This window comes from Mixophyes fleayi, chromosome 2 (assembly GCF_038048845.1).
Source record: "Mixophyes fleayi isolate aMixFle1 chromosome 2, aMixFle1.hap1, whole genome shotgun sequence".
Taxonomy (NCBI): Eukaryota; Metazoa; Chordata; class Amphibia; order Anura; family Limnodynastidae; genus Mixophyes; species Mixophyes fleayi.
In genome coordinates this window covers 165,973,421-166,117,599 of record NC_134403.1, presented here as the reverse complement: position 1 = coordinate 166,117,599, position 144,179 = coordinate 165,973,421, and the positions used below count along the sequence as shown (strand labels likewise).

General features: G+C 40.6%; 2 protein-coding genes and 1 long non-coding RNA gene across 7 annotated transcripts; 2 read left to right on the top strand and 1 right to left on the bottom strand.

Annotated features, from left to right (window-relative positions):
* Window positions 1-64,674: 64,674 nt before the first annotated feature.
* On the bottom strand, window positions 64,675-73,882 carry LOC142138329 (small ribosomal subunit protein mS23-like). 2 transcript variants are annotated; one of them, XM_075194926.1, is made up of 6 exons: window positions 73,807-73,882; window positions 73,575-73,712; window positions 72,749-72,925; window positions 71,950-72,024; window positions 69,407-69,530; window positions 64,675-64,874 (listed from the first exon to the last, which is right to left on the bottom strand). In XM_075194926.1, exons 2-6 carry the CDS (start codon window positions 73,616-73,618, stop codon window positions 64,776-64,778), a joined length of 519 nt encoding a protein of 172 aa, XP_075051027.1. In that variant the 5' UTR covers window positions 73,619-73,712; window positions 73,807-73,882; the 3' UTR covers window positions 64,675-64,775. The 2 variants fall into 2 exon arrangements, with proteins under 2 accessions (XP_075051027.1, XP_075051026.1); XM_075194925.1 differs by having other exon boundaries at window positions 73,575-73,873.
* A 107-nt stretch (window positions 73,883-73,989) lies between these two features.
* LOC142138328 (uncharacterized) lies at window positions 73,990-132,842 on the top strand. 4 transcript variants are annotated; one of them, XM_075194923.1, is made up of 11 exons: window positions 73,990-74,083; window positions 83,490-83,591; window positions 84,013-84,079; window positions 85,486-85,514; window positions 93,995-94,028; window positions 102,222-102,283; window positions 120,509-120,584; window positions 121,815-123,289; window positions 129,448-129,502; window positions 131,341-131,419; window positions 132,018-132,842. In XM_075194923.1, the coding sequence occupies exons 2-11, from the start codon at window positions 83,520-83,522 to the stop codon at window positions 132,043-132,045; spliced, it is 1,977 nt and encodes a 658-aa protein (XP_075051024.1). In that variant the 5' UTR covers window positions 73,990-74,083; window positions 83,490-83,519; the 3' UTR covers window positions 132,046-132,842. The 4 variants fall into 4 exon arrangements, with proteins under 4 accessions (XP_075051024.1, XP_075051025.1, XP_075051022.1 ...); XM_075194924.1 differs by lacking the exon at window positions 73,990-74,083 and adding an exon at window positions 74,309-74,444 and having other exon boundaries at window positions 121,887-123,289; XM_075194921.1 differs by lacking the exon at window positions 73,990-74,083 and adding an exon at window positions 74,309-74,444.
* On the top strand, window positions 85,525-93,848 carry LOC142138330 (uncharacterized). The gene is made up of 2 exons (XR_012688008.1): window positions 85,525-85,613; window positions 92,720-93,848. It is a non-coding gene; the product is annotated as an uncharacterized LOC142138330 (long non-coding RNA).
* Window positions 132,843-144,179: the final 11,337 nt, after the last annotated feature.

The following is a 144,179-nucleotide window of genomic DNA, read 5'->3' as shown; positions in this document are numbered from 1 at the left end:
AGCAGGGTCAACGACTGCTAAGGCGCATGGTGCATAAAATTTGCTGACGATCTGCTGATTCCATAGCTGAAGAGTTCCAAACTTCCTCTGGCATTATTGTAAGCACATAAACTATACAGCGGGAGTTTAATGGAATGGGTTTCCATGGCCGAGCAGCTGCATGCAAGCCTCACATCACCAAGACCAATGCCAAGCGTTGGATGGAGTGGTGTAATGCACACTAACATTGCACTGTTTAGCAGTGAAAATGTGTTCTGTGGAGTGATGAATCTCGCTTCTCTGTTTGCCAGTCAGATGGGCGAGTTTGGATTGACAAATGCCGGGAGAATGTTACCTGCCTGACTGCATTATGCCAACTGTGAAAGTTGGTGGAGGAGGGATAATGGTATGAGGCTGTTTTTCAGGCTTTGGGCTTGGCCCCTTATCTTCAGTGAAGGGCCATCTTAATGCTTAATGCTTGACAAAAATGTTTTTTCAATTTAATAACTATTAATACTGTAATCATTGATTAAAAATATATGTAATTTTGTTTACATTAAATACATACATCTGGATGTTCTTAATGTATACTGTACATAAAATAAATTTTTGTAGTCTCTCTTGCCCACGCATGTTCTGGCATGTATATGTGTCACTCATTACTATCAGTTACCCTGTCCTTTAGCTGGTGCAAGTGATACAGATAAAAAAAAACACATACCGAAGAGATGCCCAGAGCTTGAATCAAACAAATGTGCTTGCGCTCAACCTTGGCACGCCTTACTGTACATTGCCTATGTGTGTCCACCCCTTCCCGCCCCCATTCTTCTGCGCATGTGCAAAGCAATTTCATGCAAGATATGGCACACAATAGTGTTGTTTCCTGATATCGGAATGTATAGCAGCCGTGGAGGAGTCATATTGGACATGAGGTCTGTCTTCATTATCTACATTTTATATATATATATCGGAATTAGTGCAATCTGAATTATTTTGTCATTATACCAGTTGTCGGGATTCCAAGCACGGTATAATGACTACCACCACCTCTTACTACTTCTGTTCCTTCAATCCGCTGTCTTTCTTTATTATACCTTACGTCTCCTTTATGCTCTTCTTAATTCCTAATATTGCTTCTTATTCTCTCTTCAGTCCCTGTTTAACTGTTATTTATTACAGTTAAATCCTGATAACTCTTTCCTTACTAATATGAAAATCCACAGTTTGCTACATTAAAGCATCTTTTCTCTTTGTAGCCGAGATAGTAATCCCTTTGGGGTGCAACACAGAGATAGCCCCTGCCAACATTTTGTTTACCTATTTAGAATATGACAGTGCCTCTTAACTTTAACTCATACCTTTTAACTTACGGTTTGGGAGCATGTCTCAGGCTTTCATGATGATCAAGAGATTCAGCTAAATTTCTAATATATCAGGTGGTCTCCAAAACAAAAATAAAGAAACCAGCCTATTAGAGGTTTAGCTGAGTCAAGTCTCCTGTGATGTCATCCTGACCCTACATCGCCCTATAATCCCACACTCTGATTTTAAAAGCAATTTCTCAGCTATCATTCCAGAAGATGCATTTTGGGCGATAAATGAATCAGACCCTTTATGTCTATATGCAAAAACAAAATTCCTTTTGCAATATGAGATAATTAAATAAGAATCAAGTTGCAAAAAGAGCACTTTTAATGTGAATGATCACAGAGCATTTTACTTCCCGCGAAAGGACTTGTTTTTACATGTCTTTGAAGGTGGTGGAAATAAGGCATTGCTTTATGAGGGAAAACACAATTCGATCAATATAATAAAAAATATTTAAACACACAAAAGTGACACTAAAAATAGTCCAATGCCCCCACCCTACTCTCATAATTAATTCACTATTTCCACATTGAACATTTCCATCTGGATCCAACATTAGCAAATTAGGCTCAAGGTGATTTTACTGGAGCAGTTCCAAGCACTGGAAAGTGGACAGCCTTTAAGGCCTCAAAAAGAGATGAGTAAATTATATTACAAATAATTCTGCAAATGATATTATTTGCTTAACTATAATACACAGCTGTTCAAAGTGACATAAATTGTCTCAATACTCCAATGTAGAATTTAAAAAAATATGGCTGTTCATAACATTTTCAGATATATTGCTTTTTCCTTTTTCATATGTGACTCTTTTGTAGCACATTGTTTGAATTGTGTTTGTGGCTCAGAATTAATAAAATGTTAAGGGTAGAAGCTTAGATTCTCTCACTTCTAGGATATGTGACATTACTTTGTGAATAATACCACCTCATGTCCTCAAGACCTAACCAGCATTGATCGATTATAGAAGAGGCAAAAGGGTGACTTGATGTATTAGTATTTCATAAACCTCAGCGCTACTGAAGCAATTACGTAGTACCCAGTAAGTTATAATGTTTCACTGAAGAGCTCAGTGACAGATTGAGAGCTACATGTCATGCTATGAATCATTTGACATACATTGCAGCACAGAAAGAGAAGAGCCCTTTGGTCTAAAGGAAAAGTAAGTAGACTGCATGACGTTATGATTTGCAAATAACTATGCTGACCTAGTATGTCCCTTAGATTGTAAATTGCACACTTTCCTTCTCAATAGACATACAGTCAATCTACTAGGTTGCAACTAAATGAAGTACTTTCTGAGTTGTTACAAATATAAGGTTTGTGATAATAAGCAGCGTTAGTTTTGCATCACACCTCTGATTTAACTCTAGACATGAACACTGGTGTAAGTTGGGTGATGGGACAGAAATTGGACAGAACTCTTGCAGAGTGTGCTCTGCCCAGGAAAAAGCACAGCACAACCACTAGATTGTAAGCTCTTTCTGGAGCTTACAATGTTAAGTTACCTATCCTATGTTTCATGCCTATATTTATTTTGGCTACCTTGTATGTCTCTGTTATTGTATGCTCTACTTTCACAACTGTCCAGCGTTACAGAGCACTGTGGCACCTAACAAATCAAGAACAATAATAGTAATAATAAACTCACAGTAATCTCATGCCTCCACATTTCCATATCAAAAATATCAAAGAAAATCCTGACTGTAGTGCAGGACTAAATGTAGGATTGGACAGTAAGGGCAGTCCACTGGGGCCCCCAGCCAAAAGGGGCCCCAATCAAGAGCATTTTAAAATCCTTAAGCCCATTTTATGCAAGCAGGCAAAATTGGACTACATGTATTATTTATTTATGAAAGTGATCGATTTTCCTAATTTTTAAGAATTTAGCAGCTGCTACCATTTACTGGATTTGGATTTTCCTGGTTTCATGTGTTGGGACACCCTTACTCAATGGATGTGGACATTACCAACTAATTTATTGCTGGGTTTATATTTTAAAAGTATCCAATTTTCGTAACTATGCTGTCTCAACAATTAACTAATATTACAAAAACTACTCACTTTTCCAATTGTCAATATCTGAGCCAAAAATCATGAATGGCTAATATTCTAGCAATTCATGCATAAGGTATATCTTAAGTAGTAGATGCAGTACAGAATATTTTTTGGGGCGGTTAATTAATTTGCATTTATTGCATTTTTAAGGAAAAAGAAAGGAGCAAATTTGCACCTGGACACACCATGTTGCAATGCAAGGGATGCAAAGGAATTTGTTTTGCATGCAGGGAAAATACTGGCTTCTTCTGCATGCAGCACACAAATACTGAACAACTTTATATTTACACCCAGGGCCTGATTAAGGATTCAGGTCACACTAGGCTAATACACTGGAAGTGCCCCCTCACCTTTCAGGCCAGGCTAACTCACGGTATGTGAAAACAAACTCATGCTTTAGTTTAAAATCTGTCTTCCTTCACCCCAGAAAAATAACCACAGTTTCACAGTGAAATTTGGATTAATATAATAGAAATTGTATGTGCTACTTGTGTTTATTGTCAACATTTATTTCCACAAGGAGAAGCAACTTGATCCAAAATACATGTAACTAGAGTGCAGGACTGCAAACATTTTTCATGAAGGATCCCAGTGCGAGTCCAATTCAGCAGGACCACCCTACATTTACGTGCCCAGCACTTCATCAGGGATGGTGTTGTTGCAGGTTTCATAATCTTGTTTCACTGGTTCATATGGACCTGTGACAGCGTTTTATGTGATTATTTTTATTTATTATTGTGTTTTTAACCATTGCAAGAATAAAATCTTTTGGAAACTATTCCACACATGTGAGGAATTTTACTGTTTGTTCCTTGGATTCATATCCTGATGTGGATTACAGATAAACCTTTTGAATTTTATTAATTGTAACCAGTCTATATAAGAACTATACATATTTTATTTGTGTTGAAAAAGGACTGCACTATGAGCTATCTCCAGTTGTATTTGTGTTTGTGTTTGTGTTTGTGTGTGTGTGTGTGTGTGTGTGTGTGTTATTGATGATTAAACACAAAACAGCAAATGTTCTCTTTATATAGAGCCAAAGCCAGTCTCCACCACTGCCATAGATTTGATTAAACACTGCAAATACTGCACCAATCTTAGTGAATGTTTCAACAAGGAGCCTAAATCGGGATAGAATGCTCTGAGGAAACCAATTTGGACTAGATTTGACTAGGCTGATGAAAACAGCCTGTATGAGCATGCCCAGCAAATATATGCCCTGGGCTTGAACAAGAACAGATCTCCCTTCATATCAGCAGGAGAGCTTATAACACAGTGATTATTACATAATATGGTTTAGTATCAGGAAATAGCTGGTCACAGTGAGCAATGAGTTATCTAAAATTGGGTTGTAACCACAATATGCAGTAATCTGTAATTTAACAAGAAACTGTATGTTTCATCACTGAGACATTTTCACAGGACACTCACAGATAGGAGACCCCCTGCTAGGAAACAAATGCTGTCATGATGATACCTTCACCCTGATCCTGGCCCAGATGAAAAGCTAATTTGCATATGATTTTCTGTTTCAGTGTCACAATATGCAAACATGTCTTATTACATGTACAACAATATATACATTAAATACGCTGCAAAGACAGTAGAAATAAATAAATACAATAAGTGTCTTGACATTTTTGTATGAAGGGAAAGTGGGTAGATCCACATGTATGTGTTTACTTGTTTTCGTCTCAGTTTCTCCTTTTGTCTGTTTTACTCCTCTCAGTCTTCTATTGCATTTAACTTTTATTCCTCCCTCCAATGGTGCAAAAATGTACTGGTAGGTTAATTGGTTGGTAACAAAAATGGACCATAGAAAGGGCCTGATTCACCAATAGGCCATAGCATAGAGTGCAGGATTTTGGGGGCGCAGGATTTTGCTACATTTTTTTCTTTTCTTTTTTGAGTCCTGGCGTGGGCTGCCTGGACTCTTCGGGGCCTGCCCTTACCTAAATCGGGCGACCCCGGCAATCACCATTACATGGCAGCCTGACAGCAAAGGCAATTGTTGTTAGCTGACTATAAATGCAAGACATGGTTTCTAATCTGATCTCGCGAGATGCTGCCAGGCTGACTGTCACATAATGGTAAGAAGAAGACTGCTGAGTACAGACTGAGGAATGTGTCAGCCACACAGCAGGAAAGTGACTTAAGTGCAGGCTGCCGGTGGTGACATGAATTGTCTAGCAGGAAAGGTAATGAAATGTCTGGGGATGGGGGTGATGAAGTGTCTGGGGGGTGTGAGAAAATGGCCGTGAGTGTGATTAATTGGTTGGGGGGTTATGTAATGGCTAGTCAGTTCATGAATTGGCTGTGTGGGTGTTGAAATGGCTAGGTGTGATGAAATGGTGGAGAGGCAATGAACTAGTGGAGAGGTGATGGAATGGTGGAGAGGTGATGAAATGGCAAAGGAGCGATGAAATGGTAGGGGAGTGATGAAATGCATGGGGCATGATGAAATGGCTGGGGGATGTTGAAATGTCTAAGGGGTGATAGATTGGCTGGGGGGGTAATAGATTGGCAGGTGGTGATGAACCAGTAAATTTAGAAACATAGTCAAAGAAGTGTTTAATTGTTTAGTTGCTTGGGTGGGTGCTATGGGGGTAGGAATCCTTAGTCAGGCCCTGTTAGAGTGTGTTTGTGTGGAAGAGAATTTAGACTGTAAGCTCAGACAGGGACCAATGGGGATGATGAAATATTATCTGTTTAGTGCTAAGTAATACGCTATATAATTAACTGGTAATGAGCAAATACATTTCTTCCTTTTTCTGTCACTAACTCATCACTGCTGCCTGGTTAGCCCAGATCTTAACTGCTCTCCTTGCAAGCAATTCTCTATATTCTGACTGAGCACAAGCTCTCTTCTCATGGGTCAATGTCTTAAATATTATACATGCAGGCAGTGTATTTCTGTCAGTTGTAGCAGTTCACCACTCTCCCTTCTTTTAAAAAAGCTATAATGTGCTCATGTGTATTCACAATCTTAGCTATAAGGACAATTCCACCAAAAACTGGACATGGGTCATGAAAAAAAAGTTGGGATATTCATAAAATTAATTTCCCAGTGCATCAGTCATAGTCTAGTAGTTTAAAAAATGGGTTGGTAACAGTGTGTCACATGACATTCTTCCATTTTGTCTTATTTCAGTAATGGCTACCAGGCACACAATGATGTACAACAAAGTGTTGAAGCAAATGTCACAGCTAAAAAAGATGACTTTGTTGTAGCAAAGTATGGCAATGATGAATTTTATGGGATTATCACTGATATAAATGAGAATGGAGAGTTCAGTGTGTGGGTGATGCATCCAGCCAGAGGTGGGTGGGTATGGTCAAAACAAGATGATGAGATATGGTACCCATCTGAAAACATTGTTAGAAAGGTAAATGACCCTGTATCAGTTAATGCAAGGGGCCTTTTTCATTTTCTGATTAATGTATTTGATTGTTACATGCGTTACACATACATTCCATTAAATATTGTCAAGGTAATAATAATGACTTTCCTGAAAATTGTACATAAACAATCTGTGTGGTTTATACTTTATTGTAAAAAGCTATGTAATAATCATCTGTTGTAGTTTCAGAGAAATCAGACAGTATTTTATTTCAGAAATGACCATGTCCTATCCCGGTTACATCCGTTACATTTAAACAATGTATTATTATTTACAGCAGAAAACAATGGTGAGGCTTGTTAACACTTCATATTTTTAGTCACCAGTGGTAGATACAATTGTGACAAAATTTGCTTCTTTATGTGCATTTTAAATTTGAAGACATCCAGGGGGTAAATGTATGAAGGTCCGGGTTCTTCAACACCCGCGAGTTCGGCGTCTTCAGCGCTTAAATTTAAAGCGGCGCTGCCTTGTAAAGGGAAACTTCCCTTTACAAGGCAGCGCTTCTCTCCAGTAAAACCATCAGGGACAGACTGATATTCTGCAAAAGGTACAGGGATTGGACTGCTGAGGACTGGGGTAAAGTCATTTTCTCTGATAAATCCCCTTTGAGATTGGTTGGGGCATCTGGAAAAATGCTTGTCTGGAGAAGGAAAGGTGAGCGCTATCATTAGTCCTGTGTCATGCTAACAGTAAAGCATCCTGAGACCATTCATGTGTGGGATTACTTCTCAGCCAAGGGATTGGGCTCAAACACAATTTTGCCTAAGAACACAGCCATGAATAAATAATGGTACCAAAACATCCTCCAAAAGCAACTTCTCACAAACATCCAAGAACAGTTTGGTGATGAACAATGCCTTTTCCAGCATGATGGAGCACCTTGCCATAAGACAAAAGTGATAACTAAGTGGCTCAGGGTTCAAGCATTGACATTTTGGGTCCATGGCCAGGAAACTTCACAGACCTTAATCCCATTGAGGTTTTGTGGTCAGTCCTCAAGAGGAAGATGGACAAACAAAGACCCACAATTTCTGACAAACTTCAAGCATTGATTAGGCAAGAATGGGCGGACATCATTCAGTATGTGGCCCAGATGTTGATTGACAACATGTCAGGGCGAATTGCAGAGGTCTTCAAAATGAAGGGTCAACACTGCAAATATTGACTCTTTGCATAAACTTAAAGCAATTGTCAATAAAAGCTTTTGACACTTGTGAAATGCTGACAAAAAGGTCTAAAAACACTGAAGCAGCAAACATTGTGAAAACCAATACTTGTGTCATTCTCAAAACTTTTGCTACATGGAACAACTTAATTTGCTTATGAAATATTAACATATTATCCTTTACCCTTTATTACATAATACCCATATTACATACATTTTTTGATAGACTATTATCAGGACAGTCATTAACGTTTATTTTACAGGGGATAACAAGGCTGAAATTGCAGTCACACAACAAATCCCATGTAACAAATCGCATGGGTTAGAAAAAATGATTTGATATAAATTTTCTTGCACTGGTAACTAACTGTCAAATACGTTTTGTTAAATTGACTTTAAAGCATTTTTGAAGTAACTTAGCTGTTCTGTGCTATAATTTGCTCCAATGGGCACATGCACTGCGCATTCTCAAATGTGGCCCCTGTTTTTTGAGAGCAGAGCTTGAGGTGTGGGAAGCTAGGGTGACACCATCGACCCCCAATCCAAATTTTGGTATGGAGCCCTGCAATGCACTGTTCCTCCCCTGCTTCCAATCCAATTACTGTGTAAATAACAGCCCAGCATATTGCATTTAGAAGGAACTTAGGATGGAGTCCATTGGAAGTACCCCCATCTGACTGCAAAGTGGGGTTGTACACTATTAGGGTGGGAGGATTCCTGGAGATTTTCATCCCCTTTACATATGGCCTTGGTAAGACTTTCAAGAAACATGAACAAAATGGAGACAACGTGGTTTATATATAGAAATACTCTTGACAGTTAAGAAAGATCTGAAAGATGTTATTAGAGAATTGCGGCATTTGAAAGAGAGAGACTAAAATTTCAATATCAGATATTGTTATAAATTCAATTTAATGTTCTTTTCTAGATGTGGGTGTGCTCAAGTCACAAACATTACACTTTGCAGAATTTAACAGGATCCCTAATCACATTTGTAAGAATTAATTCAAAGTAGAACATTGTTTAATCCGTGCTAGAATAATTTAGATAATAGATGCAGATATTGCACAGCTGCAACTAATTTTCTTTATTTGCCAGTTTTTGTTACCTGACTGAATGCTTAGCTGCATAGTAAAATGTACATTTATTTCTAGTCAGCCACAGCCAATATACTGTTTTTGTATAATGTAATACAAAACATGCCTAACTCAGGGTAAAATATTAGAAAAAAAATCAAAAGGTGAACAAATTAGATAATATCAAAGCAGTTGCTCCAAAACCAATTATATTAAAGGCAAATGTATATGAACAAAAACACAAAATTCTTACTGTTGTTTGCAAATTGAAAAACTCAGATTCATTCCAAATGTAAATTTAATAATTAGACACAATGTAATGATGTAAGTGAAACTCACAATTACGGAAAAAAAAGTATTTTATTTATCAAACATTTTATATAAAATTCATAGCACTAGCCAAACATGACATTAAAAAGCATGTAAAATATATAAAAATAACTGTTGTTCTTTTTCATTTAATTTACATTCAACCACACTACAAGAAGCACATCCACATTCTGATTTTTGAAATTGCCCCCATAAAATTCTTCTGCGCCTACTGATGTGAAATTGAAAGTACAGTGGGAAATATGCATGATGAAAACAAACTAAATGAATAAACAATACAACATATTTGTAGAATATCGTATACACAAACATTTTACTTAACATTTAGATAATTTAATCAAAGTGCAAGCAATATGTATGCAGTTTAATTGTATTTTGTATTTTCAAATTAATATTTGTGTAAAGCTGATGTAAGCTACGATATGAGTGAAAAGCCAGTTAAAAGTTTCAGGCTCTGTTGGATTTTATCTGCTTCAGACCTTCATTTCATGGGTCTGAACTTGATTTAGGCCAAGGGTGCTCTAAAGGAGACATTTTGAGAGTAGGATTAACATCACATCACAGACACACATGCACACACACATATAAAACTATAAAGAGTTATGTTTGTTCTTCAGCAAGACTGTAACTGCATGTTATTTTTATAATATTACACCATAGGAAACTAATCGTGTTTATGTTATGTGCACCACTAACATTACATGCATTATATATACAGTACATACAAGAGTAAAGGTTTAAGCATGTGTTGATAGAAGCTAAGTAGGAGTTTCTCTTTGGAGCCATTTGCCATTTTAGAGCAGACAATTATTGGAAAAGAAATAATAGGTGTTTCAATCAGACCCGTTGCCAGAAGTGTATAAAATCAAGCACCTAGCCTTGCAGTGTCCATTTGCAAACATTTGTGATACAAAATGAGTCATTCTGAAGAGCTCAGTGACTTCAAGTATGGTACTGAGGTAGGATGTCACCTTTGCAATAAGACGGTTCATGAAATTTTATCCCTGCTGGATATTCCACGGTCAACTGTAAGTGATATAATTAGAAAGTGGAAGCGTTTAGGAACAACAGCAACTTAGCCACAAAGCGGAAGACTGCGTAAAATCAGAGAGCAAGGTCAACGACTGCTATGGTGCATTGTGCATAAAAGTTGCCAACGCTCTGCTGATTCCATAACTGAAGAGTTCCGATCTTCTACTGACATTAATGTAAGCACAAAAACTGTGCGGCATGAGCTTAATGAAATGGGTTTCCATGGCCAAACAACTGCATGCAAACTTCACATCACCAAGACCAATGCCAACCGTTGAAAGGAGTGATGTAAAGCACAACGACACTGGACTGTGGAGCAGTGGAAACGTGTTCTGTGGACTGATGAAACACTCTTCTATGTTTGACAGTCAGATGCAATACTCAGATATTAGAATATGCACATATATTACTTTCATTTTGCTTTACTGTAGCATTTATGTATTTTACAGGAAGTTTGTGGTATAGTATAGTCCTTCATGTTTTAGTAGTTCAAAATTACTATATATTTTACGCATAATATACAGGACCAACATTTTAGATGATAGATTGTTTTTCTCAAGTTAACATTTTATTGCACTGTTCAGATTTGTTTTATACAAACTCCACCATGTGTAGCAAACAAACTGATATTTTAATGTACAGTTAAAATATTGGTTATCACTGTCGTTCTTCTTCAAATGCCACATTGGTAGCAAAATAACCAAAAATGTTATATCTTATCACAAATGTACATACACGTATAAGCATAAAAGTGTTTCATATATGTCTCCAAGTATGTATTCATTCTTATTTATAATCTGTGACAGGGAGATGAAGCCACACAGGTATGCCCAGAACCCCCCCTCCTCCCCCTCCAAGTGCTTGTATCGACACCTCCGGTAATCTGAGGTTTTCAAGCAGTCTGGCTTCATGGGGGCCGCCCAAAGGTGGCTTTTTTTATTATTTAAAAAAGTAGGTGGACCGATGAATACCTCCTCTCCTCTTGCTCATACTTGCCAACTTTGGCAAAATTGAATTCCGAGGGAGGTAGACATGTGGGGGCGGGGTTTGGTAAATGACGTCACTTAGCCCCGCCTAAATGGGCATAATTAGTTATGACCTATTATGACAGGAAGCAGGGCCACGGTGATGCGTGAATCGCTTCACTAAGCCCCGCCCTCTCCATTTACCTTTCCTATCTGGCTGGGATTCGGGATGTTGTTCTGCTTTAACCCAGTTTATGGGTGTCCCACTGCACTAAAGAAAAGAGCAAGAAAAAAGTGACAGAAAATTAAGTAGCAAAAGAGACAGAGGAACGGAGAGGGGGATAAATAGAATGAGAGGGGAATAAACTAAACTAGAGGGAGAGGGTAAAGAGAGGCAGATGACTATAAAGGAGAAATTAAAGAAGGAAAGGGATCCCCTTCTTCTATACCATGGTCCATGTGTGCCATTAAACAGAGCAGATGCTATACTCAGCAGAGCAGCTCATTGCCTTCACTTACAATTGTTACCCTGCCCACTCCTGACTCCTGTCTCCCCCCAGGTTTGTGTCTACTATGTGTAGGTAGAATTTAACACACTGTCATAACATTATAATTTGATGAGTAAGTATGCTGCCCTTATGCTCCACGGACGTTTTATGTTCTTCCTGAGCTCACCTTAGGATACCCGAGTTACAAATTTCCATACTGACTCTTTCCATACAGTCCAATTCTAAATTTTCACTTTAACCAATATATACACAAGCCCACTACATGGACAAAGACATCACTTCCATATGTGCTTGTTGAACGTCTCATTCCAAACCCATGGGCATTAATATGGAGTTGGTCGTCCCCTTTGCTGCTATAACAGTCTCTACTTTTCTGGGAAGGCTTTTCACTAGATTTTGGAACATGGCTGTGGGGATTTGCATCAATACGTCATTTATTTATTTACTAATGAAGATGAGGGGAGGAATAGTCCCAGCTGTTTGTGGACAATTCAAGGTCAAACCTCTAGTTCATGAGTGCAGCTATAAGAACATAAAAACACAATCTGGCGTACACACAAAAAAACACACTGACAATGATCTTAATATTATGTACATAAACTGCTGCTCCTAGGGTATAATCTGGATCGCTAAAATAGAAAACACTATGAAACAAAGTAAAAGGAGAGCTGATTGTGTGTACATCATAAAAATATTATGACTAGCATCTTAAATGATCGCCCTAACCAATTCCTTTCTAGATGGTATTCTTAGCAAGATCACTTTGCCTCATCATAACACATTTCTTAATGTATTACACCACTTGAAAATTTAAAGAACATATTTTTGGTATCAAGTCTTTCTTCACTTTCCTCACTTACTACTCATCCCTTTACCCTGTCCCAGATCTGGTAGAATTGCCCAAAAATTAACCTTTTCTGGGGAGAAGTAGCTGATCTTATCCATAAAATAACCACTCTAAAGTTTCCGTTTCATCTCTCTTACTTTCTTCTTCCTCGCCTTCCCCCTGACACTCATAAACTTGTTTGGAAACTCCCGGGCCACATTCCCACCGCAGCTAGATGTTTGATAGCTAGAAAATGGAAACGATCCGAGTGCCCCACAATCCCAGAGCTTATTCAAAATGTTTGGCAAATATATAATTTAGAACATATGACTAACATCTTAAATGATCGCCCTAACCAAGTCCTTTCTACATGTCATTCTTGGCAAGATCACTTTGCCTCATCATAACACATTTCTTAATGTATTACACCACTTGAAAATTTAAAGAACATACTTTTGGTATCGAGTTTTTTGTACTAATTGTTCTACTTCCTACCTGAACACCGTATTCTTTCTTAGATATCTTACTCTATTCTATATTCTTTCTTACACAGACAAAGTAAATGGATCATGCTAGTTTGTGCTCCAGTTCGTATTATACGCTGTAATTTATGGAAGTTTACGTGTGTGTTACAAAATATACTATAGATGAACCTGCTCAACAGCAATGCGTCCTTGGACATTAATTAGAATGCTGGAAATTATGCTATAAGCTGTTAAAGCATATATATCTTAAAATACAAAGTAAATACAATGATCAATTTAATGAACCTATTTTTCCGAGAAAGCCTGGTCAGGGACTGACAGGATGTTGTAATGCAATTGATACACTGTTTTATTTCACAATGACCCATTTGTAATGTCACAAATCCACTTTGCATCTATAGCATCTTGTTGTACTTCTTCTTTCATGGGCCTATTTCAGAAGGAGGCCTGGAGCTGCAGTTTCATCAGCCCCATACTAATCTGGTCCTTGGCAAGTGGTATAAGCATGGGCATGGGACTGTAACTGGTAAAACAAGCAGAGGGAGTAGCATCAGGTGGGGGTAGGATAGACTCTAGGGAAGAGGTGGGCTTTGAGGGAGCACTTGAAGGATTGAAGGTTTTGGGAGAGTTTGGTCAGGTGGGTATGGTGTTCCATGAGTGGGGAACAGCATAGAATAAATCTTGGAAGAGGAAATGAGAGGTGGTTACCAGAGAAGAGGAGAGGCTTTGGTCAGAGGCAGACCACACATGGTGCGAGGGAGTGTATCTATTGATGAGATCATAGAAGTATGAAGGTGAGGACTTTGATGGTGAGCATGAGAAGCTTTAATTGAATTCTTGAGGGAATAGGGAGTCTGTGCAGGGATTTGCAGAGTGGTGCAGTGAATGTGGAGCGATGAGAAAGGAAGATCAGGCGTTTGCTGCTTACATTGCCTATTATGTGAAGGTAAATCCAGAATATAAGTGCTGTGTCCCCAGCACTAAAACACACTGGTGCTCAAAGCACTGGGTGTCACTAGCCTACAGGTCACATGCATAGTTCCATATATGATGGCTGCAAATTCATTGATGTTGCACCTTTTTCTTTTGTTACAATCTTATTGAAGGAAACAATAGGAATCATACAGTAGGTCTGTAACTGCTCATTGCAGCTTTATTTATGCCCTATTTAAGTCATGAGATCATGGGTCCTATAGGTCTGTCTTTATTTTTATGCCATCACTGTACATTTTAGTGGCTTGTGTGCACCATATAAATTGCACCTAGATAGAGCAAAACACCTCCTACTGATAGTAATGACTGATGCCAGATTACTGCCCCCTCACTAGATGTGTAAAAGTGTCTTAATGGGCACTGTATATACTTGCTAGAATGGGAATTCCTCTTGACGTGCAGTTTCGATCCTTTGAAGGTCACTTCAAAGTCTCATCTAGCAAAACCAAATCTAATTTATTTACTTGAGTACAGAATCAGATAAATTACTGTGGTTAGCCTGTAAACAACATGAAAATACCTCTGTTCACCTGGGTACTGCCAGCTCCTACCATCAGAAAGAATAAAATGCTTGCCCATTATAGAGACCATTTTGAAAAAGCAACATGAAAATTAGGGATGTGCACCGGCGACTTTTGAGGTCTCGTGTTTTGTGTTTTGGATCCGGATTTTCGTTATTTTTGGGGTTCGGATTTGTCTCGCAAAACACTTGACGAAAGGTCTCGGTTCGGATTTAAGGTTTTGGATTCGGATTTTTTTTGAAAAAAACATAAAAAGTTTAAAAATCAAGTTTTTGGGCTTATTTTCACTCCTAGGCTATTATTAACCTCAATAACATTCAATAACAAGCATTTCCACTAATTTACAGTGTATTCTGAACACCTCACAATATAGTTATTAGTCCAAAACGTTGCAACAAGGTATCTTTCTGGACTGCGTAGAGGAGTGGGTCACCACAATATATATAATAAGAAAACCATCAACTTGTTTGATTCGCACCAATAAATGTACCTGGACTGCGTAGAGGAGTGGGTCACCACAATATATTAAAAACCCTGAACTTTTATGAATCGCACCAATAAATGTACCTGGACTGCGGAGAGGAGTGGGTCACCACAAAATATATTAAAAACCCTGAACTTTTATGAATCGCACCAATAAATGTACCTGGACTGCGTAGAGGAGTGGGTCACCACAATATATTAAAAACCCTGAACTTTTATGAATCGCACCAATAAATGTACCTGGACTGCGTAGAGGAGTGGGTCACCACAATATATATTAAAAACCCTGAACTTTTATGATTCGCACCAATAAATGTACCTGGACTGCGTAGAGGAGTGGGTCACCACAATATATATTAAAAACCCTGAACTTTTATGAATCGCACCAATAAATGTACCTGGACTGCGTAGAGGAGTGGGTCACCACAATATATTAAAAACCCTGAACTTTTATGAATCGCACCAATAAATGTACCTGGACTGCGTAGAGGAGTGGGTCACCACAATATATATAATAAGAAAACCATCAACTTGTTTGATTCGCACCAATAAATGTACCTGGACTGCGTAGAGGAGTGGGTCACCACAATATATTAAAAACCCTGAACTTTTATGAATCGCACCAATAAATGTACCTGGACTGCCTAGAGGAGTGGGTCACCACAATATATATAATAAGAAAACCATCAACTTGTTTGATTCGCACCAATAAATGTACCTGGACTGCGTAGAGGAGTGGGTCACCACAATATATTAAAAACCCTGAACTTTTATGAATCGCACCAATAAATGTACCTGGACTGCCTAGAGGAGTGGGCACTGGGCACCACAATAAAATATATAAAAAACCTTCAACAGGTCTGCATTACACTACGCATACGGCTGCTCCTCCATCCTCTCCATCATATACATGTTGGAGTTTTAGCGTGTGACAACCTCTTGTTTTTGATAATGTCAGTGCATTTTGAATATTTTTCAATTTGCCCCACACCACTGAATGTACTTTATCTATGATACGCATCTATCTATCTTGACTGCGTAGTGTGGTGGCCCCGGTACACAATTTGGTACCGAGGCCACAATATAATTAAAAAACCCTCCACGTGTCAGAATTCCACCAAACAAGTATCTGGACTGCGTAGTGGGGTGGCCCCGGTACCCAATTTGATACCGGGGCCACAATAAAATAAATACACCCTCCACGTGTCAGAATTCCACCAAACAAGTATCTGGACTGCGTAGTGGGGTGGCCCCGGTACCCAATTTGATACCGGGGCCACAACAAAATAAATACACCCTCCACGTGTCAGAATTCCACCAAACAAGTATCTGGACTGCGTAGTGTGGTGGCCCCGGTACACAATTTGGTACCGAGGCCACAATATAATTAAAAAATTGGGCATCAACTGTCACCGTTGTTTAATATCTGATACACCTAAATATGGACTGCACAGTGGAGTGGCCCCGGTAGTAAATTTGGTGCCGGGGCCACAATACCTCCATCAACCCTCTAAATCCCACTCCACTGATGGCGGACACCGGGCGCACGTCTAACACCAACATTGCAGTTACAGCCGCAGTTATACGCTTTGCAATAGGGTGACTACTATCGTATTTTGTGGTCATGGTAAACGACTGTTGGACGGTCAATTGTTTTGTGAAAGACTTAGCGGTCTTACGACTTCCCCTCTGGGAAGATGACCGACTAACAACAGCAACAGCAGCAGTGGCAGTAGTAGGCGTACCGCTGCAGGATTCCTCGGATGAATCCCGTATTGAGGAGGACTCAGTCTGGCTGCTGACTTGGGCTGCAGGACTGAATCTGATGGAGATTGTGGAGGAAGTTGACGAGGAGGGTGTTGCTGGTGTGTATCCAACTGGACCACGGGATTTAGGTGTCCCTGTACCGATGAGGGTCCTAGCCCCAGTTCCTGAACTAACCACTGAACTATGAAGGTTATTCAGGTGACGTATAAGGGAGGATGTTCCTAGGTGGGCAAGATCCTTACCCCTGCTTATTTGAGCTTTACATAAGCTACATATGGCCATACATTGGTTGTCTGGATTTGGATAAAAATAACTCCAGACCGAAGAGGTGCATTTTTTGGTCTTCTGACCAGGCATGACGATGGGCTTTTTCATCCCATGGACATCAGCTGTTTCCCCCCCCTGGTGCCTCATTTACAATAACCACATCACCATCCTCATCATCAAGTTCCTCCACAGCGCCAGCTACATCATCAATAGCCTCCTCCCGAGCCACCTCTTCCCGTACAGTGATGGGAAGGTCAGGCTTGACAACCACCAACATCCTTGGACTCGCCTTGTGGATTTGTGATAATTTCTCTTTAGAAGGCAGAGTTGTTTGCTGTTTTGTTGCTGACAGCATAACTCTCTTCAATTTTTTGTAGGGGGGGGGAGGAGGAGGAGGGCTAAGATCCGTGGGTGAAGCTGAACCACTAGTCATGAACACGGGCCAGGGCCTAAGCCGTTCCTTGCCACTCCGTGTCGTAAATGGCATATTGGCAACTTTACGTTTCTCCTCAGATGATTTAAAGTTTCTCTTTTTGCTACTTTTTCTTAACTTGGGCTTTTTGGATTTTACATGCCCGGTACTACGAGATTGGGCATCGGGCTTGGAAGACGACGTTGATGGCATTTCATCGTCTATGTCATGACTAGTGGCAGCAGCTTCAGCATTAGGAGGAAGTGGGTCTTGATCTTTCCCTACTTTATCCTCCAAATTTTTGGTCTCCATTATATGTAGCACAAGATACTGCAGAATGTGTGAACTTGGTAATATTGCAGTACCAATGGACTTATACTGCTGGATTGGTTTTGCAAATTTGGTTATAATTATTATATATTTTTTTTTTTTTACTTTTTTATTTTTTTTTACTTTTTTTTATTTTTTAAAAACTTGGGAATAATGGGGAAATAACTATGCCCTTAGAAGCACAGAGCACAGGACACAGCACCACTGGACTGAACAGGACAGAGCACAGGACACAGCACCACTGGACTGATACTGCAGAATGTGTGAACTTTGTAATATTGCAGTACCAATGGACTTATACTGCTGGATTGGTTTTCCAAATTTGGTTATAATTATTATATTTATTTATTTTTTTTTTACTTTTTTATTTTTTTTTACTTTTTTTTATTTTTTAAAAACTTGGGAATAATGGGGAAATAACTATGCCCTTAGAAGCACAGAGCACAGGACACAGCACCACTGGACTGAAAAGGACACGGCACAGGACCCAGCAGCACTACGGACCTCAGCAGGACAGAGCACAGGACACAGCACCACTGGACTGATACTGCAGAATGTGTGAACTTTGTAATATTGCAGTACCAATGGACTTATACTGCTGGATTGGTTTTGCAAATTTGGTTATAATTATTATATATTTTTTTTTTTTTTTAAATTTTTTATTTTTTTTTACTTTTTTTTTATTTTTTAAAAACTTGGGAATAATGGGGAAATAACTATGCCCTTAGAAGCACAGAGCACAGGACACAGCACCACTGGACTGAACAGGACACGGCACAGGACCCAGCAGCACTACGGAACTCAGCAGGACAGAGCACAGGACACAGCACCACTGGACTGATACTGCAGAATGTGTAAACTTTGTAATATTGCAGTACCACTGGACTTTTACTGCTGAATGTGTGAACTTGGTAATATTGCAGTACCAATGGGCTTATACTGCAGGATTGGTTGTGCAAATTTTGTGGTAATTAAAAAAAATTAAAGTAGTTTTTGGTATTTTTTTAAAAAAAACTTTTTTTTATTTTTTTAAACACAGGGGAATATTGGGGAAATAACTATGCCCTTAGAAGCACAGAGCACAGGACACAGCACCACTGGACTGAACAGGACACAGCACAGGACCCAGCAGCACCACTGACCTCAGAAGGACAGAGCACAGCACACAGCACCACTGGACTGATACTGCAGAACACAGCACAGCACAGCACAGCACAGCACAGCACAGCACAGCACAGCACTAAACAGCACTAAACAGCACAGAACTAAACAGCACAGAGGACCACCTAACACACCCTCCCTCTACCCTGATCAATGCCCGAGTGAAGATGGCGGCGACTAGCGGGGAATTTATAGGATCCGAGTATCGCGAGATCCGACAACGGGATTATGAGTCAGAGCCTCAGTTTCACATTTGAATTTGGCGCCAATACCCGGATCTGTCTCGGATCCGACTCGGATCCGCAACGTTCGGGTGGGCTCGGATTTCATAAATCCGAGTGCGCTCATCCCTAATGAAAATAGGTGCACATCAGCAAAAAAAATAGGAGCATGACATTGCAAAAGAAGAAATAATTTGTGGGCTGCTCTTTTGGAATTTTCTACATTTGCAATGAATAAAGGGAAGAGTACATAGTGTATTAAAAGCAATTACAACCATACACCATATCTATATATCTATGTTCAACAGCAATATAAGTAATACATTAAGTATTCTCTAACACATGTTCTCTGAGAAGGATAAACTGAAAGGATGCAGCACACTTCATCTTTAAATGTATTAGAGATTATAGCAACAGAGGTAGAGTCTCTTATGTGATTGCAGTGGACTTAATAGCTTGGCACCCAGCTCCTCAGAAGGATGTAAAAGGACTACTAGTTCTAAAAAATGGCCACCCACTATATAACAGAGCTGCTAATAACATATATATATATATATATATATATATATATATATATATATATATGTGTGTGTGTGTGTGTGTGTGTGTGTGTGTGTGTGTGTGTGTGTGTGTATATGTATATGTAAAACCCCAGCTATATATAAAACAAATATAACAATGGCGCTGGGTGAGTAATGACCATCCAAATAAAATGCGACTGGAGCGAAGAGATCCAAATATAAAATTTAATATACCAGATAAAACATATATATATAAAAGAAAAAACACAAACAAATGCAGTAAACAATAATCCCCACTGAGTATAGTTTATCATGAATACCTAATATTCTATATATATATATATATATATATATATATATATATATATATATATATATTGTAACAAAAGGAGGCATTTAGCTGGCAATATGCAGATAAAGCAGGGAAGTAGAGTAAAACATTGGCACAGTTATGTACCTAGGTGGAGATTAAACCAGGTAAAAACATATGTGTAGTTTAAAATTGGTTTACTTACATGATTTAAAAGCTGCTTCCTCTCAGCAAACAGACAGGGTGGGTCTGATAGTCTAAACAGAGCTAGGGATGGGCGTTTCCTTTTAAAGAGAAGGTGGGTGTGTCACCTGTCCATCAAGCTAGGCCTGTGGGAGGAGTGTTAGTTATAAAACTCTCATTGTTCAGGGAGATCAATGCTGGGCTAGCTGGCTGATCTGGACAGAGAGCTGGACTATGTATAGTAAGCGTTGAGGGTCTCCATAATTGCTGTGCAAGTATACGGTGTCAAAACATTATTACCATCCTGACAATAAAGAACCATAAAAAGGAAGAAGTTGTACGCGTGTGCTTCTGCAGTAGCGGGCTCTTGCCACAAGTGGTGTCAGGAGTGGGATGCTCCGGGAAGCAAGTTTCGGCTACCCAACCCGCGCAGACGTCAACATGGAAGAAGTACTGAGAACCCTCGTGAATGTGGCCGCTACGCAGCAACAGCAGCAAGCTCAGATGCTACAAGTCGCCGAGGCACAGGTGGAAAACACAAGGCTTTTAAGAGAAGAGTTAAGCCAGGTGAGGTATGACAGAAATGAACCACCTGGTCCTGTTCTCCAGAAAATGTCACCAGCTGATGACGTAGAAGCATATCTGGTGTTTTTCGAGAGACTTGCAAAAAGGGCAAAATGGCCTCCTAAAGATTGGGCTGAGAGACTGGCGCCATATCTGACTGGTGAAGCTCAGCGAGCTTATATGGATCTAGATGAGGAACGGGCCTCTGATCATCTGTGTCTAAAGTCTGAGATATTGGCTCGCATTGGAGTTTCCGGGCCAGGCAGAGCCCAGCGCTATCACCAATGGCGCTATGATAAAGAAAAACCGGTCAGAGCGCAAGTGGCTGAGCTTTCTAAAATTTTAAAGAAGTGGCTGCAGCCTGAGGAGAATTCGCCTTCTCGGATTATTGAAGTTCTGGCGATAGATCACTGCATCCGGGGGCTGAACCGCGATTTGCAAAGGTGGGTTCTGCAATCAGACCCACAAACTTATGAAGAGCTTGCCACAGTGGTAGAAAGGTTTTGTGCGCTACAGCAAATGACTAAAGAACCTGCATTTGTGCCAAAGCCGCTGCCACGCCAAAAGCCAGGTTTGACAATCCTTGCCACAGGGCCCAATGGCAAAACTGCTACGGACAGAGGGCCAGGTGCAAAGCTGTCTAATCTGAAGTGTTTTGAATGTGGTGAGCCAGGCCACTTTAAGGCAGAGTGTCCTAAACTACAGGAACCCATGGACTGTTCTGTAGCACATATTGGACCTGCATTTCCAAGCTGTTTTACCATGAGTCCCACATCAGGAAGTCCTTGTTTGTTCCGGGTGACTGTGCTAATCAACCAAAACCTTGTTCTGGCCTTGGTTGACTCGGGGAGTGAACTCTCATTGGTTTCCAGCTCTGCTTTACCCGAAACCATAACTTCTCGGTTGCCCAAAGTGAAAGTTCTTTGCGTACATGGCACAACAGAGGAGTATGAAAGAACAATACTACCAGTCACACTCAAAGACAAAACTGTTATGGTGGTAGCTGCCATAGCACCTAAACTCCCATATCCACTCATTTTGGGGCGAGACTTCGCACTGTTTAATGATGTCCTCGGTGAGCGGATCCGGCCGGACATGCCGGCAACTGATGCAACGGTCGGAAGCCCGGTCTTAAAGGAACCGCCTAACAATCCACAACATCTGGACATCGATCTTTGGGAAACGCCAAACCGGAATGCCATCCTGGGAGTCACAGCAGGAGTTCCACAAAAGCATCCAACTGTGGGGAAACATGGACAGTCCAAACTAGCATTGGTCGGTGATGTTGCAGATGAGCCCACCCCGCTTGTCAGTGAGGATACGGACTGGTCCGCAATACCAATTTTGTTTCCTTTGCAGAACTTTGCTCGAGACCAACTTAATGATGCCACTTTGGAACATGCCTTTAAAAGTGTGACTGAGGTAAATGGGGTAGCGAAAGCCACCCAGCCTGCAGAAGGTATACCATATTTTATCGTTAAAAATAATTTACTGTATGGAGTTGCTAATGTACAGGGGGAAAAAGTAGAACAATTAATGGTTCCTCAGGTCCATGTAACCCTAGTGTTAAAAGCAGCACATACACATGTCTGTGGGGGACACCTAGGGGAGGATAAAACATGGGAACGAGTTCTGCTTAGGTTTTACTGGCCCGGTGTATACATGGCAGTGAAAAAGTATTGCCAGTCCTGTCCCATTTATCAGAGAAACTGTCCCAAACCCATGTACAGGGCATCTCTCATTCCAATACCAATAGTACAAGTTCCCTTTGAACGGATAGCTATGGACCTTGAGGGGCCCCTGGAAAAATCCGCACGTGGGCACCAATATATACTAGTGGTGCTTGACTATGCAACCAGGTATCCAGAGGCAATTCCCCTACGAAACATAAAGTCCAACACCATAGCTAAAGAACTTGTATTGATGTTTACACGCTTGGGAATACCCAAAGAAATCCTCACAGACCAGGGTACTCCATTCATGTCTAAACTGATGAAGGACATGTGCCAGTTGCTAGGGGTTATGGCGCTTCACGCCTCTGTATACCATCCACAAACAGATGGCTTGGTGGAACGCTTTAACCGCACATTAAAGCACATGCTCAGGAAAGCAGTGGCTCAAGAGAAAAAAGATTGGGACACTCTTATTCCCTATTTGATGTTTGCCATCCGTGAGGTACCTCAAGCTTCAACAGGGTTTAGTCCCTTTGAGTTATTATTTGGGAGACAGCCCAGGGGTATCTTGGATATGTTAAAAGAAGGGTGGGAGCAGCAAGGTCCCAGGGAGCCAAATCTGGAACAATTTGTGTCCCAAATGTATGAGAGGCAAGGAAAGATAGGGCTCATTGTGCAGCAACATGTAAAAGAGGCTCAGGAACGACAGAAGAAAAGTTATGACAAAAGTGCTGTGGTTCGATCTTTCAAGCCTGTGGACAAGGTCCTAGTCCTGGTTCCTACCCAGGAAAGCAAACTTTTCGCCCATTGGCAGGGTCCATATGAAGTTCTAGAAGCTGTCGGTCCTGTCACTTACAGAGTCCACCAGTTAGGTAGGAGAAGGGAGGAGCAAATAAATCATGTGAACCTCCTTAAACCCCGGCATGATGAGGAAACCTCTCCTCAGGTAGTGAGTACTGCCATTGAAAAGTCTGAAGTGCCCATAGAGCCAGCCTTGTCCATTCAGCAGAGACAACAGACTGAAGAAATGATTCGCTGGAACAGGGATGTCTTCTCTTCCATTCCTGGGCGCACTACCTTAATCGAACACGACATTGTCACTGCGCCAGGAGTCATTGTCAAGCAGAAGCCATATCGTATTCCAGAAGCCAGATGGGTGAACGTGAGAAAGGAGGTCGAGAAGATGCTCCAGTTAGATGTAATCGAAGAGTCCACTAGTGAATGGAATAGTCCCATTGTGCTTGTCCCAAAACCCAATGGGACAATTAGGTTCTGCAATGACTTTAGGCGCCTAAACAGTATGTCACAGTTTGATGCCTATCCGATGCCACGTGTGGATGAACTAGTGGAAAATCTTGCTGGTAGAAATTATTTAACAACCCTTGATCTAACAAAGGGTTATTGGCAAGTTCCCATGACTTCCACGGCCAAGCCAAAGACTGCCTTTTCCACCCCTGATGGTCTCTATCAATATAAAGTCCTACCCTTTGGGTTGCATGGGGCACCTGCCACCTTCCAAAGAGCTATGAATAAATTGCTACGACCTCACACAGCTTATGCAGCTGCTTACTTGGACGATATAGTGATTTATACCCCAGACTGGGGATCACATTTAGCCAAAGTTGAGGCGGTCTTAGCTTCATTACGGTCCGCAGGGTTAACAGCTAACCCAGAGAAATGTGCCATAGCCATGAGAGAAGCCAAATATTTGGGGTACATTGTTGGTCGGGGGCATGTAAAACCCCAGCTAGACAAAGTGGAGGCAGTCAAAAATTGGACAAGACCAGAGAAAAAGTCACAGTTAAGAACCTTTTTAGGCTTAGTAGGTTACTACAGGCGGTTTGTAAGCCACTTCGCCACTAGAGCTGCTCCACTTAAGGACATGTTAAAAAAAAGTTGTCCAGATAGATTAACCTGGTCTGACTCTGCAGAAACCGCCTGGTCTGATCTTCGGTTAGCTCTTTGTTCCTCTCCAGTTCTACAAGCACCAGATTTTACCCGGAGGTTCTTCCTCCAAACTGATGCTTCTGGTGTTGGCTTAGGTGCAGTCTTGACACAGGAGAAGAATGGAGTAGAAAATCCTGTCCTGTACCTAAGTCGTAAGTTGCTTCCAAGGAAACAAAAATATGCCACTGTGGAGAAAGAATGTCTCGCCATAAAATGGGCTACAGTAGCTCTGCGCTATTATCTCCTAGGCAGAGAGTTCATCCTAATAACAGACCATGCACCATTAAGATGGATGCAGAACAACCGGGAGGTAAATGCCAAGGTAACCCGCTGGTTCTTGGCACTACAACCTTTCAAGTTCTCAGTAGAACATAGGCCTGGGATTCTACACAAAAATGCAGATGCGTTGTCACGAAAATATGCGCTCCTCGCGAAGTCCACGTCCCCCTACTTGGAGACGCTAGGGGGAGGGATATGTAACAAAAGGAGGCATTTACCTGGCAATATGCAGAGAAAGCAGGGAAGTAGAGTAAAACATTGGCACAGTTATGTACCTAGGTGGAGATTAAACCAGGTAAAAACATATGTGTAGTTTAAAATTAATTTACTTACATGATTTAAAAGCTGCTTCCTCTCAGCAAACAGACAGGGTGGGTCTGATAGTCTAAACAGAGCCAGGGATGGGCGTTTCCTTTTAAAGAGAAGGTGGGTGTGTCACCTGTCCATCAAGCTAGGCCTGTGGGAGGAGTGTCAGGTATAAAACCCTGCTTGTTTCATTGTTCAGGGAGATCAACGCTGGGCTAGCTGGCTGATCTGGACAGAGAGCTGGACTATGTATAGTAAGCGTTGAGGGTCTCCATAATTGCTGTGCAAGTATACGGTGTCAAAACATTATTACCATCCTGACAATAAAGAACCATAAAAAGGAAGAAGTTGTACGCGTGTGCTTCTGCAGTAGCGGGCTCTTGCCACAATATATATATATTATATATATATATATATATATATATATATATATATACCCTACTCTTTGAATATCTATATCTACATCTCTCTCTCTCTCTCTCTCTCTCTCTCTCTCTCTCTCTCTATATATATATATATATATATATATATATATATCCCTGGGATCCTCTTTCAGCACATACATACACAGGTGTTCCACATGGTTGTATTTAGTTCGTTGTTTGCTGTGATTTGTTTTTAGTGCTATGGTGGTGGAAAATGACACTGTTGGTATTCGTGGGGGCGGGACCACCGATGCCGGGTAGTGGCCGGCTAGTAGTGAGGGAACTACCGTGTGTCACGGTTCCACAGGAAGAGTCAAGCTGAAGAAGCAAATCCTAGGGTTCGTATAGTTTGGCACTACTTCTGGCAGGGCGCGGAGTCTAACGAGGAGACGGTGTTCATCAGGAACCGCCGCAAAGCAGTATGGTCTTAGCTGCGTCTGCCTCGCAGGTCGCGGCCCCCACCAGGAGTACTGAACGGAAGCCCTTGGGAAGGCTTAGAGCAACTGTAGAGGGTCAGCTCTTCAGACAACGGAGGAGTAGTAGAAGCTGCAGGTAGAGCGACAGCTCTGCAGGTACCGGAGAAATAGATGCAGTGGATGGAGCGTCAGCTCTTTAGGCAATGGATAACACGGATGAAGCGTCAGCTCTTGAGACAATAGATACCACGGATGAAGCGTCAGCTCTTGAGACAGTAGATACCACGGATGAAGCGTTAGCTCTTCAGACAATAGATAACACGGATGAAGCGTCAGCTCTTTAGGCAATAGATACCACGGATAAAGCGTCAGCTCTTGAGACAATAGATAACATGGATGAAGCGTCAGCTCTTTAGGCAATAGATACCACGGATGAAGCATCAGCTCTTCAGACAATAGATAACACGGATGAAGCATCAGCTCTTTAGGCAATAGATACCACGGATGAAGCGTCAGCTCTTGAGACAATAGATAACACGGATGAAGCCTCAGCTCTTTAGGCAATAGATACCACGGATGAAGCGTCAGCTCTTCAGACAATAGATAACACGGGACACACAGGGAAGCCACTTCTAATCAGGGAATGACTCAAAGAACAGACACCTTAGGTAAGTAGGAAATGCCTTTTAAACTGAGCGCCATTAGGATCCACCAATGAGAGAAGAGGAAGGGTTTTAAAGTAGCCGGCGGGTCTGCGCATACCCGATTTCAAGATGGCGGCGCCCAGGACGGAGCGGAGCGCCGGGGACAGGTAAGTCTGCCGGGTGTCGGGTGCGCTGCCCGATCACCCGGCGTGTGACACCGTGTAGCCAGACGTAGGGTTGTGGGAGTAATGGGATGATTTACTGGATGTGTCTGCTGTATCCAATGCTGAAACTGTTTAAGCCACCCTGACAACTGCTAATAAACAGTGAAATGGTTCAGCCAAGCCGTGTGAGGGTCCACTGAATGCCTTGCTTTATCACAAATTATATATATACACATATATATATATATATATACAAGTTAACCCATGCATGATGCTAATGCATTTTAGTCAAATCAAGCTACTTAAGGTGTTAAAAAGGTTCTTGTCATGCATTTGGGCTAGGGGAAAAGCGTTCCTTCCCGACGCAAGCGCCCTTTTTTAACGTAGTTTTGTTCACATGTCACCACCTCATCATACACATATATATATATACACATATATATACACATATATATATATATATATATATATATATATATATATATATATATAGTAGAGAGGGCTTTATCTTTACATTGTAGTCAACATTTCGGTCTCACATCCATACTTTTTTTTCAAGACAGATTTACATAGAACTGCAGACAAGATAAACAAGACAACATTATAATTGCCTGACTATATATAGTGGTAAACGATTGTCCTTTGTAGTTCATCTCAGAAAATTGTCAGTTCCAGTGCATGTATCCATCTCCAACAATGTTACAAACAATATGTCTTCCACCCTGGAATGTATATGAAGGTCACTACTAAGTACTAAATTCTACCACTACATAGAAAATATCTTCTCCCATTGCTCCACCGTTGAACATATCACCTTCTCCAGTCTCCATTTCTGCCAGCATAACCATTTAGCTATAAGTTATTTACATCGTAACTCATGTATTCCACTGTGGGACACTTAGCAGGAAGTCTATTAAGGCATTTCCGGTTCGGAGTCTCAATATATAGATTTCGTTAGTGAGATCAACAGATGATGTATCATCTTCATCCAACAATAAGATGTATCTGCTTGGAGATATCACTTTCATGTGTGTGTGTGTAAAAGTTACTATGCCTTGAGAGAAATTGAGATATATGTATCCTATGACTCAGAGAATGTCTGCCATGTGGAAAAGAAATTATTCTCTTTATCACAAACTTATCTCAAATATAAAGTTGCTACCACTGTGATCCATACATTTATGCCACTGACAGAGTTAACTAAGGTTGAGATATGTAGCCATAAGGAAAAGAACTGGCCTTTTTTTTTTTTTGCTGGTGCTGGGAACAAGTCTGTGTTTGAAATAGGATTTCTGCCCTCCTCAATGATTCAACAATTGCATGGCCTAACATTTAGTGACATCTCTGTAAGTCACTCTGATTGGTTATTCCAGTTTATCCAATCACATGAGCTAGGGTGATGCCAGTTGTGTTGCCTGTGAGAAGCAATCTTTTTTCTTCATTGGAAGTTGTGCTTTTTAACTTTCGTTGATTAATGTAATAATTTAGTGGGTATTTTGACAGACAATAAGGTGCCCAGCAAAGAGTTTAGCACCATATAGCAAAATCTTCATAAACAGACATCCATAAGTGTACATTTCTCCTTTTTTTACAATTTAGTTTAGACTAATAACAACTGTTCTTTTTAACATTTTAACATTTTATACAGAAAAGTTTTCAAAAGGAAGAATTCATGATAAAACAGAAAGTTACAAAATATATATTTGATGGAGTACTAAGAAAATCAGTGCATAACCTTTATTGAGATACAGTGTGTGGTTAGAATGAAAGACAGAAACATGTACATTGAATAACTTTCATAAAATCTAATGAAAAGTAAATCTTTGGTTCTCTGATCTGAGGATGAGTCAGATATAGACAGAATAAGGCTCGGAGAATATCTACAGGAAGCCATTCGATCAGAAGCAAGTGTACAGCTGAACATTGCGGGTTTAACTGTCTGGCAGCAACATTAAAGGCTGGTGTTAATTTTAACCTAAGTCCAACTTAATTAAAAGTCTTTAAAGAGGCTTTGAAACCTGGAACCTTAGGAATTGACCTTGGACTTTGAGAGTAACATATGTGCTTTAAAAACATTTGCATCTTTTTATATTGTACACTTGCTGCAATGATGATGCCATGGCTCCAAGCAAATTAAGGATAGCTCTATTTTATCTATGAGCCAAAATCGTATTTTCTCATCTCTGGCAGAGACTGTAACATACACATGCACATAGCAATAGGGGTTATAATACATCCATTAAAATGACAAATAAATCTTGTCAGCATATTATTCTGCATGCTTTGCTATGCTGTGTACTCTGCTGGGGTCAATCTAAAAAATACAGCTCTTATATTTCCTCAGCGTCTTACTCGCCTACGAATGTTCCTTTGAGAAAGCTTTGTTGAAATATTAGGTTTGAAGATAACAACAAATTATTGAGTGCTGTGCGACTTTTGTTTATTCAGTCTTGTCTAAAACTTTCAAATATGTTGAGAGCAGGGATAGTCAATCCAAGGTTACCTATTTAATGGTGAACTATAACTCTCAGCATGCTATTGTGTTTTGATGCTATGCACGTATAGTAGTCTACATTTTTCTTTAGTGGCTGGTACTTGCCTTCCTGAATCTTTTCTTTTAAAACATTTCTTCATTAAAATATGAAGAAAATATGTGGCGGACAACAGCTGGACAGTCAGCTAGAAGAGCACTACCAATAAAGGTGGAAAGGTCAGACCATAATACCACCAATCCAAGGATAAACCTTACATATTGGCTGGTGCTACAATCTGTCCAAGCAGATTGACTACACCCCCTCAGAACTAGCTATTGGATTAAGCATAACATCCGGGCCAAGGTGTCCTCCTCACAGGTGGACCAACAATCTGATGACATCGAGGGGTGGGTAGTGACCAATGACTAGATGAAACCAGCACCATATGCTAACCACTGACTGCCAAGCTCTCCTACCCTAGTAACCAGGACTGCAATACCAGCAGAGATCCATACACACTCCAAACTGCCGCTACCATGTCGAGAGGGCAGGAGGAAACTTGCTGCAACAAGCAGGCATAGCTTGTCACGTCAGGGAGTTATAAAAGTTCTACAAGGACACTCCCCAGACTTCTTATTGGTCGATATAAACCTACAGCACAAAATGAATGTCCAACCTCTGTTGCCCATCACGCTTTTATCATAGTTCTGGCTAAATGCCTCACTTTCCATAAGTCGCCAAGGTAATTTTTGTTTAATTCCTTTTATTCATTTAAACTACATAGAAGAGCTATGGTTTGAATATAGTTTTTCATTATGCACAGAGCATTCCCTGTCATATTCGGTGGCAATGAAAATAAACAACTCTGCATGGCTGATATAAAGGCCTTAGTGGAAACACAGAAAGAAGCCACAAAGATAATACTATGTATTTACTTGAAGCGCTAGATGGCTCTGTGTAGGTGACAGGTACATTTTTAAGTTTTTGTGATTTAAACTTTAAAGTGTACCTACTCCCAATCACGGTGGAGGCAGCCATTTTGTAGAAGGCATTAATACATAATTAGGCTATTTGTTGATAGCTTGAATATTGTTTCAATCACACAAAATTACTTGAATTTAAAATAAATAGATTTTTAATATATGAGAGAGTTTGGGGAACAGGCAAAAGATATATATATGGCTACTTGGGTGATTTTAATTTTGGGAGTTCTCTCCCCTATTCTGGTTAAGGCTGTGTACCCACTACAGAATTTTTCGACCAATGTATTATCTATAACGATTTTACGAACAACTGAAAAATGAAAAAAAATCAGCATGCAGATTCATGTGTACATACTATACGCGTTTTAAAAGATTTACCCTCAGATCTGTGCTCTCCAACTGTCATAAACGTTGGCTGAAAAGATCATGACTCTGTAAACTCTATGGAGATCCTGATCATGAGTGCATACACACTGCAGAATTGGAAGGATGTCGTTCCATAGCTGAACGAGATTTATAGTTCAGCTGAACAATCAAAGCAAACGATGGTTGGTGATTTGGAATGACTATCGTTCATTGTTTAAGTGTACATACTAATGTGATATCAGGCTGAACGGTTGTTTACCATGTGATTGGCCCGATAGTTGGCTGAAAACACTGTAGTGTGTTCCCAGCTTAAATTGTGAGATTTTCCTTGGAGAGGACATGAACAGTTTAACAATATTAGTCAAAGAGGATCCAGCAAGATATCCTGGGAGATGTGGGGGACACAATGGTTTACAATGATGTTGGCTACAATGCCCATAATCAATCTCTGCCCCTTATATTGCAAAGAATCCTTATTCCAGTTGAGAAAATAAAGTGCTATACAATTTGGGATAGGTGTGAATATCAATTAAACAAAATTTAGAGCAGAACTGTGAAGAAATGATTGTGTGAAATATCAGATAGCAGGTGACATGATGCTGGGCTCATTGCATGAAAAATAAATGCAGATGTAAGAGACTCTTAACGAGTGAAAATAAGTGGGTGAGAGGAAGTGACCATAATAAATGCCATATAAGACACTCATAAGTAGTGAAAGTAAGTTCTAGTAAAAAAAATTGTAGTGATAAGAGAACAGACCAAGAAGTGCCAATTATGATGGCGAAAATAAATAAATAAATTAATTCATTATACAATGAATCTTAGTACCATGTTGAGGAACTTATTAGATGTTCATTATATCATCCTCTTAAAGATTTATTTTTAAATTATCAATAGATGGTAATTATAATAGCATCATATATCTGGTTAGATATACATTATATTATTTAAATGGTATTTCATATCTAAATCATCTAGAAATAGGGTTACCTAATCTGTGGATATCTTGGTATATGCTATATGTTTAAGATATTGCTGGACATATGTTAAGATACACGTATATTTGTTATGGTTTAGCCTAATCTATGTGCATCTTGGTGTACATTATATCATCCAGATGTTAACAGCCATCTTCTCCAAATAACTTGTACATAAATTAGATCACCTATACAGGAGAAGTTAAAAAGAGGCAAAAGAGCAATAGTATAGGTTGATGACTTGAGATATCTTTTGCAAACTGAAATCAATCCAATGACTTCTTAATAGAGTTATTGGAATTTATTCTCAAGAAAAATGTCTTTGTCTTTGCAGATAAATTTTATCGCAAATTCAGGGCACAGCAATGGGAGCTGCTTGTGCCCCGATGTTTGCAAACGTGTATTAAGGACAATAGGAAAGAGGAAACAGTATTTTGTGAAGATCTACAGATATATACTGACCAGATAATCACCTGGGTCAGATATATCGACAATATTTTAATCTTTTGGAGAGGAAATGAGAATACATTTAAATATTTCATTCATATCCTCAATAACAACAACAATGATCTGAGGCTAATATACACGATAAGTCAAACACAACAAAGATTGATTTTACCATCAAGAAAGGATTAAATGGCAAATTAGTCATGGATCGTTATCGGAAGAGTACTGTCACCAATAGTATCTTACACAGACAAAGTTCTCACTTCCCACCAGTCTTTAAGAACATCCCTAAGGAAGAGTTCAATTGACTTAGTTGTAATTGCTCAAACCCTCTAGATTTCAAGACCAAGGCAGAAGAGCAAAGCAGAAGACTCACTTAACGAGGTTACAGCCATAGATCAATCAAAAAAGCTCTCAGAGGAGTATATTAAACTGATCGCAATAGCCTAATTTTCTCTGCCAAGAAATAAGAAAATACCTATACAATAAGATTTGTTGGTGACTTCTGTAATGAATGGAAAGAAATTCAATCTATAGTTCAAAAAAAATTGGTCCATTCTAATGTCCGATCAAGGTCTAAGGAAAATCTTAGCCGATGAAGCTCACTTCAGTTGGAAACGAATTACTAATTTGAGAATGTAGGACCTGATTCACTAAGGATCTTAACTTGAGAAACTTCTTATTTCAGTCTCCTGGACAAAACCATGTTACAATGCAAGGGGTGCAAATTAGTATTCTGTTTTGCACATAAATTAAATACTGACTGTTTTTTCATGTAGCACACAAATACTTGATAGCTTATTTGTACACTGAAATTTAAAGTAGATATTTGTGTGCTACATGAATAAACAGTCAGTATTTAACTTATGTGCAAAACAGAATACTAATTTTCACCCCTTGCATTAAAACATGGTTTTGTCCAGGAGACTTAAATAAGAAGTTTCTCAACTTAAGATCCTTAATGAATCAGGCCTGTAGTGAAAAGCACAGAGTCTTTCAAATGTGGCTGTTGTAAAGCCTGTAATCTGAATTCAATCGGAGACAACTTATGTCAAGCAAACTGGAGTCGTCTATGATTGGTGCAATGGAGTATAAGAAGAATCCATGGTCTCCAATCGGGCTCGCTCTTGAGAAAGCTCACTGCAAAGGGTCATGGCGTCAGTACGGACATCTCGGATCTGGAAATAGAAGCCACTGGCAGCTGCTCGGCCGTGTTCATCAGCACAGTTTGTTCCTATTTTTTTTTAACAGAATTATTTTTATTGGGGTATTTAATTGGTAAGGGAAAGGGATACAAAAAAAAAAGAAAGGGAATGGGGGGGGTACATAGAGAGTGAGAGAGCCATATATTATGTAGGCGGGACGGGGTTAGGTAGGTCCTATATAAAAGCTTCATAAACATTTCTAGGCAATTAGTGCATTTAGACATTTTAGATAAATTATTATAAATATAATCCCATTGAGTTGGAGAAAGAGATATTTCCAGATCGGATTCCCACATTGTTTGACAGATAAGTTTAGTCATAACAGGGAGAGTGATGAGGTAGGTATACCAGAATGTAATGCCTCCTTTATTGTTGCCAGTCAGTTTAGAATAGAGGAGGAGCGGAGGAAGGTTCAACGGGCAGGTCCGACAGAGACGGTCAGTGATCCAATGTCGCAGCCGCAGGTACTTGTAGAAGTCTTTAAAGGGAAGGCCAAAGCTATCCTGCAGCTGCGCAAAGGAGCACAGACCCTCAGTGTCAAATAAAGTTCAGATTTTTAATCTACCATCACAATCAAAACTCTATAATAGATAGATATACGTTGCATCTATTACTATCGGATTCAACTACATTCCATCCGAGTGGTTTATATGCTGCCATACTTAGTATTAGTTTACCTTAGAAGGATAGTCAGTTCTGACGATCAATATATCCAAAGTGGCACATAGATGTTACATTGAAATACTAATTGCGGATATACTAAGATTACTTTCATACAGTCAAACATATAATTGAGTGGGGTTGTGCTAGCATAAAATATGATTAGATACATGCAGAACCTCCAGTGTCATATTTTACGAAAGTAATCCATTAAAACTTTCCTGGAGAGCTGATATATTAATTCAGTTTTATATAATACTATCAGTTCTACATGATATAAAATATGTATGTAATTATGGAATAAGATAATTATACTCTTCAAGTTACTTAATACCAACAACATGATTAATTGACAGATTTATAGAGCTGTTTGCATCATAATAACAATTATTCATACAATAATATGATACCAATCAACCACACAATATTTTGATCTATACTATACTATATATTGACTATATCTAACAACATATGGCAAGTTAATAAATTTTATCTACCGTCTCTGAATGTATGATGTTGTATAACAGAACCATGTGGTGGGGAGTTATAGTAAATTAGAGGAATATTGATTACACAACTTCTATGAATGGTATCCACACATGGTTACTCTATATGAATAATAGCAGATAAATGTTGATATTGTTGCTTGGCAATTGACATCATGCAACGTACAGATGATTTTAAACAGTGATTATCTGTTTTCTTTTCAATTATTAATAAAATACAGGACTGCAAATGATAAATACATTTTTTGTTTTAAAAATGATGTAAAGTGTGATGGGCCACACTTTACCAAATTCTTTTGAAGGAGTTGATTACAAATTAACAGACATACTCAGGTCTTGGTCATGAAAACACCTACAACATTGGTAACATTATTTAGGCTTCTATCATCATCATCATTTATTTATTTATTTATTTATATAGCACCACTGATTCCGCAGCGCTGTACAGAGAACTCACTGACATCAGCCCCTGCCTCATTGAAGCTTACAGTCTAAATTCCCTAACATACACACAGACAGAGACTATAGTCATGGCCAAAAGTTTTGAGAATGACACAAATATTATTTTTCACAAAGTCTGCTGCCTCGGTTTTTATGATGACAATTTGCATACACTCCAGAATGTCATGAAGAGTGATCAGGTGAATTGCAACTAATTTCAAAGTCCCTCTTTGCCATGACAATGAACTTTATCCCAAAAACAACATTTCCACTGCATTTCAGCCCTGCCACAAAATGACCAGCTGACATCAGGTCAGTGATTCTCTCGTTAAAACAGGTGAGAGTGTTGACGAGGACAAGGCTGGAGATCACTCTGTCATGTTGATTGAGTTAGAATAACAGACTGGAAGCTTTAAAAGGAGGGTGGTGCTTGAAATCATTGTTCTTCCTCTGCTAACCATGGTTACCTGCAAGGAAACACATGAATTTCATCATTGCTTAGATGCAAAAAGGGCTTCACAGGCACACGTTTATCTTACATATGTCCAACAATATCTTAAACATATAACATATACATATACATATATATATAAAAAAAAAAAAAAATCTTTAAAAGGATGGTATCATGAATATCTAATAATTTCATATTGAACTGCTGAGGACTGGGGTAAAGTATTTTTCTCTGATGAATCCCCTTTTGGGGCATCTGGATAAACGCTTGTCCGGAGAAGGAAAGGGGAACGCTACCATCAGTCCTGTGTCATGCCAACAGTAAAGCATCCTTAGACCATTCATGTGTGGGGTTGCTTCTCAGCCAAGGGAGTGGGCTCACTCACAATTTTGCATAAGAACACAGCCATTAATAAACAATGGTACCAAAACATCCTCCAAGAGCAACTTCTCCCAAACATCCAAGAACAGTTTGGTGACGAACAATGCCTTTTCCAGCATGATGGAGCACCTTGCCATAAGGCAAAAGTGATAACTAATTGGCTCGGGGATCAAAACATCGAAATTTTGGGTCCATGGGCAGGAAACTCCCCAGACTTTAATCCCATTGAGAACTTGTGGTCAATCCTCAAGAGGCGGATGAACAAACAAAAACCCACATATTCTGACAAACTCCAAGCATTGATTAGGCAAGAATGGGCGGCCATCAGTCAGTATGTGGCCCAGAATTTGATTGACAGCATGCCAGGGAAAGTTAAAGAGCACTTTGAAAAGAAGGGTCAACACTGCAAATATTGACTCTTTGCATAAACTTAATGTAATTGTCAATAAAAGCCTTTGACACTTATGAAAATGCTTGTAATTTTACTTCAGCATACACATCTACCGTAAGGAGCAGATTAAATTTGTTTTTGTTTTATTTTGATTATTATTATCCTTGCATGTTATAAAACCAAAATACAGTACTTTAAAAAAAATATACATTGACCATTGCAAAAAATAAAAGACATGGCTTGCTGCAACCCAGCTGAACTGTACTGACAATAAAAATAAGTAGGTTTTTTGTTGTTGAGCTTCAGAACAAAGATGCTGTAAACATTACTGACAGCTAATAGCCAAGAATGTAAATTGTTTTGGACAATTGCGTGACATTTAATTTAATATTTGGTCAGATTAAAAATAAAATGTTAATCAGTAGCAATCATGACAGATCAATAATTTAACCTTCTTTTACTTTGCATAAGCCAAATACTGCACTCTGTGATTCTGGGTGATATGATCTGAAATGTGAAAATTAATTTTAGTGACTTCAGATGAAGTACTGATAAAGTGGAAGAGATCATAGTTATGAATCTCAATTAAGTTAGGGAAGAACTGTTAGTATTGGTCCAGTGACTACATCAGTCATTTGTTAAATTTAATCCATATATTGTCTTTAATTTCATTGCAAACATTGCAACGAAAATCTTGCAGCACCATCTTGTGGCAGAATGATATATAGTCTGCGAATGCTAAAAGTGATACACAAGTGACCATTGTGGTAAGTTACAGTAACCAACACAGGATTATTGTGATAGTAACAGCTATGTCAAAGTGTCATCTGTCTATGATGTGTAATGTAATCTCAGTAAGAAGAATGGTATGAAATTTTATGAAAAACTGCAAAACAAATCACATAGAGTGACAACAGCCTACTTTGGATTATGCATTTGTGAAGTTTAATCTAATAAAAAATAATAATGATACTGTTAGAAATATAGTGTTCCTCCTAATCTAAAACAAAAAAATGACCAATACACAGGTCTCACAAGGTTTTATCTGTATAGGTAATATTATTTCTTATGAATCCTTGAATATTTCACTATACCTGTTTAAATTCTGTTACCTTACCATACAGTATTGTCAACAATTAGATAGATAGATAGATAGATAGATAGATAGATAGATAGATAGATAGATAGATAGATAGCACGAGGCATATAGCACCCTCCCAATCAAACCGATTTAGGTTTTGAGGGTTTTAGGATTTGAGGGCTCTGTCACACCATCCTGATCGGGTGAACTTTGTTTTGCAAGTGGGAAATTCGGGAGGCATATTTCATTCACTGCTTCTTTGTATGGCAAAGCAGCGATGAACTGATGCTGTGCGCACTGGTGCATACCCTAATGAAGGTGTATGGAGAGGAGGAGAGTATGGGGCAACCGAGCACTTCAAAAGAGCTAGGCACGTTCCTGGCATGTGGCCATGCCCCCCCTCCCCCTTTAAGACATGGCCGCAGCTTCCTGTCCCGATGCTGGCTACCCAAATGTTGAGAGTTATGAGATAGTCACGCAGTTTATTCTGCTAGATCCCACGCAGAGTAAAATGACAATTGTTTCACAACCATAGTGAACAAATACATCAGACTGACTGGAGTTACAAACATGGTTACAGGCTTCATGAATGAATCCAAGTATGGAAAAGTAATAATTCCACATTGCTTACAGAGAATAAGTGCAGATTTGACAGTGATTATCAAATTTTTTTTACTGTTTCATGAAGCTAGATAGAAACTATTGCTTTATCTGAGCCAATCCTTACTATACTCCATACATCTATCACTACTGCCTGTCCCTCTTCCCATACCCACATCATTACCCTCAACAGTAATTACACACCAATCATCTGCATTTCTCCGCTCAGGAATATAATTTATCTACTGTATATCATTTACCGTAGCAATTTTCCTAAATATAAAACCATTTCCTTGTATCTATCAGCATTCATACACACCTTCATTATTTTATTTCTATTATACTTTGAGCTCTACCAATAGTAGTCTGCACTGTCCTATATATGTCATTTACTATGTTGTATTACTACCCTTTATAAAGTGTCAACCTATTTCACATTGCGGTATAGGATAGAAAAGGCACATATACACAGAAATCAATGTAGGGATTTACATTGGAAACATAAGGTAAGAGGCTTCTACCCACTAGTTTAAGCATGTATTGATACCAATAATATATTTTTGATTTCAATAAATTACATATTCACTGTAATCTTCAATCTGTAATGTTAATGCTTAATAATATGCGTATTAGCTGCCAAGTACAAATATACAAATAAAATATGAAGTCTGGCTTCTTTTATCTTTATTTTAAACTTTATTAATCAAAAGTGCTATCTCATTGAATTCACCAAGTAGAAGGTCTCTGCCCAGGTCCTGAGCCTCACAGCTGGAGTCTGCTTCACTGGATGAGCAGTTTTAGATTAGAAATAATTTTTTCTATAATGAGCACAACAAATTGATTTCTCCTCTTGCCCCCTATAGTGTATGCATCCTGTCTCATCAGCAGCGTGCCCTGTCCCCTGCCAGCTCATTTAGCACTCACTGATGTGCCTGCTATATCACTTAATTATGGTATAGTTATTTTTAGATGATGAATAAATGAGTGGAATTGAGTATTTAAAAAGTTCTCTGCGCACCCCAGAATACAAAGAAAAGAAAGTGTATTTCTAAAAATTGGATGGAAAAGCCAACTCATTGCCCCCATTTGTTATCCATTGCAGACACTGCATATAGTAACGTAACAACTAACACCAGTGACACACCATAGTGTAACACATAATAATCTGTGTGCCTTGGTACAGGACTGTCATACTGTGCATCACTTTGTCAGACAATTAGGTCTGCATACTGATTTACCCAGCCTGCTGTTCTCAGATTTTTAAGGTCTGCCAAATCTTGCGTACCACTTGATCCAAAACAATTACATTCACAAATATACACTTAGAAGCTCAGAACTTGGGATGTTTTATATTGTACTTGCATTTGCTGTGTTGCTGAGTGCACATTTCAAGATCAGACGGGCTACCTGCAGAGTCCTTCTAGCAACTAAACCTAATGTAACACCCCATTCTCCTCATTCCAGGAGGGGTGTTATGAGATGATTATGCTGGTGTCTGCATTTCTCACTCACTGTTCTATAATAGCGATGCCTCCACTCAAGTCTTACTTGCTAGTTCTATGGGGATATGGAGGATGATCACCAGGGCGACTTGGAAGACCCCTGTATCTGCACAGACCGTTACATAGAATGCTACACACAAATATGCTGCAAAAACTGCCATTGACTTTTTATTATTTGTCAGAAGAATCTGATCAAACGCGGTAGCAGCAATTTATAGTTGAAAAAACATAAACCATTATTTAACATTAAATGCAATGGACTATAAAATATATGAATTCATATATATTGGCAATACAATAAAGGATAGATAAAATGTACTGGGTGACATAGTAATATACATCAATATGCAAATATAACAATATTGTTATAAGGCCTTGTTGGCATAACCCAGGTTCCTTAAACAAATTGTGGTGTTGATACTCTATAAGTAGAGTCTCAGAAGATATGGGTTAAAAGGTTATAGTCTATGGTACAATGCCTCCTATGGTCCTCTATCACTTTGCGACTGCTTACTAGATTACATAGTTAGTCGTATATATGTATACAGTTCTTAATTTGTACATTATTATTATTATTATTACTAATATTTACACACCACAAAATTCTCTAGCGTTAGCTAGTGGGGAAATAGAGCATAGTACATAAAAAGTCCAACAAACAGAATACAGAAAATAAAAAAATATAAAAATAGAAGTGGAACTCCTATGTATACTACACCAGGACAAATAGTGAGAACCAGAATAGGACAGTGACATCAAGACCTAGGGGACGTGGCATTTGTATGATAACCGAGTAGTCAAATGCAACAGACTTTAGATTAAGCAGTGATCAAATCATTGATCGTCTTAGTCAGTTGCAGGCCCCATGAAGTGTTGGGAACAAACTCTGAATGAAGATGATATGTGAAGATGTGCCCCGCAGCGCCCACGAAGAGGGCGAAGATGGATCCCGCTGTGGTGCCCATTAAGAGGGCGAATATATACACCATTGCCGTGCCCATGAAGAGGGTGAAGATGGAAGAAATGAAAATCAACTTACCGTTCCTGTGATCCAGCACTGGTGAGTATTTCTCTTTTTCCGCAGGTCCCGGCAGCAGTGGGCAGGTGAGCCAATAAGGGCTCGCCTCCCCCTGCTGGCTGGAAGAGTGAGCCAATCCTGGCTCACCTCCGGCCGTTTAAATTATTGGTGCCACGGCGAGCCAATCAGCGCTTGCGGTGGCGCCGATTGATGACATTGCGCTGGCGGTTATTTAAGCCGCCGGGCGGCACCATCTTGCCAGAAGTTTGCCGGTGGAGAATGGAGAGGACGTCGTGGGATGTCCGGAGTGAAGAAGACAGAAAACGCCCGCGGAAGTCGCAGAGTGCCCTTGTCAGGGCAAGGAGCTACCCTGCCACTGAAGAACATGCCGAAGACGTCGGCGGGGAGCCCTTGTAAGGGCTGAGAGCGCCCCCGCCCAGAGAGCCGCCGGAAGCCCCGCGCCAAATGGGAGAGGAGGCGCGGCGGGCTGGAGGGTCTGGAGGACCCGGAGAAGACGTCGGGAACAAGCAGAGTATCCTGCGCGGAGCAGGTAAGTATACTCCGCTGTTAGGTCGGGCACTAGGCCCATGGCATAGATAGTGGGCACAAGGCCCTGGTGCAGATAGGCTGAGGTAGCGACATATTAAGGGCACAAGGCCCTAGTTAGTTGGGCTCAGAACACATAGTCAGGTAGGGCACAAGGCCCTAGTTAGTGGGGCTTAAAGCTCATCATTAGAGAGGCACAAGGCCCTAGTTAGCTGGGCTCAGAGCCCAAGGCACAGGGGGCATGAGGGCCCATAGTCAGTGCACAAGGCCATGTAGTTAGCCGGGCATAGAGCCCATAGTTAGAAGGCACCAGGCCCTGGAAGTAGAATGGGCATGAGAGCCCATAATTATAAAGGGTGCAGTCCCAGTGTTGTGTGAGTAAACTAGGTGATAGTCCTAGGCAACATTAGAGCAGAAGGCTCCTGTTAGTGCTATACTTAACCGTCTTATTCCACCTGTGTGGTGAATACTGTATTTTGCATTGTATTAAGTTGTGCTGTGTGTGTTTATTTACAGGTGCAAGATGTCAGGCCCACATTAAAGGTAGGCTCTTGTTTCCTTACTGTTTTATTGTTATAATCTGTGTCTGTGGGGATAAGGGGTAGTTAGGAGCACACACACAGTTAGGGAAGGACACACAGTAGTCTTCCCGTCCCGTAGGTCCCTGAGGTTACGCTGGTTTCCTGAGGCAGTGATTGGGGATCTCACTGGCAGTGCGGCACAGCCCTTTTGAATTCCAGCACTCAGTCCCGTGGTTCCAATTGGGTGTCTGTCTGAGTTCCGGCAGGGTCCCTGGCGGATCCAGGTTGGGTGTTCCACTTGGGTAAAGGAGACCGTTTTGAGTTTCGGTATTGTCCGATGGCGATTCCGTGCAGAAGGTGCCACTCTGGTGGCGCGCTGCTCCAGTGAGCCTCAGTCGTGCAGGTGGCAACTGGTCCTTGGGATTCCTTAAGTGACCTCATAGTGAGAAGATAGTCTTCTCGGTATGACCTGGGTGAGGGTTTTAGGATCAGCCCTCCGGAGTAGAACAAAAACACCGGCTGGTGTTCCCCGTAGGTAGAGGGAGGAGGCTTAGGGAGTACACTACACCCAGTTTATAGCCAAGTTGCGTTTCTAACCATTAGTTAGTTGTAGGGTTGGGCTGCCTGTTGTTAGCTAGTGCCAGTTGTGTGGGTTGCACATAATAGCCTCACTTGTAGAGTAGAGGGAGGCTGTGTTGTTTTCTGTCTGTCACAGGTGACGGAGAGAAGTAGGAGAGCAGGGACCGGAAGTTGGAGTGCTCGGGTGAGTATAACGCTCTATTCCTTCTTCTGGTTAGGCCCTCACCGAGAGGTGAGTGGAGTATTTAGGGCGGGACTGTTCCTGGTCCCAAGTACTCATAGTCCCCTGCCCTTGGCAAGAGTAAATCGAGGTGGCGACAAGCGAGATTGACTGGAGTATCTCTGCTCATTGCCGTGGTCTCGGACATTCCTTTCCTGGTAGGCAAGGCCTTAACTTCTGTTTCTTCCTTAGAGGGAAGTGGAGTCAGGTGGCAGAGGTACGGCCGCTGGTCTGCTGGGATAGGAGAGTGGCTGGGGTGACTCGGAAGCGGACAGGAGGTGGCCATCATTTGTAAGGTAAGATATTTGTTTGCGTCTGTCCTGTTCCCCGCAGGCGTTACATTTACAATAGGTTGTATGAGGAATGACAGTGTGTAAGGTGAGTCTCTCAAAAAGCTTCTAAGGGGCATGGGAGTTGAGTACGGTAATCTGAGAAAGCATTTGTGCACAATTTATTTTATTTTTTCAGAATAGGAATAATTATTTCTTGATTAAATTATGATGAAAGGATACCAAAGATGAGGGAGAGATAACATATATTAATTAAATAAGGCTGGGATGAGTATTATAATAATAATAATAATAATAATAATAATAATCATTTTGATAACACTCTACTGGACATTACAGGAATTATTTAACTAATATTTAAGGACTGAGGAAATGCACTCCCTCATAGTAGTCATTGTAATATAACAAAAGCAATAAAAAAACATAAATGTGTTTCAACACTGTACAAATTTACTTTCTTATATCACTATATTGCAAATTTAAAAAGCTTAAATTGCATGCTTTCACGGAATAGGAAAAAGTGCTGACTTGTAAGTTACAAATAGAAAATTGAGACAAAATTACAGCTGTCAACACTAGAAGCTACAGGGCACCAACATAGGTCAATTTGTAAGCAAAAACAAAATGTACTGTACATTTTACCACTTGGATTTCCACTGTGCTGTAATAGGTTTTCAGTGTGCATTAAAAAGACAAAGCCAAGTTCTAAAACCAGATTTTAGCATATAAAAGAGAACAACAGCAAACACGTTTTAAATCAGTTTCTTAAGTCTCACATACACCGTGTGGCCATAATTCTTTATTCATGATATGTTGAAGTAAAATAAAAAACACAATTACATTTGTATTATATCTTGGTTGTAATCTTCCTTTCCTATATGTTACAAATGTTTTTTAGTTTAAAACAAATTCAAATATAGTACTGTAACGAAAGCGGGGAATGACAGGCGCACACAGACATCCTACCTTGTCCACAATTGATCCACCTTCCGGGTGCACGGACTCCTCGACATAGTTTCCCCTGCTTCAGTCTAGGAAGGAACCACAAAAAATTACTGAAGGGCAGAGAGTGAAAGGATGGGGTGTACGAGGTGACTGCCAGGAGCAGAGACACTGCACTCTATTCTGATGGTCGACACCTCAATTTGATCTGAGCCTAAATATCTTACTCACCGATGTACTGGTGAGGGCCTCTACCAAGAGAAAGAGATGAAACTGAAAGATGCTACTCAACAGGTAATCACCGCCTCCACTTGATGGTGCCTAGAAAGAGGGGCGACACAAGACAGCCCACCAACAATTCTGTCTACCAGGCTACATGTACTTCCCACAGTAATGGTAACTTCAATAACACAAAACAGTGCTCTGATCCTAAAAAACAAACTTTGTGATAGGATGCCGCCCAACTATAAACTCCTAGCAACAGCAATCAACATCACAGTTCACAGACACAAATCCCAAAATGCAGACGGGGAATACGGATATTCCACTGCATATGTATAAACCGGCTATTGTATAGCCCCTCAGACTGGCCCACTATAAGGCAGTAAGTTACACCTTACCACTTTAGGCCAGTACTGCAGTGCCATGGCAAGATCTAAATCATGGTTGTCCAGCATGCCTCTAAATGTGGCCCAGAAGGAGTTTTGGTTGTGGCAAGGGGGCAGCACTGTTAATGGAAAAAAAAAATCCTGCAAAAAAAAGAAAAGAAAATACTTACCTTGCAATCACACTGTCACGTCAGCTGGTACTCCGGCTCCCTCCCTTGTCTCCTCCTCCGTGCGGTGCTCACAGTGAATGTCGGGCGTGATGTCATCACGCCCAACATCCATTGCAGAGCGCATCACAGAGGAGTCACCCGCGCGAGAAGAACAATCAGCAGCACAGAATTGGAGAAAAGAAGAGAAGAGGACAGGAGAACAAGCCGATTAAAAGGTAAAAAAAAGGGAGGATTTTTTTTATTATTTCAAGGGACGCTGACCAGTGAATAAAAGTCACCTGGTCCTGGAGCATCATGGACCTTATCTTCCTGCTACATACTTCTACTTGTAATACTAATAGGGCATTATATATTATTCTCTTTGGCCCATTATAAGTTGTTATCCCTTAACTAACATAGTGGTGTAATTAGCAAAACAGGTCACAATTTGGGGTCACAGTGATGTATATGTCAGGTACCGCAGGCCTGGTCAGGGCACCCTGATATACAATGCCTGGCTTAAATGCACTTTATTGATATTGCATCGAAACAATACAAAAAGTGATTATAGTATAATAACTAGAGAGGATTTTTTGAACAGGGCGATTGAAAGGTAAGTATAGTGGGATTTGAAAAAAAAAGTGATTATATATATATATATATATATATATATATATATATATATAACTTTTTTTCTCATATATATATATATATATATATATATATATATATATATGTTAACTATGTTTTCTATGGTTTTTTGGATGATCAGCTATCGTTATTGTTAGTGTATCTTATGTGCGGCCCAAACCACCTCGTCGTCTGCCAATGTGGCCCAGGGAAGCTAAAAGGTTGGACACCCCTGATCTAAATAGTACATTGGGGCAATATGTGATTTTATATAGCCACAATCACTTCATTTTAATACAGAAGATCCCATAGAGTCATTTATACAGCAGTTCTACAGTTCTGTGCATATACAATATATGAGTATAGTCATGGTTCATCTAGGCATCGTATGTATGCGATCATTGGTGTGGAAGGAAGAATTCCACAGAGCACAACTGCAAAAATGTCACCAATAAGAACACCCTAAATAACATTTAATAATAATTTTACCTAATAAACCATTTGTTTTAAATTAATTAATGCTTTATTTAACATAATACAAATTTGAATAGTATGTGTACCAAAAAGATGCATCGTCAATCCCCTAAAAATGCCCTTGTATTGCTGCAAGTACACATCCCAACAGTCCTGCAGTACTGCCTAAGGGGAGAGTTGGGAGGTAATGATCTGAAAGGAAACCCTGGCAATCACAAGACTGGGATTTCCACATGGACATGAGCTGCAAATACACAGTGTTCTATGCAAACTCTAAGGGGTATACTTACTAAACTGCGGGTTTGAAAAAGTGGAGATGTTGCCTATAGCAACCAATCAGATTCTAGCTGTCATTCTGTAGAAAGCAATAGATAAATTATAACTAGAATCTGATTGGTTGCTATAGGCAACACCTCCACTTTTTCAAACCCACAGTTTAGTAAATCTAGTCCTAAGGGTAAGATCCAATTCAGCACGATGAGCCGTTGGACATCATTGCGAGGTCCAGCTGTGCACATTGCCGACAGTTATGGTAGGGATTTCCGCTCATTTTTCAGCACAGTTAATTATTTTATAATTAACGTATAATAATGCCAATCTTTCTGGGAAAAATTTTGCTGCACAGTACAGTAGGAAGAGGCACATAGCTCATAAACAGAATTTTGCAACATCACAACAGCATTTACTAGATATTATGTTGTTCTGTAGTAGGAGCATATAAAAAGCAACCAAATGTAATATGTCCTTGAAAATAAAAGTCATTGAATGAAATCTCTCTTATCTGAAAAAGAGGTACATACACTAGAAAATCCAAAGACTATTTACAGTTGTGGCAATAACAGGCTAGGTAGCCGCCTGTTCAGGCTTTGGAAGATAGGATCCCCCTAAAAAGGATGAAAAGTGGTGTGACCAAACCTAAGTGTTGTCACACACCAGACTCTCAGGTTTTGTCACTTACCTCTTCGCTGCCTATCCAAATTGTCCTTGCGGTTCTCAGGCTCTGCTGGTTTCAGACCTCTCTGCAAGATGCTATCTAGTCTGTCTCCACTCCAGAGATCCCTCCAGAATCAGAGTATGGGTGTGGCCATCTTGGATTTCGGCGACATGATTCCTCTCAGCCAAACAGGTGATAACTAGGGATGTGCACCGGCGACTTTTGAGGTCTCGTGTTTTGTGTTTTGGATCCGGATTTTCATTATTTTTGGGGTTCGGATTTGTCTCGCAAAACACTTGACGAAAGGTCTCGGTTCGGATTTAAGGTTTTGGATTCGGATTTTTTTTGAAAAAAACATAAAAAGTTTAAAAATCAAGTTTTTGGGCTTATTTTCACTCCTACGCTATTATTAACCTCAATAACATTCAATAACAAGCATTTCCACTAATTTACAGTGTATTCTGAACACCTCAAAATATAGTTATTAGTCCAAAACGTTGCAATGAGGTATCTTTCTGGACTGCGTAGAAGAGTGGGTCACCACAATATATATAACAAGAAAACCATCAACTTGTATGATTCGCACCAATAAATGTACCTGGACTGCGTAGAGGAGTGGGTCACCACAATATATATTAAAAACCCTGAACTTGTATGATTCGCACCAATAAATGTACCTGGACTGCGTAGAGGAGTGGGTCACCACAATATATTATAAAAACCCTGAACTTGTATGATTCGCACCAATAAATGTACCTGGACTGCGTAGAGGAGTGGGTCACCACAATATATATTAAAAACCCTGAACTTGTATGATTCGCACCAATAAATGTACCTGGACTGCGTAGAGGAGTGGGTCACCACAATATATGTTAAAAACCCTGAACTTGTATGATTCGCACCAATAAATGTACCTGGACTGCGTAGAGGAGTGGGTCACCACAATATATATTAAAAACCCTGAACTTGTATGATTCGCACCAATAAATGTACCTGGACTGCGTAGAGGAGTGGGTCACCACAATATATATTAAAAACCCTGAACTTGTATGATTCGCACCAATAAATGTACCTGGACTGCGTAGAGGAGTGGGTCACCACAATATATATAACAAGAAAACCATCAACTTGTATGATTCGCACCAATAAATGTACCTGGACTGCGTAGAGGAGTGGGTCACCACAATATTATTAAAAAACCCTACATAGGTCTGAATTCCACCCAAAAAGTTTATGGACTGCGTAGTGTAGTGTTCCCCACAATATTATTGCAACAGTCAACGTTGTTTAATATCTGATACACCTCTATCTGGACTGCATAGTGGAGTGGCCCCGGTACCCAATTTGGTACCGGGGCCACAATACCTCCTCCAAACATGGTACAGACCATTCGTCATTGAGATCCCATCAAGTATGTTAAAGACAGACAGGGTCGAAGTGTTATTGGTTGACTTTGTAAACCAAAAAACTGTCCCTGTTGCACATAGTCGTGCAATGAAGACTGACTTTTTCATTTACAGGCACCATCTTTCAAGTGTAGTGTTTGTAAGTCTAAGTCATATTATACTTTTGGTAAAATTGGTTTATTTTGTTCCTCTTTATGGTAACTACTAATAGAATTAAAGTATTAAATAGAAGCGGCAGTTCCTCTTTATGGGAATTAGTAATAGAATTAAAGTATTAAATAGAATTAAAGTATTAAATAGAGTGGTATAGAGTTGTAGTGTGGTATAGATAGAGTGGTCCCCACAATATAATAATAAAACCCTCAACTGGTCTGAATTCCACCAAACAAGTATATGGACTGCGTAGTGGGGTGGCCCCGGTACCCAATTTGATACCGGGGCCACAATACCTCCTCCAATTTCCAAGTGTAGTGTTTATAACATCTTAACACTACACTAATTCTAGCACGTCAAAACCTCTTGTTTTAAATAATGACAGGGCATTTAACTTTTGATTTAATTTATTGAATTTGTTGGCATTTTCTTTTACTTTTTGAACATGGCAAACGACTGTTGAATGGTCACATAATGCCAAAAAAAAAGTTGCAAGATGGAATTGTCCTTGGGCCCTCTCACCCACCCTTATGTTGTTGAAATAGGACATGCACACTTTAACAAACCAATCATTTCAGCGACAGGGCCTACCAAACAACTGTGGCTGAAATTATTGGTTTGTTTGGGCCCCCACACCAATAAAACAATTCATCTCTCCCTGTACAAACTAAACAGGCTCTACTGAGGAAAGATGTCGTCCTCATCCTCAACCTCTGATTCCTCTCTCCCTACAGTGTGTACTTCCTCCTCCTCACACATTATCAATTCGTCCCCGCTGGACTCCACAACCACAGTCCCTCTGTACTGTCTGGAGGGCAGTGCTGTACTTCATTGAGGAATTGATTATTCATTTTTATAAACATCATTTTTTCTACGTTGTGAGGAAGCAACCTCCTTCGACGCTCACTGACCAGGTTCCCCGCTGCACTAAAAACTCTTTCCGAGTACACACTGGAGGGGGGACAACTCAGTTAAAAAATAGAGCCAGTTTGTACAGGGGCTTCCAAACTGCCTTTTGGAGTTCTACCACATCACTACCTCTAGTTAATTTAGATTGCAAGGCTTGTAAATATAAATACTTTGAAGATAAAAAAAGCAGGCTGCACAGACTGTTGAGCTAGAAAGTGAAATTAAATGGACCACGTTACTTTGGTGGCTATCTATGCCCCCCCCCCACACACTTGTAGTTGAATATAAATAAAGCAGCCTGCATAGACTGTAGAACTAGAAATTCAAATATACAAAGAAATGGACAAAGGCAGTTTGGTATCTGTCTGCATCAGATCCCCTCTCCACTAGGAGTAAAACAGGAAACTTTTCAGCCGTTATATAATCTAGAATATAAATAGAAATTGAGAAAGGCAATTTGGTATCTGTCTGCATCATAATCATCAACATCCTCCTCCCAGTGTACAACATTCACACCTTCATTAGCCAAATCTGTAACTGGACTGTGGGTGATCCTTCCAGCATATGCAGAGGGCGTGCTGCAAATGCTGGATGGAGTCACCTCTTCCCGTACAGTGATGGGAAGGTCAGGGTTCACAACCAACAACACCCTTTGACTCGCCTTGGGGATTTGTGATGTCATCTGTTTAGAAGGCAGAGTTCTTTGCTGTTTTGTTGTTGTTGCTGACAGCATAACTCTCTTAAATTTTTTGTAGGGGGGGGGAGGTGGGCTTAGATCCTTGGGTGAAGCTGGACCACTAGTCATGAACACGGGCCAGGGCTTAAGCCGTTCCTTGCCACTACGTGTCGTAAATGGCATATTGCCAACTTTACGTTTCTCCTCAGATGATTTTAAGTTTCTCTTTTTGCTATTTTTTGAGAACTTGGGCTTTTTGGATTTTACATGCCCTGTACTAGGAGATTGGGCATCGGGCTTGCCAGACGACGTTGATGGCATTTCATCGTCTATGTCATGACTAGTGGCAGCAGCTTCAGCATTAGGAGGAAGTGGGTCTTGATCTTTCCCTACTTTATCCTCCAAATTTTGGTTTTCCATTATATGTAGCACAAGAGAGCGTACCCCTAAGCCACACACACTCGGCAAAGTCTTCAAAAATTATATGCGGCACAGGAGAGTAGCATTGGACTTATACTGCTGAATCAGTGAACTTTGTAATAGCAGTACCACTGGACTTTTACTGCTGAATGTGTGAACTTGGTAATATTGCAGTACCAATGGGCTTATATACTGCTGGATTGGCTTTGCAAATTTGGTTATAATTATTTTTTTTTTTAATTTTTTATTTTTATTTTTTTTATAACTTTTTTTTTATTTTTTAAAAACTTGGGAATAATGGGGAAATAACTATGCCCTTAGAAGCACAGAGCACAGGACACAGCACCACTGGACTGAACAGGTGTCACGGGCACTAGGAGTCTTTACCCAGGGATCACCAGGTGGTAGGCTTACCAGAGCAATGTAGATGGTAATAGGGTACTCTGGTAGCTGGGTGATCACGGACCAGGAAGCAGCAGATGATGAGATGCTCAGGAAAGTCTATGACTAGCAGCACTGGTAATATGGAGGTAATAGTACACGAGGAACTGTAGGACAAGGACACGTGAAGGTAGTCAGTGGTCTGCGGTAGCAAGTTGTACCACTGCTATAGTGAGGAGGAATGTCCAACAGAAGCGAGGAGGTGATGAGAGTCAGCGGTCTGCGGATAGCAAGTGGTACCGCTGTCTGAGTGAAGGAGTGGAATCCAAGTGGAGGTATCCGGGGAGTCAGTGGTCTGCGATAGCAAGTTGTACCACTGCTATGTGAGAGGATACTGGAACAGGTGATACTGGAAACAGGGATCAGTGGTCTGCTACCAGCAAGTTGTACCACTGAATATATATGTGAGGAGGTGCACGGGGAGAGACTGCAACACAGGATATACACAGGCACCTTATATACGATCCACAGTAACATGCACAATATATATAAATGACTGAACAGGTCTGCAAATATAGAAAGTCTCTTGAAGTAGTCCAGCACAAGTTAACACAGTCAATGATGGCAATAGACTCAGCGGATAGCAGACTCCAGAGGAGAACCAACACAGTCCAGCAAGATATGCAATACACCAGCACAGTCAATGAGAAGTATGCATACCGTGGTTCAGAAGCAGGCAGTCAGATAGGAGTGCAGGGATACCTGAGCGGCAGGAGGCCGGCTGGATGAGAAGTCCCAGGATAGCTGAGGCAGCGGTCAGTAGGTGCAGCGCACAGATAAGTAGACCAACAGGGACACGAATCCACAGGAATCAGTAACACGTGGAACTGGACTCAAGGAGGACCCAGGAGAGTGGAGATGATCCAGCAGAGGGGTAGTTGATGAGATATAACTCCAATGCTGACAGGAGGGTAGACCTGCGGGACACGTGAAGGCGTGGAGAGCCGATCAGCAGTAGATGGGTGATAGCGCGGTCAGCAGCAGCAGGGCTCTGCGGTACACGGAGGTAACCAGTAGCAACCAATAGTTGTCAGTAACGATGGAACACGGGAGAGCAGAGTAGACCAGGAGCTGTTGATCACGGAGAGTAGCAAATGGCAATGAGAGCAGCAGTCTCGAGGAAACACAGGAGAGCTGAGAAGAGACTGCAGTGCACAGGGCAGCGGATAGGAATCAGCTAACTTGTCACGATGATGAACACAGGCGAGTTGTAGGCTGGAGGCTGTAGTGCACGGAAGCAGCGGATAGACATCAGCTAACAGTCACGATGATGAACACAGGCGAGTTGCAGGCTGGAGGCTGTAGTGCACGGAAGCAGCGGATAGACAACAGCTAACAGTCACGATAATGAACACAGGCGAGTTGTAGGCTGGAGGCTGTAGTGCACGGAGGCAGCGGATAGGAATCAGCTCACGGACTTGATGAGGAACAGGTGAGTGGATGTAAAGTAACGGTTGGAGTGCACAGAGGCAGCGGGTAGGAACCAGCAACCAGTCACAGTGAAATATAATAGCGAGATGTGGATTAGAGGACTGTAGTGCACGGAGGCAGCGGATAGGAATCAGCAAACAGTCACAATGATAAGTAATAGCGTTGAAGTGGTTTGGAAGACTGTAGTGCACGGAGGCAGCGGATAGGAATCAGCTAACAGTCACGATGATATAGATGATGGTAGAAGTGGTATGGGAACCACAGTAGTAGAAGTGGTTTGGAAACCACAGGAATCAGCAGCGCTGAAAACACGAGGAATACAGGAACACCTTCAGAGACTCATAGGAAATGAGACTCCAAGATCAGGCCACGTGGTGTTGACCACAGGTGCTTAATATAGGGAGTGTTGCCTGATCTGCCAATTGAGTTAAAGGGACATACACTGAAGTATAGGAAAGGGCTGCGCATGCGCAGACCCTCAGGATGGAGGACGGCCACGGTTCCTAAATGTCCGAGAAGAGGCACTCACGGTCCGGTGAGTGACAGTACCCCCCCTTTTAAAGGTGGGCACAGAACGCCTGGAACCGGGCTTGTCCGGATTTTTGGAGTAGAACTTCTTCAAAAGGGCAGGAGCATTAAGATCTTCAGCTTTGATCCAAGAGCGCTCCTCAGGACCAAAGCCCTTCCAATGAACGAGGAAACGGAGGACTCCTCGCGAAATTTTTGCGTCTAGTACCTCAGTAATCTCAAAATCCTCCTCCTGATGAACTTGAACTGGCTGCGGAGCTGAGGGAGGATTTGAGAAACGGTTGATAATAAGAGGTTTGAGTAAGGACACATGGAAGGCATTAGAAATCCGAAGATTCTTAGGAAGAAGAAGTTTCACACATACTGGATTGATTACTTGAATGATCCTATATGGACCAATAAAACGAGGGGCGAATTTCATAGATGGAACCTTCAAACGAATGTTTTTAGTAGATAACCAGACACGATCTCCAATTTTTAGTGGTGGAATAGCCCGCCTCTTCTTATCTGCGAAAGATTTATATTTGATAGATGTCTTCTTTAAACAGGTTTTGACCTGAGACCAGATATTTTTAAAGGTCTGACAAGCAATCTCCACCGCAGGAACTTGGGTGGGCGGGAGGGCAGGAAATTCCGGAAAAGACGGATGGTGACCGTAGACCACAAAAAATGGAGTTTTGGATGATGACTCATGGTACATGTTGTTATGGGCGAATTCAGCCCAAGGAAGCAACTCTACCCAGTTGTCTTGATTGGCTGAAGAGAACATCCTTATAAAAGTCTCAAGATCTTGATTGACACGTTCAGTTTGTCCGTTAGATTGCGGATGGTAAGAAGATGAGAGTGCTAATCGTATGCCCAAGGTTTTACAAAGGGCTCGCCAGAATCTGGAAACGAATTGTACTCCTCTATCCGACACAATCTCAGAAGGACATCCATGGATACGGAAGATCTCTTTAATGAAATGTTCAGCCAGAGTAGACGAGGAAGGCAAACCAGATAGAGGAATGAAATGAGCCATCTTCGAAAATCTGTCCACCACCACCCAAATAGTGTTATGATTCTTACTAGGTGGTAAGTCAGTAACGAAATCCATACTAATATGGGTCCACGGTTTGGACGGAATGGGTAGTGGTCGCAGCAACCCTGCTGGAGTTCTGCGGGAGGATTTGAACTGGGAACATAGCTCACAGGAAGCAATGAACTCTTTGACGTCTCTCCTCATTGAGGGCCACCAGTAACTTCGAGAGAGAATCTCAAAGGTCTTGTGTTCACCGGCGTGTCCAGAAAAACGAGAGGCATGGAACCACGAAAGGATTTTCCTCCTTAGAGTAGGAGGCACGAGGGTCTTCCCAAATGGTAGCGTTTTGGTGGATGAAGCAGCCAGTGAGATACATTTGGGGTCTAGAATGGTATGGTTGGAAACCTCTTCTATATCAGAGGACGTCACAAAGGCTCTAGATAAAGCGTCAGCTTTTTTGTTCTTGGCAGCTGGTTTGAAGGTTATTATTAATTCAAAACGGGAAAAGAAAAGAGACCATCTTGCTTGACGAGGGTTCAAGCATTGGGCAGACTGGAGATATGACAAGTTCTTATGATCCGTGAAGATCGTCACCGGATGGCGAGCTCCCTCCAATAAGTATCTCCATTCCTCTAATGCAGCTTTGATAGCTAGTAACTCCTTGTCCCCGATAGTATAATTCTTCTCTGCGGGCAGGAGGCCCCGAGAATAGAAGGCACAAGGATGGAATTTTTGCTGTTCCGAGCGTTGAGAGAGAATAGCTCCTAAGCCCACATTAGAGGCATCTACTTCCAGGAAGAAGGGGAGTGTCACATCAGGCTGTCGAAGGATTGGAGCCGAAGAGAAGGACTCTTTTAGTGTCTGAAAGGCTTGAAGAGCCTCAGGTGACCATTGCTTAGGATTAGCCCCCTTCCTAGTCAGGGCCAAATTAGGAGATGCAATGGAAGAAAAGTCTTGAATAAAGCGTCTATAGTAATTGGCAAAACCTAAAAAACGCTGGATAGCACGAAGAGTAGTTGGCTGGGGCCAATGTAGTACAGCATTCACCTTGTCTGGATCCATCTTCAGGCCAACTCCGGAAACTATATACCCCAAGAATGGAATCTGGGGTAATTCGAATGAACATTTTTCTAATTTACAAAACAATGAATTTTTCCGTAGCCTGGAAAGGACTTCTGCCACATGTTGGTGGTGAGAAGGCAGGTCCTGTGAAAAGATCAATATGTCGTCCAGATAGACGACGACACATACATATAATAAGTCCCGGAAAATCTCATTGATGAAACCTTGAAAAACAGCGGGGGCATTACACAGCCCGAAAGGCATTACCAGATATTCGTAATGCCCATCTCTGGTGTTAAACGCTGTCTTCCATTCGTCACCGGAACGGATTCTGATTAAATTGTAGGCACCACGAAGATCCAATTTAGTAAAGATACGGGCTCCCTTGATGCGATCGAATAGCTCAGTGATCAGCGGAATGGGATACCGATTCTTAATAGTAATGGCATTGAGTCCACGAAAATCTATGCAAGGGCGTAAGGATCCATCCTTCTTTTTAACGAAGAAGAACCCAGCTCCAGCGGGAGAGGTGGAAGGTCGAATAAACCCACGCTGGAGGTTCTCCTGTATATACTCAGATGTAGCTTGAGTTTCAGGTAACGAGAGTGGATAGACCCGGCCCCTGGGGGGAGTCTTGCCAGGTAGAAGATCGATCGGACAATCCCAAGAACGATGAGGAGGAAGACGTTCAGACTGAGCTTTATCAAAAACATCAGTAAATGAAGCATATTGAGGAGGGAGTCCCGGTGAGGTAGATGAGATGGAAGATTGCTGTACTTTGAGAGGAATGACTTGGGAAAGGCAACGATGGTGACATTCAGACCCCCAAGACGTGACTTGAAGGGTGCGCCAGTCAATCTGGGGAGAGTGACACTGAAGCCATGGAAGGCCTAAGACAATTGGACTAGTCGTAACAGGGAGGATTAAAAACGATATTTCTTCATGATGCAGAGCACCAATCAGAAGGGTTACTGGAGACGTACTCTGGGTGATGAGACCGTTGATGAGACGTGATCCATCTATAGCCGTCACAGTAATGGGTGTTTTTAAGGTAATCACTGGTAGGGACCATTGATTTACTAATGATTTGGAAATAAAATTTCCTGCTGCTCCGGAATCAATCAATGCCTGTGACTCAAAGGTTTTGGTAGCACAGGAAATTGTAACATCAAAGGCGCAGACTTTAGATTTCATGGAAGATGGAGAGGACTCCAGGGACCCTAACTTCACCTCTCCAGAACTAGTTAGGGCCTGGCATTTCCCGATCTCTTAGGGCAAGAGCTGAGCATATGAGTGGAATCAGCACAATAGATACAGAGTCTATTCTTTACTCTTCGTTTCCTCTCCTCTGAAGATAATTTGGAACGTCCTATCTCCATGGGAATCACAGAGGGTGAAACTGGACGAAATTGAGGGTTAGAACGAAGAGGTGCTTTAGCAGAAGTTGTTTTCTCAGCCTCTCTTTCACGAAATCTCATATCAACACGATGGCAAAGAGAGATCAGATCCTCAAGTGACGAAGGAAGCTCCTGGGTAGTCAGTGCATCTTTAATTTTATCGGAGAGCCCCTGCCAGAAGGCGGCAACTAGGGCTTCAGTGTTCCACTGAAGTTCAGAGGCTAAGATCCTAAATTGAATGACGTACTGTCCTACTGTATGAGATCCTTGTCGCAGACGGAGGATGCTGGAAGCAGCGGAGGTCACACGACCTGGTTCATCGAACAGACTTCGGAATGTAGCAATGAATTTGGCACTATCTTGCAATATTGGGTCGTTTCTTTCCCACAGAGGGGAGGCCCAAGCCAGGGCTTGTCCAGAAAACAAAGAGATAAGATAGGCCACTCTGGAACGATGGGTAGAAAAATTTTGAGGTTGGAGCTCAAAATGGACTGAACATTGGTTAAGGAAACCCCTACAAGTTTTGGGGTCCCCATCGTACTTTGACGGAGTAGGCAGGTGAAGCGTAGAAGCTGTAGACACCTGGGATGGCACTGGGGAAACGGAGGAAAGCACAGGAGCCTCAGTAGTAGCTGTCACTGTCTGTCCAGATGTTCCTTGGGAGGTTAACGATTGATAACACTGAAGTAACAGCTGTTGGCGGGCATCCTGTTGCTCCACACGGCTGACCAGATGCTGCAGCATCTCTTTGGCTGTAGGTTCCGTATCTGGGTCTGTCATGGCCTGATCTTACTGTCACGGGCACTAGGAGTCTTTACCCAGGGATCACCAGGTGGTAGGCTTACCAGAGCAATGTAGATGGTAATAGGGTACTCTGGTAGCTGGGTGATCACGGACCAGGAAGCAGCAGATGATGAGATGCTCAGGAAAGTCTATGACTAGCAGCACTGGTAATATGGAGGTAATAGTACACGAGGAACTGTAGGACAAGGACACGTGAAGGTAGTCAGTGGTCTGCGGTAGCAAGTTGTACCACTGCTATAGTGAGGAGGAATGTCCAACAGAAGCGAGGAGGTGATGAGAGTCAGCGGTCTGCGGATAGCAAGTGGTACCGCTGTCTGAGTGAAGGAGTGGAATCCAAGTGGAGGTATCCGGGGAGTCAGTGGTCTGCGATAGCAAGTTGTACCACTGCTATGTGAGAGGATACTGGAACAGGTGATACTGGAAACAGGGATCAGTGGTCTGCTACCAGCAAGTTGTACCACTGAATATATATGTGAGGAGGTGCACGGGGAGAGACTGCAACACAGGATATACACAGGCACCTTATATACGATCCACAGTAACATGCACAATATATATAAATGACTGAACAGGTCTGCAAATATAGAAAGTCTCTTGAAGTAGTCCAGCACAAGTTAACACAGTCAATGATGGCAATAGACTCAGCGGATAGCAGACTCCAGAGGAGAACCAACACAGTCCAGCAAGATATGCAATACACCAGCACAGTCAATGAGAAGTATGCATACCGTGGTTCAGAAGCAGGCAGTCAGATAGGAGTGCAGGGATACCTGAGCGGCAGGAGGCCGGCTGGATGAGAAGTCCCAGGATAGCTGAGGCAGCGGTCAGTAGGTGCAGCGCACAGATAAGTAGACCAACAGGGACACGAATCCACAGGAATCAGTAACACGTGGAACTGGACTCAAGGAGGACCCAGGAGAGTGGAGATGATCCAGCAGAGGGGTAGTTGATGAGATATAACTCCAATGCTGACAGGAGGGTAGACCTGCGGGACACGTGAAGGCGTGGAGAGCCGATCAGCAGGAGATGGGTGATAGCGCGGTCAGCAGCAGCAGGGCTCTGCGGTACACGGAGGTAACCAGTAGCAACCAATAGTTGTCAGTAACGATGGAACACGGGAGAGCAGAGTAGACCAGGAGCTGTTGATCACGGAGAGTAGCAAATGGCAATGAGAGCAGCAGTCTCGAGGAAACACAGGAGAGCTGAGAAGAGACTGCAGTGCACAGGGCAGCGGATAGGAATCAGCTAACTTGTCACGATGATGAACACAGGCGAGTTGTAGGCTGGAGGCTGTAGTGCACGGAAGCAGCGGATAGACATCAGCTAACAGTCACGATGATGAACACAGGCGAGTTGCAGGCTGGAGGCTGTAGTGCACAGAAGCAGCGGATAGACAACAGCTAACAGTCACGATAATGAACACAGGCGAGTTGTAGGCTGGAGGCTGTAGTGCACGGAGGCAGCGGATAGGAATCAGCTCACGGACTTGATGAGGAACAGGTGAGTGGATGTAAAGTAACGGTTGGAGTGCACAGAGGCAGCGGGTAGGAACCAGCAACCAGTCACAGTGAAATATAATAGCGAGATGTGGATTAGAGGACTGTAGTGCACGGAGGCAGCGGATAGGAATCAGCAAACAGTCACAATGATAAGTAATAGCGTTGAAGTGGTTTGGAAGACTGTAGTGCACGGAGGCAGCGGATAGGAATCAGCTAACAGTCACGATGATATAGATGATGGTAGAAGTGGTATGGGAACCACAGTAGTAGAAGTGGTTTGGAAACCACAGGAATCAGCAGCGCTGAAAACACGAGGAATACAGGAACACCTTCAGAGACTCATAGGAAATGAGACTCCAAGATCAGGCCACGTGGTGTTGACCACAGGTGCTTAATATAGGGAGTGTTGCCTGATCTGCCAATTGAGTTAAAGGGACATACACTGAAGTATAGGAAAGGGCTGCGCATGCGCAGACCCTCAGGATGGAGGACGGCCACGGTTCCTAAATGTCCGAGAAGAGGCACTCACGGTCCGGTGAGTGACAACAGGATCCAGCAGCACTACTGAACTCAACAGGACAGAGCACAGGACACAGCACCACTGGACTGATACTGCAGAATGTGTGAACTTTGTAATATTGCAGAACCACTGGACTTTTACTGCTGAATGTGTGAACTTTGTAATATTGCAGTACCAATGGACTTATACTGCTGGATTGGTTTTGCAAATTTGGTTATAATTATATATTTATTTATTTTTTTTTAATTTTTAATTTTTTTTTACTTTTTTTTTATTTTTTAAAAACTTGGGAATAATGGGGAAATAACTATGCCCTTAGAAGCACAGAGCACAGAACACAGCACCACTGGACTGAACAGGACACGGCACAGGACCCAGCAGCACTACGGAACTCAGCAGGACAGAGCACAGGACACAGCACCACTGGACTGATACTGCAGAATGTGTGAACTTTGTAATATTGCAGTACCACTGGACTTTTACTGCTGAATGTGTGAACTTGGTAATATTGCAGTACCAATGGGCTTATACTGCAGGATTGGTTGTGCAAATTTTGTGGTAATTAAAAAAAATTAAATTAGTTTTTGGTATTTTTTTAAATAACTTTTTTTTATTTTTTTAAACACAGGGGAATATTGGGGAAATAACTATGCCCTTAGAAGCACAGAACACAGGACACAGCACCACTGGACTGAACAGGACACAGCACAGGACCCAGCAGCACCACTGACCTCAGAAGGACAGAGCACAGCACACAGCACCACTGGACTGATACTGCAGAACACAGCACAGCACAGCACAGCACAGAACTAAACAACACAGCACAGAACTAAACAGCACAGCACGAGATCTACCAGGACAGAGGACCACCTAACACACCCTCCCTCTACCCTGATCAATGCCCGAGTGAAGATGGCGGCGACTAGCGGGGAATTTATAGGATCCGAGTATCGCGAGATCCGACAACGGGATTATGAGTCAGAGCCTCAGTTTCAGATTTGAATTTGGCGCCAATACCCGGATCTGTCTCGGATCCGACTCGGATCGGCAACGTTCGGGTGGGCTCGGATTTCAGAAATCCGAGTGCGCTCATCTCTAGTGATAACAGCCTCTATATCAGATTCCCTCCAAAACCAGTTAATGAGAGCTGCCATCGTGGATATAGTCACCTGAATCAATTTCAGCAACTCAGTTGTTAGGAACTCCCAAGTCAGTACAGTGAAACTCGGGAACTACTCAGAAGGCCAGTTGTTTGCTGGAGCCCCTAGTGGTGGGGACAGACTGGGCTGCGGGCCGACCGAGGGTCGAGTAGCGTATACTGACTTAAAGGAGTTTCCCAGAAGTGGAGTGATTGGTGGACTGTAGTATAAGAGAAATCCAAGGTCAAAAGGTCACAGGCACAGATGCAATATCCAAGGGCAAGCGAAGGGTCAAACTCACAGGCAGAGAAGCAAAATCCGAATTCCAGCAAAAGGTCAAGGTCAGAAGAGAAGGGTCACAGGTCCAATAACAAGCAGGGGTCAAACACGGGTAGTCAAATCTAAGGTAGCAGGAACCTAAACGGATAGTACAAGCAGGCAGCAGGACTGAGGACAGAATGCTATAACCGGCAGTAAGGCTGCAGACCTCACTGCCTTAAATGTACAGATGAGCCAATCAGAGTCTAGCTCTGAAAATACTTTCAGGAGCTGATTAATGAATAAATCACAGTCTAATAGCCAGCAGGCTATTAGATCTTCCTGCGCACGTGCCCAGCTGTCCCCTATTGCCGGGACGCGGCTCTACAGTGCTGGGCGTCCGGCCGTTGCCTCAACAACGGTCGGGAGTTAGGAGGAAGTGACGTCCTGGTAGTCATGGTGACGGCTGGGGCAGGCAGGAAGCGAGCCGCGGCGGCTGTGAGTACCGCCGTGGCTCGTGACATCAGTGTGCTGTTTCTGCCCAGCTGATTGCAGTCTACAATCGGCAATCAACAAAAACTATAAAAGTGGACCCAGAGAAGAGGCTTCCTGGAGCCCTTACATGTTGCCAGTGCAGCATTGTATTTCAGACGCCAACCTGGTTCCCAGCAGCTTGCAGTCTCACTATCTTGCTACAGTCTTGATACTAACCCAGCTCTGACAGTACAGTCTGAATTCTGGCTCCAGACCATTCCAGCACTCTGGTTCCATCCACTCTGGTTCCTTACAGCATTCTGTTTCCATTACGGTTACAGCAATCCTCTTCCAGCATTCCGGTTACAGCATTCTGGTCACAGCATTCCAGTTCCATTCCGGTTACAGAAATCCTCTTCCAGCATTCCGGTTGCAGCATTCCGGTCTAGCATTCTGGTTACAGTCCGGTCCAGCAATTCAGTTTCTGTTTGCTCCGCCCTGCTAATGTAACCACCATCTGCACCAGTCCATTCACTATATGCAGAGGAACATTATCAGGCCACCCAGCTTTGTCCACGTAGTCACCAGTCCAGCTCCAGAGACACAAATCAGTCTGGGTACAGACAGATCCTCAGATGTGACAAGTAGAAACCTGTAAAGAGTGGGCAAGCAGACCCAGAATAGAGCCTGGGTGAGACTTAGGAAACTGAGTTAGCACAAGATTAAGGGGGGGGGGCACTGGAGGGATCTGCCCCAGGCCCCCCTTACAAAGGGCCCCCAGGACTGGCACAAGGGGTGCCAGTGGGGCACCACCTGGTGGTTGGACCCTCCTTTGCCACTTTTCTTCATGAGGCTACAGATCCATTTTTCCTTCCCTTCCTTCCCCTATGTGTGGCTGCCTCCTATCTCCATCACATCACATGACAGGCGCCGTCTCATGTGTGCATGCTGCAAGAACGAGAGGCAGACTCTTCTGTCTGTCTACCAGAGCGCGCCTGCGTTTATGGGACCTTTAATTTATGGCTGGGTGGTTATGGGGCTATTAATTGAATGTTGGACTGAGTTTGGGGAGAATGAGGGCTATTTATAGAATATAAATATGAATTATTTAATGTTGGGGATGGTTATGAGAAATAGGTATAGTTTATAAATGTAAATGCTATAAATGTACTGTTGGGGTGGTGGGAGGTGGACTATTAATTTAATGGTGCATCGGGGGTGGTAGCTAATTATTATTATTATTATTTGTGGAATGATTGTTGGGTTCTTTAACATCGACCTACTAGTTTTAGGTGAGATGATTAAATATATTTCTTAAATGTGAATGCTATTAATTTAATGTTGTGGCTGGTTGGGGAAATAGTTATAGTATTGAATGTGAATACTATGAATTCAATGTCAGGGCTGGTTGGAGGAAACTAGATCTATTTATCAAATGTGAATATTTTTAATTTAATGTTGGGGCTGGTTGTAGGGAGGGAGGCCTGCTTATTAAATGGTAGGACTTTCTAATTTTGATGTAATTGTCTTTTTTTCCAAATAGGACCCCTAACATTCCAGGGTACAGACAAGCAGCAACCGAGCTAAAGATGCCAGGAAGTGAAAGCTGCAAAAACAGGTAGGAAAGTACAAACCTGAGGGTTGTTTGGAAAGCTCATGAGAGGGCCAAGTGAAGCCTATACATGTCTGTTTGATTTTCTCAATAACATTTCATAAAGGATTCTCTGATTAGTACTGCTCTGGAAGCAGCAGTTTTTACAGCATTACTTCATAACATAATTTTGTTAAATGCATTATTCTTTGGATTCATATTAGCGTATATTTGGTAAAGGAAGTAATTTCCAAGAGTTTGATGTACAGTAGTCACATTTGGATGAAAGCCTGGTATTAATTTCCATTATAAGTAAGTTATTCCCTATAATGCCAGAAAGCTGTGACAAGCATTCATACATTACATTGTGCACAGTTGCATACTGTAGAAAAAAAGAGGTAGACACCTAAGCAAGGATATGTTTAGTAGCATTGAAAATACAGAAACAAGTTCTGGCTTGAAAAACCCTTCTTCTAAGTGATAAGTTGTGTTTATGATGTACTCAGGAATAGCCAGGGGCTGGCTGTGCTGGGGGACATACGCGCCCAGGCCGGTCCCATAGTGACTACCTTAGGCAGGGTCATCAGCCACCTGAAGCTTCTTTTCTTTTAAAATCGCTGCTCAGTCAAGTCTTGCCCCCTGGGCTAAAATTTGCCAGTCCTCCCCTGCACTAGATTTGTCTGACGGATTGTGGTATATATAGTTTGCCAATATCCAGGGACGTCACAGTAGTAGGAATTGTAGGGGTTTCTACTGTGATTGTGCTGTCTGTAATTTGTACCAAGGCCATTATTGGTAGTCACCTAGGACTACCACTATGCAGAGTGTGTGGAATATAAATTTATTCCCAGTGATGGTTTATCTGTGTTCCGGTTTCCTCCCACACGCCAAAAACATACTAGTAGGCTAATTGGCTGCTATCTAAATTGACGTGTGTGTGTGTCTATATTAGGGAATTTAGACTGTAAGCCCCAATGGGGCAGGGACTGATGTGAATGAGTTCTCTGTACAGCACTGCGGAATTAGTGGCGCTATATAAATAAATGATGATGAGGTTTGGTCTGTATATAGTTATCAGTTTTGTCAGCCTTGTGATATCGGGGTAGATCTATGCATAGCAATAACTGTCTATCAGCTATCTGATATCAGTGTAGACATGGGCAATATATGTCAGTTTTATGTGTTTTCTACCAATATATTCTGGTACTTTTTGTACTCATTTGTTATCTAGACATACAAATGCCTTATTTGCTCTAATTGCTGCAATGTACATAACTTAGGCTTTTATGCTTATTGTACTCATTATGAAGCTTCCTAAAGTACAGTTGCTATGCAATTATGTTTCTACTATTGTGCATTAGCATTAGCAACCCTGGCACTAGTACAGTATAACCACATAGGACATTGTGACTCAAACCTTGTCATAATTATGCTCTGATCCTTTGTTACAATAGAAATAGAGTGTAAAATTAGAGGTACCATGCAATTTGATTTTCACAAGTGTGCCTAGATTTCTGTCAAAGTGTATAGGTTTATGGAGCAAGATTGCAGTATGCTGAGTTTTGCAGAGCAGTGCAAAACTGAGATATCATCCTGTGGAGCAAAATGATTAAATTTAGAAAAAAGGTGGAAAGAGCGCACAGCAATTTACACTATGCAAAAAGAATTGTTACACTATTGTTGGGTTGGCTGAGATAAGGCGGTAAATGTATCAATCTGCGGGTTTAAAAATGTGGGATGTTGCCTTTAGCAACCACTCAGATTTTAGCTGTCATTGTGTAAAATGTACTAAATAAAATGTTAACTAGAATCTGATTAGTTGCTATAGGCAGGCAACATCTTCACTTTTTCAAACCTGCAGCTTGATAAAGTTTACCCCCATATCTCATACTCTAAATTTAATGAGACATATCTGTTCCCTTTCCAGTTCCCTTCGGTGGAGAAGCACATTTTTAGGTGCCCTTTGTATGCATGAGAATTTGTTACTTTAATTGGGCAAAGGGGCCACATGTACTAGACAGTTCTGGTAATGTCAGAGCACAAACCAAGCGAGTAATGTTTTAGGAGAATAGAAAAGGGGTGGTTTTAGAGGTCAGAAGTTGGACCTTGACGTCACGTTTACACTTTTGCGCAATGCATATCTGCAGAATTTGCTACCCCCTGCACTCTTCTAGTTTGCAGGGCATCTCCTGACAGCAGAGTGTAGGTAAACCACCTATGAGCAAATCCCAGGTATTATGATAATCTTTAATTGAAATAGCTATTATTACCAATGTAACAGTGCCACCTTGTGGAAAATTTCAGAATGCTTACGCCACTCGAAAATGCTCTGACAAATGTATACCTCAGACAAGTACCCTTGCTATACTCAACAAACAGAAGCTGAATAAACATTTCTTGAATAATTTAAGTTATTCTGCCAATATGTTATGCAGATTAGAATATTGACATTACTGGAGGGTTTTAGAAGTACACGTCTGCCCAGAAGGCAAATGGTGGAAAAGGTATTATGTAGCATGTATGTATGTATGTATGTATGTATGTATGTATGTATGTATGTATGACAGTTGAGCTGAGAAGAAAGCTAAAAAGACATGATAGCTGCTGTGAGGCACTGGCTTGCTTCTGCTTTCATAAATACTGGAAGAAGCCACACTTATCAATGTCAAACACAAAACCAAACCAAATCATTTTGCAGACGTTGGTGAAATTATTTTTTTATATATAAAATATGCACAGTTGTTTATTGCCAGGTAAATTTAGAAATGTAAATGAGCCAGTAAACAGTCACAGAGGCATTTTATTTTCCAATGTTTATCAGCACATTAAAGCAATGCCCTTAGGCTCTGCAGTGGTCGTAATCAAAACATCCATGTTGTACTGCTACAAGGTGGTAGGTTGCCCATCAGAAGGTTTAGTTTCTTCAATCGTAGATTTCACTTTTGACTCAGACTGACTTTCTGACATCTGCCAATTTTGTACCTTGAATAGAAAAAGAGCAGTTTTTTTACAATTGTATTACAATTCTGTTTGCTGATAAGAAAGACACGACTTAAAAGGGTTGCCCACCCAGAGCTTATAATGATCCATGTAGTACATGGGGGAAGGGGGGGGGGGGGGGGAGAATACACAGTATAATGAAAGGACTTCTCTGCTGCTCACCACTTTGTTCAAACTATGGTGCCTCTGTGGACTAGAAATGCCTGTGTTCTACACATTGCATTGTGATGTGCAGAAACTAGACTGAACTACAGGTAGTCATCCTTACACATGATACAAGGCTCGGTGTGACAAAAGCTGGTTTGTGATTCACAATGTCTACGCATAAAGCTTATCTCTCTTTTTATATACGTACCTATAACATTTTTAACTTATAGGTGCAGGCAATAATATAACATTGTATGTTTGAATGTTCCAAATAAAAGTTTACAAAAACAATATGTTAAGACCTCACATTCCAAGGCAGGACACAATAACACTTGGGGCTAGATTTACTAAGCTGCGGGTTTGAAAAAGTGGGGATGTTGCCTATAGCAACCAATCAGATGCTAGCTGTCATTTTGTAGAAGGTTCTAAATAAATGAAAGCTATAATCTGATTGGTTGCTATAGCCAACATCCCCACTTTTTCAAACCCGCAGCTTAGTAAATCTAGCCCCTAGTATTTGATTGAGGAATTCATATTTGGCGATGCATTGTGTTATTTGGGATGCAAACTTTTAGTATTTGGGGATCTGTGAATCTGTTTTTAGAACTTCTACTATATAAGATTACTGCCATATCTATCATTATGTGAAATGATCACATCTTGCATGCTTAAAGAGTTTCATACTGCCATCTATAGTCTTCTCTTATGGGTATAAAAGACCGGTCAAAACAGAATGTATTTGAAATCTTTCCAGTGGACTGGATACAAGTGCCCTGGTACCCTTCAAATATTGTGACATGTCTTCAATATTTGGTGTGCATTGCTGTGATATTGGTTTTTATCTGGGATTTTCAGCACTGGTTTTAGACACTTGTATCTGCTTGATAACTCTAATTACAGGTTAAGCAAACAAACTGTCTCTTATTGCTTATTAAACTTCTGTGTCTTTTGATATTTCATCCGTTGCCCATTGTAACAAGAAGCCCATATTCCACTAGTCAGCCATGCAAGTACCACAGTCAGCAGCCCCGAATGGCTCAATGGGGAGTACCATAATGCTGTTAAAGATTTTTGTGATAAAGTCCTACAGCATTATAATAACAGCCACATGACATGCTTTACAAAAATAAGTATTACTACAGTGTTTACTGCTCCTTTAACCAAATGTGTTTTCACTTGTGACATCTATACCACTTTACTGAAAGAGTTTTTGGACAAAAATTTTAAGAACAAAAACGAAAAGAAAAGAACAATTTACCAAAATTCGGTAAAGGCACAAGCAGCAGATGGCATCTGTGCTGGCACATTTACTAACTGCAGAATATGTGGATGACCGTACATACAGTGTATCCAGAAAGTATTCACAGCGCTTCACTTTTTTCACATTTTGTCATGTTACAGCCTTATTCCAAAATGGAATAAATTCTTTTTTTTCCCTTAAAATTCTACACACAATACCCTATAATGACAATGTGAAAAACGTTTTTTTTTTTTTAGGAGATTTTTGCCAATTTACTAAAAATAAAAAAAATAAAAATTTTTTTACATGTACATAAGTATTCACAGCCTTTGCTAAATATTTTGTTGATGCACCTTTGGCAGCAATTACAGCCTCAACTTTTTTTGAATATGATGCCATAAGCTTGGCACACCCATCTTTGGGCAGTTTCGCCCATCCCTCTTTGCAGCATCTATCAAGCTCCATCAAGTTGGACAGGAAGCGTCGGTGCACAGCCATTTTCAGGTCAAGAGCGCTCTGGAGCAGGTTTTCATCCAGGATGTCTCTGTACATTGCTGCATTCATCTTTCCCTCTATCCTGACTAATCTCCCAGTTCCTGCCGCTGAAAAACATCCCCACAGCATGATGCTGCCACCACCATGCTTCACTGTAGGGATGGTATTGGCCTGGTGACGAGCGGTGCCTGGTTTCCAGGTTTGCCTGGAATTTACCACAGTTGGACTCCAATTAATCTGTAGGAACATCTCAAGGATGATCAGTGGAAACAGGATGCACCTGAGCTCAATTTTGAGCTTCAAGGCAAAGGCTGTGAATACTTATGTACATCTGGTTTCTTAGTTTTTTATTTTTAATAAATTTGCAAAAATCTCAAAAAAAAACCACAACTTTTTTCACCTTGTCATTATGGGGTATTGTGTGTAGAATTTTGAGGGAAAAAATGAATTTATCCCATTTTGGAATAAGGCTGTAACATAACAAAATGTGGAAAAAGTGAAGTGCTGTGAATACTTTCCGGATGCACTGTACATAGGGCTCACAGGTAAACTGCTATTTCTATCCAATATTAAGAATAATTTGCCATAGCTCAGGCATTAGGTGGAGAAGTCTTGTCAGACTAGGGTGTCTAGGAGGCCGCAAAGGAAATTATGTGGGTCAACTTCATAGTCACTAATACCCCATTCATACTGCACCAAAAACCCGGGTTTTTGCAGAGGCACGCTGAAAAACCCGGGTCTTGGTGCAGTATGAATAGTCCAACCACAAAATCCCGGGACTTAGACCCGGGATTTTGCGAGGGGTAATTCCCGGGTTGGACCCCGCTAGCCTGCAGTATGAATGGTGCAACCCGTGTAATTCCCGGGTCTCACCATTCATACTGTAAAAAAAAAAAAATGGGGAAGTAAAAAAAAAAAAGATTTGAATTAATAAAAAATACATAACAAATGTTTACTTAAGTTATTTTCACCCAGCGGTGTCTCCGGTGCGTTGCCGGTTCTCAGGGGGACCTCTGGGTACTAAAATTACGTAATTTCTAATGGACTAGAAATTACGTAATTTTAATACCCAGAGGTCCCCCTGACAGCCGGCAACACACCGGAGACACCGCTGGCTGAAAATAACTTAAGTAAACATTTGTTATGTATTTTTTTATTAATTACAACATATTTTTACACTTTTTTTTTTCTAAAACCCGGGTCGGGCAGGTGCAGTATGAACCCGCCCGACCTGGGAATCTTCTTATCTATACTGCCCTGTGCCCCGGGTTAACAACCCGGGATATTGCCGGAGCGGCAGTATGAAAGTGGTATTACTTTCAAGCCAAATGACTCTCACAGGTCCCCTATATCATTACACAAAATTACAATGAGCCTTACCTAGAGTTTGTTTGGGCTCGTATCTCAATATATAAAACAATAAATACAAAATGTAAAAAAGCAAGACTAAACACAGCTCTTTTTCACAACACACTGGAACGACTGAGCAAAATTGACAAGGTCGAAGTTTTTTTAAGTGAAGAATTTTTGTAAATGCTATTCACAATCCCACAAATCCAAAAGTCACATTTACTAGATAAAATATAATACAAACACAAATACAAAATATAAATACAAATTCAATTTCTTTGTTTTTCCCCTAAAAATGAAATGGGAATCTTCCTTTCTGCTAAAGTACAAATGGAAATATGAATGAAGTAATGCGAATAGACGGCCATAACTTAATGTATATAGTATAGCAGTCACAATAATGCCTTAAATACTATCAGCTAGAGCAGTGATAGGTACCTGGTATACTTCAGGGGCCGCATGCGGTGTCCCTCTACGTTAAAAAGGGACGTGTGTTACCCTTAATCTCAGTTATAAGTAAAAACAATACATTTAATCAAATAAAGAGACACCTATTTGTTTTAACATGTCAGTAGATATTTTAAATAAGTCTTACAAGCTATAACTAACAAATCTGACAATAAAGCAGAAAGAAGATGGGCCCGCAAAAGAAGGCTCAGGGGGCCGCAAGTGAAGGCTCAGAGAGCCACATGCGGCCTCGGGGCCGCCTGTTGCTCATCACTGTGTTAGAGCGTCAATCCACAACATAATCAATCAGAAGTGGCTAGCTAGTGCTGCCAACCGTCATCATGCAAGAACTACGCCTCCTGACCGGTGCAACTGTGTCTCAGTCTACCTAGGTTGCAATGACATGAACATACCCTTACTGTACTCACCGTACGGAGTAATAAGATAAACTTATTTTGTGGAATTGTGTCTTTTGCGCCAAAAAAAAAAAGACCTACATCTACCTCTGCATGAGCCCCCTTATGTGTAAGAATGATGCCCAAATCAGGTATATCAAAATCTTTAAAACAAGTGCTGCTAATGACGAAAATATTACAAACCTCTTGCACTGAAATGGTTAACATGTTGGGAAACAGCAATGCCGACCACTGTGCCAACCATGCTGCTGGGGCCTATGGTTTCAACTTGGTATGTTGGCAGTGAAGCCAAGACTGCCTATTTAAGTGCTCGAATTGCAGACCTGATGGTATAAGATATGTGTAGCTGAGCTATAAAGACATTACAGACCTGGTGTTCATCATAGGTGTTCTCGATATATAAAAAAGCCCCCACTTACCTGCATGGTTGCTGATCTCTTTAAACTGATGCCTTTCGCAAGTAAAGCTTTTGAAGTCTCTTCAAATAACTTATCTTCGCTTATGTCTCCTGCTTTTTTAAGTTCAATAAATGTATCCACAAAGCTGAAATGAACAAAGGGACATATTAAAATATGGTAACTGCAGATTATGTATCACCTGCACAAAAATGTGTATTTGTTTACAGGGTTAAAGTTACAGTTGGTAATAGTCATATGCAGGAAACATAAAACCGTATACTTGGGATGAACACGGTGTACATAGGGCAGTGGTTCATAAAACTTTTTATCTCTACTGACTGGTTGAGACTTTATATAGCAGACAATTATTGTCAGTAAATAAAGTGGAATACGTAACTAAATAATTATTATTATGGCTAGATGATTTGACAACTAAAAATAAAATTTATGTTTACTGTCCCAACTGTAAGGAATATCTCAATAGCTCCTACAGTCCCCGAGAGATTGGACTGGGACAAGGATGATAAGGTGAAAAATATGGAAAGGAAGCACAAAACAACTTCCCCAAGTATGTATCTCTGTGTCCAGAATTTTTGGGCCCTGTGGACAGCCGTTGCTAACTTGGTGTACACTGCACACTTCAAAAAGGCTAGAAAGACATCCGCACAAGCTGAATACCCATATTATTTTTTTTGAGTCATTAAATAATATTTTTTACCCTAGGTTTTATTTATTTTTTCTTATACCTTACATTTATTTACTTTATTATATTTAAAATATTATGCGCTCTGGGGTTTAGCATAAGGAAAACCTATTAGAATATATTTACAGGCTAATTGTATAATGAACAATTGGGAATTTTTGATGAAATATTTCTGGTCTTATTTGTGTGCACACACACACACATATATCATAGGCCTCTAAGAATGGTATTAGTTACAGCAGTGAGCCCAATTCAAAGATACACATATGGAGGACACATGTGTGACAATATAAAAGTATAGAGCGATTTAAGTTACATATTTTGAAGTGGTTTAGAAGCAAGCTGACAGGGTGTGTCTGCGATGAAAGTAATCGAGCAGAACACCTGCAGGTGGAAGTGTCACTTGTCCATCAAGCTAGGGCTGTCTTTTTTCATTGTTCAGTGTGTCCTATGCCGAATAAATTTGCTGGTGTCTAGGGAACCGGTCTCTGTTAATTTAGCATATGTGTGTAACTTTATTTTATGAGCAAAGTACAAAGTAAGAAGTTGTTCATGTGGGCATCTACAGAAGGGTGTCTGTGCCACAAATGATATTTAGATATATATTAATCATAGATACACATACAGTATATAAAGTATATTTCTGGGTTAATTTGAAACCGTGCATTCAATTTGAATATACAAATTCAGAAATGCATCTAGACTGTAAGGTCTCACGAGCAGGGTCCTCTCTACCCTATTCTTCATGTCTGTTCCTCCTTTGTCTACCTCAAATGTACTTGTTATGTTTATCTATTTAAGTGATATGTTTCTGTTTTTATGTTTACATTTGTACCTATGGATTTTGTACCTGATTCAAACTTGTAATTTATACTATCATTTGTTATTAGGTTTAATTTGTATTTGTGTGATTTGTACACTGCAGAATTTATGGCGCCTTTCAAACAAAGTGATATTTGTTTACCTCTTTATTGCAGTATTTTATTGAAGGTATTGAAAATTACACTATTATTATTTCCCTTTATTTATATAGTACCATCATATTATGCACACTCACTAGAAATTACAGTCCAAGATCTCTACCACACAAACTAGGGTCCATTTTGTCAGAGTCCAATTAACCTGTGGGACGAAACTGGATCAACCGAAAGACAGAGAAATAGAGGAAGCGACCTTAGAAACTGTGCTGCACGCACTCTACAACTCCCTACAGATTGTTCATTTGCTCGGCATTATGGAGGAACAATAGGAATCCCATAGTTGTCAGCTTCCCACCCCATGACAATACATAGGTAGACTGGCAAAAAGCATTTCAGGAACTACTGCCAAGCCACAAGTTGCAGGCTGAGAATTACTTCAATGGAACGGCATATTATAATCAGTGATATTGCAAGAATTAGCTTTCTCAGATATATATTATATATATATCCACACACACACACACACACACACACACACACAAAAGCACAAACAAATAACTGAAAATTCTGACCTTGTAATACACTTTGACTGTCACTTTTTGATGATAAGCTTTTTTTTACCTTTGTTAATTTTTATTGAGTGACAGAGTAGTGTGGGTATAAAAATTAAGCATAAACTGTTTAATTGACAGCAGAAACTTTGCATAGCGCGTCTGTATAACTTTCTTCTCTAACAGCTTGGTATAATAACCTTTTACTGTTTCGGAGATACCATGTAGACAAGAAGGCTTGGCATGGAGGTGATTCTCCTTCAATGGTGAAATTGTTTTCATCAGTCTCATTTATATTAGATAACAAAACTTCAACACACTAAATTTTGTATTATTATTTCGAAACGGCTAATATTTAATTTTTTTTGCTTTGAAAAAAATGGTTCTTACCTTTGGCAAACAGATCTGTAATTTTTTCGGTACAAATGAAATATTCCTGCACTACCGTAAGTTTCATAAAATTTACTGAGAAAAAAAAAAAAGAAAAACAGAAAGCATCAAAACAAATGCAACATCATAAATAATGCACACAAAAATCTACAAGAAAATATTGCAATCATCCCAAAGTTGTGTTTAAATATCCTCTTAGGTGAAGATTTTGTGCACCTTTCATACCAAGTATTGTTCTTTATTTTCTTTTATACTGAGAATACAGCCTTAATTCAATGTTATAAAATTGTCTGTCTTTCAATTTCTTAGATAAGACATAAATAGATTTATTATATGTCAGTGTCTCCCAAACACAGTCCTCAGGCCCCTCTAACAGTGCAGGTTTTCCACATCTCCTTGTTGGAGCACAGGTGTATTCATTATTGACTGATATATTATAACAGATCCACAGGTGGTACTAAGTACATCAAGTGAGACCTGGAAAACCTGCATTGTTAGGGGGGTCCGAGGACTGGATTCTGGAAACACTGGTATATATTAATTTAAGCAAGTTAAGTTTTAGAAAGAGCAGCAAGATATGACAAACATCAAAACTAGATGGCACTAATGCAGGAGTGGCACGAAGTCATAGTTTTTGCTGCCCGTCCAAGGCCCAGAAAAACAAAAGAAAACAAATTCAAGACTTTTTTTTTTCTGGCAGCCCACGCAAGACTTTGATTATTTGGCTCAATTGGGGTTTTGAGTTTGACATGGCTGCACTAATGTAAGCACGAACAAAGCAAAAAGCTAATAAACTCACGCTCGGATGATATCCTCACTGTACAAAATTGCAGGCACATTGTCAGGAAGCTTCTTCTGACGTCTTACGGGCTTTTCAATGGCTGGCTCTCTTTTTGGAGGAAAGGCAGCGTACACATCATACCAGACAGGCTTCTCTTTTTGGCTTATTACCCCTGCGCGCATCAGATCTCGAGTTCTGTTAAAGGAAATGCATAACTTAGCAGAATGACCAGCATTTACAAATATTAAAATAGGCAAGTGATGTCAGAGATAAAAGCAGGTACATATGAGCACATATAGGTATGTCACAATGTTTAAGTTAATTAATCACAAGTCCATTTTATTTCTCTGCATATTAACTATTTATTTTTCTTAATACAGACAAAAGACACTACATCTACCCAATATGGCATGCACCCTGTACTTGATCATACTATAATATTTTATTACACTTTATACAGACACAGGACCATACACCCACAGCACCTAACCAGTGCACATGATCAAAACAAAAATCTATTACTTTTTATACCAGTGTTTCCCAGATCCAGGGACCCCTAAAAGTACATGTTTAAAACATCTCCCTGCCGAGGACAGGTGTATTCATTACTGACTGACACATTGCAACAGATCCACAGGGGGTATAATTATTTCACTTGTGACTACACCTACCTAATAAGATATGCCCAGTACATCAATACTGATCTATTCATCAACACTGTTATGTTGCACAGAGTATTCCAATTTACAGAGAACTGCTTAGAGCAGATACAAGACAGTTCTGGTTATTTAGCAACTAATGACTGTCATATCACTCCAGCAACAGATTGTTTACAAGTATGTACCTGGTAAACACGGTACCCAGCTTCTCCAGCCTGCTACCAGCCATGCTGCTGCTAGGAATTATCCTGGTCTGTCAAATACATAAATCGGTGATCGATGACCAGCACTAGAAATACAACTGACGGCAGCCATCCTTAATCCTGTAAAGAACATGACAATAAAGCCAGAACCAACGTATATACCCAAATATAGTGTAATTTAAACAATAGTAATTCTATGTTTAGAGACGTTTACATCGTATGCAATATTATTTTTAAATAAATGAGACACTGGCATTGCATTTTGGAATAGGGCACTTGTTATACAGCGCAACTTCCAGACACCAAGATGGACGAACTGTTCCAGTGAAGGTAGATTAAACAATCACCGAGTAACTGGATCAAGGAGAATAGGGATGTTTGCGACGCCCTTCAACGACGCGTCATGTGAATTAGTGGGCCAGGAATTGAGCGATGATCTTACATTACCGCTTGAAGTAGTTCCATTGCACAGTATTACAATTTAACGCGTGGTGATTATGTTTGAAACATTTTTCTTTATATGAAGTTTTATTTTACGTTTATGACACCACATAGCTTGTCGAATAAAGTAAGACATCCCGGTAGATAAATATTTAGAAAGTGTATTTAGTTTCTCTTCAATGCCATCAAATCTTTCTGATGATTTGATCTCCGGGAATATGGCCGCAACTGAGGACAACAATTAGTTGGGGATTAGATTCCGTTTGGTGACAGCATCATCGAGCTTTAGTTCTAGCCAATAGCAGAAGGAGAGGCAGGAAGTGCCCTGTTTGAATCGTGGTTTAGTCGCAAGATTGATACCGTGGACAAGGGTGCAAAATGAGCAAGACAAAAAGCAGTCCTAGGCGCCAGGTAAAGCGGGGCCGTGTTCCACGTGAATACTTAAGCATTTGGTGGTCTACTGCTGTTTATTAGGCTATCAAGTCTCATTCAGACACGTTTACTCCGCAAGCCGGTAAAAAAAAAATGTTCAAATAGTATTAACTGTTTATTGTAGAAACTAGTCCGTTCTAAACTCTTAACGCCACAGTTAAAACTTTAGAACACGGCAAAATTTATCAACGAATGCCGTAAATGGATACGATAGACTGTATTGATAAAAGTTCAAAGGCAAAAACGTCTGAAAAGTTTTTATAAAATGCACATCGAAAACGCACACTAATTGTGTGGTTTACCCATTTTCCCAGCACATACATATGAACAAGCCTTTAAATGTTTTCTAACCGTAGATGTGTATGGGAGGGATGTACCAAACGGATGATGACAGAAAATGATGATAGGGATGATTGCCTGCAGTATATTATTCGGCCATTAGAAAACATTAATGCCATCTTTCACCCAATACTTTCAACAGACAAAAGCAACTCGCACATTACAGTAGCTGTACTTAAAATGAAGTAGTGTATAATGTCTAGTTTCATTTTTTTTGTTTTTAAAATGCACAATTAGTAACTTACATTTTAACATATATGGGGGGTATTCAATTGTGACCGACATCGGTGAAATACTCGTGCTTGAAAAATATTACCGTTAATACGGTAATTACTCGCTGGATTTCAGCTTGCAGCTCAGGGAGCTGCAAGCTGAAATCCAGCGAGTAAATTACTGTATTAACGGTATTTATGCGCAATATTTTTCGAGCGCTATTTCTCCGATCTCGCTCACAATTGAATATGCTCCATAGGGAAAACACTCCCAGGTGTACGTATCTATGTTTAAAATGTAAATATTTTTTTTTTAGCTATTTTCCCACAGGAAATGAACAGAAAACAGTCCCAGATGTACATATCTATGCTTAAAATGCAATCATACCATGTAAATTAAAAAGATATAGCTTAACATATATGGGGGGTATTCAATTGTGACCTACATCGGTGAAATACTCGTGCTCGAAAAATATTCCCGTGCAGCCCCCCTTCACTGGAATGACCTCCCTCGCTCCATCCGCCTCTCTCCCACTCTGTGCGCCTTCAAACGTGCACTCAAAACTCACCTCTTTCTCAAAGCCTACCACCCATCCACTTAACCCCTATTTCCTCCGCTCATTCTCCCCTCTCTCCCATTGCCTCAACCGGCTCCTCTTGTGCCTGGTCTGTCAACCCTCCCCTAGGATGTAAGCTCGAATGAGCAGGGCCCTCTTCCCTCCTGTCTCCTCACCTGTTCTTCTGCTCCATGCTTATTGCAGCAGCCTGCCTGGAGTTTCTGAAGTATTGGTATTTTTGTTTATTGTTCTGTACTGTTTCACCCTGTATAGTCTACTGTTTGTACTGTGTACGGCGCTGCGGAAATCTTGTGGCGCCTAACAAATAAATGATAATAATAACTTCCCATAGGAAACGCATAGAAAACAGTCCCAGGTGTAAATATCTATGCTTAAAACGCCATCATCCCACGAACATAAAACTTTATATATATATATATATATATATATATACAATAAATATCTCACTACAGTGAAATATTACACCCTAAGGAATGTTTTATTTACAGGTTAAATACCTTGCTTTATTATAATATGCTTGGTCCAGATATAACATGCTCATCACCTATATAGCAAAATATATGGGATATATAGGTCGTTGGTCGTGTTATTCGGGAGAATAATGCAGCCTGCATGCTATTAGCGTAAGCACAGTAATTTTTCCATTGATTTTTGCTTGCAGCCCTGTGAATTGCAAGCAAAAAGCCATGTTTAAATTACTGTAGTAACGGTAATACTATGTGGGCTGTGTTAATCCTAGAACAAGGTGGCCCAATTGAATCCTGCCCCCCTATAAGTCGCTTAGGAGATTTTAGTTTATTGTTATCATACTTAAAAGATTTATGTTGTTTTAGTTTGTAAAATCCGAAATGATGATAAACCGATACTGCCATCAAGTGTTATGAAAGTGAACTGCAAGCAATCATCCATTTCTTTAATAATTCTTGTAGTACATCCCCATGTCTGCTTTGTTTCTTGTCAGAATTGTCAGATAACGTAGTCCAAGCTATTAGGGTATAATTGTTCTCGAGCTAAACTACAAGTATATATTGAGCAGCTACTTGTCTAAGTGTGTGTACTATCCTAACAGAATGACTCTTGTCATTTTGTCACTCAGCCCTTTGACCATTAGATGTATATTGTGGACTCCTGTTTAAAGTTTTAAATTATCCAAACACCACTGATAACACAAACCCGCCTGCCAGACAGTTGGTATCATTTATTACTCTAAACTACTCGATTGCCAAATAAAGACTGTCAGCATGTAAGGTTTCACTATTTAACAGGTTTGTTTTTTATCACGATTGTGGATTAACATGAAGATCAAGTGATTTTTTTTCTGAAAAACAGAACAATTAGTTTTTGATTTTTTTTTGTCTTTTAAGCTTTCTATCTGTAAAAGTTTTTTTTAAAGGAATATATATATATATATATATATATATATATATATATATATATATATATATATATATATATATATATATATATATATATATATATTATGGCTCCTCTTGTGCCTGGTCTGTTTAACCCTCCCTTAGGATGTAAGCTCGCTTGAGCAGGGCCCTCTTCCCTCCTGTCTCCTTACCCGTTCTTCTGCTCCGTGTCTATTGCATCTCCCTGCCTGGTGTTTCTGAAGTATTGGTACTTTTGTTTATTGTTCTGTACTGTTATACCCTGTATAGTCTACTGTTTGTACTATGTGCGGCGCTGCGGAAACCTTGTGGCGCCTAACAAATAAATGATAAAATATATATATATATATATATATATATATATATATATATATTGAAGCAAGCAAACAGGTAGGGTGTATATAACACAAGTAACATGGACAGTGTAATGGATTACAACAGGAAGAAGCATACCAAACTGGCCCATTGACCTGGTGTGGAGAAGAGGCAGGGGAGGGCTCGCAGCCAGTACCCATATCAAGATGCTGTTACCATGGTGCAAATATATAGAGGGGGTGTAGGGAACATTCCAGTGGGGGGGGGGGGGGGGGTGGGAGAGTGACTGTGGTAGGGGAAGGAGTGGCATTTCAGTACGCCAGGCAGGAGTGATGAATAGTGCGAGTACCAAGTGTCCCAAAAATCTTGTGAAAGGAGGCCACCTTGTTGTTCTGGAGACTGGTAATATATTCCACCTGGGATACAAACCATAAACTGTTATTAAACTCCTGGTGTGAGGGGAGGGGCTGTTTTTTTTTGGTTTTTTTTTTTTACAGTAACTGGCTATTTTAAACTTTGCTGCACATGAAATTAGAAGAATCAATTTGTCTGTGGCTTTGTGAAGGCAAGGCATGGAGGCACATAAGAGGGGGTGAGCAAGGAGTCAAGTTTAGAGTGAGCCTGGTGACTGCCTCAATGAGAGCTCTAACCGCGGCCCAAAAGGAGGACAGCTTAGGCCATGCCCAGCATATGTGCATGAAGTCACCTCAGTGTCCACAATCCACATTGCCTCCAGCATGCATCCGAGGTGGTGGGAAACATAGTTTGTAGGCATGTAGGGACCAGCTACCACCGTGTGTGGACCTTGTAAGAAGTTTCTTTAATTGCCACGTAATAGAACACTTGGAAACTCGAGTGTGGATTGTGTCCCACTGTTTCCTGCTTATGGGATCGCCAATGTCAGCTTCCCCAGCCTGACTGGGAAGCTGATATAGGTGAATCCATTAGCAATTATAAAGGGGCTATCTCCCTCTTATACCACTCTGTCCTAGTCCTGCAAATCCCCCAGTCAGTAAAGGGCTGGCTGGGGGTTTTGCAGGACTAGGACAGAGTGGTATAGGAGGGAGATAGCCCCTTTATAATTAGCGTTGTAGCTGCAATTGCATCTACGATGTGAGGCTTTTTTAAATTAAATTTTTAAGGCTTTTGTGTCTTTTTATTTACATTTTCCTCCTTAAGTACTCCCAGTAATGACCGTTAGAAAAATGAAAATGAATCCAAAAAACTACATTTACCCCACACTTTTAATTGTATGAGAGATTCGATCCAAGACATGTAAAAGGTTTATTTGCACAGATTCAGCGGAAAACTTAATGTAAATTATTTTAATTTACGCTGAATCCTCTTCTAATCACTTAAAAATTAGAACTGATGGTGCATTATGCTCAGCTCGCTGTGGAGTCAACATGACAGGGCAAGTGCAATGATAGTGCAAATGTTTTGTCATAATGATGATCAGTTGTAACATAGTAACATAGTTGATGAGGTTGAAAAAAGACACCAGTTCATCAAGTTCAACTTATTTTGGATCTCCTGCGATCCTGCACTTATATTTGAAATTAATCCGGAGTAGGCAACCGCCCATCTGTTTCAATTTTGAAAATCCCCCCAGACTCAATATTGCAATCCAATTTTTACCCTATATCCACTACTATCCTTTATTTTAAATTAACGGTCGTATCCCTGGATACACCTTTCCGCTAAAAATTTGTCTAACCCTTTCTTAAACATATCTATTGAATCTGCCATCACAACCTTCCCTGGCAATGAATTCCATATCTTGACTGCCCTTACTGTAAAGAACCCCTTCCTTTGCTGGTTGTGAAATTTCCTCTCCTCTAACCTTAGGGGATGACCACGTGTCCTGTGTATGGTCCTTGGGGTAAAAAGTTCCCATGAAAGCTCTCTGTATTGACCCCTAATGTATTTGTACATAGTAATCATATCTCCCCTTAGACGCCTCTTTTCTAAAGTAAACATTCCTAAACTGGCTAACCTTTCCTCATAACTTAATGACTCCATACCCTTTATCAATTTTGTCGCCCTTCTCTGAACCCTTTCTAGTTCCAAATTATCTTTTTTATAGAGTGGTGCCCAGAACTGTACTGCATATTCAAGATGAGGTCTTACCAATGATTTATACAGTGGCAAAATTACACTATCTTTCCTTGCATCTATGCCCCTTTTTATGCATGTCAATACTTTGTTTGCCCTTGCAGCTGCTGCTTGACATTGAGCACTATTGCTAAGTCTACTGTCTACGAGCACTCCCAAATGCTTTTCCATTATAGATTCTCCCAAATTAATTCCATTTAATTTATAGATTGCGTTCTTGTTTTTGATCCCTGAATGCATAACCTTAAATTTATCTGTGTTAAACCTCATATTCCATTTAGCTGCCCAATCCTCCAGTTTATTTAAGTCCCTCTGTAGAGAAGCTACATCTTGCTCTGATTTTATTACCTTACAGAGTTTAGTGTCATCTGCAAAAATAGAAACTTTACTCTCTAAACCATCACCAAGGTCATTAATAAATATATTAAAAAGGAGTGGTCCCAGCACGGAACCTTGAGGAACTCCACTTAAGACCTTTGACCAATTAGAAAATGTTCCATTTATCACAACTCTCTGTTCCCTATTCTCTAACCAGTTTTCGATCCAAGTACAAATTTTGATTTCTAGACCCAGTTCCCTTATTTTGTAAACCAACCTCTTGTGTGGCACTGTATCAAAGGCCTTTGCAAAATCTAAGTAGACCACATCTACTGTCCTGCCCTGGTCTAAGTTCCCACTAACTTCCTCGTAGAAACTAATTAGATTAGTTTGACATGACCTATCCCTCACAAATCCATGTTGATTCCCACTAATAATTTTATTGCGTACCAAGTAATCCTGAATACTGTCCCTTAAAATACCTTCCAGTAGTTTCCCCACTATTGATGTCAGGCTTACAGGTCTATAATTCTCTGGTTGTGATCTCGTCCCCTTTTTAAACAACGGCACCACATCTGCTATTCGCCAATCCCTTGGTACTGAGCCTGATGAGATTGAATCTCTGAAAATTAAGAATAGCGGTCTAGCTATTTCCGAGTTTAATTCCATAAGGACCCTTGGGTGTATGCCATCTGGACCTGGAGCTTTATTTATCTTAATATTCTTCAGTCGCCTTTGGACTTCTTCCTCTGACAACCAAGTATTAATTAATGGCATGATTTCATTTCCATTTTTATGTATTACTCCTGCCATTTGTTCCTCTCTGGTAAATACTGAAGAAAAGAACGTGTTTAATATCTCTGCTTTTTCCTTAGTATCATTTATCAATTCACCCATCTCACTTCTTAGTGGTCCTATATTATCTTTTTTAATCCTTTTGCCATTTATATACTTAAAAAACTTTTTGGGGTTTGTCTTACTTTCTTTTGCAACGTGCCTTTCATTTTCTAATTTAGCCAATCTAATTTCCTTTTTGCATGTTTTATTACATTCCTTGTACCTATGGAAGGACTCCTCTGACCCTTCAGACTTAAACAATTTAAATGCATGCTTCTTCCTTTGCATTTCTTCTCTTACCTTTTTATTTAGCCACATTGGTTTAGACTTAATTCTTTTACATTTATTTCCCATAGGAATGAACTTATACGTGTATGTTTCCAACAACATTTTAAAGACAGCCCACATTTCTTCCGTATTTTTTCCTTCAAAGGCTTTGTCCCAGTCTATGCTCTTTATAGACTCCTTTAGCATATTAAAATTTGCCTGTTTAAAGTCCTAGTTGATCCCTTATACTGTTGTTTCTGGAAACTAATTTCAAATGAGACCATATTATGATCACTGTTTCCCAAGTGCTCCTTTACTTGAATATTTGATATTACGTCTACATTGTTTGTTATTACTAGGTCCAGTATAGTCCGGTTCCTAGTTGGTTCCTCAACTAACTGGGACATGTAATGGTCTTTTAGCGTGCTCAGAAACCTATTTCCCCTAGCTGTACCGCAGGTCTCAGTACTACAATCAATGTCTGGATAATTAAAATCCCCCATAATTAAAATTTGACCTAGTTGTGTAGCCTTTTCAATTTGCTGTAGAAGTTGGGCTTCCTCAATCGTACTAATATCTGGCGGTTTATAGCATATCCCTATCAGAAACTTCTCTGAACTTTTTCCTCCGCTGGATATTTCCACCCACAATGCCTCTATATTATCACCAATATTCTCATATATAACTTCCTGAATACTTGGTTTTAATTCTGGCTTAATATAAAGACATACTCCTCCTCCCCTTTTATTTACCCTATCCCTCCTGAAGAGAGAATAGCCTTCCAAGTTGACTGCCCAGTCATGTGTATCATCCCACCAGGTCTCAGTAATACCTATAATATCATACTGCTCATTCATTGCTACTAGTTCTAACTCCCCCATTTTACCTGTCAGGCTTCTTGCATTTGCAAGCATACACTTAAGTCTATTGGCTCCCTTAGGTATTTCTTTTTGCTTTAAAAAGGGCCGCTCCTTATCGGCTATGCTTCCCTTTCCCCCCTCTCCACCCCCTTTACTCTTGTTAAATTCCTCCTTACTACTCTCAATGTCTATCCCATAAATACTTGCTTGCCCCTCCCCCCCGGAGCCTAGTTTAAAATCTCCTCCAACCTTCTAACCATCCTCTCCCCTAGCACTGCAGCCCCCTCCTCATTCAGGTGCAATCCATCACGACAATAAAGATGGCAACTGACCGAGAAATCAGCCCAGTGCTCTAAGAATCCAAAACCCTCCTTCCTACACCAATCTTTTAGCCACGCATTAACCTCCCTAATCTCCCGCTGCCTCCCTGGACTAGCGCGTGGCACAGGTAGTATTTCCGAAAATACTATCTTGGATGTCCTTGCCTTAAGTTTGCGACCTATGTCCCTGAAATCATTCTTTAGGACACCCCTTCTTCCTCTAACTCGGTCATTGGTGCCAACATGCACCAAAACCGCTGGGTCATTCCCAGCCCCTCCCAACAATCTGTCCACCCGATCCGCAATATGCCGAGCCCGAGCACCCGGGAGACAACACACTGTTCGCCATGCACGGTCCCGGTAACAGATTGCCCTATCTACCTTCCTAATAATTGAATCCCCTACCACCACAATCTGCCTGGGTCCCTGAGTAACTTTGGTCCCCTCTGTGCTGGAGAGACCATTCCCCTGGTTGCTAGAGGAAGCAGTGTCATCCAACTCTACCAATTCTGAACTGCCTTCCACAGTATCTTCATCCAATCTGGCAAATCTGCTGGGATTGCCTAGCTCAGAACTGGCCTGCCTCTTCCTCCCTCTGCTACCCCTAGTAACTGTTACCCAGCTGCCTACCTGTGCATCCTCCTCTGTCTCTGCTCCACCCTGCTCAGCTAACGCATCAACGGTGAGCTGTAAACTCTGCTCCAGGTTGGCAATGTCTCTCAATGTTGCAATGGTCTGCTTTAGATCAGTTACCTGGGCTTCCAAAGAGACCAATTGCTCACATTTCTCACAGAGGTATAAACCTTGGAACACTTGCTCCAAGTGTGCATACATATGACAAGATATGCATTGAGTGAGATCATCAAGCCTGCTACTACTCATCCTATTATGGCTAACCTAACTTCTTATAGCCTACAGTGAACTTTAGTACTAGCCTTTCCTAGCCACTTACCAGTTTAAACCCCATCCTGGATTCAACTCCTTAATGGAACCAACTCCACACTTTAAACAAAAACAGCACTTGAAATCAAAAAAGCAGTGAAATCACAAGCTCAATGAAATCGCTTGCTACCTCCTGTTAAATAGAGCTTGCACTAACCAGCTGTATCAACTATGCAATTAAACCACACCCACTAGCTCTAACAGAGAGAAGGAAAAAAAAAAACCACTTAATAAACACACAGAAAAACGAATCCCGTTCAATAAACACACAGAATAATTCCCCAAACTATATCACTCTCTCAGCACAGCACAGCAATCCTTAATGGAACCAACTCCACACTTTAAACAAAAACAGCACTTGAAATCAAAAAAGTAGTGAAATCACAAGCTCGACAAGTTGTAAAGTAGATCTTTCTGAAGAATGATCCATGCTTCTTTACTAATTGGTGACTTTAAACCACGTTGCACTAAATTCCTTTAAATGATTCTTTTAATGAATGCTGTTTTGTTTTTATTTTTTGCATTAGACTTCTTCAAATGTTAAATTCAGTCTAAGCATGGATTTAGCAGCAGGTTTGGACAGAAGTGAGAAGATCTTTCAGTTAAGAATGATAGAAATCTATAAAAAGGTAGGCACGCACCACGCTTATTTTGCTATATGTTACATGACTAATATAGCGCACATCCGCACTGTCACAGGTAAAATTAAACTGTTCATAGAAGCATTTGTGGCATAAAATATAAACACATTTTGGTTAAGAATAACCCTAAATCATTTAACAGTTGACCACCTCTGATGGCTGTCAAACAGTATTAAAATTCCCTAGCTTTAGGTCATGACTCTTTTGCTTGTTCATTCTAAAGGGGAGATGTAGACATCTCACATGTAAGAAGCATGACTCGAGCAAGTTATTAAACCAACTGTTAATTTATTTTTACTGGTATAATTTTAAGTACAGGCCTTTGCTTATAGTAAATATTACCTCAGAACAATGACTTAAAAAAAAGTGTTACTAATATTTTAATGTAAGCCCATTTCTTTAAACGCAGTATGATCATCCCTTTGAGGATGATATAATCGTGAACATTGAAGATCTGACGTTCAAAACGTCTAATGGTAAGAGAATTTCAATTCAGTTCAGAACATGAAACAAAATCTAAGGGATATGTAGTTGGCTGGCAGTGAGATTTTATTATTGTGGCATATATGGTATAATATGTCCCCTACTGAAAATGATAGCATATTAGAAGTTACAGATGTGGTCCAGAAGTACACTATATGGACAAAAGTATTTGGCCACACCTGTTAATTATTGAATTGAGGTGTTTCAGACCCATTGCCGGAGGTGTATAAAATCAAGCATCTAGCCATGCAGTCTCCATTTGCTCTTCAGTGGCTTGGAGCGGGGTCAATGACTGCTAAGGGACATGTGGCATAAAAGTTGCCAACACACTGCTGATTCAATAGCTGAAGTGTTCCAAACAACATCCACTGGCATTAATGTAAGCACAAAAATTGTGCGGCGGGAGCTTAATGGAATGTGTTTCCATGGCTGAGCAGCTACATACAAGCCTCACATCACCAAGACCAATGCCAAGTGTCGGCACACCGACACTGGACTGTGTGAGCAGTGGAAACATGTTCTGTGGAGTGATGAATCAGGCTTCTCTGTTTGGCAGTCAGATGGGCGAGTGTGGATTTGCAGATGCCAGGAGAACGTTACTTGCCTGACTGCATTATGCCAACTGTGAAGTTTGTTGGAGGAGGGATAATGGTATGGGGCTGTTTTTCAGGCTTTGGTCTAGGCCCCTTATCTCCATTGAAGGGCCATCTTAATGTTTTAGCATACCAAGTCATTTTGGACAATGCTATGCTTCCAACTTTGTGGCAGCTGCTTGGGGAAGGCCCTTTTCTTTTCCATTATGACTGTGTCCCAGTACACAAAGCAAGGACTACAAAGATATGGTTTGAGTTTTCGGTGTGGAAGAACTTGACTGGCCCGCACAGAGCTGTGATCAACATCGAACACCGTTGGGATGAACTGGAACGGAGATTGTGAGACAGGCCTTTTCGTCCAACATCAGTGCCTAACCTCATAAATGTTTACAGAATAAATGGGCACAAATCCCACAGAAACACTCCAACATCTTGTGGAAAGCCTTCCAAGAAGAGTGGAAGCTGTTATCGCTGCAAAAGGGGGGGGACCAACTCCACATTAAAGTATATGTATTTGAATACAGTGTCATTATAATCCCTGTTGGTGTAATGGTCAAGTGTCCGAATACTTTTGTCCATATAGTGTATATAAAAATCACAAGGCAGCAGGCTGAGTCCTTTTATTCAGGTCAAAGAACTCTGAGGGTTTAACACAACTATCACAGCAAAAATGTAATAATTGGGTAGAGGCAGATGTGTTGAATATGTATCACAAAACGGTGAGAAAGGATGCATTAGTTCTCTAAGGAAATATAAGTGATGAACTGAATATATGTCATGTTTAATTTTTGTTTTTCTTTTTGTAGGCCCACGTCCATGGAATTTTGAAACAAAGGTATCTCAGTCATTTTTATTGTTGTTTTCACTTTTAAAAGAGTACAACTACAATAATTTTCCCCACTTATGATGGGAAGTAACAAAACTCAAATTTAAGGTTAGAAAAATAAAATTTTACCTGGGTATACAATAGGTGAAACGTAAACGATGTTGTAAGGAATATTGGGTGTTAAAGTTGCGTTCGAACTGGTCCAGCAAGTTCAATTATAGAATGGGTATAAATCAGTAGATTATAGTAATGAGGCTGAAAATTTCCCTCAAATCTATCAGTATTTGTTAGTTTTGCAAATACTATGTTATATCTACCCTAGCCACAAAAGACTGGTGAGTGTATCTATTTAGAGACATTTGGTGTTCTCTGCTGTGTCTGTTTCTGACAGATAAATTCAGTGTTTATATTTCAGAAATATGCAGCTTCCCAGGATCACAGATTAAATCAGCATGTCTAGATAAGGTTTTATGGTACAGCAAATACTAAGACGTCTTAACCTATGTTTCATATAGGAAATGTATACATCAGAGCTTAAGCCTTATATTTAACAGTGGGATTAGGCCATGACCTATTTCAATCCTAAATGCTAGCCCCTAGGCAAGCTATAGTATTCAGGAATCGTCTTGTCTATAAAGTGACACAAAGGGTCTGCATTGTACAGAGAGCACAGAGTAAAACAGTACATTACATGCCATAACAGTCATATTATACAGAGCAAAGCAGAGCCTGTGCTCGGGGGAATGAGTGCAACAAACAGGAACTGAGCCACTGATTGTGGAAATTAGAGAAGACACACAATGCTTTTTTTATGTACAGGGTGCTGGGGCCATAGGTAATCAAACGAGGGAAGAGGGCCCGGCTTGTGAGAGTTTACATTCTAGATGGGAGGGGCAGACAAATGAGGTGACACAAAGGGGATAAGTAAATCTTGAGCCTAATACTGTCCTCTTTCTTGTGAGTATTTGTGACCTGCTGATTAATTGTAAAATTATGTTTCTTTGATGTATAAAAAAAAAAAAGGTAACCGCACCAGGTTATTTAAATAGTTTTAACAATGGGAGACATTCCCTTATTTGGTAATCCAGATATGTTTAGAAAATCTTTATAGATCTTTATCTGAATGGTGCACCTGAATACTTAATTGTATACACGAGAGGAAAGGAAGTATGTATTGATATCAAGGCACTCCGGGATGTTTGTCAACATTTAAAATCATAGATTTCTCTTTCATCCTATCTGGGGGACATTACTACCATGGGTTGTGAGAGGGGAGTGTAGTTTGTCACTTAACTAGTTAAATTGTTAATGCATCATGCTGACTAACCCCTCCCCTCTGCAACCCCCCTGTAGCCGCTTCAGTTTTAGTTGAGTGTCCAAGAGAATTGGGGTTATTTATGCTAGGAAGATTTATTTCCCTTATTTAAGAGTTTTTATTTAACTTATTTTTCCTTTTATTTTTTTCTTTTACAGAAGTGTGTTCTGTTGTACTATCACAGAGCACACTCGTTCAGCCAAATGGGCAGCTGTCAGACAGTGAGAGCCGGAAGAGATTCTGGCGGTTGCTGCGGTACTTCCTTCAACCTCAGGAACAATAGACCCCCTAATAACAGGCGGGACCACAGAGTCCGTTGTCTTAGGACAGGCGGGGGATCCATCCGTACTCTCCTCTCAAGCCCCTACTACAGGAGAACCAGCTTCGTCTGCATCCTTGGTCAGAGGCCTAGATCGGTTAAACTGTTTCTTGGATTCCAAGATTCCGACAGGTAATTAGGGCTTCTAGACCTAGAAGAGACTAGAACTACAGATCAAAGTCTCTTTAAAAAGGTCAGGAGACAGGCGGTCCGCTTTCTTCCATCAGTGGAGCTGAAAGAAATCGCAGAAGCATCCTGGAAACAACCTGATAGCTGGTTCGTTATTCCACGAAGGTACCTTGCTCTATATCCCTTACAAGAAGAAGACCTAATCCGTTGGGAACAGGTCCAAAGGGTTGATACGCCAGTGGCGCGCTTAGCTCGTCACACCACACCCCCTGTTCCAAGAACATCCACCCTGCAAGATTCCACTGACCGTAAGATAGAGGCATTTATAAAGTCCATCCACATTGCAGCAGGCATGTCATTTAGACCCATGTTTTCATCAGCATGGGTTGCCAGGGCTATTGAAACATGAGCTGACCAGTTGGCAACAAATCTGCAAGATTCAGACTTGCTTCCCCCTGCCCTACACCTCAAGGAGGCTTCAGGATATTTATATGAGGCTGCTCAAAGCGCAGCCTTCATCTCCTCGGCTTCTGCAATGGCAGTCGCGGCCAGGATGGACCCTATGGCTGAGGTCCTTGGATACAGACACCAAATCAAGGAAATCTCTGGAATCTCTTCCTTACTCAGGTGGAGTGTTGTTCGGGCCTGAATTGGACAGCATAATTTGCCAGGCCACAGGAGGCAAAAGTACCTTCCTCCCAGTTAATGTCCCAAAGCATAGGGTACGGTGGGGCTCAGCTGGTCAGGTCCAGACCATCTGGCACCAGAGGACACTCACTGAGGTAGGTCGTCCTCGAATCGTCCTTCTACTAAACTCTCGGATAAGCCGGCAGATTGACGGTCCCCCTCCTGCTTGCGGGAGTGGGGGGGGACATCTGCTTCTGTTCAAAGATCAGTGGGCAGAGTCCTCAGAGGACCGTTGGATTTGCGGGCTAATGACGAGAGGATACATAATAGACCTGCCATGTCATCCGCAAAGTCCCGGAACACCATAAAAAGACAAGGTTTCTACTCCAGCCTCTCTTTGGTCCAAAAGCCAGATGGCTCTTTCCACCCTATTCTGAACATAAAACAGTTGAACCTACAACTGCAGATGGACAGATTTCGAATGGAATCCCTCAGGTCAGTTATCAATGGACTGGAAGAAAACCAGTTCATGGCATTAATAGACATCTCCACGTATCTATCTGGAAGGCACATCAGGCCCTTCTCAGATGCATAGTGGGACCTTCTCACTACCAATTCAGAGCTCTCCTATTCGCCCTCTCAACAGCACCAAGGGTGTTTACAAAAATGGCAGCTTGTCCTCATTCCAGAGGAGTTCAAGTAGTGCCCTACCTGGACAATCTACTAATCAAGGCTGTCACTGCTCACCTGCTAGACCAGCACCTGCAACTCACCATCAGGATCCTGGAGAGGCACAGGTGGCCCGGTCCAAATCCCAGTTAACTCCATGCCAGAGAATGACCAATAATGGATACCAACAAACAAAATGTATTCCTTTCAGAAGACAAATATCGATCCTTGCAGGACACTACGATATGAGTTCTGACCTGCCACAGACCGTCGGTCCTCTTATGCATGCGCCTACTAGGAAAGATGGTGTCGACCTACGAGACTCTTCCCTATGGTCGACTTCACTCTCGCTGCTTGCAATGGGACTTCTTAAAGAAGTGGTCAGGATCCCATAAGAAATTAGAACGCCAACTGATACTCTTGTCACCAGAGGCAAAACAATCCCTCAGATGGTGAATGGTTCAGGACAATTTGGTAGCAGGCAGGTTCTTTGCATCATGTTCTGGATTTTGGTATCCACAGATGCCAGACTACAGGGATGGGGGGGGCTGTGGTCCTTCATTTGCGACCTCAGGGAATCTCCACTCTGGAGACCTCTCCATCAACCTACTGGAACTGATAGCCATGCTAATGGCCTTACAGGGCACCCAGAACATCCTTCATGTGCACCCGGTCCGCCTGCAGTCTGACAATGTCATGGCAGTGTTTTATGTTAACAGACTGGGGTGCCAGGAGTGCTGGAACAATGGAGGTGGCAGCTCAGATCTTGACCTGAGTCGAAAACCACCTTCCCTCAATCTCCGCAGTCTTTATTCCAGGCATCCAGAACTGGGAAGTAGACTATCTAAGCCAGCATGCGATTCTGCCAGTGGAATGGTCTCTCCATCCAGGAGGTCTTTGGTTTTACAATGGGGGACCCCGGACCAGGACCTAATGGTATCTCGTCACAACAGAAAGGTCCCATACTTTTGCTCAAGAGCAAGGGATCCCTTGGCGGTGGCCATGAATGTAATGATAATGCCCTGGGATTTCAGGTTAGGGTAACCTAGGTGAGTCAAGCAGGACAGACTCCCAGTCATACTGTTTGCTACAGCTTGGCCACGGCGATTCTGGTATGCAGAAATTCTGTTGATGGCGGTAGGTCCAGGTCTTTGGTTACCTGTTCGAGAAGACCTTCTACAAGGACCATTCCGACATCGTCTTACGTCGGCTGAATTTAACGGCATGGCTGTTAAAGCCAACCTATGGAGGTCTAGAAGGTTCTCTCCAGAAGTAGTGAACACTTTCCTTCGTGCTAGAAAACCAGTCTCGCATTTCCCACCGCATCTGGCGTAGTTACATTAGATGGTGTGAGAGCCGACCCTGCCACACGGCTTCCGTTCACCTCTCAAGGGTTCTTGCTTTGCTCCATGATATCCTGGATGGGGCCCTTCGGCCTGGGTTCCTTAAAAGTTCTCGGCCATAGCTGTGTTTTTTCACCTTCGGCTGGCAGACATACCGGACGTCAGGATATGCAAGAGGTCCTGCATATCCAACCTCCATATGTTTTGCCCACGTCACCCTGACATCTCAACCTGGTCCTTAATATGTTTTAAGGGCCTCCTTTTGAACCGTTACATACTGTGGAATTACGGTTCTTAACATGGAAGGTTGCATTTCTAATAGCTATTGCATCGGTTCTTGGAGTTTCCGAGTTGGGTGCGCTCTCATGTCGCGAACCATATCTTGTATTTCACGATGATAGGGCGGTTCTCAGAACAGTTCCTACTTTCCTGCCTAAAGTGGTTTCCAGAGAAGCCACAATCTTCAGGAACATGCTGTATGGAGTTTCTGGATGTAGTCAGAGCTCTCCGAATCTATGTCGATAGGACATCAAAGATTCGCCGCACGGATTCCTTATTTATTTTATTTTGATTTCTCAAGATGAGAATGGCCAGCCTCCAAGCAATCGATTGCAAGGTGGCTTACGTCGACTATAAAGCAGGCTTATATCAAGGATAACTGACCTGTGCCAGATCGTATTGTTGCCCATTCTACCCGTTTGGTGGGGGCGTCCTGGGCTGCACGAAATGGGGCCTCGGCGGACTAGTTACGCAGAGCAGCTACTTGGTCCTTACAAAATTGTATCAATTCAATGTGTTTGTGTCTGCAGATGCCAGTTTTGGCCATAGTGCTATACGTGCCAGGCTGTCAGAGCGGTTCCTCCCTTAAGGGGGCTGCTTTAGTACGTCCCTGTGGTAGAAGTGTCCCTCAGATAGGATGAAAAAGAAAAGAGGATTTTTATACTCCACAATAAATCTGTTTCTCTGATTCCATCTGGGCGACACTGCCTTTTCTCCCTTCTGCTGTTTGGTCTCTGGTTGGTTGACTCCCCTTCCTTGGGGCTTTAACTGAAGAGGCTACAGGGGCGTTGCAGAGGAGAGGGGTTTGTTGGCATGATGCATTAACTAGATAAGTGCCAAACTCCACTTAATTACAGCTTGGTACTCAGCATTCAAAATTGATGTCATTCAGCCTGTAAGCTGTAATAATATTAGTTTGCATATAGCTAGCTGCTCATTTCTAATATATAGATTATTTATGGATGATATAGTCAAATATATGGCTGAAAAATTATTATAGCCTTCCAATAGAGATTATGAAATATATCACCCAATTAGAGCCACACAACTCTTTTTCAAAAACTCCTTTGTCACAAGGGCAACATATATTAAAAGGCTGATGTTTTGCAACTTGCTATATTATTTGTATATAGAGCAATAGACTAGTGTGTTACTCAGAAAAATATGTCAGCTGTTTTGTAGTTGTTACATACACCCATAGTTGCTGAATCCTAATTAAATACAACGGTGATGAAGATTATAATAGCATGCAGCAATAAACAGTTTATTGCTTACTGCCTGTTGAAAGCTGGGTAATGGCCGTGAATAGCTGTGTTAGGAAGATCAAGTGAACTGTTAGCTGCCTGCTGAATCTAACTAATGTCCTTGGGATTAGTAGCAGAGAGGGAGAGTGATGCAAAGCAACATCAATGCGCGTTTCGCTTTGTGTGCTTTTTATTACTGCACATTAGTTCACCACTTCACTGTCACTTTTGGTTTTATATTTTGCTTTCTTTTATGAAATCAGTAATACATGTTAAGGTATACCAATAAAATCTATGATTTTAAATGTTGATAAACATCCCGGAGTGCCTTAATATATAGAGTAGTACATTTGAATATTTGTTACTGAAATGCTGTGCTGCACATAAGGCCAGATCAACTATAAGTGGGAAAGCGAGTTTTCACTGAAGGTAAACCCAGAGTGGGAAAAAAAACCTGTGTAATAAACCAATGTCAAATGAGCTATCCGTATCACTTTGTAATACTTAATAAAACTTGACACAGAGTGTTCCCTACTGTCATATGTATGAACAGGATTTGTTAGGATACTTGTGATTTGTTATTAAATACAATATTTTAAAATTATATCAAAGCTTTTCTTTGCATCTTATAAGTACTAGGTGGGACCTGAAAATATACCTTCACCTTGGCAGGTTAACCATTTTCACCATGTTAAGCATGCACACTGGAGCTACGTGGGAATTCTAAATCCCTAAAAGTTTGCTTGAGTAAATCCTGATGGTGTATTTCTATAATGAGTTCTGGAAATTAGTTAATTAATCTACAGATAAGGAAGGTAATTGTCCCTATGAAGGAAGCAAAGTTTAATCTGATACTTTTCCACAAACTAGATGGAGTATTGCAATATCAAATTTCAGATTTGACATTCCGACAGGACTTGCGTAAGATTTGTCAGAGTTGTTAATGGGCTAGTAAGTGTAAGAAGGAGGTGATTAGCAAATAAAAATAAATTTCTATTCTCTCCCGCCTTTCTGAAGCACTTTTACATTGGGGTTTGCCTGTAACACTAACGCAAGCAGCCCTAAGGCCAGAGCAAACAGCACTTTGTGGATACCTGGCACCCCTGCCTTGTTCCTTGACTTTATATAGGATTTAGCTTGGAGTTTTGAGGAAGGCAAAGACAAAAGTCTTTAGTTTTGTGTTCAAAAATATTGCCACTTTGCAGTTTTTTTTCTAATAATGCACCATTTCTTCCAGAAAATAAAAAATATTTTGGTATTAACATATTTGGTATTTCTTTGGTTTACAGGGGCATAAAACACAAAGAACAGAAAAAAATTGTAGCTTATTACACCCAGATATCCCTAAATGGGCCAAACAAAAGTATTGGCACCTTTTGGAAATGGTAAAAAATAATTCGATTTTAAGCAGGCGATTCTCCTCCACTATGGAACTGAACTCGCCTTTGGTTGCAGTATAAAAATTGCTCATGAAATGAGTTTCAATAGAGGGAAACATCTCCTTCTCCTCTTTTGTGTCAGTATGTCTACTGCAATATGCACAGAGAAAGGAAAGAAAGGCAGATACTTGTTTGAGGAGGTCAGGCAGACGATTGGTACTTTAGCCAACCTCCATGGAAAGAGAGAACTTGGGTAGCGTTTGATTCAAGCTGACCTTCAGGCAAAAGTACGACAGTCTCAACTCGCACCATCCTTCGTCAACTTAAAGAAGGTTATATGGTAGGATTGCCAGCTGCTGAGATAGAGACATAAGAAGGCCCGAATGAAGTTTGCCAAAATACACCTGAACAAGCCAAATTCCTTCTGTGAGAATGTCCTATGGACAGAGGAGACTAAATTAGAGCTTTTTTGGTAAAGCACATGACCCTATGATCCCCAGAAAGCAAGACAAAAAGAAAGTCTTCCCTATAGTCAAACACGGAGTAGGTTCCGTGATGTTTTGGGTTACTGTGCAGCTAATATTTTAGACAACTGTGTGTAAAAATAAATATATATATATATATATATATATATGAGAGAGAGAGAGGTTGTGCATTACTAAGGTGAATACTGTACATTAAATTAATGAATGCTCACACTTTCCCTCTTGTGCAAGCAAAATTAGATATACATTGGGACGAGAGAAACCGAACCAATAAGAGAGACAACACAAAGACAATAATGATAGGGGGATTTCTGTGGAGTATTTAAAACCAAAGCACATTGAAGAAGCGTGTAAAATTCTGCAGTTAAATGCGAAATTGCATGAATATTCAGTGAAAACTTTGCTTATCTCTTGGCATTTAATTGTTGGCAAGTGAGCAAGTTATTAAGCTCAACAGATACAGAGCTCTGTCCAAGTAGGCACCGCACATGCACTGTCATTATTGCTTTTTTTTATTTTTATTCTTGTAGAAAAGCATAACCACATATATAAATGTAGTTGATTTATTAAGTGTGTTTCATTAGTTTATTGGACACTGTATCCCTATACTAAACACTACATTGAGAGAGCAAGACATCCCCATACATAAATTGTTTTCATCTTAAAGTTTCTTACACTTTTTATTTTTACTTATATTAAGGATTCTTCTGCCATCCTGGATGCAACTTTTATTGGTAAGGTTTTGTGCCTTGTTATTATGTAATAAATACATTTTTATAGGCCATTTATGTGTGAATCGATTGAAGGTTTTATTGTTTTTTTTTTTTTGTTTTTCTTGACATCTGTAATACCTCGTTCACACTGCCTAAAAGACCTGGGTTTTTACCGGAGCCAGCCCCGATGACCCGGGTTGAAGCTCTGTGTATATTGGTCCAGGGGCATCTAGAATGACTTGGGTATTTTGCAGGGTTATTCCCGGGTAGCCGCTAGTGTGAATGGTAAGACCCGGGTTTTTTTCAACCCGGGTCTCGCCAAACGCCATTGGAGAAAAAAAATCCTCATCACAAGAGGAGCCACTTAGAGCTCCTCTTGTGATGTCAGGGAAACCTGGCAGACCCATATTTAGTGTGAACATGGTCTACCCGGGAGGCTCTGTACCACCCAGCAATATTGCGGGTTCATATGCATGGGATATTGCTGGGGTGGCAATCTGAAAGTGGTTTTATTGTTAATTGATTTGCCCTATAAATGGCCTGTGGTGGAATTGTTAATGTATATGCAAACCACTTTTTGTCAAGCAGAAAGATTCTGAGCACAGTGAAAATGGTGGTAGATGTCTTACTTTACTATTTAAGTCCAAATTTGTGGAGAGGCCGCATAGACTCTAGTCTAGGCGGAAGACTTGCATGGAGGGCAGTCTTGCTGATCTTTTACTTGTTTGTATCTGTACTTCTGTTGGGTGTGTAGAAGCATTCAATTATATAATGATGATTTCTTTTAGACTGATGTTATTTGCAGTGTTGGGTCCAGCCCAGCAGAATGTAAAAAACGTAATTCGATTAAAAAGTTTATTATTGGTAGGAACGATCAGACTGAATCTGTTGGAGCAGTGGTTCCCAAACTTTTGCAGTTCGCGGCACCCTTAGAATCTCCTTAATTTTTTCAAGGCACCCCTCCAAAATAATTACTGAGCAGTCCTGTTTTTGAAGTAGTTGGGTCAAAAAAATGTAATAATTATTTAAGTCAGGACAGAAATACTTATTTAGTTGTATGCAAATATGCCCCCTCTGCGTCCAGACACGCTGCCCCCTCTGCGTCCAGGCACTCTGCCCCCTCTGCGTCCAGGCACGCTGCCCCCTCTGCGTCCAGGCACGCTGCCCCCTCTGCGTCCAGGCACGCTGCCCCCTCTGCGTCCAGACACGCTGCCCCCTCTGCGTCCAGACACGCTGCCCCCTCTGCGTCCAGACACGCTGCCCCCTCTGCGTCCAGACACGCTGCCCCCTCTGCGTCCAGACACGCTGCCCCCTCTGCGTCCAGACACGCTGCCCCCTCTGCGTCCAGACACGCTGCCGCCCTGTTCCCCTCCTCTAGCCTGCCGCCCTGTTCCCCTCCTCTAGCCTGCCGCCCTGTTCCCCTCCTCTAGCCCGCCACCTGCCAGCCATAAAAAATAGAAACAAAAAAAAAACTTACCAATCCGCGCGGCGTCGGGACCCTGCATCCTCTTCTCTCACGCAGCTTGTCACTGAATGTCGAGCTGCGTGAGAGAGGAGGATGCTCACGGCACCCCTGGGAGCTGCGGCGCACACTTTGGGAACCGCCGTGTTGGAGTACTCATCCCATGCGTCCCACAAAGTATAGTATAGTTTCTTCTCATATTTGCTTTAATATTCCTTTCATTATCTGTAAGCATGTAACTCCATAGACGCTATAGAGGCAATTTTGGTGTGTGTTTTAAGCTGGCAGCATAAACGGGTATCAGTCTATATCTTTTGTAATGACACCTGGGTTTTATACCCAGGCTGAATGTTCAACAGCTCCGAATATATTTGAGGACTCTAAATTTTTTCCTGCAACTCATTGCATACCACTGTTTTCTTGAAGAGAATCTGTTTTTATGTTTAAAAGCAATTCCAAGGCCATGGAAATGTTGGTTTGAAAATCCCCTCTGATCAGATAGTAGCATTTCCAATACACTAATATCTGAGTTATAGCAGTAGATTTAACTTTCCACTGGTAGTATATCCCAACCCTTTATTATATTGAGGTGCTGCCCTAGAACGAATTATAACACATCAAAAAGACATTATTTTAAACTGGTCGTTCTAAGACACCATATTACTTTTCAAAGTAAATAAATTTGAAGTTATTAAAATTTAAATTTACTTCTCAAATTGTTAAAATGGGAATCCAATATACTGTATATAGTGTCCTGTGATCTCCAGCGAAATATTAGAATAGAATTGTGATATATAGAAACTGTTTGAGTGCAATACATTAAAATCAAAGAGGACAAGAGTCCTCTTAGAGATATCTGACATGCTCTTTGTAATTTTTCTTGTAAGGGTATTGTATAACTGATTGCGAATCACTCCTATAATATTTCATAGTTGGAACTTGTTAATATTTCTATCAGTGAACAGGATGCAGAAAATGTGTCGCAGCAACATTTAAAGCATTTGTGAAAATCTTTTTCAGACTTGTAGAATCTGTGTATGTGATCAGCTGTGTGCAATAAGCTAATAGACAGACTGTGTGTGATCTGGGATTAACTCAATAGGTTACAATACTATATGTGAATGGGAGACCTCCAAGTTGTTACAAGTACAGTAACAATAACCTGGAGCCACATAAATATTGTGATAGAATGATTTATGATGGGAATATAAAGACGAGTACTATAGCCTGAGTACTACAGCCTGGACTGATATATTCATATCTATTGATTGATAAAATTATATTGTACATGGAGAATTGAGACATTAAAATAAATAAACTTTGATCTGAAAGACATATAGGAAAATAATTCCATGAGCTCCAACTCCATGTCTTATTGTTAATACTGGTCATTGAGGTTAACATTTCAATATATATATATATATATATATATATATATATATATATATTAATATATTATACACACACACAAGTTAACCCGTGCATGATACTCATGCTTTCTAGTCAAATCAAGCTACTTAAGTTGTTCAAAAGGTTCTTGTCATGCATTTGGGCCTAGCCCAGGCCTCCTTGGGAAGAGCGTTACTTCCCGACGCAAGCGCCCTTTTTAACGTGGTTTTGTCCACATGTCACCACCTCATCATTTTTCTCCATCACCTCATCCTTCATCTTCATCGCGACATCCATCATCAAGCTACTTAAGGTGTTAAAAACTCCCCACTGTCACCCCACGGCAACCACCAACCACTCCCAACTGTCACTTCTCCTTCAAGAAATATATAGGTCAGTGTATAACTCTGCCCAGCAGGTGGTGCTGCAGCTTGGTGGTTTTTTTTTACCACACACGCCACTAGGCATTTATATAGTGTGTGTGTATATATATATATATATATATATATATATATATATATTATTCTAGGGATTTCCAATCGGGTATATAATGCCCTTTAAAGAAAATCTACAAAGAAAGTGGCTATATACTGTATATTGGATTCAGATTTTAACAATTTGAGAAATAAAATTAATATTCAATAACTCATTTATTTTGAAGTAATTTGTAGTCTTAGAATTGGCAGTTTAAAATAATGTGCCTTCCACACTAGAACCCTTTTTGCTTGTTTTATTGATGAATTTAAAATATATAAGGATTTTATTACCAAGAAATCAGGTTATCAACAGGGCCAAACATATTTTCGCTTTACTTCCCAATAATACACACTTTCTCTGGTGTGATGTCTCCATGAAAAAACAGTTCTACAAAAATAACCCAAATATTGCAACTTGCAGCTTTCTGGATCTTTTTGTGTAACTGACATCATCATCATCATCATCATCAACATTTATTTAGCGCCAGCAAATTCCGTAGCGCTTTACAATTGGGAACAAACATTAATAAGACAATACTTGGTAATACATACAGACAGAGAGGTAAGAGAACCCTGCTCGAAAGCTTACAATCTATAGGACAATGGGAGTTTGAAACACAAGGGCATGTGCTACGTCATATTGCACAATGGACCAGCCAGACTGCAACGGTAAAAATACTGAGTGGGCTGTGTGTGTTGCAATGTTGGTCAGAAGGTTGTTGTCTTGCGTTAGCAGTGTAGAGGATGGTATTAAGGTAATGTAGGGAAATTAAGATGATGGTTGAGGAATATCATAACCTTGTATGAAGAGGTGGGTTTTCAGTTAACGCTTAAAGGTTTGAAGACTAGAGGAAAGTCTTACTGTGCGTGGGAGGGAATTCCACAAAGTAGGTGCAGCCCGGAAAAAATCCTGTAACCGAGAATGGGAGGATGTGATGAGAGTGGAGGAGAGACATAGATCTTGTGCAGAACGGAGGTGTCGAGTAGGGAGATATTTCGAGACAAGTGAGGAAATGTATGTCGGTGCAATTTTGTTGATGGCCTTGTATGTTAGTAGAAGAATTTTATATTGGATTTGTTGAAATACAGGCAACCAATGTAGAGACTGACAGAGTGGCTCAGCAGAGGAATGATGGTTTGTAAGGAAAATAAGTCTAGCCGCTGCGTGCAAAATAGATTGTAGGGGTTCAAGTATGACTTTGGGAAGACCAGTAAGTAGGGAATTGCAATAGTCGATGCGGGAGATGATGAGTGCATGAATTAATGTTTTTGTGGTGTCTTGTCAGATATGTGCGTATTCTGGAAATGTTCTTTAGGTGTATGTAACATGATTTAGATATAGAGTTGATGTGGGGAATAAACGACAGTTGTGAATCAAGGATTACACCTAGGCAACGAGCTTTCAGGGTGGGATTTATTGTCATGTTATCGACAGAAATAGAAATGTCAGGCAGGAAGCTTCTGTTTTTGGGTGGGAATATTATTAATTCAGTTTTTGAAAGATTGAGTTTGAGTTGGCGTGAAGACATCCAAGATGAAATGGCAGAAAGACAGTCAGTAACGCGAGACAACACAGATGGTGAAAGATCAGGAGAGGATAGATAAATTTGTGTATCATCTGCATAGAGCTGATACTGAAATCCAAAGGAGCTTATTAGTTTTCCAAGAGAAGTGGTGTAGATAGAGAATAGCAGAGGACCTAGGACTGAGCCTTGTGGAACTCCAACTGATAAAGGAAGTGGAGCAGAGGTGGATCCAGAGAAATTAACAGTGAAAGAGCGATTAGGTAGGATAGATAGGTAGGATGAGAACCAGGATAGGACAGTGCCTTCAAGACCTAGGGATTGTAGCGTTTGTATGAGGAGAGAGTGGTCAACAGTGTCAAATGCAGCAGAGAGATCCAGGAGAATTAGAAGAGAGTATTGGTTATTATTTTTTGCTATGATCAAATCATTGACAACTTTGGTCAGCGCAGTCTCTGTGGAGTGTTGAGAGCGAAAGCCTGACTGAATAGGATCCAATAGGTTGTTTGCTGTAAGAAAGTGTGTGAGGCGGGTGTAGGCAATTCTCTTGAGAAGCTTGGAGGGGCATGGGAGCTGGGGCGGTAATTTATGAGAGAGTTAGGGTCAGAATTCTGTTTTTTTAAAATGGGAGTAATCACTGCATGCTTGAATATAGATGGAAAAATACCAGTAGAAAGAGATAGATTACAGATTTTAGTTAGAGGGGGAATGAGCACAGGAGACAGGGACATACCCATTTGTGAGGGAATGGGATCAAGAGGACAGGAGGTAGAGTAGGAAGATGAGAAGAGAGTAGAAACTTCCTCACCATTTGTGGGATCAAATGAAGAGAGAGTGTCAGAGGGGTGCTACAAAGGAATTGAGCAGATTGCTTGTCAAGGGAGATACCATTTCAAGCCTGATCTTTTCAATTTTGTCCTTGAAATAGGAAGCAAGATCCTGTGCACTGATGTTAGTTGGAGGATTTGGGGCAGGAGGATTCAGAAGAGAGTTAAATGTGTTAAAGAGGCGTTTGGGGTTAGAAGCCTGAGCATAGATAAGAGATCGGTAGTATGCTTGTTTAGCAGTGTACAGAGCATTTCTGTAGGAGTGGTAAATATCAGTATATGTGATGAAATCATTAGAGGCACAAGATTTACGCCAGTGACGTTCTGCTTTACGAGAAAGTTTTTGTAGAGTTCGTGTTACTGTAGTGTGCCACGGTTGGCAACGAATTCTATGCGAAGTATGTAGTGTCGCTGGAGCCACTTGATCCAGGGCAGTTGCTAGGCTTTGATGAAGATGGGGTACTGCCCGATCAGGGGAGGAGAATGTAGAAATTGGGGAGAGAAGGTGTTGGAGAGAGGTGGAAAACTGTTGAAAATCAATAGCGTTGATATTCCTGCGGGTACGAGGAGGTTTGGAAGAGTTTGACACTAGGGACGGTAAAGAACTGGGGGTGATCGAGTAGCTAATAAGGTGATGATCCGAGAGGGGGAAAGGAGTGTTAAGGAAATTAGAAACTGAGCATAGTCTAGAGAAAACAAGATCAAGACAGTGGCCATCCTGATGAGTAGCAGATTCAATCCACTGGGAGAGGTCAAGTGAGGAGGTTAGAGAGAGTAGTTTGGAAGCAGCATTGGAACGTGGATTAGAAATAGGGATGTTGAAATCACCCATGATGATGGTGGGGATATCAGTAGATAAGAAGTGAGGGAGCCATGCAGAGAAGTGTTCAAGAAATTGTTGGTGTGGACCAGGGGGGCGATAGGATTTTTAACCCATTCTCTATGTGTGTTGCTGTCATCTAACAGCATGTACTTCAAAAGATGTGAATGTGAGTGATGGGACACTTGGTAGAACTGTGAATGTGCACTGAGGGGAAAGAAGTAGTCCAACCCCCCCTCCTTGTCTGCCTCTTGGTCTGGGGGTGTGGGTGAAATGGAGACCACCATGTGAAAGGGCTGCAGGTGAGGCAGTGTCTGAATGCGTGAGCCATGTTTCTGTTATTGCTAGAAGTTTGAGGTTGTATGAGAGGAAGAGATCATGAATGGAGGTAAGTTTGTTACAAACAGAGCCTGCATTCCAAAGGGCACATTTAAAGGACTTTGGAAGAGAGGGGAGACAGGTTATGTGTTTGAGGTTTGCCAGATTTCTGTAGTGTTTAGATATGTGTGTGGGAGAAGTGAGGGGGACCTGGATTAGGTGATATATCACCAGCTAATAGAAGCAGGGAGGAAGAAAGGTAGGAAAGATGATTGTAAGATGTGTGTCCTTTTAGTTTCTGGTGGCAGGGTGAGGCTGTTAAAGTTATTGAATTTAAATAGCAAAAGAGTTCATGATTGTTCATTAGAGGTGAATGAAGTAATGAAGGGGCAATGTGGACAGAGGTGTGTGTTGCAGGATGGGTGAGGGATGATATAGTCCTAAAGATAATGCCATGAAAAGAGATAAAGAAAAATATTTTGGCAAGCATTGGGACTATGAGTCAAATAGCAAAAATGAGGAATTAAAGGAATTGCCTAATTGCAATGTCCAGTGTAATCAGATAAGTAGTGCAGAGTTAGGCTGCAGCAAATGTAGTGTATTCCTGGATGTCTGGATAGTATAAAGTAATGATGTGGGGGAGTGGGTGGAAGTGTTGAATGGAGAGTAATAAAGAGCAGGTAATTGAGTAGCTGAGATTTTGCAGACTCATGAGAGAGGAGATTGGTTGAAAGACAGTATAGTTTCTTCCTACTTGTAGAGGGAGACAAAGCTTAAATAGAATTGAAGTACAGTGCTGAGAAAGGGGACTGAAATAACTGTAGCATGGGTAGGGAGTGGTTGAGCAAGTAGTACAGCAGGCAGATTAAACAGAGTGGATTTTGCATTGAAAACAAACTGATAAATAAAACAAACTTTCATGAGATGAGAGGAAAATGAGATCAGAGTCCAAAACAGTCCTCATGTTGCATGTAGCTTGTAGCCAGGGTGAGTTGAAAACATCAGAGGTAGAATATGGAGTTTCAGGTGAATACTGACAGTTGTCCTTGTGAAGCTGTGTTAATAGGCAAAATGTTCTTCTCCTGTTTCCTCAAGTGTAACTCCGGTATAACTCCGAATTATGCTGTTTACATTTTTGTTTCACACTTGTATCTATACACACTTAGAGCTATACACACTAACTAAGCAGCCATCACTGGCTTTGCAGCCATTCAACTATGAATATATCTGCTTGACAGCAGCGGACTTTGCTTATTGGTCCATGAGAAACCAGACAACAGCTTTCAGAAACTCCATCAAGAGGATTTAATCTATTTACTTTAAAAACATGTGTTAGTATTGACTTAGGTAAAACATACCTACATAGTTGTTTAGTGTTTCTGTTCTTTTATATAAACAGGAGAAACATCTTATAACTGCCTTACTGAAAACCATGGCACTATGCGGTTGTTGAAGAACAAGGTAAATATATATTTCATTGGACAATATTTTATTTTAAACATGTAAGTATTCTTTTGATATGCTCCAGAAAAAAAGCTTACTTTAAATCTAAATCATGAAGACACTATATTAAAGGAGTGTAACATGTAACATACAACTTGATCCAGTATGAAAGAGAATCTTATGGCATGGGAACTTCTATTCTACATACATTTAAATGCAACAAGATGATTCTGAGAACTGAACGAAAAAGTTTCCATTTAGTCATATATTCTACACAGTGGTATAATGCAGCCAACCATATTAAGTCAAAACCCTTTTTTATTGGGGTGGGGGGCAGTGTTCTTGGCCATACAAATTGTGTCCATGCACAGTTCAGTGAGAATTAATCTTGGTTCACCCCTATACAATTATCATGCAGATCACACGATAATTCCTCTAACAGTAGCATAGGCAGAGATCTGTAGTGTATACAGAGTCACAATTTTTTCCAGCAGATGGTTATGAGAGATGAGATTTACAGATCTGAAGGTAAATTGTGTACAGACATGGCCAAAAGAATGATGCAAGTATTGGTTTTCACAAAGTTTGCTGCTTCAGTGTTTTTAGACCTTTTTGTGAGATGTTACTATGGTATACTGAAGTAAAATTACAAGCGTTTCATAAGTGTCAAAGGCTTTTATTACCATTACATTAAGTTTATGCAAAGAGTCAATATTTGGAGACCTCTGCAATTCGCCCCGGCATGCTGTCACTCAACTTTTGGGCCACATGCTGACTGATGGCCGCCCATTCTTGCCTAATCAGTGCTTGGAGTTTGTCAGAATTTGTGGGTTTTTGTTTGTCCACCTGCCTCTTGAGGATTGACCACAAGTTCTCAATGGGATTAAGGTCTATGAAGTTTCCTGGCCATGGACCCAAAATTTCGATGTTTTGATCACCGAGCCACTTAATTATCACTTTTGCCTTATGGCAAGGTGCTCTATCATGCTGGAAAAGGCATTGTTCGTCACCAAACTGTTCTTGGATGGTTGGGAGAAGTTGCTCTTGGAGGATGTTTTGGTACCATTCTTTATTCATGGCTGTGTTCTTAGGCAAAATTGTGAGTGAGCCCACTCCTTTGGCTAATAAGCAACCCCACACGAATGGTCTCAAGATGCTTTACTGTTGGCATCACACAGGACTGATGGTAGCGCTCTCCTTTCCTTCTCCAGACAAGCGTTTTTCCAGATGCCCCAAATAATCTGAAAGGGGATTCATCAGAGAAAATGACTTTACCTCAGTCCTCAGCAGTCCAATCCCTGTACCTTTTGCAGAATATCAGTCTGTCCCTGATGTTTTTCCTGGAGAGAAGTGGCTTCTTTGCTGGCCTTCTTGACACCAGGCCATCCTCCAAAAGTCTTCACCTCACTGTGCGTGCAGATGCACTCATACCTGCCTGTTGCCATTCCTGAGCCAGCTCTCCACTGGTGGTTTCCCGATCCCGCAGCTGAATCAACTTTAGGAGACGGTCCTGGCACTTGCTGGACATTCTTTTTAGGAGAAAAAAATGAAAATTCTCATAAAATTCAGTTGGCGTTACATAAGGTGACCATAAATATATTTATACCAACTAACAAGCTGTTCCATATTGGAAGTTTAAATAACATTTCATTATCTTCTACACATTATCTTCTACACTTTTATGACATACTGTTTTTTATTTTTTTTTAAAAGGAGTGTTTATTTTCAATTTACTTGCACAAAATGACACAGTAACCATGTAGAGCACACATAAAATTAGAGTTCTTTTGTTGCCACCAAAGTTTTTATAGATTTAAGTTCCTGTGTCAAAGATTGCCTAGCTGACATACTACTTGTGCTATATTCATGTCTATCTTGAGATCCATTGCACCTTTGCTTCCTAAATGGAGTCCTCAAGGGTGAATGTAATAATATTGTCAGTGTTAAGGCAGCATGGTCTGAGATGCTTCTCAACACATACTTTATTTCCGTTATTATCAGTAAAACACCAGATGAAACAAAGCAATAACCAAAGCTAGGTAGGGACCTGTGTGGCAGAGAAACTAGAAAATGCTTTTGGAATGAAGCCTTTCGATCTTCAAGCCTCTGCTATTTAAAACAAGTCTGTCCTGAAATCTGTGCTGCTGTGAAAAATCCAATAATGTGAATGGCTACAATTCTGTTCCTGCCGATTTCAAAACTGTAGATATCCGCACAACCGGGGCATGAATATTGAACACAAAATGATGTTCTGGCCCTTGTCAAATAAAGCTATATATATATATATATATATATATATATATATATATATATATATATATATATATATATATATATATATATATATATATATATATATATATATATATTGTGTGTATGTGTATGTATATACACACACACTGTATCCGCTAAGTATTCACAGTGCTTCACTTTTTCCACGTTTTGTAATGTTACAGCCTTATTCCAAAATGGAATAAATTCAAAATTGAGCTCAGGTTCATCCTGTGTGCACTGATCATCCTCGAGATGTTCCTTAATTGGAGTCCACCTGTGGTAAATTCAGTTGATTGGACATAATTTGCCAAGGCACACACCTGTCTATATAAGGTCCCACACTTGACAGTGCATATCAAAGCACAAACCATGCATGAAGTCAAAGGGATTGTCTGTAGATCTCCGAGATAGGATTGTCTCGAGGCACAAATCTGGGGTAGGGTACAGAAAAATATCTGCTTTTTTTGAATGTCCCAATGAGCACAGTGGCCTCCATCATCCATAAATGGAAGAAGTTCAGAACCACCAGGACTCTTCCTAGAGCTGGCTGGCCGTCTAAACTGAGCGTTCGGGGGAGAAGAGCCCTAGTCAGGGAGGTGGCCAAGAATCCAATGCTCTGTCAGAGCTACAGCATTCCTTTGTTGAGAGAGGAGAACCTTCAAGAAGGACAACCATCTCTGCAGCAATCCACCAATCAGGCCTGTATGTTAGAGTGGCCAGACGGAAGCCACTCCTTAGTAAAAAGCACATGGCAGGCCGCCTGAAGTTTGCCAAAATGCACCTGAAGGACTCTCAGACCATGAGAAACAAAATTCTCTGGTCTGATGAGACAAAGATTGAACTCTTTGTCGTGAATTCCAGGCGTCATGTTTGGAGGAAACCAGGCAAAGCTCATCACCAGGCCAATACCATCCCTACAGTGAAGCATGATGATGGCAGCATCATGCTGTGGGGATGTGTTTCAGCGTCAGGAACTGGGAGACTAGTCAGGATAGAGGGAAAGATAAATGCAGCAATGTACAGAGACATCCTGAATGAAAACCTACTTCAGAGCGCTCTTGACCTCAGACTGGGGCGACGGTTCATCTTTCAGCAGGACACCGACCCTAAGCACACAGCCAAGATATCAATGGAGTGGCTTCAGGACAACTCTGTGAATGTACTTGAGTTGTCATTAAGGGGTTATTGTGTGTAGAATGTTGATGGGGAAAAAAGGCATTTATTTCGTTTTGGAATAAGACTGCTGTAACATAACAAAATGTTTAAAAAGTGAAGCGCTGTGAATACTTTCTGGATGCACTGTATATATTACTTTCTTCATAATAACTGTAACATAGGGTAAAATACACACTATGGACTTGAGTCATTAAGGAAAGTAAGGCAAGGAAAGTAGTAAATAAATGTTCTCTGGGACAAACCATGTTACAATGCAAGGGGCACAAATTAGTTAGTACTATTTTGCATATAAGGTAAATACTGTCTGTTTTTTCATGTAGCACACAAATACTTCATAACTTTTTATTTTTACACTGAAATTTAAAGTTGATCTAAGACATGCACTACCCCAACTATAAATCTGTCCCCACATTTTAAACTTACCTTCCCCTCCAATGCAACATGGTTTTGCCCATGTGCAAAGTTACTCCTCTTTTATATTTTGCTCTCCTTAATGACTCAGGCCTATATGACCACTGGGGAGGTCTGTATGTTGAAGCAGGGAGGGAGAGTTAAGGTGTCAGTATTTTAGAGCAAGATGAGGGAAATTGTGTGCCTGTGTGATGGAGCAGGGTGGGAAGCTCCATGTCCCACTCCCCTAGTTCCTAGTAATTAATGTGCATTACAATATTTTTCACCACCCCAGAACCTCCTTTAACCTCACACAGACTGAAACTTGTCGGTGCCCTAGGCAAAGCTTCAGCCTACTGCTCCGACTCTCCCAATACCCACTTCAGAGCCCATCACATGCTTGACTTTTGTAAAATTAAGATAACGCTTCTCTTGGATGGCTGTCCTGCTTTCTCCTACCTGTTCTTCCAGCTTTTACTACCTGTGGCTGCTGGTGTCTTAAGCTTTTGTTGATCCTGGAATGTTGGTGCGCTGTTTGGAAAAAGACAGGTACATAAAATTTAAAAGCACCAAACAGCCCTGGCATTCAATCAATAGCACCCACGTTTAATTATTAGGCCTTCCTCCCTGCAAATAGATCAATGCACTACCCAGAATAAACAGATCTTCAGCGTGCTGCTTGGGGCCCAGAGCAACCCCCTCTCTCTGGAACATCAATAGTCTGAACAACTAATCCTCAGCGCACCGCTGTACAATCCAGTGATGGTGGTGGACTAGTGATGTACTCAAATAGTCTGATGTCCACAACCGTATAGCCTATATAATATTATTTTTATTAAATTAGTAAAGCATTGCCATATACCGGCGCTAGTGCACTGATGATATTGTGTTTAAATACTTGCTGGTTAATTGGCAGCTATTTAATTTAGTGACATATATATAGCCCCTGTATGTATAACGACTCCACCCACATTTGCATATAGAGTATGGCTTTGATATGTTATCTATAAAGATCATGATTGTACAAATAATCTGTGCTGGTAACTAACATATGTGCCCACCACACAATGGATGTAAATCTCTAAAGATTGTATCATATATAACACACGATTAACCAACCTATCGTGAAAACCAGAGTTAATTATTACCTATTATACTACAAATCTCCCTATGTAGTGCTAGAGTAGTTATTCTAAAATTGCATAAAATATGTAGTACCAAGATCCAAAATTGATATAAAAAAATAAATTCATTAAATTAAATAAAAACATAAAATGTTATATTAAGCCTATGCATAAATCAGACTCCCAGACATCAAAAGGCTTACAATGGAAAAAGGGAAATAATCAATTGATAGCCTGTTTAATATCAAACTCAATGTTTAAGCCTTTTGGATGTAGTGAACTCATTATAAGTATCCAACCCAATTCTAAAGATTTTGAGATTCGGGCGAATGAATTAACACAGACTGGTAAAAAGAGGGTATAGCAAAAGATCTGTTTAAAAAAAGCCCCCAATGATGTATGAGGGAAGGACTGGGTGGTTTAATCTATTCTTCCAAAGCTCCAAATGACCAAAATCCTATCAGATTTATAGGAGATTTTTGTGAAGAATGAAGGGAAATCCAGCCTATAATCCAAAGAAATTGGCCGATTCTGCTATTGGACGACGGACTGAAGAGCACCCTAGGAGATTGGTTGCACGTCTCCAACTAAATTGCACTCTATCTCAAAGATAGTTGGTTAGAAGTCATTACATTGATAAGAAGTCGGAAGATAAAATCAAAGGATCATACCGTTGTGGTTGCTGTAAAGCTTGTGACCGTTTGGAAAAGATGTTAGAAATTGTGAATAGATATGGACCAAAGCATCGTATCAATGGATATATAAATTACAATACCAGTGGGGTCATATATATTCTGCAATAAAGTTTATGTAGGTAAGACTAAGAAAATTGAAACTAAGAATTCTCGAACACGTTGGATCAATTAGGAATGCCCAACGTGATAGAGCAATGTCTGAAACAATTGATACCAATAGCCAAACATTTCTTTTTAAAACACGATAGAAACTCAAAAGGTTTGAGATGTTTTGGGATTGTGAGAGTAAAGTAGAGGAGGGGATATTGACAAACATCTCTCACAGCGTGAAAGTAGATGGATTTTCCTATTGCATTCCCTCGCCCCTCAAGGACTCAAAGAGAATAACAGTTATGCTAGCTTCCTGAAGTAAGGAGCATAAAGAGATATTCATTTGTGTGCCGGCTGTTCTATGAAACACTCAAACAATGTATTTTAATATACAGTGGATGTTCAAATGTTTTTTACAGCATGACAAATGCTGAAAACAGATTACACCTTGATACTTATAGTATCGAAATGAATGCATGCATGTATTTATATTTTTAATATATTTTGGTGTACTGTATTCTAAATAAATAAACAAATAATATATAATAGAAAGATAAAAAGACGAATGAAAAATAAAAAACATATGATAACACATTCGAGAATATTAGACCATGAATAGTGAGCAACAAAGGATAATTGACGTTGCTGTATTCCCTCATAACTCTTTCATATCCCAAATTTAATATATGGGCGGTTATGTAATGTATTCTTTTCCATCCAACTATTACTTACCTGAGTATTTCTTTCTCTTTTTATTATACTTTGTATATTTTATTGCATTAAAGACCTCTATTAGATATGTTCACTATTAATGTGGGGTAAATATCGGATGTACATGTTTTTGAATTTGTTGTAGTATCTATGGAACTCGATACATAGAAATGTTCTCAGCTCTTTCCTTTATTGCTATTTGCCAATTGAAATGTCAATCAAACCAGCAGTAACGGGATTGGGCATTTCACATATATAAACTCCTAAGGACCCGTGTTCGGGTTACTCTCTTGATAAAGCGATATGTGAAACGTACGTACGTTGCGGGTAGAAACGTCAAGGAACCTGGCAGTGGCATTTGGCATCGGCATTGAATGCAGTGAAAACAAGTCCTAGGTTATGTCTATTGTGCCTAGCGCAATACACACAGAAACCACAAACTGATTGATGTATTCCCATAATTTGAATATAGTGTGTATGACTGTGGGACCAGGAGTGTGTCGATATAACGGACATGTTTACAGGCCGTGCCAATAAATTTATGAGACACGCTCTGCATACTAGAACGTTTTGACTTGTGCTTATGAGGAATTAAAGTACATTTGGATGTTTGCAGTTAATAAGAGTGCAGCGATATAGGTGTTAAACACCAGCAAGTAATAAACTTATTGTTCAGCACCAAATATTTGTATACAGGCATATTATTTGTATGCAGAGACTAACACCCATGTACACAAACTGTCTCCCCCTGGCGTCCCGGCCGTCACCTTGACGACCGGGACGTCCTCTCCGCTTCCGGCAACGGTCGGACGCTTCTTCTGTAGCGCTGCGTCCCGACTACTGGAAGCTGGGCGCATGCGCGCAATAAGCAGCCTGTGGGCTGATTGATGAAGGGGGCTTGGCCCAGTGATTACTACCCCCTGTGGGCCTTTACAGATCTGAGCTTTGATTGGTGGCCACCAGTATTTAGGGCAGTGAGGTCTGCAGCCTCACTGCCGGTTATAGCTTCCTGTGCCAGTTTGCTGACCTGCTGTGTTCACAGTTTTGTCCTGTGGATATTGAGATCGGATTGCCTGTGTATGACCCCTTGCCTGGATTTGGACCTTGCCTGTGTTTCCTGTGACCCCGACCTTTGGCGTGATTATCGACTTTCCTGTTTGCTCGTGACCCTTGACCTCGGCTTGTTCTTTGGATTTCCTGTCTGCTGCCGGCCCTCGACCCTTGCCTGGACCTCACTCCGCTTTCCTGGGTTCTCCCTAGTCGGTACGCACTTCACGACCCTCTGCTAGTCTGCGGCCAAGTCTGTCCCCACCACTAGGGGCTCCAGTGAACACCTGACTGGCAGAGCAGACTTCGGGTTGTGCTGTACTGGCTAGAGGGGTTCCTAACACCTTGATAGCAATTTGAGTCTTATATATATCTATCTATCCACCCCAACAATTGCCCACCCTTGGACATTTGAATATTTTTGATGAGCAAATGAGGGATCCAGTGCTCTAAATTATTATTAGGACACCCATTGCCGATGAACTAATTGTTGGAATACTGTGTGTACTGCATTAAAACATGCAGTGGGAGAATGTAACATATGGAAATTATCCTTAAAGGGTTCTGCTCTAATATTAGCTGGCTACGCCACTGAAGTCTTCCTTTATCATTTTTTAATACACATTAGGTTTACATGCGCATACATTATTTTTAAGCAATATTTCACCTTTGTGTCTGAAAAGTAATCAATTTTAATTAAGTTTTCCATAAAATAAAGTTTTAAACATTTAATATTTTTTGGGGGGACTTGAGTGCCTCTCCTGTTTCTTTTTCTTCCATTTTCTGATCAGTTAGATACATATGATAGAGCACCCCATCTACATATGACAACGGAATTATCTTATAATTAACAGATGTTAGTGCTCCCTGTGTGCGACCACACTTTTATGCTTTGATTTAGTTAATAGTCCACAGCTTTAAATTAAAGGTCCCATCACCTTACCTTAAATGAAACATCACGCTACAAATAAATGATTAGCGCCCACTTTTCATCCACATTACGTTACGACACCCCTGTGCCCCCCACCTCTTCGCTCATTACATTATGACACCACCCCCTCGCCATACTTCCAGTTGTGCTGTGTTGGAGAGACCGTCTCTTCTGTCTATGGTGCGCATCCCATGTAACGTATCAGTGACAGCATACATAGGGGATGGAGGAGGCAATCACACATAGGGGAGGGAGGGTGGAATGTATCTTGCGATCCGCGGCCACATAAAGATGACTAGTTACGGAAGAGGGACTAGCCACTTAGAACCCTCTGTTGAATCCCTCCTATTATTAAATTGTCCTTAGTCTCTCTGTCTGTGTGTGTGTATGTTAGGAAATTTAGACTGTAAGCTCCAATGGGGCAAGGATAATTTCGAGTGAGTTCACTGTACAGCGCTTCGAAATTAGTGGTGCTATATAAATAGCTGATGATACTGCTTTGTTGAAGCCTATTTTCCAAATTGTCAAGATTATTTTGCCTTTTGCTGCCCTGCAAGGATCCATTGTATGTAGTTGGTTTGTGACTAAATCCTCTTAATGTGCAGTGTTGTGTAAAATTTTGGCACATATGAAATTGCCGTTAATCCTATAATATGATGTATTATATAATATAACTTTATTTCATATAAATGAGCTTGATTAATTGATACATATGTAAACGGTCCCATTCTATATTGTAATTTTAACAATGTCAAAAGATATGTGTGCCTGTGCCTGATTTAATAGAATTAAGATGCCTGCCCTGTCTGGCAGCAACTGCCGATGATATCAATAATTGTCATTTGCCCTCAAGCTCTCCTAGCTTGAAAATCCTTCACCAGTAGCGGTCATTGTCGAAGCTTGATTGGTCTTCCACCTGTGAGTCTTGAGAGCCCGTCTAATGCATACTACCACTGTGCCCCCCTCCTATTTGCTCTCAGGAGACCCCTCCACAAATTAGACATGTGCTATGGTGTGAAATAAAAAAAAATTCAACCTGCTTTCATGAAATAAATCTTTTGACTTTTCTACTAAAATACAGGTGAATTAACCTAATTTATGGCTAGAAATGCACTTCTCCACCTTAGTGCAGCTGGAATGCGCAAGATGTTTCCCATTAAAGTATAAGAAAGACCCAATCTCCTCCAGCTCTGAGCTGGTCCAAAACTCCAACTTTTACTGAGCAGCCATATGGGGCAAGGGATCTATTTTTATGCAGGCTGGGTTTTAATCCTTGTGCCGCTATGCCAAGCACAGGAATTATTCAATGTGTTCCTAGCAATGGAGAGTTTAAGTCAAAACTGTCTGTCTAGAATAGAGTCTCTGATTTTCTCCCCAGCTAGTGAGATATTGAACAACTGACAAGTGAGGTTAAATGCCTTGTCATTTGACGTCCAATACTGCCAAAAATAAAAGCTGCTGAGTCATTTGACTGGCTTGAAAATTAAGTTAGTGGGCAAAAGCAAGGAAACACCCACCATCTTACCTCTGCAATCTGCAGAAAATAATGGCATTGGAGAAGTTCCCTCTGGCTTGACTGCTGACTCTATAATACCAGATGTCATTTAGTCAATATTTATTTCGCCATGCTCAGGCAAGACGTGGTTGAAACCTAAGCATGCACCACTAATCTGTAGAAGCAGATATATAAAAATGGAGGATTTTAACACAAACATACTGCCTTGCTACCTGAATCTAAAGATTTGGAAAATAAGCCTGCTTCATCGTCTTCCTGGAACATACTGAGGAAGGTGTGCCTGGACGCACTTCAGAGATTAGTTGGAGAAGGTGGAGGCTCATTATTTGACTCCAGTTTGCCTAGGCGAGCAAAAGTGATCCAGGAGTGGAGGTCAGCTGGCAAGTGCAGGAGGGGTGTCACCATAGCCCTCATGTTGGGGGGATCCAGGAGAGTTTCTGTTTGTCCGGAAGGACTCCCCGAGATTTGGGAGGAGCCTCCACAACATTCCAGAAGAGTAAGTATGTATGAATTATGTATTCATTGTGTATTATTCATTTAAGAATTACACTCCTCCTGGGTGAATTGTGGCAGTAGATATGAGGTGACTATTTACACTACTACCCATCTATGAATTTATCATTCTTTTATTTGTAGATATAACTTGCTGTTTTGGTTGTAAGGCGGCTGTTCCCAAACTGTGCGCCGCGGCTCCCAGGGGTGCCGCGGCGCTGTCACTCGGGTGCCGCTGGCCAGCCATAGAAAAAAAGAAGGAACACAGAAACTTACCAATCCTGCCGGGACCCAGAATCCACCTCTCTCCCGCAGCTGTCACTGAATATCGACGTCAGTGAAAGCTGCGGGAGAGAGGTGGATGCTGGGGCCAGGCGGATTGGTAAGTTTCTGTGTTCTTTCTTTTTTTCTATGGCTGGCCCGCGGCAGAGGAGTGAGAGGGATCGTGACAGCTGGGCAGAGGAGGCGGACAGAGAGCAGAGGAGTGTGACAGCTGGGCAGAGGAGTGTGACAGCGGGGCAGAGGAGGCGGACAGAGCGCAGAGGAGGCGGACAGAGAGCAGAGGAGGGTGACAGCTGGGCAAAGGAGGGTGACAGCGGGGCAGAGGAGTGTGACAGCTGGGCAGAGGAGTGTGACGGCGTGAGAGGGACAGTGGAGGGGGACACAGCGTAGGAGGGGACAGCGTGAGAGGGGCAGTGGAGGGGGACACAGCGTGAGAGGGCAGAGGAGGAGGACAGCGTGAGAGAGGGCAGAGGAGGAGGACAGCGTGAGAGAGGGCAGAGGAGGGTGAGAGAGGGCAGAGGAGGGGGGACAGCGTGAGAGAGGGCAGTGTGTCTGGATGCAGAGGGGACCGAGTGCCTGAGGACAGAGTGTCTGGATGCAGAGGGGGCATTTTTGCATACAAATAAATAAGTATTTCTGTCCTGACCTAAATACTTATTACAATTTTTTGACCCAACTACTTCTAAAACAGGACTGCTCAATAATTATTTTGGAGGGGTGCCTTGAAAAAATTTGGAGACTCTAAGGGTGCCGCGAACTGCAAAAGTTTGGGAACCACTGGTGTAGGGCAATATGCCTTCATAGTTTACTCACAGAGAGTGGCTGAATTACTAGTTAATTTGCATATGGCCAAGGTAAATCCTACTAAACGCCTATTTTATTCTGGAATATCCAAGGCTTAAATAACCAAGTTAAAAGGCCACTGGTGTTTTAAGTGTATCAGAAGTTAGCATCATAATGTAATCCTTCTAAAAGAGACACATATTACAGCCCTAAAACTACTTATTTTGAAATAACCCTGGATAGGTAAGTGTGAAGATACCGGGTGTATCTGGCCCAATGCTACCCACTTCACGCTGGCTGGCCACCCACGGGTGCCTTTCTATGCCAGGGAAGTCTACCCAGTACCTTCTAGGATTCGTATGGTCACTTAGGCAAAATGCAGTTATACAAATACAACAGTATATTTATTGTCATGCAAACAACACTAGAGTATTATGTACACACAGTAAATAAATGCCAGGCAGATTTACCACATCATCCGTCCCTTGAATAGCAACCTTACTGCAAGTCATCAATATACAATATACATATGTACACTGAACTACAATGTCCCCTTAGCCACATGTAATTGGACAATGCAGTTGTAGTCTGGTGAGCAGGGGAACAAAAGAAGGGCTATAAAAAGTATTTGTTATAATCCACATTATGTGACAAACGAGAAACAATGATTTGCGTATCACATTCGTTTCGTCACAGTAAAGTACATAATTGCAACGGATGTAATGTCGGCACTTAACCTACCGACATAAACTATACCCCGGACCCAGTGGCATTGGTCTTTTAATGGCGGCATTGTGAATCATACTGACTATATTGTCAACATGTGTGCATAATGTAAATGTCGACATTTTCATGTCAGCAGGTTGAGTGCCAACGTTACATCTGTCGCAATTATGACCACCTACGACTTGGATTGGCTTTGTATATATCGTTATACATTCTATAGCTACTTATTGAAAGGTATCTCTGTGCTAGTTAGTAGACTCATAAACTCTGTTTGTTAAATTTTGAAGTTTGATATTTTTAGAAATAATACAATATGTAGCAGAACTGTGCTGATCGTATGTTGAACTGATAACACTATTCATAATGAGCAGCTAAACCTTCAAACAGTATAGGACACAACACTCCCTACCAGAAGCTATGATAGAAGTGTTTACAAGTGTCTTGAGATTGAGCGGGCCTGCATAAGGTTGCCAACTAATGAAACTCGTGGTCCATAAGAGAAAAAAGATTAATGACCTAGGTAAGCACTCCAGGTACATATAGGTAATTAATTAATACATAATGTTTTTATTGGTATGCGCTAAAATTGATACATATAAGTATACCACACAAATAAAAAAGCGAAATATAAGAAGAATGTAGTGTTGAAAAGTATAGAGTTTAAAAATGAATTGACCCTGGGGTGGAGCCAGTCAAAATGTATACACTTCCATAGAGAAAGTGACTGATAAAGGATCTCTTGTGGGAATATATACAACACAGACACGTCTATATATATATATCAGATAGGGTAGTAAGAATCTTACACAATCTGTATCGTGACAATGTATCACTTATATAGTACTAAATATATATGTTGTGTTTAGTGTGAACTGTAGATGGCAGTATTGCCTAATGTATTCTCCCACAGTATTAATCCAATTGAGAGTCTTCCGTAGGAGTACCGTATGTTTAATACATAATAGAGATTCATGAGCCACGAGTCCTGTATGATATATCAGGAGATTACCAAGTATATAGTTGCTTATGTTCATATATATATATATATATATATATATATATATATATATATATATATATATATATATATATATATATATATATATATATATATACACACACATATATATACACATATATATGCCTACTTAGGCTGATGAGTTGTAACTCAAAGTATTATGCCTAGTACATTTCGGGTAAAAGTTCCTAAGACTTACGAATAGTCTTTTTTTAGTAGTTATATGCACTAATGGTTAATATGGCATACTAGGTATCAGTAACTGCTGAAAGACTCGTATACAGCAATTGATCTCTATAGTACCGGTCTCACTACAGCAGCGCCAGATCGCTAGTATTATATCCCCATATAGTCTTCCAATAAGTTGCTATAATGGGATAAGAGGTATAGTAACGCTAGTATATGCTGTTAGAAAGACTCTCATTACCAGTTTGTTAAGTTTACATTAGTGGCAAAACTCTGCGGCTAGCCCCGCCCACTTCCGGGTCTGACGTCACTCAAGCGTGACGTCGTCCCGACGTACGTTTCGCTATTGCTTAATCATGGAATTACCCTATCTCTCCATGACATCAACTAATGAAACTCATAAGATTTGTAGACGCAAACCGCTTACACACCCTTTTTTAACTGCAGAAGTAAGCCATCAATTTGTTTACACATCCTAGCATATCATTTGATTTTTAATTTTCCTTGCCAACAATTTTTCTGCCGCTGCTTTCACTTTCTGTCCCTACATTTGATTTCTGTACCTACCGATATAAAATGCTTATGATAACATACTGTAGAAAGCACTTAAGAAAACGGCACCAACATACTTCTCTTCCCTCGTTGCAAGGTATCTCCCAACTTGTCACTTCCCTTCTGTCCAAGATTTGCGCCTCTCGACCACAGTCATTACCTGCTACCGTTTCGGGTTACAAGACCTTTTTTTGGACTGCACCTTCTCTTTGGAATTTTCTGCCTCGTGCAACAAGTCTTTCCACTTGCCTCCAAACCTTCAAGTGTTCCATAAAAACTCATCATTCTAGGTAAACTTCTCAAATTCACAAATCCCTTTCTTAACTTCCCTAGGCTATTCTACCCAATTACCACCCCTCTGTACAATTTATTAAAAATTTACATTTATTCTCTTTCTATGCTCAAACAACCCGCTGACAACCTAATCAACATTACTGTGTGACTGGCACATACAGCCCCACTAAGCATTCTTTTCCATTGCAATCTGGCTTGACTAATATACAATCTGAAGCACTTAACCTCATGTATCAAGCTCCTGACAGACCATCAAATTTTCTCTATTCCTGGGTGTTATCTTTATGGCAAGAGAAAAACCTGGACACTTTGGTGTTCTGATTTGTTACCATTATGTCTGGTTGAGGGCGCAACTGGAATATTTCATGGTGCAGAGTTCAGTCTCCTGGATGAACATGTATTTGGCTGAGGTTATTGGCTGTGACGTTCTGTCTGCCTGCCACATGAAGTTCCGAGAGCAAATCCAGGTTTCTATCTGCCCTTGATATGACTTTTGATACTTCTGCCATCATGACTCTGCTCCTTGTACTTCCTTAGCAATTTATGAAGGTGACTGCAGTACTGTTTCTGAGAATACCCTGAGCCGCTTTCCTGTAAGAGAGGATGAAAGGACTGAATTGACTGACCACAGAACATTTATGTAATTTCTTTTCTTTCTGTGACCATGCACCTGTGCTACTTTTAATAGAAGATGTGGCCCCAGCCTGTGGTACTGAAGTCTGTCTTATTGGAAGCAGTCTGGTTCTGAACGTTGAGACTCGCAGGTGTTTCTCGTTAATCAATTGGCATGACCCACTGATATTTGTCTGAGATTCCACTGAGTGAGTAAGTCTAACTAGATTTCGCATTTTCCACCTTGCCAAGAGAAGAATTCCTTTAGTAGATTCAAGCATTCCCAGAAGGTGGAGGCCCCTAAATATTGTAATCTGATTTCGAATTTGTAGATTACAAGTTAAGGATTAGATCTTGAGGCTTTGCCCTTTTGTTAGAGATACTTTGTTTTGTACAGTGTTTATTTGGACCCCCCCCCCCTGCCAAATTGTATCTGTTGTGATGGCATCATATGATGCTCTGCTTTATTTATAATACAGCTGTGTTCCTGTAGAAAGGACATTACTTGAGCTGTCCTGTTTAGGACAATGTGTTCTGACTCTCCCATTACCAGCATGTCAACCAGATAGGGCCAGAGAGTCATCCCCTCTGTAATTCTACCACCAGTGGTATTAATACTTTGGTGAAACTTCTGTGGGTTGGGGGGTTGCCAAGTGAACTGGAAATGCTATCTTAGTACACAGAACCCGAGGTATCTCTCTGGTGATGATCTGCAACAGGGATATGAAAGTAAGCATCCTGAATATTTATACATGTGAGAACATTCCCTTCGCTTATAGCAGTGAGAATTGAATTTGCCATATGAAAAAGTCTTGCATAGACAAAGTGATTGAGTCTCCTTAAATCTAGAATGGTACGGAAAGCCCAGAGTAACGGGATCACACAAGTATCCCTTCAGCTTCAGCAAAGACATTTTTTCTTGGAACATGATGATTCTCATACTATCCAAAAACAATGGGTTCTGGACATTAATAGAGGTCAGTATCCACCTTTCTGCATACTCTGTGATCCCTGTCTTCCAACGGTATCAGTGCTGAATGAGCCAGACAGTCATTGCAAAGTCTTTTTACCTGATCTCCCCTCTATCAGACATGTTTTAAATTTATTTTCTTAATTACCTGATAACTTTAGATACAACAAAAATAGTTTGTTATATAAAAATGGAAAGCTGAACCTGTAAATGTAAAAATAGTTTTGTTTACCAGGAAGTGGGCAAATAGAAATGTTAACAGAAGTATGTCATAATCTGAGCTATACTTTAATTTTTAAAAATGGCTGCCCCTTGGCAGCAAAAGGATCCATGCAATCTTTATTAATATTTTTTAAAGCTCTGTAACAGGACTATTATTTTATTATCATCTCTTAATATTTGTTAGACAATTACAAAGACAAAGTTCGAAAACAAGAATAGGGCTAGTGGTCATTTAATGTGTGGGGTTTTTTTTTTATCAAAGGTTGCACTGCTCTTCTATGTTTTCTGCATACTAAAATGTGCCTTCCTGCCATGTCTTAACTCTGACTTACAAATGGCCCACAAAGTGACTTTATTTTTTTTTCATATATAGCGCCACTAATTCCATAGCACTGAAGAAAACCCACGCAACCACGTGGAGAACATACAAACTCCACACAGATAAGGCCGGGTTGGATACGTTTTCACTAATGTGAAAATACTGACAACGAAGATACCTAGAAAAGAAAAACGAGGACTTTGACACCGCCAGGGATATAATCAAGACTTGCATAAAAAGCGACACTTGACGTTTCCGAAGACAGCGTCATGCTGATAGGTAGTGAACCTGAAGACACTGCTAGCCGGCACTTCACTTACACGTCAATTAGCAGAGTGACCTAGAGAAATCATAATTTAAAGCGGCAGTGTCCGGACCCCACAAATACACACTTTAATGTGAAGTGTGTATTTGTTAATTGACGTGTAAGTGAAGTGCAGGCTAGCAGTGTGTTCGGGTTCAGTACCTGTCAGCATGGCGCTGTCTTTGGAAACGTCAGATTTCGCTCTTCAGGTAAGTTTTCATTATATCCCTGTCGGTGTCAAAGTCCTTGTTTTGTTTTGTTTTTTTGTAGGTATCTTCATTATGTGTGTTTTTATATTCGTGAAAGCGACTACCACCGATAAGGCCATGGTCTCATGACTGCAGTGCTCTGAGGCAGAAGTGCTAACCACTAAGCCACCGTGCTACCCACAGACACAGTTTGAGGAATTCCTGCTATTGCCCACCCATTTAGTTTTTTTTACATCCCAGTGATACTGTCCTGAAAATTATGGATTCCATCTATATAGAGAGATTTTCCTGCCCTTGTTTCATCTCCCCATGGTGCTGCAGCTCTTTACTTCTTGTGATCTTTGCAGTAACACATAGGGCTGCTTCAAGGTATTAATGAACACCTATTCAAAACTATGGAATTAAAAAATTGAAAACACTGTATTACAGAAATAGTGTGTTCTATTTTTTTAAGAGCAGTAAAAGTTAAACTTTGTTTTGCTTTGAGACATTGATTCAAATTACATTAAAAGTTCATTTGATTAGGATCTGAATAGTTTTAAAGCTTATACTAGGTTTACGGTTTGGCATTAAACCAGCCCTTGCTATTGATGTCATATCATACTGTAATTTGGATATAATAAAATTCTACATTTTCCTATAAGTAATTTATGATCCTTTACAAGAGAAAAATGTAACCTTGTTACAGCCAATGGCAAGAAATTGTATTAGTAGCTGTGTCGGCACAGATTTCATCACATAAAGTTGTGCTCCGCATTGCAATGCACCTTCCGGGAGCGCTAGTACACTAAGGTGCAGTAATGCAGACTGCTGCTAGAAGAACCACCTTCATTGCAACAGCCTAAAAATGTTCCTTTACAATATAATATTATATTATATACAAATATACAAGTGCAGACTTCAGCCAAAAAATAGAAAATGTGTCGATATATTTGATAATTTTACGCAAAGTTTACATGCCTGTGCTTATTCAGAGAACTTTTTTAAAAATTGGAACATGCATTCGCTTTAATCTTATGTGCTGCACTAAAAAAAAAAGACAAACTGATTACCTATGGCAACACTATCTTTTTATTTTCCTGTACACCAGTTTTCATAAACATGCCCCAACTGTCTTTGTTTTATTTACGTTCTTATAGGGTTTGTTCCCTTTTGGTCACATTACCCCTATATACCAAATATGTGATCCCCTAAGTTTGCATGAGGTTGCCCAAACGCAATAAAAAATAAAATAAAACATTTCTTTGGGTATGATGAATAAAACATGAGCTATTTGTCTACTAAAAAAAGGAAACTAATGCATTTAATTTGTCTCTTTAGGCTGAACATTCTACAGACACAATATGCTCAACCCTCATACATTCTCCTGTGAGAAAAGGAGTGCGCTCGTGTAACGGTACTCATTTTTAAAAAAATTATACATTTTGAAGAAGGTGTTTATTTAATATTGTGTGTATAAGTATTTCATTGCTTTTTCACAGACACAACATATTATTACATCTAAGGCTACTTTGAATTCAGCCATCATTTGCCTTGTTGCTTGATACACAGTGGTTTCATGCTCCTTTCTAAATACACAGTGTTGTATGTTCATTTCTTGTTTCCCTTCTACAACACTTTAGACTGTGCTATTTTTTTCATTTTAACTAATCAGAGACACAGCTCATTTTCACTCCAATCATTTGTACTCACTGTTTATAAATCGGGTATAACCTTGCATCTGTTTTACTGCATATTTTTCCTTACTACTGGCTTCTCTCTTCCTCAAACTACAACATTTAGCTCACATTGGTCTTTGTTTAACTCTCTCCAGACTTCACTCACCATACTGATGTATGCTATGTAGTAAGGTTTGCTTTTAACAGCCACAAATATTTCCACTGTTCCTAACTATGTGTTCATTTTTTTAATTTATTTTTTAAACATATGAACTAAAATTATTCCTTTCCCTAAGCCTCAACCAGTTATGTTTCCACTCTCACTACCTAAAATATCATTGGATCACTTAGGTCTGTACCTTTTCCACTCGGTTGTTTTTTCGCCGTGTGATATCAGTCGGTCATCACTATTTATCTCATACCTGTCAATGTTTCTTTCTTTAACCACTTATCGACCAGCCCTACATCTCTTGCTGTCTGGTGGTTCTGTAACTCTGAAGTGACATTTATCGCTTGTTAATGGCAGTTGTACTGTTTTATTGTTTATAATTCACCAAGGAATGTAGAGGATGAGGAGAAATGTAACCATTTTATAGATTATTTTTCTGTGAACGATTGATTGTTTTACATTTTAAACCTATTAATATATGCATGTGTAGTATTTTCTTAAGTTAAACACATTAACATTTCATGGGGCATATTCATTTAAGCCGGCACATTGCGGCTAGTGTCAACATCTTACCGCAACACTGCAGATTTCAGTTCGCACCCCATAGGGTTGCGAAGGAAAATCCGCAATGTTGCGAATCTTGAAAATGTTGACACTTTTAAATGTGTAGTCGCAATGTGCTGGCTTCATTGAATATGCCCTGTATTTGAATCAGATTTGTATAAGAATGCCACATACTATTTTTATTAGGTATTTTTAATGTTATAATTTTTTTTGTTTGTTTGTTTTTCACTTCCAGACAGCAAAGGACTTAAGAGTTACGTTGACTCCAGTATTGCTAACAAGACCTTTCTTGTTTCATCTTTCTTAGAAACCTCACCCAAATCCAATAAGCATTGCTCTCTCAAAGATTCTGGGGAGTTTACCAAAAATTTCTGTCATGTGGATAACGTTGATCCTTTACATCTCAAAGAAATCATTTTTTCTGACCCACAGAATAAAAGTCTTGCTGATGTTTGTCCAAACATGATAGAGTGCCTCAGCAGACTGTGGAATTTGGCTTTGAAAAAACAGGCATCTGACAATATTGTCAGATACTATAGGCGTAATGCTTGGTATACAAATAGAAAAATATTGGGCATAAAAAGGAGAAAAGGAACGTTTTCCAGGGCTGTGTCTTCAAAGTCTATGCTATGCTCTGCACCTAGCAAAGAAGTAACTATAACTAATTCTCAGGCATATGACAGCACTTTTTGGCAGAATAAGGATTCAAACAAATCCGTTTTTTTAAAGTGTAGGGAAGTTGACAAACCAAAGCCAACTTTGTTACAAGGCTCTCTACCCTTGTATACAGCTTCTCCTGCTATAGATAAAACATTCACATGTAACAGCAAAGGTAATAGGATTGTAAATCCTGGGAAGTCCTTCGTGGGCAATGTGAATAATAGGACTGTTAGCTTAAATAAGCCTTTCATGCTTAATGAGAATAGTACAGGTATAAACCCAGTAAAGACCACCTTATGCAAAGACAATAATACAACTTTTAGCTTGGACAAGACGTGGGTTTTGAATGAGGGTAATAGTATGAGCCTAGACAAGACCTTTACATACAATGGGGACAATATGGCCGTATGCTCAGGTAAGACATTTGCCAGCCAACAGCAAAGGAAAACTGGTGAGGAAATGTTTTCCCGCAGAGAATATACTAAGCAAATTCCAAAAATGATAGACACTGAAAAAGGAAGATGCTGCTTTTCTGCATCACCTGTATTACACAGCCCTCATCAAAGCAATTTTAAATCAAATTGCAGCCTGAGCAATCGGACCATACCCTTAGACAAGACTTTAACTGTCAAAAGCCAAATTAAATTTGAAGAAGTGAAATCTTTATATTGCAAAGAACGTATGGAGTGGGTTTCTAAAAAGACATGCACTCTAACCAGAAGAAATTCCTTTTCTACGTTGCCTGTAGTACACAGCCCTGGAAAATTTAAAAAAAATGATGATTTTGAAAGTTTGTACAGAAAGCTAGTCGAGGATGGTTCCAGTAAACCTGAATCTCATTTGTCAGAAACTGTATCTTCTCTGGTTAACTCACCAGGATCTCTGAGAGTCAAAAGACCAGCAAGTGATGATATTTCACTCTCAATCTTAAAAAGGAAGAAGAGGGCATCTGAAACCTTTATAATAAGCACCTCAAATTCAACATTTAATGTAGCATCCAATAATTCTCTGTTCTCAAAAGACAACAGCTGTTCTCCATTGCCTCATACAGTAAGTGAATTCCTTCTTGTCTTTGGTTAAGTCTTCTCTAAGCAGTTCAACATTTTCTGTATGTTTGAATATATGTATAATAGATAATCTGGAAATGTACCAGTTCAGTCATAGTGCAAAAATACGTTGTTGCTTTTGAACAGTCTAAATATAGTAACTTGGCATATCTGTTTCAATTTCATATACAGCAAATGGTTATCCAAGCATTTGCTGTATATGAAATTTCTGTATATGAAAATGTGTATCCAGCTTGTCTCACTGCATACCATAGAATAATTCCATATGCTATTTCTTCAATTAGTAACCTTAATTGTGACTCCGTCATTCTAATATCTTTCAATATCTTTCGTTTTGTGGGAGTTTGCATTGTGGACTTTATCAGCCGACCAATTGATAGAAAGGCATTTTCTTGTCAACTTGTGACCTATAGTTATATGTCATCTTCAGAGGCTATATCCAGAGGACATTGATCCACTAAAAAGATATAATTTGCCAATCAGAGTGCTTTTCTCATTTTCCTGGTTCACAGTTGTAGGGCAATATTTTTATAAGCAGTTGGCTTATAAAAATGTCCGGTAATAATGTGTACTGTATCGTTTTGTCAAAGTGATTTTGACATTGAACGTTCTAGAGTTTGCAAGTTGTCTTTTTGCCTTCTTAAAGCATAATTTGGTAGATCCAGGGAAATTTTAAAACAGTATTTGGTTAGATGCTAGATTGCTAAAAAAAATACCTTAGATGTACCTCATTGTTTCTGACATTTTAGTAAAGCTTTTGCCTCTTCTCTACAGGTAACTTTAGGTTATCTAGCACAAGGTCCTATTTCTATCTCATATCTGCTAACAAAATAGATGTCAGTGGTTTTATAGTCAGTAGCAATGTAAATTAACTCTGAGTGGAGTCACATTAGCATTTCTTTTGTGGTTTTTCTTACAGCAGATATAAAGATCCTTTCCTGTTCAAATGAATAGGTTTTGCCTAGTGGGTCGCATTCAGCAGTTTTTTTTTTGTTTAGGACTAACTCATTCAGGCGAATAAATGTTAATTATCCTATCAAGAATTGTTTTTCATGAAGGTATATGGTTTTGCTTCTGTCTTCTTTAGCTAGAGATAGGTCAAACAAAAACACTCCCTTTCCTTTGTGTTTTCAGTTTCTATGTGTTTTGAGGACACGTCCAGCAAAGCCGGCCATAGTCATTGCAAATGTACCTGGCATTCTTAGGCAACAACAAGCGTACCTGGCATTCTTAGGCAGCGGCTGTAGGAGAACAGCCATGGCCTCACTGCGTAACGGAGGAGCAGCAGATGGGAAGTATAAACCTCTCCCAGCACAGTGCTGGAAGAGGGATAGTTAGGTAGCTGCCTTTGGCCACCGAGGACAGCTCTCTCTCTTAGCGGGGACAGCCATTATGTTTCTTAGGTGGCTGGGTCAGGTAGGGGTTACTTCTGTAGTGTAAGGCCCTGCTAGACACTGGCTTGATGGGGGGCGCTTCAGGATCACTTCCAATCCAGTACTGGTCCCTGGGGATGAGCCCTTCCCCTGCACATCCTCCCCAGTGGTCTCTTGCTTCATGTCTGCAGACACCTGAACAGCAGCCATCTTGGAGCTCCAGGACTCTTGTTCTAAGTTCTGACATCTGGCCGCCAGGTTGTGGGGGTCTGTTTTCTGAGTGGGTAAATCCCTCAGAGTTATTGGGCTCTGGGGCTGTATTGCAAGCTCATTTTCTTTCCCTGATTGTATGTTGCTTCTGTCTTTTATTGTGTTTTTCTTCTATCTCAGTCAGCTAGGGGGAGATCTTTCAGAGCTATGACGACGTCCCCCCAAGAGTCGGCGCCTGGCAATGCTGAATTGCCTCCTGGACAGCCAGGTGCAGGTGCTTTGTGTGCAGTCTACCAGTCTGTGGTTTGGTTGCCTTGTGTGCCTGGGGGTTTTGGTCCTGATTCAGACATGACAGATTCTGCCTAGGCTAGGTCACTAGCCACCTCTATGGCTGAGATTTCTCAGCGAATCCGTTCTCAATCGGGGGCAGTTCTTCCCAGGTTCCCTCCGGCTCTTCTGGGAGTCAGGCCAAGGTCCTGCGGGTCTCGTGTGGGCAGACTCAGAGGAACTTGCTTTAGTCAGAGGTCTATAGACTTGGGTACAGTGACTGTTTTCGGTTCCTACTCTTTAGAGAGGATGTTGGAATTCACTTTGCCATCTTCCTTGCGTAAGTACAGGAGAATAGCGGCGCCTCAGGCTGGGAATGAGTCAGATTATGACTCTTCTTCCCAGGAGGAGGGTGCGAGGTGCTCATTGGATCAGCCATGGAGAACTCCTCCTTTGCGGATGAAGTTCCACAAAAGAGGATAATGACTGTACGCCATGTTATACATTCCAGAATCCCAGAGACCGTAGAGCCTTTTCTGTTTAAATGGAGGTCAAAAGCTCTCTTTCTTTTCCCTCTTCCTCCCAGCAAGAAAATTTGTTGTGTGAGGCCTGGAACTTGCCGAATCAGAAGTTCCAGGTGTCCCGTAGACTACAGTCCTGTTATCCTCTTCCCCCTGAGGTTATTGGTAAATAGGAAGCGCCTCCCAAGGTAGACGCACGTGTTGGTAGTTGTCTTAGACAACCACACATCCCCATGCCCAATGCAGCCATACTTAAGGGTGCTGTGGACCATAAGTTGAGGATGTCCTTAAGCCCCTTTTCTTGGCAACGGGTGCCTCCTTTATGGCCGATCTTGGCATCTGCTTAGGTGATATAGACTGTGGAACACTGGTCTCTGCAGCTTTCAGAGTGTTTGTTAGCTGGCAAGCCCAGATCTGAATTGCTTCCTTTGATGGAACAGATTCAGAGGACTAGATATGGGACTGATTGGGACACAGACCGTCAGACTATCTGGTTTAAGTCCTGGGAAACTGATGTGGAGTCGAAGAGGACTCTTGAGTCCCTTCTAATTTTTGGGAGTTCTCTTTTTGGGCCAGATCTTCATAACATTATCTGTCAAGCAACAGGAGGAAAAAGGTTTCGCTCCTTTCTTTACTTCGGCAGATCAAGGAATCATCACTCCAGAGGATAGGTGTCCACCCCCACGGGTGGTTTGCAGTGTGGACGCCAGGCATGGTCTGTTAGCCATCCAGCAGCCAAGTCTGCCGACAAGCAATCGGCATGAGAGACGTTCTGCCCACCAGGATGCGCTGTGTTGGGAGCCCATCTACTACTATTCCATGATCAGTGGTTTCAGACTGCCACAGATGTATGGGTGAGTGGAATCGTGGGGGGGGGTACATGATAGATCATGTCTTGCTCTGTGACAGGCCACCCACTCCCCGATTTCTTCATGGGTGGTTACACCAGTTCTATACAATCAGAGAGTTTTGGGGTTTTATTCCAACCTATTTGTTTCATAAACCTAAAGGTTCATTCAGGCCAATCTTGAACCACAAAACTTTAAACGCCCAGCTGCATATGCCCAAATTCTAGATGGAGTCTTTGAAGTCGGTAATTCACAGCATGCTATGGGATAAGTTCATGATGGCTTTGTACATCAAGGACACATATTTACATGTTCCCAACTGGAAGGGCCATCAGTCCCTTCTCAGGTTTGATATTCAATCGGAACATTACCAATTCAGGCTCTTCCTTTTGGTTTCGCCACGGGCCTTCACTGAAATCATGGCAGTCCAAGGAACCTACAGTTAAGGAGGAACATTTCTGACTCTACAGTCTGTTGATTTCCCACCTAATAATTTGTGCATCATGGTATTTAATATTTCTCTAGAAAAGAACACTGCATTCAACTGGAAGATTACACAATTCTGTGACTGCACATCAACTGCCAAAGGCAGTAAACAGCCTCACATATGAATTCAATGATGTTCTGCATAATTTCAAAACTTTTTGCCTGGATGTCAATATTGACCTCTCTTCCTCTCCCTCCCTCCCCTAGGTGTTTCTTTAATTTCTTCTGATTCATCATTGGAAGAATGTTTCCTTATCCCTGGAGCATTCCACTCTGGGAATGTCTGTCATCCGTATCTACACTTGCTAGAGATCTGGTCCTTTTAACGCCTTGCATTGTATACGAATCCTCGTTGGTTATTCCTTCATCCATGCAATCGGCTCTTTAAATTTCTTAGGTGACTGGCCTTTTTGTTTTGAGAATTGCATATAGCACAAAACACTCTTTCAGATTCTGTTATAATGGCTTTATCACAAACTGCACAAGTCCTTTCTTTTATTTTCTTTCTTGCTTTTACCAGGCTCTACAAGAGTGCTGGTTTTGGAAACACTATCACTAACTAAAGCTGGGTACACACTACATGAAACCTCAAACGATGCGATAGTTTTACCAACTTTCTCCATGACAGAAAAAAAAAAACAGCCCCGATCAGCATGCCGATAACTGTGTACACACTAGAACGATTTACCTTCAGATCTGTGTGTGTTTCTCATACATTTGACAGGATCCCTGGCTGAAGCAAGATGCCGGCAGCACCAGCACTCTGCGCTGTCCCCTGTGTGTCTATGTAATAAATCTCCTCCTGTCATGCATGCACTTTGAAGTCATGTGCTCTCAGGGGTGAAAGGTCTGCACTGAAGTCGTGGCTTTCTGTAGTTTGTCAGGCTGTCAAGCAACTTTCTAGTTCCGTAGGGTCAGCTGCAGCAGTGAAGGATAAGTAGAGAGAGGGGCAGCTGGAGGAACTGCAGGCATCAGAACGGAGTAACAGGTAGCTGTGACAGCTGATCGGTAGGTGATTGGAACGATAATATTAAACATATCGTCCAACTAAATGAAACGACTATCGGATACATGGGGCGACTGTCGTTCAGCATGTAAGCATACACACTGAAGCGATATCTGGGCGAACAGTCGTTTATCGGGTGATTGACCCGATAATTGACTGAAAAAAAAACAGTGTGTACCCAGCTTAAGTAGCAATCCATACAATAAAACTTGGATGGATGGTTTTCAGTGTTTTGTTATTGAGCTCAGGATCTATCTTACTGACCGACATTAGGCTGCTGTGCTCCTGAAGTGATTTACAGCATCATGCACCAGAACAGGGAACTGTTTTTGTAACATTCCGGACTTCACACTGCCGATTCATGATGCCCTTTGATTATGCGGTGTGCATGCTTCCAGCCTACAAAGGTGCCATGTTCATCATCCAATTTTGCTCCTGGAGTTAGCCCACAACACAAAGTGAAGTGTCTTCCTACATGGAGTATCTTTCCACTTAAGTTTGTACGCCTGTGCAGAAGTGTAAACAGGCGCTGTCTATAGAAACCTGTCCCCAAACACACCTGAATAAAAACTTGCATTCCTCTAATGAAGTGAACTGTTTTCCTGATTTTGTCAGTTATAGTGCCTTAATAAATACAGTTTTCATGAATAACTCAAAAATGAGAGCTCTTGTAGCAGATGATCCCATCATGATCCAAAAATAAAATTTTGGGGATTTATAAACAGCAGTATGAACAATTTTTGAGATGTTTTTCAAAAATTTAAAAATATGTCTTTTTGAGAAAATCAAAATTTTGATTTTGAAAATTTTACATTTTTCATTTTTATTACAACATACAGCTGTTACATATAAAAGCCAATTAAAATATTTTTAAAATAAAACCTATCCCAGCTCACTATCTCATTTAGGTGAGATACAAATGCAATTTTTTTTTTTTTAAAAAAAGAGAATGTTAAAAGCAAATTTTTCATTAAAAAAATTGCAGCTTTAAAGGCATATAACTTCAAAAGCAGTGTACACGTCAACCTAAAATTTGGGGATTTTCTTTATACCCATTGCAGCATTTATTATACCAAATTTCATTACAATCTGAAATGGTCAGTTTGAAACCCATGAAAAAGGTTCCTAGCGAGCACTGAAACGGCCGTTGAGTATTCTGTGACATACACAATTATGAGCCAGGTTCCTGTATTGCCTTTTCAAGATGAGTACATTGCAATCATGTTGCTAATTTACTCTTTTTGACTTGCTGCTATGGATGGCACAATGGAACTGTTATAAAATAAGCTTCTTTCACATGGAATGCTTGTCTCCATTCTTATTTGAAAAGGAATATTTATATTCAACGTTTAATACTCCTAGTTTGATGTATCCTAATTGTAACTATTATACTCTGATCTTTAACATGCTTATCAACAATTACTTTTCAGGCTGTGGCGTCAGCTCTTCCAAGTCGAATGTTGCCTCATAGTCCTGTTTCATCCAGTAAGTAAACTGTTTTTGTGATGTGCATTTGGCCATAGGAAGCCATTGTAGAGTGTGAAAGAATAAAAGGAAAACAGAAGTGAATAATATCTTTTTATATAGCACTTTCTCAAAGCACCTTACAATCGAAATATAAAGAACACGTGATACAAAACATTTAGGGGCATATTCAATTAGCTTTTGGATTCGCAGTAACGCGCCGGAACGGCCGCGAAACGTAATACACGTTACCGCAATAACGTGGATTTTTGTTCGCAGCCCATAGGGTTGCGTACGAAAATCCGCGTTAATGCGGTACCGTAATACCCGCAAGAACGCGCACTTTTCGCGGTAACGCGCATTGCCGCGAATCCAAAAGCTAATTGAATATGCCCCTTAAAGTGGAAGGGGTACATTAGGTGCCAAGGGGAGACAGCCATCTTGGGTGCATTGAAGTTATGCATGAAGGTACATAAGGATCTAAGTACTAATGAATCTGATGAGACCAGAGATGGACGTGAGACAGGGGGGTTAAAGGGCGGGCAAGTAGCCAGCCTGGGCACACTCAAATTATGCATTAGGGGATAGGCTACTTACGAAATGGACATGACAAGAAACAGATTTGAGAACAGAGCGTGAACAAAGGTTTTACAATTTAGAGGTTTTGGTCTATCATTATGTGGGCTTCTTTGGAAATAAAATCTTAATTTCCAACACTGTGCTATTTAAAATTGATTTCTCATTCTCACAGTGCTACATCTGTGTTTTACATTGTAAAATAAGGATTTGTTCGTACAGCTGTGTGTTAAAATTAAAAGACATTTTTCTTCCCTTTCCTTCTTTTTTTCTTCTATATTGCACTTATAATATCTCGATTCTCTTAGGGCCTCATGTAGGGTTGAATACATTTGACAATTTTGTCCTAATGAATACACTCACACAAATGAGCTGGTTCTTGTGACATTTCTGCCATAGGTTGAAATTGAGCACTCTGCGTTGTTGGCTTACGTTCATTAACTAATAGAACTTTGCATTGTTCCTTCCCTACAGCTGTAATCACTTATACACCTATTACTTAGAAGAAGCTCGGCTCAAGATTTTTTTCCTTTTCTGCCTTGAACAAGTTTTACATCATAAACACAGGTGCAAAATGCTTCCAAAAATCTAGCGATTACAAAGGCACGTATCTTCAGATACGTGGGACTCCGCATCCTGCTTACAATACAGATGATGGAGGAAGATACGCTTAAAGCATATGTTACACTTTAAGTGTATTATGCAGTAGTGAGGCACCAATCACCCTCATCAACTTGATGTTGGCACTTTATGGTGTGGTTTTTTTAATAAATAATTAAAACCGTGTGGGGTCCCTCCTAAAAATTATGAACTTTTCACACTAATCAATATAGACTGGCTTTGCTTTGATTGGTGAGAGTTTAGGAAATTCACTCTATTTTGGTTAGTAGTGATGAGAGCATGATGATCATTAGCACGTATTTTGTACTAGGGAACAGATATGCCTCCTGACAAACATGTCTCAACCTCTATATAGGCAGCAAGTACGTGAACATATCTTAACTGTACTTGTTCTACACTTGCCCGCCCCTTCCCTCCTTGTTTCTGCCTCTCTGTACAAGGTAGTAATTGTAAGATGCGCCTGAGTTTATAGGGACTTGCTCTAATTTTGTTGTGCAAGCGCAGGACCGAAATGCATATTTTGCTATAAAAAAACACACGGGTCCAACAACTCTATAGAACCCTTCATGAGTAATAGTGCAACACTCAACTTGTTTGTATAAACCAAATCTAGCTATGTTTTACTTTTCAAATTTACAATTGTTGTTTTTTTTTATTGAAAGGGTCATCACCTCAAAGGGTTAACAGCGAATGTGCAACTATATGCAACTCTCCACAAGTGGCCCCAAGAACCATCTCCAAGTACAGTGAATAATCCTATATATAATAATACAAACATGCTTAACCTTTTGTTGATTACTAGATATTTTTTTTTTTTCTTACTGTATGTAGTAATAAAAATTTGAAAAAATGAATTGCCACATTACTTTTATGTGACCCATTTGCATTGCTTGCTCCATTTAGTTGGGCTGACATTAATAAGTGTGTGTGCTGCCTTGTTAGTTAAATGCCTTGTGATCTTACTGGTATCCCAGAACCAATAAAGTCATCTAGTTTTGAAAGATCAGTCTTAAACCACTTAACTTTAACTTGCTGTACTGTTGTCATGAGTTTCACTTGGATATTTAAACCGTTAAGAATGCAGCATGCCCAGTCATTATTGGGTGTTTTCACCCCTGTATTTTGCAGTGAACTGCCCAAAAAAGATTTCATGATCTGAAGACAGCAGGGTGTTTCACATTCAAATAATCACCTCCTTAAACTGACAGCATTGTGTGGAAGAAATATATTTTATTATAAATTTAAATTTTTTTTTTATCATCTCAAACAGATTTTTTTTTTTATTTGTTGTTTTCTTTTATGTAATCCTTTTCTAACTTTCGATGTGTTCTTATTTTAGGGTCTACAAGAACCTACACTACAAGTAAAAATATGGGGACAATACTGGAAACTGAAAAGAATTTGTGCTTGCACATTATTGCTTTTTAATACTTGTAGACCAATTACCTTTTTGGGTTTCAAATATTAGAAGATGGAGATTGTGGGGCATATTCAATTGTCCGTGTTACTTGCAAAAGTAACACAGCGTTAAAGCTGTTACCGTTATTACGGTAATTCTAAGCCGGATTTCAGCTCGCAGCTCCCTGGCGTTAAAGGTACTAACGATAATTACGCCCACTATTACCGTAATAGCGGTAATAGTCCGAGTAGCGTGGACAATTGAATATGCCCCAGAGTGTTTGTTTGGTGTAATAGGCTCAAAGAAAACAAAGTTTTATAATATGAGTTATAGTTATTTGTGATTGTGTTGACTTCCACGAACAAAATACACGGGAGAATTCAATTGGCCACGTTACTGCTGAAAGTAACGCAGTCTGTGCTCTATTACAGTTAATACGGTAATTTTAACCTGGATTTCTGCTTCCGGGTCAGCATTAAACATTATCGTGCTAACAGTAATAATGCGTACTATTACCGTACTAAGGGAAATAATGCACACTATTACCTTAGTAATGGTATCTCAGGACAAGTTTTCCATACAAAAATTCTCCAACTTGCCACCCAACACCAGGGCTCAGAAGGGCTATCATGTATGGAGCCTCAATCTACAAACTTGTTTGTTATTCATTTAGTGTGCATATGCATGTTGTATTTTGTTTTATATATAATGTTCTTATTTTGATATAACATCCCAATTTTAAAAAATAAAGAAACTTTACTGTTACTGAGATGTTTGTTTTGATTGCATGCCATCAGAGGAATACAAGCACTAAAAACATTTATTTACCCAGTGCAGTTCTTTTAATTAGTAACAAAAACATACAAATATAGTTATATATCATTTTAGGGCTTTTTCCTTCTCTCATGTAATGCTGCTTAATAGGTTTACTAAACATAAACTATCTGCTATACTGGATGGAGGAGGGGCACTTGGTGCTATTCTGTGTAGGTGGGTGGGGGAGGGTCGCTGGCTGCTGTACTGTGTAGGGGATGCATGACGCTGGCTGCTGTACTGTGTAGGGAAGGGGTGCGTGACACTGGCTGTGTAGGGGATGCGTGACACTGGCTGCTGTACTCTGTAGGGGATGCGTGACACTGGCTGCTGTACTGTATAGGGAGGTGTGTGACACTGGCTGCTGTACTTTTTAGGGGGTGTGTGACATCGGCTGCTGTACCGTGTAGGGAAGAAGAGCTGGCTGTTGTACTGTGTAGGGAAGAGGGAAGGATCACTGGCTGATGTACTGTGTAGGAAAGAGGGAAGGATCACTGGCTGCTGTACTCTGTAGGGGATGCGTGACACTGGCTGCTGTTCTGTATAGGTGATGCGTGACACTGGCTGCTGTACTGTATAGGGAGGTGTGTGACACTGGCTGCTGTACTTTTTAGGGGGTGTGTGACATCGGCTGCTGTACCGTGTAGGGAAGAAGAGCTGGCTGTTGTACTGTGTAGGGAAGAGGGAAGGATCACTGGCTGCTGTACTGTGTAGGGAAGAGGGAAGGATCACTGGCTGCTGTACTGTGTAGGGGGTGCGCGACCCTGGCTCCTGTACTGTAGGGAGGGGGGAAGGATCACTGGCTGCTGTACTGTGTAGGGGGTGCGCGACCCTGGGTCCTGTACTGTAGGAAAGGTGGGGGGGCAGATACTTCTGTACTGTGTAGAGAAGAGGGAAGGAGTACTGACTGCTGTACTGTGTAATGGATGCGTCACACTGGCTGCTGTACTATGTAGGGAGATGCGTCACACTAGTTGCTGTACTTTTTAGGGGTGCTGTACTGTGTAGGGAAGAAGCACTGGCTGTACTGTGTAGGGAGGAAGCAGCGCTGGCTGCTGTATTGTGTAGGGAGAAATGAAGGAGTGTTGGCTGCTGTACTGTAGGGAGAGGAGAAGGAACACTGCTGTAGTGTGTAATGGATGCGTGACACTGGTTGCTCTACTGTGTAGGGGGTGGGTGATGCTTGCTGCTGTACTGTATAAGGGTTGCGTGACACTGGCTGCTGTACTGTAGAGAAGAGGGAATGACAGCTGGTTGCTGTACTTTGTAGGGAGGGGAGAAGGAGCACTGGCTACTGTTCTGTGTAGAGGGTGCGTGACACTGGCTGCTGTACTGTGTAGCGAAGAGGGAAGGAGCGCTGGCTGCTGTACTGTGTAGAGAGAAGGGAAGGCGCGCTGGTTGCTGTACTGTGTAGGGAGGGGCGAAGGAGCAATGGCTGCTGTACTGTCGAAGGAGGAGTGAAGGAATGCTGTACTGTGTAAGGAAGAAGCACTGGCTGCTGTATTGTATAGGGAAGATGGAGGAAGCGCTGGCTGCTGTACTGTGTAGGAAGGAGGGCTGGCTGCTGTATTTCTCCTTAGAAATTTCTGACCACTATCTTGTTTTTGGTTTCTAGATTTCAGAGGAGTTTGTCCAGTGCAGGTAGAGGTGTGACACTGGCTGCTCTACTTTAAGGAGGAGGACAACATTTGGGACTCTATCTTGAGGAAAATACAGTATAATGTAAAAAGGGAAATAAATGCAAATATTCTTGTTAGACTACTCTACCCTCTTGCTACAATGCTGCTAATAAAGCTGGTTGCAGAGATTACCATTTAGTGCAATTCCATTGTTTACCATATTCTCTCCCTAGCACTCCTGTCAATATTTTTGTGAAAGTAACGATGTGTGACCTAGTGGCAAATAATATGTAAAAGTACATTTTTCTCCGTATTTTTTAATAATCATACAGATAAAGGAGAATCCACCAAATTCAAATTGTGTAACTTGTTTTAGCTTGAAAATGACATTTTTAATAAAATAAGTGCATTTTACAGTAGCTTGTAAAAAATTTAAATTGTATCTAATTAATTGGAAAGATCATGGTGTATATTTACTAAACTGCGGGTTTGAAAAAGTGGAAATGTTGCCTATAGCAACCAATCAGATTCTAGTTATCATTTATTTAGTACATTCTACAAAATGACAGCTAGAATCTGGTTGCTATAGACAACATGAGAATTAAAGGAAAAAGGCAGGAAAATGGAAAAGTTGCACTAATTGTAAGTAGTAAGATCGCCCTTATTGTATAAAGGTCCAATGGATTATTCCATCATTTTTCTAACTCATGGGGTGTACCATAAACCCATACGCAATAGCGATTAAAGAAAAAAAATCTTAAAGAAACAATTAAGGAGGTTATTGAATTTCAATAACCTTAATTTTTTTCTTTAATCATTATTGCGATAGGCAACATCTCCACTTTTTCAAACCTGAAATTTAGTAAATAAACCCCCATATGTTTGAGATTATGTTGGTTTAAAGTGTCCATATAATCTATACACCGTGAAGACAGCCATTTTATAGATTGCATATTCTTGATCAATTCAATAGGAAATGGTGCCTTATCATGGTCATGGAATGCCTCAGTGATTGGAGTAAATAGGCTGTAAACTCATGGTTTAAGGAATAAGTGATATAATAATAAAAAAAAGGTCTCTCCACTTTGTATTATTAACCTTTATTATTAACATTATCCTTTATATAGTGCCAACATATCTGATGATGTTTTACAGAGAATATTTAAATGATTAATTCGATTGAAATAGAGATTGATAGTTTTCGGAGTCATTTGGAAAAATTCAAAGCTCACCCCCTTTTTAAAGAGACAGTTTAGTTGAAAAACATGAAAGAACTTATCATTAGCAAAAATAAGGAATTTGCCAGAGATAAAAGGGATTATTCTAATGGAGAGGTTAGAAGTTACCATATAAAGAGAAATGTTGAGAAAAGGTGGAAGGTATACACCCAGAAAGTGTATACTTCTCTGTATAATAACGAAGGGTCTTACTCTAATTCATATGCAAAATATCCAAATTCTGGAAATTAGAAGGGGAAGAGATCTTCCAATAAAGTGGAGGTTCCTGAGGAATCTACAATGAATCTGCTAGATCGACAAGTCCGACTACGACTAAAGTCTCTGGGTAATGGTATATGTGACAAACGGGTCATCTAACTCTAACTCAAATGTAGATGTGAGACCCAAAGTGGATTTTGAAGAGAATGTACATTATTTTTGGGAGCCCGATGGAGAGGCTTTAAATCTCAGAGGGAAAATCGGTTAAATACTAGCAAAATAACAAATTGTTGGGAGCCCCTATTCCAAAAAGAAGAGATTTAGATAGAGGTATATGAGGAGAAAAATGCCATACCAAAAAGAAAAAACCTAAAATATTAACATTGGAGGAGAATTCAATTTCTCCTTGAAAGTTCTTACGCGCATTGAAAGATCTTGTGTGCCTTAAAGATGAAAATGGTACACAAGATGAAGCTCTAGAAAGTTAGAATATTGTCCCTTTGTATGATATTGATTGTACGTCAAATTCTGGTCAAAATCAATTCAAACCTAAATCACAGTTCTTTCCAATGAAATATAAACATGCTTACATAGATAACTTTTATAGAAACATTCTGGAGGACTTTAGAGTCCTTTGTAAAGAAATGGTATGAAGAAAACAGGAAACCAGTATTTATCTAAATATGAACTGCTTGCTTTGAAGGAGCTATTTAACTATCTGGCTATAACCGTAATACCCGCGACAAAGCTGTGGTGTGGTAAAGAGTTTTCAAAACTTATGTTTCTGAGGCTTTGAGGCAACTCTGATACTGAATTTTATACTACTTTGTAGGGTGATCTCACAAAAACTTTTCAACTTGAGTTAAGGGGTTTTAGATCAAGCTACTATTGAAGGTGTTATATCCAAACACGAATTAGCTTTTTGTTTACAGCACATCCCATTAAACCTATATTTCCTTTCCCTATTCCATGGCAGCCCTAACAATGGGTTAATCCCTGATCAGCTAGTGTAGACTGAAACAATTTTGTCCCACCTGGCCCCAATATAAGGCAGCTGCTCCTCTTCCTCAGTGTCTTTTCTTCCTGTCTCAGCAGTGTTAGGACAGGGTAGTGTAGCGAGTGTTTGTTGTTTTTGTTTGTTATGTTATCCGAGAGGGCTTAACTGAGGTTTCTGGCTTTTTCCTCTGGGCTGGCTATATGGCAGTTTCAGCTGGGCACAGGTGTTCTCTTTGTTTGATTCTTATGAGACTCCCGGGGGTTGTGAACACGGCACGCGGCTGCGCTATACATTGCCAGCAGCTCTGATTCTCTGGCAAATTCACCTGTAGAAGGATTCAGGTGATAATTATGCTAAGACTCACTATGATGATGTCGAGAGCAGGCACCATATTAAGCAGCTGCAGCCCATTATTAATGAGGTTCAGTCTTTGCTTGGTGTTGGAAGCTGCAGGATTTGGCAGCCATTTGGTTAGTGAACTATGGACCAGAAACCCGCCCAAGAAAAGCTGAAGGACACCCCAAGGTAAGCCCTTAGTAAGGGGTCTTTTTTATTCTTAGGATGGGTTACTTATGTTGAAGTCGTATAATTGGATGAACGAAAGTATATTGGTTTAATACTGGTTTGCCGTGCATATTGCGAAGCGTACGCCACGTGTTACGTGACGTGGTGCGTTCGCACGGTAAAATAAGCACGCACACACTCGCATTACAACAGTTAGTTATTTATATAATTTCATATTGGTTCTGTTACACTGTAATTCAGGAGCAGATAGTATTCGGTTTATTATTGGTCTATATATGTATATATATATATATATATATATATATATATATATATATATATATATATGTATATGTATATATATGTATATGTTGATTATATGTACATTGTAGTGTTATTAAAGGTTTAGGTAATAGGAAAGGTGTCATGCCTGATATCATATTGAAGCCCTAATCATCAGCAGCTGTCCGGTGCAGTCGGCGAAGAGATCGCACATTGCATACTTTAGTTATTGATATTAGAGAGTAAACCTTTGTATGATACTGGCTATGAAAAGGAGCAGACCCCCTGGAGAGAAGACCCCCATCTTTGGATTCCTTAGATTGAATCAACCTATTACCTGTCTGGCCTGGACCCACCCAACGTCTGGACCTATAGAAACAATCTACGTCATCTCTATTGTTCACAATGAAACACTGACTGTATATATATTAGTTGCATCTCACTGGGGCCTCAGTCAACTCTGACACAATATTCTATACTGAATATTGTCCATCGGGTCCGGTGGGGGCGCAGCGTGCGCAAGCGATTGCATTTGGTATGTACTTATCTTTTGGTATTGGCTGTGCTGTACTGTACTGTATCATAATATAATAATGTATTGAATTGTTGACTATTTACATCTGCTAAAATAAACCACCATGTGCTTTGGATACACATACAATTGATTGGGCAATGCTTATTTTAAAACGATAGAATTACTTTAATACTTAGTTCCTTTTCTATGTGTTTATAGTACCTCTATGGAACTTGTGCAGGGAAAAAGGATATGCAAAGTGAACAATCGTGTGTGTGCAGCCTGTGATGGCAGATTGCCGAAGGATTGTACTGACCCATTATGTGTATCGTGCACCCTGAAAATTGTAGAGGAGCCTGCCCCCCTGAACAATTCAGGCAGTTCTTTTCATGGATGGCTAAAACGATGCAGGAGTTTCAGGCCCCAGAACAGAGAGCTACAAGGGTCTGGATTCCTACAGTGGAAGATATGGAGGAAATAAGGCCAGGGCTGTCCTCTGAAACATTTAGCTCTACTCAGGAATTGGATTCGGACTCAGTGAGGTTGAGTTGAAAGAGGAGCCCAGAATGTTTAATTTGGATACTGTAAATATTATACTGAAGCATATTAACAAATCGTTAGGTATTGAAGAGCCAGCAGTCCAATCAAATTGCAGGATGCATTATTTGCAGAGCACCGAGTAACGTCTAGAGTGTTACATACGCATAAAGTAGTTAAAGATTTGATTGCTAAAGAATGTCAGGCTCTAGACAAAAGTAATCCTAACATGGGAAGGCTAAATCGCATGTACCCTTTTCAGGATGAAGATATGCTGAAATGGTGTTTGGTGCCTAAAGTGGATTCGGCTATAGCTGGCCTAGCCTCAAGGACCACTCTCCCATGGGATGATGGGGGTCCATTAAAAGATGCTATGGATAGGAGAATGGAGACTTCCTTCAGGAAATTACATATCTAGTCAGGCATAACCCTAAAATCTGGGGTAGCCATGGCTTTGGTACTAGAGCCCTGAGACTATGGGCCAATACTCTATTTATCTTATCCTCGATATCCGTATATAGAGTGTATCTTCTCAAATCCTTAGAGATTATGCAGAAAAGCATTGATTTCTTGTGTGAAGCTGCGTTGGATACGATTGTGTTTTCTTCTAGGAGCATGACTCCGGCAGTAGTAGCGAGAAGGGCACTCTGGCTACGTCCATGGGCGGCAGATCATTAATCTAAAAGCCGTCTGACAACTCTGCCATTTGAAGGCAGTTTCTTGTTTGGCGAAAAACTGGACAATGTAATGCAGAGGTTAGCAAGTGGCAAAGCTAATCGGTTGCTACAGGACAGAAAGGTGAGACGTTTCATTTCTTATTCTCCAAAGCAGCAGTTTAAGGAAGCCCGTACCGATAGGCCGGGGAGACAATATTCTAGACAACAGGATAGTATGGCAAGACAGTCCTTTCGGCCCTTCAGACCAAGAAGGGGGGAAGCAAGGACAGCAAAGACCCCAATGACTATCTACGGATCCAGTCCCCACTAATTCCAGTGGGTGGCAGGATATCACGCTTTGCAAAAATTTTCAGACCACACAAGACAAATGGACCAGGAGATAATCACCAACGGATATGCTATAGAATTCCATACATACCCTGTAGAGAACAAATTCATTCAGTCAAGAAGTCCTTCGTCTTCCCTAGAACGGCAGGCATTGAAGGAAAGTCTAAGAGGCCTGGTGAGAACAAGAACTGTCATATAGGTATCGTCAGATCAGGAAAAAAGGGAGTTCTACTCCAGACTGTTCCTCGTCCAGAAACCATCAGGTGCCTTCAGGACAGTGCTAGATTTAAGGGCTCTCAACTGCTATGTGCGAGCAAAACATTTCAGGATGGAATCTATCAGCACAATTCTCAAAGCAGTAGAAACGAGATTTTCTGACGACAATAGACTTAAAAGATGCATATTTCCATATTCCAGTCACATCCCATCACCAACAGTTTCTAAGGTTTTGCATTCCAGGGCGTCACTTCCAGTTCACTTGTCTTCCGTTTGGCCTTTCCATGTCTCCAAGAACATTCACCAAGTTCCTTGTAGTTCTCATGGCAGCACTCAGGGAAAGAGGAGTGACCTTGTGGCCATATCTGGACGATATTCTAATTTCAGCAAAATCAGAAGAAGCCTTCGAAACTACAATTCAAGTGGTCCAGTTTCTGCAACGACACGGTTGGCTAGTCAATATAGAAAAAAGCCATTTGATACCATCACAACAGCTTGTATTTCTAGGAGTGCAAATAAGTACACGTACGGACAAAGTCTGCCTCTCTCAAGAAAGGGCCGGCAAAATCCAGTCTTTAGCACACCTAATTCAAATCCAACCTCGTGTGTCAGCGCGAACATGTCTGCACCTCCTAGGAATGTTTTCCTCAACAATAGGAATACTCCCATGGGCGAAGTGGCATATGAGAGTTCTTCAAGCAAACCTCTGCGCCGTGAGATCATACAGTGGGGTCCCTAGACTTCAAAGTCAATCTCAAGGTCAGCGAGGCAGTCCTTACATTGGTGGCAGCTCCCAGGCCTGAGAAAACAAGGTGTGACTCTTTCGGTACCAGACTGGTTTATTCTTACCAACAGTGCACTAGGTTGGGATGCTCACATGGTCACACAGGGCACTTGGCAAGACGAAGAGAGAATTCTTCAGGGAAACGTCCTGGCGATGAGAGCAGTCTGGCAGGCGGTTCAGTACTTCCAGCCCTATCTACGAGACAAGCATCTACGAGTCTTCTCCGACAACAGGATTGTGGTTGCCTTCATAAACAAGCAAGGTGGTACCAAGAGCAGAACAATGTTGGCAGAAATAACCGCTCTAATGGAGTGGGCAGAGGGGAATCTGAGATCTTTCTCAGCCCTTCACGTAGCAGGCAAAGACAACGTTGTGGCGGATTATTTAAGCAGACACCAAGTCCACCCAGGGGAATAGGAGCTGCACAAAGAAGTCTTTCAACTGGTACAATGCAGATTTGGAAAACCAGAAATAGACCTTACGGCCACAGGAAGCAATGCCAAAGTACCCCTCTTCTACTCCCGTCACAGAGACATCAGAGCCCTAGGGATAGATGCCCTGTCAATGCAGTGGAACTTCAAACTGGGCTACGTGTCTCCTCCCTTTCCACTCATCCCTCAGATACTCAGAAAATAAGGAAAGAGAAAGTGGAGGTGATAGCGATCCTCCCGGCGTGGCCGAGGCATCCCTTGTTTGCTGTAGCACAGAGAATTGTGCTGGAATATCCATGGCCGTTACCGATCAGGCCAGACCTCATACATCAGGGTGCAGTTTTATGTCCAAAGCCAAACTCTCTGAGTTTGATGGCATGGAGACTGAGAGACAATTGCTGAAATCCGAAGGGGTCTCAGAGGAAGTAGTAGACATTATAATTCACGCCAGGAAAAAGAACTCCTCTATGATTTATTACAGAATCTGTAAAAAATGTATTTGTTGGGCAGGGGACATGGCGAAGGATCCCATTTCTGTCAGTGTTCCCGTTGTGTTAGAATTTCTCAGATGGTTTTGTTAAAGGACTAGCACCTGCTATGCTAAAAGTACAAGTATCTGCCCTTCGCATCCTTCTTGATATCAAATTGGCGTCCCAGAGTCTTATCTTCCAGTTTTTTCAAGCACTAAAGAGGTTACGCCCACGACGGAAACCATTCTTAGCCCCTTGGAACCTTAATATTGTTTTGGATGCCTTAACAGCCGATCCTTTTGAGCCATTGCAAGACATATCTCTTAGATGCATCACTCTAAAGGTACTCTTTTTGGTGGCTATCACTTCGGCTCGTCGAATAGGAGACATACATGCTTTATGGTGTGAAGAACCCTTTCTGATTATCTATGAAGATAGAGTGGTGCTGAAGACGAATCCGGATTATTTATTATCTACGTACATCATCAGAACAAAAAATCTGAGGACAAAGCAACTATTTGTGCTTCCAGAAGGTCCTCGCAAAGGACAGGCCCCATCCAAACCCACATTGGCAAAGTGGATTAGAGAAGTGATTGCACAGGCCTACAGGGGAAAAGGGCATGAGGTACCTAGAACACTGAAAGCACATTCAACTAGGGTGGTAGCGACCTCCTGGGCACATAGAACACATGCATCGGCAACTGACATCTGTAAGGCAGCCGGATGGTCGTCGGTGCACATCTTTTCTAGACATTATCTTCTTGACATTTCAGTCTCTAAAGAAACACAGTTTTGGAGAAAGATTCTCCAACAAGCACTGTGAATACATTTTCTGTTTGACTTTATTAAGGTGTTGGTTTTATTGCCCTCCCAATTATTGTACTACTTTGGTATATCCCATTGTAAGGGCTGCCATGGAGTAGGGAAAGGAAAATTGAGAATTATACTCACCGTTAATTTCCTTTCCTTGAAATACTCCATGGCAGCCCTATATTTTCCTGCCTTGTTCTGTAGTTATGTATAGGACGGCTTGGGAAGTTACGAAAGACACTGAGGATGAGGAGGAGCTGCCTTACATAGGGGCCAGGTGGGACAAAATTCTTCCTGTCTACACTAGCTGATCAGGGATTAACCCATTGTAAGGGCTGCCATGGAGTATTTCAAGGAAAGGAAATTAACGGGGAGTATAATTCTCAATTTTCCTCATCTCCCAAAAATACACAAATCACTCTTTAATCCACCAATTTCTGGTATTGGTTCCTTGACCACTAATCTTATATTGATTATTTGTTACATGCTTATTATGTTTTGTTACATTCTTATATTCGTGATACACTGATTTTCTCACTAAAGTTAACCAAGTCACTTAGAATAAGAATTATTATTTTTAAAAAATTAATGTTTCTGCATTCTACACAAATATCCCATATTATGAAGCTGTGGAGGCAGTGAATTATTTTGTTTCCAGAGAGAGGACTGTTACAGATCAACAGCGATTATTCTACAGGCTATTACTTTCATTTTCGCACATAATTACATAATTACTTTCTGTTAGACAAAACTTTTTATCTGCAGGTGCTTGGCACGGCGATGGAGACCAGGTTTGTTCCAAGTTTCGCCAACCTATATATGGGTAGGTTGGAAGAACATCTTATCTGGTATGGTGAATTTCGGAGCGAACCTGGCCCTCTATGGGTGAGATAATGATGACTTGTTTTTTGGTATGGGGATGAGGACTCTTCCTAATGTTACTGAACACCTTTAATCTCACATTCACTAGCACATACCCAAGTCACAGATAACTTATATATAACTCTGGAAATTATTAACAATGCTATACATACTTGTACCTACTGCAAGGATGTTGATAATAATTACTTAGATTATAATAGTAAACACTATAAAAGTTTGCTGCAAAACATACCGAAAGGACAATTGAGATGTATATGGAGAAATTGTATGATGGATGGCAAATTTATGGAAGAAGCAGATGAGTTGATGGCTTGTTTTAGAGAGAAAACTTACCCTAATAAGTTACTTGTGGAGGATCTGTCTGAAACCTTACAATTAGACAGGGATAGCCTCCTGTTGAAAGTCAATAAACTAAAAATATCAAATGAAACATAACATACAAATTCAAACAATCTAAATAAATCTTTTTCTTTATTATGAAATTTAACAGTGCATCAAAGAAAATTAAAAATATTAAGATTTTGAAATTAGACCTGGTACTTAAGTCTTATTCTAAATTACAACCATTGGTTGTTTTTAAAAAGGCAAATAATCTAAATAATATTCTTTCCTGAAGTTATTTTAACAGAAATGGTTCAAAACAAGCTTTACCTATTTATAAAGGGGATGTTATAGATGTAATAAATCTAATTATCACTTGCAAGTATATCCAACATAGAACAGTTACATTTTAATCCAATGTGACAAAATGCTCTTTCCCTATAAAATCCTTTATAGAGTGTGGCATGAATGATATATTTTAT

Bases quoted from the DNA above. Each gene is read 5' to 3' on its own strand.
- LOC142138329 (XM_075194926.1), bottom strand. From the start codon at position 73,618: ATGGCTGGTAGCAGGCTGGAGAAGCTGGGTACCGTGTTTACCAG. The intron at 72,025-72,748 runs GTGAGTTTATTA...TTTTTTTCTCAG, and splicing joins AGTGAGGATATCATCCGAGC to TAAATTTTATGAAACTTACG. The intron at 69,531-71,949 runs GTAAGAACCATT...TGTTCATTTCAG, and splicing joins TACAGATCTGTTTGCCAAAG to CTTTGTGGATACATTTATTG.
- LOC142138328 (XM_075194921.1), top strand. From the start codon at position 74,412: ATGAGCAAGACAAAAAGCAGTCCTAGGCGCCAG. The intron at 94,029-102,221 runs GTAAGGTTTTGT...TTATATAAACAG, and splicing joins CCTGGATGCAACTTTTATTG to GAGAAACATCTTATAACTGC. The intron at 123,290-129,447 runs GTAAGTGAATTC...ATTACTTTTCAG, and splicing joins GTTCTCCATTGCCTCATACA to GCTGTGGCGTCAGCTCTTCC.